Source organism: Durio zibethinus, chromosome 5, assembly GCF_047325235.1.
Source record: "Durio zibethinus cultivar Kanyao isolate XHJ-2024 chromosome 5, ASM4732523v1, whole genome shotgun sequence".
NCBI classification, from domain to species: domain Eukaryota; kingdom Viridiplantae; phylum Streptophyta; class Magnoliopsida; order Malvales; family Malvaceae; genus Durio; species Durio zibethinus.
The window spans coordinates 32,710,038-32,836,950 of NC_143166.1; the positions used below are offsets into that span (position 1 = coordinate 32,710,038).

General features: G+C 31.4%; 14 protein-coding genes, 1 long non-coding RNA gene and 5 pseudogenes across 26 annotated transcripts; 8 read left to right on the forward strand and 12 right to left on the reverse strand.

Moving 5' to 3' along the window:
• The first annotated feature begins 3,213 nt into the window (after window positions 1-3,213).
• LOC111282481 (3-ketoacyl-CoA synthase 4 pseudogene) lies at window positions 3,214-4,597 on the forward strand (annotated as a pseudogene).
• A 17,877-nt stretch (window positions 4,598-22,474) lies between these two features.
• Window positions 22,475-26,021, forward strand: LOC111281676 (uncharacterized; annotated as a pseudogene).
• Window positions 26,022-26,138: 117 nt separating this feature from the next.
• On the reverse strand, window positions 26,139-33,467 carry LOC111282176 (protein RADIALIS-like 3). Of its 2 annotated transcripts, XM_089761201.1 has the most exons (8): window positions 32,960-33,467; window positions 32,358-32,460; window positions 32,175-32,270; window positions 32,002-32,034; window positions 31,256-31,340; window positions 27,069-27,339; window positions 26,564-26,690; window positions 26,139-26,391 (listed from the first exon to the last, which is right to left on the reverse strand). In XM_089761201.1, the coding sequence occupies exons 6-8, from the start codon at window positions 27,335-27,337 to the stop codon at window positions 26,374-26,376; spliced, it is 414 nt and encodes a 137-aa protein (XP_089617327.1). In that variant the 5' UTR covers window positions 27,338-27,339; window positions 31,256-31,340; window positions 32,002-32,034; window positions 32,175-32,270; window positions 32,358-32,460; window positions 32,960-33,467; the 3' UTR covers window positions 26,139-26,373. The 2 variants fall into 2 exon arrangements, with proteins under 2 accessions (XP_089617327.1, XP_089617328.1); XM_089761202.1 differs by lacking the exon at window positions 32,175-32,270.
• A 4,756-nt stretch (window positions 33,468-38,223) lies between these two features.
• Window positions 38,224-41,295, forward strand: LOC111281857 (uncharacterized). Of its 5 annotated transcripts, XM_089761206.1 has the most exons (8): window positions 38,224-38,435; window positions 38,555-39,054; window positions 39,362-39,595; window positions 39,732-39,866; window positions 39,956-40,027; window positions 40,100-40,330; window positions 40,423-40,528; window positions 41,078-41,295. In XM_089761206.1, exons 2-8 carry the CDS (start codon window positions 38,575-38,577, stop codon window positions 41,086-41,088), a joined length of 1,269 nt encoding a protein of 422 aa, XP_089617332.1. In that variant the 5' UTR covers window positions 38,224-38,435; window positions 38,555-38,574; the 3' UTR covers window positions 41,089-41,295. The 5 variants fall into 5 exon arrangements, with proteins under 5 accessions (XP_089617332.1, XP_089617329.1, XP_089617330.1 ...); XM_089761203.1 differs by having other exon boundaries at window positions 39,956-40,330; XM_089761204.1 differs by having other exon boundaries at window positions 38,353-38,425; window positions 39,956-40,330.
• A 1,534-nt stretch (window positions 41,296-42,829) lies between these two features.
• Window positions 42,830-46,511, reverse strand: LOC111281858 (universal stress protein PHOS32-like). Of its 3 annotated transcripts, none has more exons than XR_002689167.2 (6): window positions 46,019-46,511; window positions 45,814-45,893; window positions 44,961-45,079; window positions 44,748-44,824; window positions 43,803-44,016; window positions 42,830-43,484 (listed from the first exon to the last, which is right to left on the reverse strand). XR_002689167.2 is itself a non-coding variant. In XM_022869600.2 (5 exons), the coding sequence occupies exons 1-5, from the start codon at window positions 46,248-46,250 to the stop codon at window positions 44,624-44,626; spliced, it is 534 nt and encodes a 177-aa protein (XP_022725335.2). In that variant the 5' UTR covers window positions 46,251-46,428; the 3' UTR covers window positions 44,442-44,623. The 3 variants fall into 3 exon arrangements, 1 of the variants encoding a protein (XP_022725335.2); XR_016342359.1 differs by having other exon boundaries at window positions 43,358-43,484; window positions 46,000-46,243; XM_022869600.2 differs by lacking the exons at window positions 42,830-43,484; window positions 43,803-44,016 and adding an exon at window positions 44,442-44,649 and having other exon boundaries at window positions 46,019-46,428.
• Window positions 46,512-47,586: 1,075 nt separating this feature from the next.
• On the forward strand, window positions 47,587-49,840 carry PE11 (pectinesterase 11). The gene is made up of 5 exons (XM_089761207.1): window positions 47,587-48,207; window positions 48,299-48,461; window positions 48,794-48,982; window positions 49,068-49,303; window positions 49,437-49,840. Exons 1-5 carry the CDS (start codon window positions 47,984-47,986, stop codon window positions 49,642-49,644), a joined length of 1,020 nt encoding a protein of 339 aa, XP_089617333.1. The 5' UTR covers window positions 47,587-47,983; the 3' UTR covers window positions 49,645-49,840.
• A 1,628-nt stretch (window positions 49,841-51,468) lies between these two features.
• Window positions 51,469-53,846, reverse strand: LOC111282397 (polyphenol oxidase I, chloroplastic-like). Its single transcript, XM_022870464.2, has 3 exons — window positions 53,751-53,846; window positions 53,332-53,536; window positions 51,469-53,167 (listed from the first exon to the last, which is right to left on the reverse strand). Exons 2-3 carry the CDS (start codon window positions 53,439-53,441, stop codon window positions 51,562-51,564), a joined length of 1,716 nt encoding a protein of 571 aa, XP_022726199.2. The 5' UTR covers window positions 53,442-53,536; window positions 53,751-53,846; the 3' UTR covers window positions 51,469-51,561.
• Window positions 53,847-58,781: 4,935 nt separating this feature from the next.
• On the reverse strand, window positions 58,782-59,899 carry LOC111281677 (syntaxin-112 pseudogene; annotated as a pseudogene).
• A 416-nt stretch (window positions 59,900-60,315) lies between these two features.
• On the forward strand, window positions 60,316-62,462 carry LOC111282203 (NmrA-like negative transcriptional regulator family protein). 4 transcript variants are annotated; one of them, XM_022870198.2, is made up of 5 exons: window positions 60,316-60,558; window positions 60,667-60,774; window positions 61,074-61,311; window positions 61,408-61,611; window positions 62,163-62,462. In XM_022870198.2, the coding sequence occupies exons 1-5, from the start codon at window positions 60,376-60,378 to the stop codon at window positions 62,339-62,341; spliced, it is 912 nt and encodes a 303-aa protein (XP_022725933.2). In that variant the 5' UTR covers window positions 60,316-60,375; the 3' UTR covers window positions 62,342-62,462. The 4 variants fall into 4 exon arrangements, with proteins under 4 accessions (XP_022725933.2, XP_022725934.2, XP_022725935.2 ...); XM_022870199.2 differs by having other exon boundaries at window positions 60,667-60,747; XM_022870200.2 differs by having other exon boundaries at window positions 60,317-60,558; window positions 60,667-60,801.
• A 762-nt stretch (window positions 62,463-63,224) lies between these two features.
• Window positions 63,225-64,900, forward strand: LOC111282890 (phenylcoumaran benzylic ether reductase POP1). Its single transcript, XM_022871173.2, has 5 exons — window positions 63,225-63,493; window positions 63,582-63,716; window positions 63,790-64,027; window positions 64,167-64,370; window positions 64,469-64,900. Exons 1-5 carry the CDS (start codon window positions 63,311-63,313, stop codon window positions 64,633-64,635), a joined length of 927 nt encoding a protein of 308 aa, XP_022726908.2. The 5' UTR covers window positions 63,225-63,310; the 3' UTR covers window positions 64,636-64,900.
• A 332-nt stretch (window positions 64,901-65,232) lies between these two features.
• On the reverse strand, window positions 65,233-70,791 carry LOC111282889 (adoMet-dependent rRNA methyltransferase spb1-like). The gene is made up of 11 exons (XM_022871172.2): window positions 70,660-70,791; window positions 69,701-70,253; window positions 69,448-69,606; window positions 69,300-69,346; window positions 68,892-69,048; window positions 68,747-68,808; window positions 68,304-68,496; window positions 67,869-67,958; window positions 67,166-67,308; window positions 66,947-67,064; window positions 65,233-66,511 (listed from the first exon to the last, which is right to left on the reverse strand). Exons 2-11 carry the CDS (start codon window positions 70,220-70,222, stop codon window positions 65,444-65,446), a joined length of 2,559 nt encoding a protein of 852 aa, XP_022726907.2. The 5' UTR covers window positions 70,223-70,253; window positions 70,660-70,791; the 3' UTR covers window positions 65,233-65,443.
• Window positions 70,792-70,795: 4 nt separating this feature from the next.
• Window positions 70,796-73,778, reverse strand: LOC111282891 (protein RER1A-like). Its single transcript, XM_022871174.2, has 4 exons — window positions 73,660-73,778; window positions 72,643-73,011; window positions 71,433-71,613; window positions 70,796-71,280 (listed from the first exon to the last, which is right to left on the reverse strand). The coding sequence occupies exons 2-4, from the start codon at window positions 72,990-72,992 to the stop codon at window positions 71,227-71,229; spliced, it is 585 nt and encodes a 194-aa protein (XP_022726909.1). The 5' UTR covers window positions 72,993-73,011; window positions 73,660-73,778; the 3' UTR covers window positions 70,796-71,226.
• Window positions 73,779-75,091: 1,313 nt separating this feature from the next.
• Window positions 75,092-84,498, reverse strand: LOC111281950 (glucose-1-phosphate adenylyltransferase large subunit 1-like). Its single transcript, XM_089761209.1, has 19 exons — window positions 82,620-84,498; window positions 82,348-82,470; window positions 82,020-82,190; window positions 81,623-81,715; window positions 81,408-81,491; window positions 81,258-81,313; window positions 80,932-81,025; window positions 80,310-80,495; window positions 79,948-80,028; window positions 79,729-79,815; window positions 79,547-79,651; window positions 78,571-78,677; window positions 78,424-78,484; window positions 77,031-78,326; window positions 76,807-76,914; window positions 76,494-76,652; window positions 76,241-76,323; window positions 75,941-76,132; window positions 75,092-75,855 (listed from the first exon to the last, which is right to left on the reverse strand). Exons 1-14 carry the CDS (start codon window positions 82,848-82,850, stop codon window positions 78,225-78,227), a joined length of 1,581 nt encoding a protein of 526 aa, XP_089617335.1. The 5' UTR covers window positions 82,851-84,498; the 3' UTR covers window positions 75,092-75,855; window positions 75,941-76,132; window positions 76,241-76,323; window positions 76,494-76,652; window positions 76,807-76,914; window positions 77,031-78,224.
• LOC111281949 (SNF1-related protein kinase regulatory subunit gamma-1-like) lies at window positions 75,469-77,518 on the reverse strand. Its single transcript, XM_089760414.1, has 8 exons — window positions 77,338-77,518; window positions 77,031-77,200; window positions 76,807-76,914; window positions 76,515-76,652; window positions 76,241-76,323; window positions 75,941-76,132; window positions 75,806-75,855; window positions 75,469-75,761 (listed from the first exon to the last, which is right to left on the reverse strand). The coding sequence occupies exons 1-8, from the start codon at window positions 77,516-77,518 to the stop codon at window positions 75,469-75,471; spliced, it is 1,215 nt and encodes a 404-aa protein (XP_089616540.1).
• Window positions 84,499-87,484: 2,986 nt separating the features above from the next.
• LOC111282997 (small ribosomal subunit protein eS25y) lies at window positions 87,485-89,038 on the reverse strand. The gene is made up of 4 exons (XM_022871337.2): window positions 88,889-89,038; window positions 88,718-88,792; window positions 88,462-88,596; window positions 87,485-87,765 (listed from the first exon to the last, which is right to left on the reverse strand). Exons 1-4 carry the CDS (start codon window positions 88,889-88,891, stop codon window positions 87,652-87,654), a joined length of 327 nt encoding a protein of 108 aa, XP_022727072.1. The 5' UTR covers window positions 88,892-89,038; the 3' UTR covers window positions 87,485-87,651.
• A 1,663-nt stretch (window positions 89,039-90,701) lies between these two features.
• LOC111281679 (heat shock protein 21, chloroplastic-like) lies at window positions 90,702-91,610 on the reverse strand. Its single transcript, XM_089760415.1, has 2 exons — window positions 91,552-91,610; window positions 90,702-91,101 (listed from the first exon to the last, which is right to left on the reverse strand). The coding sequence occupies exons 1-2, from the start codon at window positions 91,608-91,610 to the stop codon at window positions 90,702-90,704; spliced, it is 459 nt and encodes a 152-aa protein (XP_089616541.1).
• Window positions 91,611-105,860: 14,250 nt separating this feature from the next.
• On the forward strand, window positions 105,861-106,532 carry LOC149518927 (uncharacterized; annotated as a pseudogene).
• A 565-nt stretch (window positions 106,533-107,097) lies between these two features.
• LOC111281930 (uncharacterized) lies at window positions 107,098-111,585 on the reverse strand. Its single transcript, XR_016342360.1, has 4 exons — window positions 111,467-111,585; window positions 111,296-111,370; window positions 111,041-111,171; window positions 107,098-107,778 (listed from the first exon to the last, which is right to left on the reverse strand). It is a non-coding gene; the product is annotated as an uncharacterized LOC111281930 (long non-coding RNA).
• Window positions 111,586-114,212: 2,627 nt separating this feature from the next.
• Window positions 114,213-115,055, reverse strand: LOC149518928 (defensin-like protein 19; annotated as a pseudogene). Its single transcript, XR_016342494.1, has 2 exons — window positions 114,867-115,055; window positions 114,213-114,749 (listed from the first exon to the last, which is right to left on the reverse strand). The product of XR_016342494.1 is annotated as a defensin-like protein 19 (transcript).
• Window positions 115,056-119,409: 4,354 nt separating this feature from the next.
• On the forward strand, window positions 119,410-120,579 carry LOC111281680 (uncharacterized). Its single transcript, XM_022869344.2, has one exon. The coding sequence runs from the start codon at window positions 119,779-119,781 to the stop codon at window positions 120,448-120,450; it is 672 nt and encodes a 223-aa protein (XP_022725079.2). The 5' UTR covers window positions 119,410-119,778; the 3' UTR covers window positions 120,451-120,579.
• Window positions 120,580-126,913: the final 6,334 nt, after the last annotated feature.

A 126,913-nucleotide genomic window follows, 5' to 3' on the forward strand; every position in this document is an offset into this window, starting at 1 on the left:
TAGTTGTTTAAAAATAATTAAAATTTCAATTTAAAATTTAATTTAATTAATTTATATAATTATTTTTTTAAAAAATAGCATTTAATATATTTGAATATTAAAATTTAATACCTACAATCATTTTTTTTTATCTCAAATTATTATTTGTTTATAAAAAATTAAAATATCATCTAAAATATTTATAATGCAAAAATTAAATGTACTTTTTACTTATCAATGTACTTAACCTAATTAAGCAATGAATGGAGCTGAATCTAGGACTCGCTAGAACTAGAAGGGGTTATGGCCTCCCAAAATTTTGTAAGTACATAGATTTCATTAAAATTCTTTTAAATTGTTAGTTATGCTATACCAGACACAGTAGCCGGTATGCTGTACCCACCCTCCAAATTTGCTTTCATAGATTTCATAAAAAGGGGATTTCATTCAAAGTAATAAATTGGTATAAATCTTAATTATGAATACCAATAGAATATCATTTAAGATAAATGCCCAAATGGAACATAAAAAATATATGTACTTTTTTATGCTTAGCATAGGAATGATAGCTCAATTCGTCCTTCATATGTTCTGATCCGATTCGATTTTATGAGATCTATTTTTTTTAAATTAGATTTTGAATTGAGTAGAATTAGATAATAGCAAAAAAAATCAGAATTAAATTTTAAGTAAACTTACCCCACCCGATAGATATATTATTTTTAATTATTTATTTAATTATATATTTAAATATTTATTTAATTTTATATTAATATTAAAAAATATTTTATTAATTTCGGATAAGTTTAAATCAGGTACAGTTTTATATAATGTTAGATCGAATCGGATACAAAAATAAAAATATTTATGTATTATTAGTATAAAATCAAGTCAAGTTCAAAGAGAGCAAAAGTTGCCTCAACCCGTTGCCATTTCTAATTGTGTGCCATTGAAAATTTTCATATGCCTATAACCAAGAAAAAAAAAAAAAAGCTCATCAAAGTTAAAAAAGTTTATATTTGATGTATTAGTGAATTAGATGATAATACATCGTTAATAAGTAAATTTTTTAAAAAAATTTAAATTATATTCATTTATTTTAAGGATTGATATTTATTTATTAATTAAATATCATCATTTGATTCATTAATAATATTTAAAATTTATATACTAATAGTATATCAAATATAAATTTAAATTAAAAATATTAAAAAATTCTTTAATTATACCGTTGGAGAAGTCCAATATCCCATTAAATTTTTGCACACTGAGTAAATGAATTCAGCCAACAAAAAGGGACCCAAAATTTAATGTTCAACATGGCAAATAGTTAATGGCATATTCTATGGATGGTCATGTACACCGTATAAAATGGTACTTTGCACTGTTCTGTTTGATTAAGTAGAATTATGGTATTTTAACATCGTATTTATGTAATATAATTATTATTTGTCACAGGTTCGGATAACGTTTGAATAGTGATCTTAAGTACTAATTATCTAAACTTGATTATAAATAATAATTTTTAAATATTATATATTATATATTTTATTTATAAGTTATTTATTAGTAATATAATATTTAACTAAATTAATTCTTTAAATGTTTTAATTATAATTTTTTAAATATATATAATTTATTTTTATGAATTAACTTTAATTTTTTGAATTTCAACTTTCTTAATAATATATATTAAAATTGTTTTAAATTTAAATTTAAAATTCAAACTTTGATTTAATAAATGGGTATTTAACAGGTTCAGATAATTAATAAGTAATTCCTATATCATATGAGTAGGATTTGGATAATAAAAAAAAGTATTTGGATAGTTATAAAGTTTGGATATCATGAAATATAATTGGGTTTGAGTGTGGATATCCAAAAATTAAGGGTAACCTATCACGTTTGGAATGACGCAACTCAACAGAGTTGGTTGAGTTTATAAGGTTTTAATACTACATTTTAAAAACTTAGGCTCTTGTCTCGTTGCTAGCATATTTATTGCTAATAGTTTATTTGATGGGTGATCTGTAAATTCAATATAATTTTTTTTTAAAATTTATGATCTTTTCAGACTTTGGAGGAAGATTTTCATTGTATAAAATTGAAAATTTTCATTATATAAATTAAGGATGTAAAATTTAATAAATTTTTAATAAATTTTGACATATATTTAGATAGATATTTTTAATAAAAAAATTGATATAATTTTTACCGTTGAATAAATATCGATAAAATTTGAATTATAAAAAATATTTTAAATAATTTTTTACATTGATTTTCATATTAAACTTTATTAATCTATTAGTTTAAATTTTTTATTAAAATTTATTAAATTATTTTTTTTAAAATTTACGAACTTCATTTAAAAAATTTTATAGAAGTTTTCTCCAATGACTTAAAGCTAACGTCAGCAAATCAGATATAAGCAATACACGTAAATCGCCGTCCTTTAGAAAGACGCTAGCGATTCTCTTCCAGTGCTTTAATTAAGAGTTCAAATAGACTAAATAATGCTAAAAACTGATTAATCGCAGACACCAATTAGCTATTGCCATTAATCCATATCTGGAATTAGGTAGGACGAAGGGAGGAGTTCAAAAAGTAACCTATAAGAAGAAATGGTAGGCATACCCAAGGAGGGGTTGGCTGGCGTTAGCAGAAATAGAAAACAGACCAGGAAACTCCCTCCTTCCCACCTCGCCTTCCTCTCTTTGACATTCTATTCATTGTAATCTAACTATGTGTTCTTTAATGGCAACTGATGGCTGTTGTAGTTGCATCAACCCCCTCTAAACGCCAACCAACCTTCCCTAAAACCCTAAAATCCTATTCATTATTATAAGTATTATATATACCCCTTTTGAACACAAGGAAAACCATACCTTTTTTTTTTCTCTTTTGAAGGAAGAAAGAAAAAGTACAAACTTTTTTGAATTACCCATCATCATGAATAGTGGAGAGAAGAGTTCAAGTTCAAGTTCAAGCAATGGAGTTAAGATCCGAAAGAGTAGGAGATTGCCTGATTTCTTACATAGTGTCAACTTGAAGTATGTAAAACTTGGTTATCATTATTTAATAAGTCATCTTTTGACACTTTGTTTGGTCCGTCTAATGGCTGTTATTATTGTTGAAGCATCAAGGTTGAACCTTGATGACATCCACCAATTATGGCTTCAGCTTCAGTATAATCTTGTCATTGTCATTCTGTTCTCTGCTTTCCTTGTGTTTGGTTCAACCGTTTACATCATGAACCAACCAAGATCCGTTTACTTGGTGGATTACTCTTGTTATCTCCCTCCTTCAAATCTCAAAGCAAGCCACCAAAAGTTCATGGAACATTCCATGCTGACGGGTGATTTTGATGAGTCTTCTTTGGAGTTTCAACGCAAGATTTTGGAAAGATCAGGGCTTGGAGAAGAGACTTGTGTGCCCGAAGCAATGCATTATATTCCTCCAAGACCATCAATGGCTGCCGCAAGAGAAGAGGCAGAGCAGGTGATATTTGGTGTATTAGATAAACTTTTTGCTAATACTAATGTTAGGCCAAGAGATATTGGAATTCTTGTCGTTAATTCCGGGGTGTTTAATCCAACTCCTTCATTATCCGCCATGATTATTAATAAGTATAAGTTGAGGTGTAATATTAGGAGTTTTAACCTTGGGGGTATGGGATGTAGTGCTGGGGTTATAGCTGTTGATCTTGCTAACGATATGTTGCAAGTTCATAGAAATAGTTATGCTATTGTTGTTAGTACTGAGAACATTACACAGAGCTGGTATTTTGGGAACAAGAAATCAATGTTAATACCAAACTGTTTGTTTAGACTTGGGGGTACAGCAGTTTTGTTATCAAATAAATCTGCAGATCGAAGGAGAAGTAAGTATAAGCTTGTTCATGTGGTGAGGACACACTGTGGGTCCAATGATACGGCATATAAGTGTGTTTATCAGGAAGAGGATGATGCTGGAAAAACTGGGGTTTCTTTGTCTAAGGATTTGATGGCAATTGCTGGTGGTGCACTCAAGACTAACATCACTACACTGGGTCCCCTGGTTCTTCCTATAAGTGAGCAAATTTTGTTCTTTGTAACATTGGTTGCCAAGAAGTTGTTCAATGAACAAATCAAGCCTTATATCCCAGATTTCAAGCTTGCTTTTGATCATTTCTGCATTCACTCTGGGGGGAGGGCTGTGATTGATGAGCTTGAGAAGAATTTGCAGCTTCTACCAGTACATGCTGAGGCCTCTCGTATGACGCTCCACCGGTTTGGTAACACCTCATCGAGTTCAATTTGGTATGAGTTGGCCTATACAGAGGCAAAGGACAGGATGCGCAAGGGGAACCGTGTTTGGCAGATTGCTTTTGGAAGTGGTTTCAAATGTAACAGTGCAGTCTGGGTGGCCCTCCAGAATGTGAAGCCCTCTCCTAATAATCCTTGGGAAGATTGCATTCACAGATATCCAGTGCAGCTTAATCTGTAGCTCGAGTATAAGTTGGTTGTTGAATTTTAATTAGAGAAAGACAACCTGATGAATTAATAAGGTTGTATCCCGTCTTGAGTTCGAGATGCAATTCGATAATGTTATTTTGAAGTAAAGCTCTTAAAATAATAGGAAGTTTATTTTTTTTATAATTTTAAATTTTTTTAATAAATTGATGGTAAATCTTTATATATTTAAATGTAAACTAATAAAAATATAAAATTGTTTAATAAAATCTTATTGGCTAATAATATCTTCAATGACTATGTAGTTTTTCTTATTTAATCTTATAACTTTTCACAAGACTAAATAAACTTATCAGGTTTTCATTTGCAAAAAAAAAAAAAAAAAAAGTAAAAGGGAATAAGTAAACTAAAGCTCAATAAATATAACCCCACATATCTTATTGAATAAAGCATTGTTTTTATGCATACATATAGTTTATTCAAAAATATCATTCACATTATGCTTCCAAAACATTTAAGTAAATGTTCAAAAAATTGATATTATATCAAAACATTTCATCAATTATAAATCATAATCATAGTCAAATACATTCTTCATACAAATCATGGATCAATTTTCAAAATTATAAATTGATCATCATAAATCATTTTTATTTTTAGTTCATTAGTAGCTATGGTCACTTTTATAACCCGTGATAATGATCGTATTAATAATTTCATCCTTATGATCATTGCTAATCATTATAACTCGTTAGTTAGAGCTTTATGTTAATTATTATAACCTGTTAGTCAAGGTCGTATAACTAATTTTGGTATTAATGATCCCACCTTCCAAGGATTCACCCATAGTTATCATAAAATTGTTTTTTGAATATTAATTAATTTTTCATTTAATTTATAAACATGATCCATCATTTGTATAGTAAAACGCAAAATAATCATATGTTTAATCTTATTTTCATATATTGAAAATAAAAAAAAAAATCTTCACCCATTTAAAAACATACATACATATATATATATATATATATGTAGGTTTGAAAATACGTAAAGTGTATGAAATTCTACTTATCTCCTTTCAATATCACCATTTAATTTTTCTCCAAAAATAATTAATAGCCTATTTAAGGATATTTCAATATATCAAAAATTAATTAACCTTTTGAGGCTATTTCTATTAAAATAACTAAATTACGCAAGAGTTAACTAAATTAACTAAAGCTAGCAGCCTAAGCTCCTTTCACTAAAATGATCACATCTCAAGATATACAACTCGTAATTAAGATTTTTTTAGTGCATTAGAAACTAAACTTGAGAAGCCTTCTAATCATATATAAGTCATCTAGTAATTCCATGTAGATTAATTGTCAAAATTTTTGCAATACATGTTATATAATATTGACAGACAACACATATATCTTTTAGTATAAATTAAATATTTAATTCATAGGAGACTTGAAATTCAGTTCTGTTTATTTTGTTGGAAAATATACTTAATAACCTTTTCAAACATGTATGGTTTAATTTGTAATTCAATGTATAAAAATTAAGAGAATTTTCGTAATTCCTTCTTACTGCTGTTGTCATAACGTATAAATCTATAAATTTATATCTAGACTTAACAAAAGGAGTCACCACCAGGTGTGATTGGCCACCTAATGAATCTATCCTTTTAAAGAGTTCTTATGCTTGACTAAGAGTCTCAGAATAATAAGTTCTGACCTTCTGAACAGAATTAAGTTTAGGAGTTCGGTTACATGTAGAGAAGGTTATAGCACCCTTACAATGCTCATTCTAAAAGATGATACCATTTAATTTTAAATTATCCTAAAGGTTTATGGTTTTAATGGTCTTAAATTTAATATTGAAAATAACTTTTAAAACTCTCCATCAATCTAACAGAATTCTTAAAAATACTTTCTAAAGTATTCAAGAATCCCATTTATTTTTTTGAAGAGACTTCGTCATCGTAAAAACTTAATCATTTATTTTCTTGTTAAATTTTTGTCTTATTGAAAATATATCTAATCCCTCCATTATTTTGGTCAAAATTAGAAATATTTTCTTACTTAGAAATATATTAGATAATCATCCATTTGCAATTACTGAGAATTTCATTCCCATAATTTATTTTTTTATTTTACAAGTTTTATTTCTAAATTTTTTACCATTTAGGCTTATTTTAGAAAAAAAAACCTTTACTTGAAAATCTCATAAAAATTCAATCATTTGTGATATTTCTTAAGATTTCATCCTAGGATAATTATTATATATTTTCAAATAAAATTTTATGATTTTTATTTTTTTATTTGAAAAAGAATACAATTACTTTTATTGAAATTTCGTCTAAATTGTTTTACCATTTAGGTTAAATTTAGAGAAATTTCTCACATAAAGATTTTTAATAAAATTTATCGTTTCAAATTTTTAAGAATCTCATCATTAGAATAATTGTTAACTCATCCCAAAATTTTATAAAGTGTATTTATATTTTTTTATAATTTAAAAATAAATATTAATTATTGTTACTAAATCTTTACTTTTTGTCAATTAAATAATCAAAACATGATTTAACAAAAAAATGAATAAAATAAATAAATAAATAAAATAAAAAAACAAAGAATTAAATAAATGAATACACATAAATAAGTAAAAGTACCTTTCAATATTATAAATAAAGCATTGCTACTTTAGTAATGTAAGCAAGTGTCCCATCCATCGTAAATGCAAATGGCTTTGTGTAGGCCTCCCAAGCAAAGCCAATAGTACCTCATTGCAAGAAGCTTTCACGACTTTAGTCCAAATTGGATATTTTTTCCACGTGCTTCTCTTTTGAAATTATTATTTTTTAAAGAATAGACAAGTTTTTGTTGAGGAATACTCATAAATTTTGAGAGAGTTTTCTTCAAGCCTAACTTATGCTATGTTACTAGAGCTTGGAGCTGTGTTGATAGGTGACAACATTTCCCAACTAATGATGCTGGTAATGGTAGAGTGCTTATGCTGATTGCTTCTCCTTTTTTATATCAATGGCTATCTTTTGGTGTTCTGTTTTTTGTTTTAAAAAAAGTTGGTGTTTGGTATTATGGAGGCTTGAAGGATGGATTGTTTGGTGGTGCTATGGAAGCTTAGAGACTTATGGGGTATTGATGATAATGGTGGTAGTAGATCTGTGTTGATGGTGATCATTCTTATGTAGCAGTGGAGGTTGCAGTAATGAAAATGATGTTCAGGCAAAAATGGCAATGGGATGAAGGTGTTATCTAGTGATTTTTTTCTATTCTGTTTATGATCATTTTATGGAAAAGAATCCAAATCCAAGTAGTGTTCCATTAGGATTGGATTCTTAAAACAAAAAATTTAATTTATAATCGGATTAAAACTTTGATTATTATCCTAAAAAAATTAATAGTTTAAGTTCAATCCAACCTCAATTGGCCAACCAAATCACTGCCCTTTGATTTTATCCTTTTTTTCTCTTTTTTTTTTGAATTATTTAGCATAAATATGTCATAACATATAGATTCGAAAATTTATAGCTAGACTTAACAAATGGAGTCGATATCAATATTTTTTAACTAAGTGTGATTGGTAACCTAATGAATTTATTTTTTTTTATAGAGCTCTTAAGCTTAACTAAGGGTCCCTAAAAGAATATGTTTGGGTCTACTAATCAGAACATGGTTCAAGGGTTCGGTTATATATGGAGAAAGTTATAGCACCCCCACATGCTTATCTAAAGGATAATACCATTTTATTTTAAATTTATCATAGGGTCTTGATTATAATGGTTTTAAGTTTTAATGTTTAAATATTGGAAATAATTCTTAAGATTCTCCATCAATTTGGTAAAACTCTTAAAAATAGTTTTTCACCTCAAGAGTATTCAAGAATCCCATTTGTTTTCTTGAAGAGGTTTCGTCATTGGAAAAAAAGTTTAGTTATTTTTTATTTTGGTTTTTATTATTGAAAATATATTTAATTATTTCACTATTTGGACCAAATTAGAAATATTTTTTTTTAATTTTTTTGGAAAGAAAATAATATGAAAATTATTTTTCTTGAAATTTCATTTAAATTTTTCACCATTTGGAACAAATTTAAAGAAATTCCTCACTTAAAGATTTTTTAGGAATTTATCATTTGAAATTTTTTAAAATCTCATCTTTGGATAATTATCAAATATTTTTAATCAAAATTTTTTATTTGGAAAAGAATATAATTACTTTTATTAAAATTTCATCTAAACTATTCTACCATTTGGGACAAATTTAAAGAAATTTCTCACCTAGAGATTTCTTAGGAATTTACCATTTGAAATTTTTAAGTATCTCATCTTTGGGTAATTAATATTTTTTCAAAAATTTTTGTATTTTTATTTTTTTTGGTTTTCTCTTTCTCTTTTTTTTTGTTTGAAAATAAATATTAATTATTGTTATTGAAACTTTATCTAAATTATTTCACCATTTAGGATAAATTTAGACAAAATTTCTCACATAAGAATTTTATAAAAATTTACCATTTGAAATTTTTATAAATTCTATTATTGGATAATTAATACTTATTCTTAAAAAGAATTTTATTTTTTTCTATTTTTTTATTTTTTCTAAACTATTTTTTATTTTTTCTAAATTTAATCAAGCAAAAATACTAAAAAAAATAAACACATAAATAAAAAAAACCAAAATATACAAAAAATACAAAAAAAATAAAACTGCTCAGTTAGAGGGTTTGACGCGGTTAAGCTCTAGGCACAGAAAATGGCTTAGCAACTCAACCTAGAAGCTCGACTTGGCTGAAGGGGTTTGGTTGGGGCATGTAAACACCATTTTGTATTTATTATTATTATTATTATTATTATTATTATTATTATTATAATATTTTTTTCTTGTTTTTCCTCTTATTCTTCTTTTCCTATCCAATTCAGTTTGACAAAAGTATGAGTGCATCAAATGCACCATCATTGAAAGTCTAAAATCTCAGCCATCGTCACCACCGGTAGTCGCCTGACATCTTGCCTAACTTGACAGAGTGGATTTCAGCTTGAAAATTTGATATTCGAATCTCAGAAACCTCTATAAATAGAGCTTGATGCTGGCACCAAAATGGGGGGATAAAAAAAAAAGCTTTGCTAAAAAAAAAACTTGAAACCCTGCAAGAAAAAAAGGTTTGCCAGATTCAAAAAAAAAATTCTATCAAACAAAAAAATTCCAAAGCAAACCAAACACATACAAATGTAGAAACAACAACATTTGGAAACGAGGACCACAGCGCCTAAAAAAAAACACACAAACATAAAAAAATTTTGGTCGAAACTTTTAAGTCAAATCTAAGTCGTTTGAAGCTTTTTTTTCAAAAAATCAGGCTCAGATTTGGACTTAAGAGGTTGTAAGAAATTTTTTAAAAGATTTTTAAATTTTTCGACACTGGTGACAGCAACTGAAGCTTGCCAGCGGTGAGGAACGCGATGGCCGTCAAGGCGAAAGATCACTGGCTCTAGATTGATTTGAAAAAAAAAAAGAAAAAAAAAAAGGAGAGAGTGTTTTTTTTTTTTTAAGAAGGGGAGAAATGAAATTTTTTTTTTTTTTTTTACTTTTATATAGAAGGCTAAACCCAAAACAACATCGTTTCATTTAAATGCCCAAAACGACGTTGTTTTAGCCCTTGAGGATCCTTGTGTCAACCCATGACCCGACCCGATGACCCATCCATCCCTTAGCCTCTGATCGGTCTAGCTGAACCAACCAAGACCGAACTGAATTGTCTCCGAACCATTGACATCGAACTGCCTTAACCAAACCTAACTGTCGGACCAAACCGCGCGTTGACTGGTCCGATTCAGGTAAAAAAAATTTTTTTGAATTTTTTTTAAATATTATTATTTATTTTAAATTTTATTATTAATATTTATACATGTAAAAATATTTAAATTTATCAAAATAAATTTTTATTGTTTTATAATAATAATTAATAAAATAAAATATATAATAAATATTTTTGATAATTTTGAATAAACTTTATAAAATAATTGGTAAAAAATGTTATAATTAAATAAAAATAATACAAAATTAATGAAAATGTAAGAAAAGAAAATTTTTATCCGACAATGAGATTCAAAGGTACTCCGAGTAGTGATGCTACGAAATCTCTAAGTGAAAAGATTTTTTTAAATACTACCAATATATTGGAGTATTTATAAAAAAATTTTTAATACAATAATTTTTTTTTGTTAATAAAAAATAAAATTTATTAATTTATTAAAAAATAAGTAATATAAATAAAAAAAAATTTATCTAATGATGGGATTATAAAAGTATTTTGTGTAGTGATGCTTTACGAAATCCCTAGGTGAAAAGATTTTTTTAAAATATTACCAGTGTATTGGAATATTTATAGAAAAACTTCAATATAATAAAAATTTTTTTCTTTTTCAAAATTTTAAATTAAAAATAAAAAATCAAATAAAACAATTAATCAAATTTCTAAAAAAGAGAATAAAATGTGTGCATCAACATGGTAACATTCTGCATTGCATGTACGACATAATTTTTTACGAAAAGTAAATTTAAGCCTCCGATGATGGAATTTTAAGGAATTTCGAGAAACAATGCCTAAGAAATCTCTAGGTGAGAAAATGTTTTTCTAATGTTACCAACGTATTAAAATATTTTAAGAATTATATTGATAAAAAGGGTTGTAATTTATTTTTCTCAAATAAAATTTGAGCATTAAAACATAAATAAATATAATAAAATTAAAAAAAATCAATTTCTAATAAATAAAAAATCAAGGAAATTATTTTTAAACACCGAAAATAAGATTATTTTTATTAAAATCAATGGATAACAGATAGTTAATTGGTACCATTTTAAACAGACATTATGTAATCGACTCTTAAACCTAGATTGTTTCGTAGACCATAAAATTATTTTTTAATAAATGTTAATTAATTTTAAAATCTTATTAAAAAGATAAATTTTAATAGGTGACTAATCGCACCTAGCCAAAAAGATTGGTGGCAACTCCATATTTTTTTATTTATTTTCAAATTCGTCAAGCGGACACAAAGCCATTATTACAACTTGGCGACTCCACTGGGAAATGCTATTTGTTTTCGAGAGTCAGGTCAAAATTAACTACGTGTTATCCTTAAATTTTGATTTAAATAATCCTAATCGATTTTTTATATTTTTATTTTTCACTTTCAATAAAAAAAAAAGGTCAAAAATAACAAATCGAAAACAATGAAAAAATTCACACATGTTTTTTTTACTATGCTTCTTATGCTTTATTTTTTTGTATATATTACTCTTGATAAATTAGGAAACATATACACACACGATGACACGATGCATCTCATGTATGAGCTCTATACCTAGGCTCCATCTTTTATAGGAGAAAGTAAAGTACTTATGCCATCGTGAGGTGATAACCTCCATAATGGCAAGTTAAATACTTTCACTCAAATTGAACCATTTTTGTTTGTAACCTGTAATGGGTGAGAATTGGGGTGTCTTACTAGTCCAGCATGGACAACAGCAAAAAACAATTTGGGAACCTTTAGATGCATGTCAACCCAAACCAAGCATGCAATAAACCTAAGAAGCTAACATTAGGTAGAACCTTGCCCACCCTCTTGTAAAAAATACCGAAGTTCAAAACGCATAAAAATAAAAGTTGTGTGTAATACAAAACAAAACTCAAAAATCTTAAAACTAAAAAAAAAAGTTTTTTTTTCCAAACCACATCCTTACACTAACTCAATTTTGTTTTCTTTTTCTTGTTTACATTAAACATATCATACAGTTCTGCATTGAGATATTTGCTCTAAGATATATTTCTCCTAAAAAGTTTTCATGGATCCTATAGAACTACAGATTTGCTTATCCTCAGTCAGTGTCCTATGTAAGTCGTATAATGAAGTACATATTTGGCCAAAAGAAGCTCAACAAAAGAATGGAGATTGCTTGCTTATTGGCTATGTGTCTGAGTTACCTAAGAAGATGCATTTAGATCTCACAAAAAATGATTTAGAAGACTTAGCCACTATCTAAGGTCAGTTAAATAAAAAAAGAAAAGAAAGCTTTTGCAAGAAATATGGATAAATTGCATCTTAATTTCAGTAATGATTGATGAATAGTTGGTCAAGGTAGCTATACAGTTTTTGGATCCATCCTAGAGATGCTTCACTTTTAATCAAGAGGATTTGGTGTCAACTATTGAGAAGTATTCAGTTTTGCTTGAGATAGAACTATAGTGTCCAGATAAAGTGTTTACCTAAAAACCGAAATCAGGTTATCATAAAAAGTACCAAGCTTATGGGGATAAAAGTAAAAACCATAGATTCTTTTTCAAAGTCTAAAGGTGAACACCTTAGTATCTGTTAGAACTTTCTTCAAAATTTTATTCAAGGGCATCTTAATGATGATCAAGGCATGGTTACATTTGCTTTAGCATTGTATAACATGATAATCTTCCTGAAGATTTTGGGTTACATTGAGATAACTGTGGTAGATTTTTTTGAGCAAATTAAAACCCAAGCAATTAATCTCACATCAGCAGTCCTAGTTGAAAACCATCAGGTCATTGAATTTTTGTTGATGGAATGAAAAAAAATGATTCATAGGATGTGCATTGCTATTATATGCATGGGTCAAAAGTCATTTCAAGTGCGAGAAGAGTGCATTTTCAAAGTCGTATCTATGAAACTAAGCACAAATTGAAAAGTTTTACAAAAATCGATAGCCAACATTGAAGACTAAAGAAGAATGGGTTATTTTCTTGCGAATGCTTATCGGGGATGAAATTGAATAGATAGCGCCTTGGATGCCTTGTGTGCCTTTGTTGTATCACAGAGGAAACGAGTATTAGATACCGCTGTTAGGGTTATGAGGTATTTTAAGTTACGCTCCGTTAATGGTACTTAGGCAATTTGATGCAAAACAGTTTGTTCTTGTCACTCATGGTTTGGTTCAGGTAGAATTCATTTACAAGGAATTAAATTCACCAAGAACCTCAGAGCAGTTAATCCAAGCATGAAAGAAAATATGAAAAATAAGATTAGGGTTTCTCATTGATAAAATCACTATTGATTACCAGATTTGAAAAGCAAAGTGGTCTAGAGACATAGTACTCTCTCATGATGATAGCTCATACCAATCGACTAATCTTTTGATAGAAGTGTAATTATCAGAAGTCAAACCTATCAAGAAAGAATTAAAAGCTGAAAAAAATAAAAAGAGAAAATTTAAGACTTTATGAAAATGTGAGACAGTTAAAATATGAAACAAAAATATAAGAGAGTAGATTGACAAAAATCAGAAAAGAATGAGATGTGACCAATAATGATTTGAAAGATCTGTATCAAGAAAATTAAAGGGTGCGAGTTTAATTCAAAACTGAAAAGGTTACCAAGTCTTACCTTAGTCGAGAATGTGAAATGGATGAGCTCCGAGAAGAAATGAACCAATGGAAAGGCAAAGCTGAAGAAAAATAAGAGGAGACTACCCGAATTTCTCAAAAATATCAGATTTAAAGGGGGTTATACTCTACAACCTCAGCAAGATTGATGGAATGCCAAAAAAAAAAAGAAAAAGTTAAAACTTATGCTCACAAAAGAGAGAAGAAAGCACTTTGAAGTACTAAATGAAAAAGAATCACTTTATCAGGTGATCCAAGGTTTAAAGATGCAGTTGTAAAATCACAAGAGCCATATTTCAGCAATAATAGATGAGTGACATAGAAAGAAAAAAGATTGTATCTTCACATGTGATTCAAAAAGGGATGCTCGCATGAGATGAAAAGTAAAAAACTTAGGGAGGCAACAGTACATAGAGCACCTGATTAATCAAGTTTGCAAGGTAGTGAAGAAAGCATGAAAAATGGTTGAAAAGGTAGAAGTATTAAAAAGAGAAGTCAATCCCATAAGAGAATATGGACAATGCCTAATGAACTTTCTAGATGAGGCGAATGACCATTATGAATAAGTTAAATGCTTCTATGAATATAATTATAAGATGGTAAATCTTATGTAATAAAAATTGTATGGAATTAATAAAAATTTTTAATATTGAAATTCATCTAAGAGTAAATATCTCTCACTTGTATTCATGTATCATATACATTATTTTCATAAAATAAGTAAAAAATAAAATTTTTAACACATGGCATTTTGATTTTTTTTTTCAAAAAAAACTTTATGGTAATAAAGGTTTAAGAATAGCTCATCCACCAAAAATTTTAATCCAACTTACTCGTTATTCATACAATACTATGACTCAAACAAGAATTATAGAGAAAGAATAGGCCTGTCGATTTGAGAGAATCGAGAAAGCTAAAGAAAAACTAAAAGAGGATCTCAGTACAATAATGGATATGCTCAAGAAACTTAACAAGGAAAAAGCAGTGGAAAGAAATCTCAGCTTTCAAGAGCAATCATTAGATATGGTAGATCCTGTTTATCCTCTAGGGTTTGAGCCACGATTGACCCAACTTTCTCAAAGAACTAGAGTATAAATTCCCTACTCTCGGTGGATATCTCAATCTTTATCCAGGAATGACATCCACACCTACTCTATGACAATTTCAAAATTTTGTTAATTTTGTTATGATGGAAAAATCATCCGAACCAATCTTGATCCCTAACTTAAATGATCCCAACGAGAGAGAAAAGCTAGGGATGAAAACACTGGAGAAAATAGAAGATACCAGTGCCCAATAGAAGATGAAAATATTAGAAGAAAGACTTAGGGTCATAAAGAGAATGAATTTTATGGCTCTACGAATGTAATCGACTTTTGTTTGGTCTCATACATGGTCATTCCACCTAATTCAAGGTCTCTGAATTTGAAAAATATGATGACATAAAATATCTGATGACCTATATCACCATGTATTATCATAAGATGACAGTACATACTCATGATAAGAAATTATAAATGTACATATTTCAAGATAGTCTCACGAGATCTACAGTCAGATGGTATGTTCAACTAGATAAGACTCGTATTTATTCATGGTAATAACTCATAAGGGCATTTCTTACACAATATTAACATGCCATGGATCTGGTTTCAGATAGTTTATCTCTATAAAGTATGAAAAAAAAGGTAACAGAAAGTTTTAAAAAGTATGCACAGAGATGGATAGATATAGTTGTACAAGTTTAACCTTCATTTACCAAAAAAGAGACAACTGTCTTATTTGTGAACACTCTGAAAGTATCGTACAATGAGAGATTGATAGGCAATGCAACTAAAAACTTTACAAATATAGTGATATCGGGTGATATTATTAAAAATGCTATAAAAATGACAAGCTCAATGTAGGAGAGTGGAGTAAAAAAAAATGGAGTTCCCAAAAAGAAAGAGAATGAAGCTTAAGTGATGAACTACGTAGGGTAATAGTTTAGAGGTTTCATGCCCTATTCTGCACTAGTCTACCAAACCCATTACCCTCTCATAAATAGTATTACGTCCACTTTTCATCCATATCAGTCATACCAGCCATCACCATAAAATTCAAGGACCTTGAACTTAGGTGAAATAACCACGTCTGAGACCAAACAAAGGTCGACTGTATTTGTGAAGCCATAAAAATTTATTCTCTCTACGGTCTTAAGTCTTTATTCTAATACTTTTATCTTCTGTTGGGCACTGGTATCTTTTACTTTTTTGAGTGTCTTCATCTTTAGCTTTTCTCTCTTATTGGAATCATCCAAGTTAGGGATCAAGATTGGCTTAGGTGATTTTTCCATTATAACGAGATTAACAAAATTTTAAAATTATCTTGGAGTAGGTGTAGATGTCATTCTTGGATAAGAATTGAGATATCCACTGAGAGTAAGAATTTGTACCCTAGTTTCTTAAAAAGGTTGGGTCGATCGTAGCTCAAACTCTAGAGGGTAAACAGAATCTGTCATATTTGGCAATTGCTTTTTAAAGTTAGGATTTTTTTCACTGCTTTTTTCTTGTCAAGTTTCTTGAGCATATCCATTATTGTATTGAGATCCCCTTTTAGTTCTTCTTAAACTTTTTTAATTCTCTCAAATATACTGACCTATTCTTGCTCCATGATTCTTGTTTGAGTCCTAGTATTATATGAATGAAGAGTAGATTAAGTCAAAATTTTTGATGGACTAGCTATTCTTGAACCTTTATTACCATTAATTTTTTTTTTTAAAAAAGAAAAAGAAAAAAAAATCATAATGCTATGTGTTGAAAATTTTATTTTTTTCACTTATTTTATGAAAATGATGTACATGATGTATGAATACAAGTGTGAGATATTTACTCTTGGATGAATTTCAACACTAGAAATTTTTATTTATTCTATACAACTTTTATTACATGAGATTTACCATCATAGAATTATATCTATCTAAGCATTTGACTTGTTCATAATGGTCTTTCGCCTCATCTAAAAAGTTCACTAGATGCTGTCCACATTCTCCTATGGGATTGACTTCTTTTCTTAACACTTCTACTTTTTCAACCATCTCTCATGCTTTTTTTATTACCTTGAAAACTTGATTAGTCATGTGCTCTATGTACTATTGCTTTTCTAAGTTTTTTATTTTTCATCTCATACGAGCATCCCTTTCTGAATCACATGTGAAAATCTAATCTTTTTTCTTCTATGCCACTTATCTATTATTGCTGAAATATGACTCTTGTGGTCTTACAGTTGCATCTCTAACCCTTGGATCACCTAGTGAAGTGATTTTTTTTCATTCAGTATTTTAAAGTGCTTTTTTCTCTATTTTACGAGCATGACTTTTAACATTTTCTTTGCTTTTTGGCATTCCACCAATCTTGCTGAGGTTGTAGAGTATAACCCCTTCCAATTTTGATATTTTTTAAGAAATTCTGGTGGTTTCCTCTTACTTTTTTTAAGCTTTGCCCTTCCATTGGTTCATTTCCTCTAGGAGCTCATCCATTTCACGTTATTGACTAAGGTAAGACTTGTTGAATTTTTTAATTTTGAATCAAACTCGTAACCTCTTATTTTTTTTATTTAAATCTTTCAAATCAATATTGGCCATATCTCATTCTTTTTATGACTTTTTCTAATCTGCTTCTTTGTATCTCTACTTCATTTTTCAATTGTCCCATCTTTTCACGAAGTCTTAAATTTTCTTTTCTTATTTTTTTTAGCTTCTAATTCTTTTTGGATAAGCTCGACTTCTAATAATTGTACTTTTATTAAAAAATTGTCGATTGATGTGAGCTATTATTAGGAGAGAGTATTATATCTCTATGCTAATTTATTTTCTAAATCTGATAATCATGAGTGGCTTTGTCGATTAGAGATCCTAATCTTATTTTTTGTATTTTCTTTAATACTTGGATCAATTACTCCGAGGTTCTTGGTGGATTTGGTTCCTCGTAAATGAATTCTACTTGGACTAGGCCATGAGTAGCAGGAACAAACTTTTTGCACTAATTACCTAAGTACCATCAATGGAGCGTAACTCACAACACCTCATAGCCCTAACAACAGTATCCACGACTCGTTTCCTCCACGATACAACAAAGGCACATGAGGCATCCAAGGCGCCATCCATTCAATTTCATCCCTGATAAGCTTTCATAAGAAAAAGACCCACTTTTCCTTAGTCTTTAATGTTGGTCATCGATTTTTATAGAACTCTTCAATTGGTGTCTTATTTCGAAGATACGACTTTGAGAAAGTACTTTTCTCGCACTTGAAATAACTTCTAATCCACACATATAATAGCAATGCACATCTTATAAATTATCCTTTTTCATTTTGTCGACAGAAATTCAATGACCTGATGATTTCAGCTAGGACTGTTGGTGCGGGATTAATTACTTGAATTTTAATTTGCTCAAAAAGGTCTACCACAGTTATCTCAATGTAACTCAAAGTCTTTGAAAAGATTACCATACCATATAATGCTAGAGCAAACACAGTCATACCTTAATCATCATTTAAATGCCCCTGAATGAAGTTTCAAAGAAAGTCCTAACGGATGTCAAGATGTTCACCTTTAAGCTTCGTAAAGGAATCGATGGTTTCTACTTTAACCCTCATAAGCTTGGCTAACTTTTTGTGATAACCTGATTTTGGCTTTCGGGTAAATACTTTATATGGACACTATAGTTTTATTCCAAGCAAAATCGAATAATCTTCAATAGTTGGCATCAAATCTTCCTAATTAAAAGTGAAGCATCTATAGGATGGATCTCAAAACTGTATAGCCACCTTGATCAGCTGTTCATTGATCATTACTGAAATGAGGGATGCAATCTGTCTGTATTTTTTATAAAAACTTTCTTTTTTTTCTTTAGTTATTTGACCTCAGATAGCAACTAAATCTTTTAAATCATTCTATGTGAAATCCAAATGCATATTCTCAGGTAACTCAGACACATAATCGATAGGTAAGCAATCTTCATTCTTTTGTTAGGCTTCTTTCGACTAAACATATACTTCATTATACGGCTCATATAGGACACTGATTGAAGATGAGCAAATCTAAAGTTCTACGGGATCCATGAAAACTTCTTAAGAGAAATATGCCTTAAAGTAAATATCTCGATGCAGAATTGTATGATATGATTAATATAGAAAAGAAAAAGAAAACAAAACAAAATAGAGTTAGTGTGAGGATGCAGTTTGAAAATAACATTTTTTTTTAGTTTTGAGATTTTTTTTAGTTTTTTTTTTTATTACGCATAACTTTTATTCTTAGGTATTTCCTACAAGAAGGTGGATAAGGTATTTTCTACAAGAAGGTATTACCTAAGGTTGGTTTTTTAGGCTTATTACATGTTGAGTTTGGATTGACATGTGTCTAAAGGTTCTCAAATTGTTCCTCATTGTCGTCCACGTTGGACTAGTGAAGGACCTCAATCTTTACCCATTACAGGCTACGAACGAAAATGATTTAATTTGAGTGAAAGTATTTCGCTTGTCATTACGAAAGCTATCACCTCATGAGAATATAGGTACTCTATTTCTTCCTATAAGACATGGAGCCCAAGTATAGAACTCATGCATGAGATGCACCGTGTCATTGTATGTGCAAATATATCCTAATTTATTGAGAGTAATATATACAAACAAAAAAAAAAAACATAAGAGGCATAGTAAAAGAAACGTGTGTGAATTTTTCTTTTTGATTTGATTTTTTTTAAAAACTTTTTTATTGAAAGTGAAAAATAAAAAATTAAGAGACCGATTAGGACTGTTTAAATCAAAATTTAAGGATAACACGTAGTTAATTTTAGCCTGACTCGTGAAAATAAATAGCATCCCCAGCGGAGTCGCAAAGCTATTGTAATGATTTTGGAGCCGCTAAATGAATTTGGAAAAGAAAATAAAAGAACAAAAAATAGAGTCGCCACCAATCTTTTTTGGCTAGGTGCGATTGGCCACGTATGAAAATTTATCCTTTTAATAAGATTAATTAAAATTTATTAAAAAGATAATTTTATGGTCTACAAAACAGTCTAAGTTCGGGAGTCAGTTACGTGTAAGGAAAGATTAGCACCCCCACAATGCTCATTTAAAAATGGTACCAATTAACTATGTTTTATCCATTGATTTTGATAAAAACAGTCTTATTTTCGGTGTTTGAAAAAAAAATTTCTAATTTTTTTTATTTATTGGAAATTAGTTTTTTTTATTTATTAATGCTCTAATTTTATTCAAGGATAATAAATTAAGACCTATTTATTGAAATAATTCTTAAAATATTTCATTACATTGGTAACATTAGAAGAACTTTTTCTCACCTAGAGATTTCTTAGGCATCGTTTCTTAGAATACCTTAGAATCTCATTCTTGGAGGTCCGAATTTACTTTTCGTAAAAATCATGTCATGCATGCAATGCAAATAATAACATGTTGTGCACACATTTTATTTTTTTATTAAAAAATTTTACTAATTTTCATTAATATTTTCATTTTAAAAAAATGAAGAAAAGAGAAATTTTTATTATATTGAAGATTTTCTTTAAATATTCCAATACACTAGTAATATTTAAAAAATATCTTCTCACTTAGAAATTTCTTAAAGTATCTCTACTCGGAATATTTTTAGAATCCCATCATTGGATAAATTTTCCTTTTTTTCTTATTTTTTATTACTTATTCTTAATTTATTAGTTAATTTTTTTATTATTTTATTAAAAAAAATTTATTGTATTAAAATTTTTTTAATAAATACTCTAATATACTGGTAGTATTTAAAAAAAATCTTCTCACCTAGAGATTTCGTGGGTATCACTACTCGGAGTACCTTTGAATCTTATCGTTCGATAAAAATTTCTTTTTCTTACACTTTTTATTAATTTATATTACTAGAAAGTTCACTTTTAATTTTTATTTTATTATTTTTATCATTTTTATTTATTATTATTAAAGTTTATCTTAAAATTAACATAATTATAAAAATTTTATCTACATAAAAATTTATTTTAATAAATTTAAATATTTTAATATGCATAAATATTATAAAAATAATATATAAAAAATATAAGAAAAAATACAAAAAAATATTTTTTACTTGAATTAGATTGGTCAACGGTCCAGTCAACGTCGGTCTAGCGGTCTAGTCACGTTTAACAGTTCAGGATCGATCCGGATCGGGTTCAGCTATTCGATGCCGATTCAGTTGGATCGGTCAAAAGCTAAAGGTGAAGCAGGTCGTCGAGTCGAGTGAAACCCCGAGTCGGGTCAAGGGTTAACGCATAGATCGTTCGGCTCAAAACAATGTTGTTTTGACCCTTTAATGAAACGACATCATTTTGGCATTCAACTTTCTATAAAAGTAAAAAAAAAAATTCTCATTTTCTCTTCTCCCTCTCTCTTTCTACACTCTCAGACCCTTTCTCTCTAGAATAGTTGATTGGTCATCGTTCGTCGCTTTAACCATCGTCGATGATCGTTGATCACCGGTCGTTGGTACTGTCGCCGACTGTTGAAAAATTTAAAAAACTTTTAAAAAATTTCCTTATACCCCATGAGCGCAGATCTGAACTTGGTTTCACCTGAAAGTGCCCTAAATGACCTAAATCGATTTTTAAAATTTCGACCAAACCCTTTCTTTTTTTTTTATTTCGACTTTTTTTTACTAACTTTTCTTTTCTTTTTGTTCGTAGGGAGCTCTCGGCACTAGGTTTCTCCCTTTTGGGGAGGAGTGTATTTTTTTTTTTTAAATTTTTAATAGGCTTTTTGGTTCTGTTTTGGGTTTTGTTTGTGTAAAAAAAAAAAATGTATGGAGGCTATGACTGGGAAGGGCATAGATGATAGAGTTTCTGAACATGAATGGGATGTTGTGGGGGGCTTTTTGAGTGTAGGTCGAATGTAGGGACTAAGACTGAGAATCGGGTCTTGGGCACAGATCTAGGGGTTTTTCTTAGTCTAAGTTTTTGGGTTTTCTAGATATCCAAAGCTTTGGGGGTTTCGGGTGTGTTCGAAGGCAGGGCATAGAAGATGGAGTGCTTGGGGTCTTCTCCCTTCCTTTTATTGGGAGTTCAAACTGGTTTATGTAGAGATCTAGGATTGACAGGGCATGGGGCTACGGCATGGCGGTTCAAGAGTGCCGATGAGGTGGATAAGGTTTACATGGTTCAAGAGTGTCCATGGATAAAGTTTGCATGGTTCAAGAGTGTTGATGGGGTGAATAAGGTTTACAGGGTATAGGTGATCAGAGGGGTGAGTGGCCAGTGGTACCGTGCAAGATACCACTGGATCAACCCTTTTTTTTGTTTTTTTGTATTTTGTATTTTTTTAAATGAATAAATTAATAAAATAAAAGATAAATAGACTTTGGGCTTAAAAATGAAATTGGACTTTGGACCCAATCAAAATCGAGCCTAAAGTCCAGTCGAATTGAAATTGGGTTTCGGTTCGATTGAATTGTAATCAAAACTTAGTTCGAGAATCCGATATCCGATAAATATTCAATCGAGACAAGATTAACATCCAAACAAATTTGGTGTCTACAAGTATTATATATTGTGAGACATTCCCTCCCAATTTGAGGCAGAAAGTAGAGATAAGAGGGAAAGAATATGAGCTTCTTGAAGATATACCGGTTCTTTTTGCATAGGCTGATGAAGCGAGCTGGGTTGAGCCCCCAAACTGTAGAAATCGAGCCAGGGACGGTTATAAACATTTGGGTTCCAACTGAGACCACTAAAAACACCAGCAAACAAAGCTTGAAAAAGCCTTCCGTGGTGTTCATCCATGGCTTTGCCTTTGATGGTATTCTAACGTGGCAATTTCAGGTGTTAGCTTTAGCCAAATATTACTCTGTTTACGTGCCGGATTTGGTCTTCTTCGGTGGTTCCATCACCGACAAGACAGAGAGGTCGGTGGGGTTTCAAGCTGAGTGCATGGCCAAGGGTTTGAGAAAGCTGGGTGTGGAAAAGTGTACCCTGGTGGGTTTGAGTTATGGAGGAATGGTTAGTTTCAAGATGGCTGAGATGTATCCTGACTTGGTTGAGTCCATGGTCGTGAGCTGCTTGGTTATGGCTCTGACTGAGTCGATCAGCAATGCTGGACATCAGCGACTTGGGTTCTCCAACTGGCCTGATAATTTGCTTCCTGTCTTAGTTAAGGGCGTTAAAACCTTCTTTCAAATCTCTTCTCACAGTTCTCCAAAGTTCCCTAAATGCATTTACAAGGATATTTTGAAACAGGTAATTACATATAATATAATTAGTTTTGATTTAGTAAAATTCAAAGAAAACTTTAAAATCCTGAATGCCTCAGGTTGATCATAGGGGTCAGTGCACTATTAAGATCATCATTTAAACTTAAATTTTTTAAATTTGGATTACAAGTTTTATACATATTAATACTCTTTCTATTTCATAAATATTGTATTGTTTATATACTTTTAATTATCTCAAAATAATGTTTTGTTTTATTTACAAACTTTTTTTTTTCAGAGTAAGGTTAATTTAAGAAAAAATTTATTTATAATCAATAAAAATTAAAATTCAACCTAAAATTTTTTAAATTCTGTGTAAAATAAAAATTAGACACTATATTTATTAGATGAAATGAGTAATTGATAGGGACAAATATCAGTTATTTTGTTGGATTATATATATGAAATATAAGTACTAATTTAATATATTTGTATATTTAAGTAAATTATTGGAAATATGCATTTATTTTGGGGAGAGACCTATTATTTTAATGAAATTTTATGTTTTTTATTTGAAAATTATTTTAGGGGATGTTTAATAACAACAGAAAGGAGAAAGTGGAACTCCTAAAGGCTTTGGTCATCAGTGACAATGAATTTACCATCCCTTGTTTCCAACAGGTATGTAACTAAGCAGGTTCTTATTTATTTGTCTTTTTTTATTTTTTTGGCAAAACTTGGATGAAATAATTTTTTATAAATTTGATGAAATTATGAATTGAATATAAGTCAAATTCATAGTTATAAAAGTCAGCTCTTATAAATCAAGAACATGTAAAATATGTACAGTGGTCAACCTTTATAATTATATGCAACTGTATTGAAATTGAAAAGCAATTATATATATTAAATTTGAAAACTCATTAACATGAACTTTCAATTATTTAAGGAAAAAAATGATAATTAGTAGACAAAAACATGTTAAAATTACTTGATATATATATATATATATATATATCAATACAGATGATTAGGGATGATAGTTTAATCAATGTCTGACGGATTTCAAATTTCAATCCAACCCGATATTTTAAAGTCAATTTTTTTTTTTTAAAAACCAAATTTCAGTTGGGCAAGGTAATTGTAAAATGAAGTCGGGTTGAGTTTTAGAAAAACCCACATTGATCCGTTATATATAATTATTTTTAATTTTTAAATTTATTTTTATATTAAAAATTAAAAATTTATATTTTAAAAATAATATTTTATTAATTTTGGATTAGGTTAGATCGTGTACGATTTTATATAATATTAGATTGAGTTTAGGTATAAAAATAAAAAAATTGTGTCGAATCAAGTTCAAAACGAACAAAAATTCATTCCGACCTGATCCGTTACCATTTCTACGGATGACATATATGTTGAATAAAACTCATTTCATATTTTTTTTTCATTTTTTTTTATTTTATACTTTCAAATGTTGTTTAGTTGAAAATTTTACAATCTATGTGAAAGTAATTTTTTAACACTTTAAAAGTAATTTTTTTATGAAGTGCAATTTTATAATTCACTGATGATAGTATGTCAATACATCAAATTATAAAAATTTTATATATTGTTTCAAATATATATATAATATATTAATTAAACTCGATTAAATTTATTGTTTTTAAGATCAAAAGAAATCTTGGGATTTTTTTGCAATAAAAAAGATTGTAACATGAGAATAAAAATGGATTGCATTGTGATATTTGAATCTTAAATCTATTAAATATAATTTTTTTAAAGTAATTATATAATCAATTGAATTAAAATTTAGAGTCAAAAATTTTTAATTATTTATAATAAGTTTTAGGCTAGATTTTTTTAAAATTAAAAAATAAAATAAAATAGAGTATATTTTACTTAAGCATGTTGACTGAGATGATCTTGTTATCTCTAATATACAAGTAACTATCAGTGCAAGATAAGTTTTTATATATAACATATATCCTACACTTGAAGAGCTTCATTAAATTAATAATTATAAAAATAAATCACAAATCAATTATAGACTTTACATACAGGTTGTCAGAAAGGAGGCTTGTCACTTCTGTTATGTCAGCAAAGCATTGTTTTTTAATTAAATAATAAACTAATTCCAAAGACAAATAAACCTACTCCATTTTTTATCAAATTGTTTAATTTTTCTTGAAGGGGCAAACCTTTAAGATTTGTTAAACCAAACAAATCTTATAAACTACAATTGGAGCAGATGTTGATTATGCAAAAGGGCTCTCAACATCTTGCTATAATTAAGATTAAAAGAGGCCAAAAAGTAATTAAGTAATTAAAATTTTCAACAAGTTTAATTAAGTATTTGATGTAATTAAATTGTGTAAATTGTTGCAGAGGATACATCTTTTGTGGGGAGAGAATGACATGATTTTTTACTTGGACACTGCCCCGCAACATCAAACTGTAATTTTTCAACTACGACCATTTTTTTATTTTGTTTCGTAGATAAATTACTGATGAAAAAAATTTTATCAGTAAAAATCTGTTGATATTGAATAAATTTTTGATTCTGTGTCGTCTCTTCAAAAATCTATTGTATCTTAGAAATCTTAGTCTAATTATTAGATGTTTAAAAAGGTATGTTTTTAAATGATTGTGACAGGCAAATTGGAGAGAAAGCAACTCTTGAATACATGAAGAAAGCAGGTCATGGCGTTCAAATGGAGCGACCATTGCTTCTTTTTCGTCAAAAGAGAATCATCAGAAACTATAATCATGCCATCGATCGGCATTCATCTCCTTCACATATAGCAAAAATCACCCACAATGATATTATCTGTAAGGAACCTTTGGTTTTTGGGTTTGTATGCTTTATATTATTAATCTATATCAAATTACCTATCACTGCTTTCAACAAGTTAAGATCGAATAAAGAACAGAATCAAAAAGGGATTCCTATTGGCTGATGTTTCCCATGTTATGTTTTATATATATATATATATATATATATATATGTACAACATTTTTCTGTAGCTATTAGTTGATGGATTCATTTTTTGTGATATGCATTTAGAAATGATGGAGAAAGAGGAAGAAACAATGCTATTGAAAATAGATAGTTTTCATTACAATTCATGAAGATGGTAGAAGAAGAATTAGCTGAGAACTGCAAAAGAAAAGGGAAAGGAGGCTAGGGGGGAGTGTTTGAGGGAGGGACAGCTTTTCATCCAATGTTCATTCGCACATCCTCTTTTCATAGTAATCTGGCGTTCAGATATGATGTAAACGTAGGCTGCTGGTTTTGGACTTCACTGCAGCTTAAGATAACTTATAAGCCTGCAAAGCAAGCAAGAAAGTTAAATAGCAATCTCAGCTTAAGAAATTACTAATAATAATAACACAGAGATGTAAATTGTTCAAATTGATGATACATATGCTAGAAACCTGGTTGCACATATTCAGCAAATGGCATTAGTTGCTCGATAAAGAAAGATTTGTTACAACTCACTTTATCCATTTTATGGTTCCAAATCGGCAGAGGATCTTTATCTCTCTTTAGTGACTGCTTTTTTCTGTCTTTAACTTCAACAAAGGAAGTTTTGTGGAGTATGGTAGGGAGGTAGCTTTTGGACAGACTGAAACATCAGATGGACCACATAAAGATTGAAACTTCTACTGACTAATCATAACAATCTTTTAACTTTTCTGAGACCTTAATTATTGCGCAATGCGGTGTGTTTTCGTTGAATTCAAACATTAGTTTAGAGACAGAGAATTGTACATCAGATTTATTGCTGCCAACAAAAGCAGGAAATAGAGTGAACAGTCTGCAGGCTTCAAACTTACATTCTTGGCTCCGGTGACTTTTGCAATTTGCAATCACAGGGTGGTACCACTTTCCAAGTGATTGAACAAGTACCAAACACAGTTCAAAGTCATGCAAATTTTACCTAAATTAACAGTACATGCAAGATAAAAACAAGATGGAAGGCCAAATTTTCATTTAGCATTACCTTTCATCTTCATCAGCATTGCTGGTGCCGCCAATTGACCTATAGTTTGGAATAGGAATGCGACCGGACTCGATATGCTTAAGATCTTCGATAAGGATTTCGTAGTGTCTCTTCACTTCTTCAGCAGTTTTTCCACCTACAGCCTTTGCAACATCGTGCCAACGGTCTGGGGTGTCTTTATCGTACTGTGCCAATGCCTTTTCGAACAGCTTGTTTTGCTTTGGGGTCCATGAACCTGAATCTCTGGAGCGTAGAGAGCTTGAAGCCATAACTACTCACACCAAAATTATCAAAATTTGATACAAAGTTTAAAGTTCAATTAAAATAGATTCTAGATTGGTTTTAAAAAGACTACTACAGACTAGGAAAAGAGTAAGAAGAGAAGACAAGATCAAAGATATGCTTTTAGTTGAACAGTGGCTTGTGCTGGAGATTTCCATGAGTGCTCTACTTATAAGGAGTGGAAAACTGGTGGGGTGGAGCCAGTTGGCGAATCTATATCGCCAAAAGGTAGCATAAATATGAGCCGTCTCCTTTGGAACCACTAGATTAGGCAGGACGAGGTACAGAAAGATAAGGAATGGAATATCAGTTTCAAAGGGTTTAGAATTTTTTGTATCTTTCTAGTATAATTATGACTAAAAGCATTCTATATCATGTTGAAGCTTTTTTTATTAGCAGCTAGTATCTATAAATAATTATACTCCTATTTACTATCTATAGGAACAGAAGCCGTGACCCTCTCTTTCAACCAATTGTCATTTAGCTGAAATGGTTGACATGTTCCAAGACAGGTCTGGAGCTGGTGTTTTTGAGCCAAGCAAATTTTGTTATCAACTCAAAAAACATTCAAATTTTGTTTTTTAACTGAATTCAGAACTGGGTTTTTAGCTGTTTTAATCTTAATCCTATGATAAGTTGGGACTTGGTATGCAGAAGTTGAAGTAGTGTTACTTTTACCAGAAAACAACAAAACCTGATAAATGGGTTCCTTTTGGAAGATTTTCACCCAATGGACCGGCATGCAAGTTTAACCTGTCTGTCAGACACCCAGATCTCGCTTTTGCTACTGAAAATTCAAGCTACTTTTACCATTGATGTGGTCATTTTAACAGGTTACAATTCGTTGTTCATTGGGTGTTGTCCTGTTCTTAAAATTTATTCATTATTCGCAACAGGAGTAAAAGCATCCTTCTTCTTTTGAACTTATCTCTATGCCATTTCCTACCTTGTCATCCTCACATCAATGCACTAAGGCTGCACTTTGAATTACTCTATATGATAAAATTCTAGTTCTATGTAACAGCAATAATATATAGCAATAAGGAAAAGTCTTAATTGTTGAAGCCATTCGAGAAAAATGGATAACTCATTTACATATCAGACTCAAACCCTTGGCCTCAGATGGCAGTGAACTGATATAAAAACTATTGGACTCTGAACATACTGCCAAGAAAGGTAACAGAGCAGAGAGCAGTATGGTTGATGCAATTTTGATCCGTTTCAGATCATTGGTATTGGGGCTTTGGAAGCTTCTGGCTGGCTACCTGAAAGCCTACTCTAGAGATGTCTCTGATCACATTATGGATTGGTTCTTTTTTTCTTTTTTTTTTTTTTGTCAGTTGCTACTGGTTTTGTAATTGGATAACAGGATGGATTCTGTGTCACTAGATTGGTTAGTGGGGTAGGCAAATTTCTTCTTTTCACCATTGCTCTGTGTCTGTTGTCCTATGCTTTGTCCATTTTCTCTTTTCTATTAAAAGCTGGTTATTTGAGATCAACCAAAGGCTTCTTTTCACCGTCTATTATCTGTGAATCAAGGCATGGTGAAACGAGGTGCTTTGATAGGAAAACCCGGTGCCAGTTTTCTAGTAATTAAACAAAATCCATGTCGGATCTGTGTTAAAAGCTGAATCAACGACTTTGATATTAAATACTATTTGAAAGTGATTCGATTAAGCTTAAAAACGAATTTAATGCTGAAAAAAATTGAAAAATTCTCAAATATCACTAGTACCAATAATCCAAGAAAACACTCAAAAAGAAGATCAAAGAGAAGAAATGGACAATGTATATAGATCATTTTGAGAGCTATGAAAAGGAAAATTTACTCAATCAGAAAACTAGCGAATAAAGGGATAGAATCATCGTTGATCTTTTTCTTTTATGGAGTCAATTGACTACTGATGTGGATATTATGCACAAATAGATGCATATTATGATTGCTGGGTCATCGTCTTAAGGACCATAGCACAAAGATGCACTGGTCCAGACCAGTAAACGCTCGTGATATGAAAGTGATTTTTCAGAGGCATCCAGTAATTCATTTTGGTTCTTTTGTGCAACTATCTCCTCCAATTTCCAAGGCAATCTCTCCTCTTGTTTCTATTATTTTGACTTTTGAGTTTAAACTCTTTCCAACTACGGAAACTACATGTTAAAAATTTAAAAACCTGAAATGGTATGAAAATTTTAAACCAAGACCAGACTTTTGTCCGCTGTTTCATCTGTCATTCCTACTGAACAGAGATTAAACTACCCATTAAATTAGTCAGTTTCGTTAAATGGGCTGATTTATTGTCATCCAAAATGTTCACCCATGAAACAAGTTGCCTTCGGCTCACGAATTGTGCGAGTAAAGATAGGATGGATGGCCGGCAACTTGCTAATTTGATAATGGATCGACCCATTTGTTGTAGATAAGAGTAGTAAACGGTGGTCCTATGAATTTACATTGATATTTTGGGGGTTATTATTTATTAACATAAAACAATCAACGTTGGAAAGGGTACATTCAAGGGCTTATTCCCTTTACGAAGTGACTGATTTCTTGCCGTTTGTGGTCCTTTCCTAACAGGTTGGAACGAAGGCGGGAACCATGGTAAAGTTCTATGGTTTGTTTGTTGGGTCTTAATTCCACACAATTAGTTGTGAATAATAGTCGTCTACGTAGCCTGCCATCACTGTCGGGAATCCAGCCCCAGATTCCTGGTGGCTTCGGCTGCAACCAGCTCTTTTCAAGTCCTTGCTGGGCCATGAAAGTTAAGGAGATAGTGGGGGAACGGTGACTTTTCGAGAGCCCAAAAAGTCCTGGTCCATGCAATCAACTAGCAAAGCACAGGAATACATGGAGGATCAGCATAGACAAGGAATGTATGATTCAAAAAGGTTGGAAGGGAGATTTTGGAACGGAAGAAGAAAGACATCTTTCTGCTAAATTGTTTGGGTTTGAGGATAAGCAGATAAAAACGTACGAGACCTGTGCCAACCAAAGGGAATCATGAAAACTTGTTTTCTATTCCACAAGTGACAGATATTTGTTTGCCTATATGTTTTAATCATTTGGAAAAAGAAAAAGTCACTAGTGAACTATATGAAGGCAAGGAAAAAGACACGAAAGTGACTTCAATCTGATAATTGATTTGTGGGCATTACTAAACCTGACAAAAAAAAAAAAACATATTGAATAAAATAATATTACATTTTTAATGAATGAGGCTATTAATAAATAAAATTTTTAAAAGATACTACTTTTTCACTCTCATTTTATTTGTCCACATTTTCTTTTTAGATATCCCCAAATTATATTTTTTAACACTTAAATGTCATACTTTTTTATGTTTTAAATTTTTATAAAAAAAATTTTTTTACTTTTTATCATTAAAAATTATAAAATTTCAAATTTATGAATCAAATTTATGAAAAAAATTAAATTTAATCACTATAGGACAAAGGGAGTAATTTTTTTGTATATTTATTTCAAAGGTTGATACTTGCTTAATGAAATAACATTATCTAATTCACTGTATATAAAATTCATACATTAATAGTATATCAAATATAACTCTTCTAAATTTTTCCTTTTTTTTTTCCTGTGTTGGTAATTATACATCAGAATAAAACACATGCTATTGGGTTATTGGGTAATATTACAAAATTTCAAAGGTAAAAAATTCAGACTTCAGCAGTAGGTTATTGGGTTTTCAATCCAAATAAATTCTCAAACAATTTTGGAGCCGTGGCAGGAAGGTTCATGGGTTCAGGAGCCATGAAATTGACAATCTTCATATGAACATAGTACCAATAAGAATGTTATTAAACAGGAAATTTTGACATGAAGAAATGCACTAGATTAACGTGAACTCAAATATTACAAGGCGCTAATCTAAACACACTTGAGAACTTACCTTATCTTTTGTCTCTTTGAAGCATGCTGATCAACTATTTTTCTCTTCTTAGCTTGCAGTCTTTTCAAGGCATAGAAGGCTTTCTCTGTGGTCAAACAGTAATAAATGATTTTAAAAAAGAAAAATAATTCTCAACACAATCATGCAAGAAAATTTTACAAGATGTACTATATGATGTTGGGTCAACAGTCTCAAAAAAAAATTCCTTCAGCAATTGCTGGAAAAATTCGGAATCATCCAGAAGTTCAGGATCACCTGCAGGATGTGCCCCCTAAGCAAAGAAAGGATTCAATATAAAAATATTTGACAGGAGAAAAGCAGCATAACATGTATTAATAACAAAAGCAGCATTCTTATACCAAATATCCAAACCACCAGCTATTTTACTTTGGCTAGATACTGACTAGCACTCATCACAGCTTGACCATCAGCAACTTCTCTTACCTTCATGAATTTTTACCTGAACAAAGAAATTTCTATGCAAATGAAGGTTCCTCAAGGACAAGCATTTCTTGGTATTCTATAAGTATATCTATCCAACTACATTGCTATGTGGTATAGGCAAAAATTTCATCCTCCAAAACAGGCCCATTGCTTACACTAACCTCAGCTGTGCAAACATTATCAACCCCCACCCCCACCCCCCCAAAAAAAAAACCTTCCACACTTTTTATGTCAGGTGAGCTGGAACGTAGCAGTTGATACAAAAACCACAAGCCTAAAGTAAATGGAGAGAAAAACGATACCTCTCCATTAGCATTGTTAGTGGCCTCGGTAACCTGTCCAACAAAGGAAGTGTAATCAATAGAAGCAGAAAACAGAAAAAGTGAGATCATAGTACAGAGAGCGAACCAGAGCTATATCTAATATTTTAGGTAAATTCATCACCCTTAAACTAGTTAAGAATTTAGTAACTTACAGGCCCAAATATGCCAATAGTTCATATTCTTTGTTGCATTTGCTTTACCATTTTACTTGGATCCCTCATATTGGCAGCCACTTGTTCACTAATATTCTAGAATCGGAACAGAAGAGCCACGTGATTTCATTTTACATCCTATAGGGCATGGATTCAGTATCAGTGACAGCTAAAGGATCAAACCTGATTAAATGCTTGCAATTGGCTTTTGATTGCAGCAGAACCAGTTGTGACTTCTGTCTTTCTCTGCCATACGTCAACTGCTTTTTCTCTGAAAGCAGCTATTCTACAAGATTCAAGCATTAAAATTTCCAGTTAGCTATTCTACAAGATTCAAGCATTAAAAATTTCCAGTTAACTTAAAATGCTCATACCAAGAAATATTATTTGCAAAGGAGAATTGTACCAAGTGAGGATAAAATAAGACTTATAAAATTTAGAAGAAAAAAGGAAGCACAAAGCACAGGACCAAGCTTGTCAAAACCATAAAAGCAATTTGTAAATGTTCATTAAAGCACTGATGCCAGCCTCCAGGCCTCAACACACCATTCTCAAAGCAGCACTTTTTAACCTAGCAATTTTGAGAAGAGTCCAATACAACAATCTGTAACTGATGATGACTTGTACTCTTTTGAGAATAGGATCTTCACAATCAGTGCTTTAATGAACATTTAAATTTGTAAATGTACAAATTGCTTTAATAATATTTAAATAATATCAATAAAGTTTCTGTAAAGTAACAGAAAGCATAATGACAAATTTTGACAAAAGCATTAGTGTCATACTATCATCAATGTCTTCTTCATCGTCTTCTTCTTCTTCACCATTAACCATTAATTCCTCAATCTCATCTTCCGAATCGTCGAAGTCCTCCAAGTCCACATCTTTGCCTCTAGCTTTTCTTGAACGCTTCGATGATAACCCGATGTTTCCAATACCCCAAATTCTTAAAGGACAATAAAAATTCCAACCCATGTTAGGTAATAGGAAAGGAAAAACAAAAACCCTAAAATCAACATAAAAATTGAAAAGATGCGTCTTCGGATGTTGAATTTCTGGAAACGGCATCAGACGAGGGTTTAGGGTTTAATCAATGGTTTTTTTTTTTTTTCTTTGGAGGCTGAGCTGACAAACTCGGTATTGTCAATGGGCTTTTTCACTAAATGGATCAGAAAATGGGTTCTGATCTGAAAATCATTTGGACTTTGTTTTTACCAAACCAAGCACAATCATAAGCTTGCAGGACTCATTCAGCAGCAGCTTTAGAGCTGGAGTAATCCGCGTTAAATTATCTAGAGCTAGCAATTTAAAACGACATGCTGACACAATTCAAAAATAATATGAAAATAAGATTTAAAATTTTAATAATTATTATATTAAATTTAATAAAATTAAAAAATTTATTTTATATTTTTATATTGATATAAATGATAATATATAATTTTATATAAAATATAATAGAAATATATAAATTTTAATATTTTATTCACATAAATATACAAATCATCATCAGGTCTAAAATTACTTGCCCCCTGTGTTCTGTACCATCATTCCGTCCTTTTGCTGGGCCCACCACTGCCATAATTTTGTAATGACTAAAACAGGACTAAAAATGCACTCACAAACTAAATTAATGCTAATTGCTTCAGGTAATTAATGGCTTCATCAATAATTGGGAGGCTATTATGATTGACCAGATTTCAGGCAGTGAGTTTGCCAATTTGAGGTCAATCTTGGGAAAATGTGCAACAGGCCATAAATGTGAGGACCTGAAAGTCATGGGAGTGACCTGGGACAAGTTAAAATTAAATTTTCTTCTGCAAAGACACCTATAGTAGAAATCGTACAACAACTTTTCTTGAATTTTAATGCTCCAGGTTTCACTAGCCACCGACCTCATGATGATGATGATGATATGATCTATACAGTTTACAGGACACATCAATATTAATGTAGTCAAACAGAAGAATTTCAAAAGCATTAATGAAACTAGCCTGGAATTTTGAAGCCATTCAATTATATGAAGCATTACTTGGCATTTTAGTTACTTGTTGGATATTTAAAAAGTTTATGTCTAGGTATATTAGATGAAGGTAATAGGGAGGGTTTTGGACAGAAACACAAACAGAAAAAATATTTGTTTTCTGGTTTTATGGCTTGAAAGAAATGGGAACAGACAGATATGGCTAGCATTGAGAGAGTGGCAAAAAATTCATTAAGCACTCTCCTAGTCTTTCTGGTCTCCCACCCCACAATCACTGTTTCTCACCCTAAAATTTTACTGGGACTATATATAAATATTACTGAGACCCTGTCAGTCTTTATTCTTAAATGGTTATCCATAAAACTCTCATGTGATCGTGTCTCAGCTATTGCTTTACATTTTCAATACAACCCAACACTTTCTTTGCTGAAAATGGGTTTTGTTTTTGTTCTTTTCTGATCATGTCTTTAATTTTGGGAGCACTCATTAAATAAATTCAGTCGATGCATTTCAAAAGGTTTTATCTTTGATCAGCAACTTTTTTCTCTCCATCTACAAATTTGTGTCTACAGCTAGATGGTCACCAAGTCCCTATCACTATCTCACACTCTATTCTGTTCAAATGCATTGATCCTTCCATTAGTATTTGTACCTTCTCCTTTTCTGTGTCTTTGGAGGAGCAATATAACACAGTTTTTTTACCTTGCTTTTGAAGGTAAGTTTTGTCAGACAATTAGTAAGGGGTTTAGTACTCGAAGCAGACTAAATTCATTGAAATTACAAGGAGTCCAAGCTACACCTTGACCAAACAGCAAATTACAAAAAATTGTATGTAGTAGCACTGATTATGGGATGTTTGCTTTTGACATGATGGTGAAGCAGTTGTAGACATGAGAACTTGTCTTTACTGCTGTCGACTTTGATGCAGCAGCTGGCGTATTCTGCCTTTGACCGATCCCTTTGGGTCTTTGACTGATCAGCTCCTGTGCAAATGGTTATGCAACAATCAACATGCATGTTTTCGTTGCATGTGTGAGTTATGAGTTTATGACCCATGCCTGCCGACGCTTTGAACTCGTCTTTCTCAAAAGTCATGACTGATCTTTCTTATCATTATTACACTGCTACTGCTCTTCTGTTCATTTATTCATAATCTTTTCTTCAAAATCAATTTTGAGGTGGGTGTTCTCATCTGTTATACAATCAAAACCAATATCCCTTTAAATAAGAGTTTGATATTTCAAATTAAAGCTAAGCCAATGCATAAAGTCTTATCTTTATCTGCCGAAAGAAATAAATTTCAACATTAATTAATTGCCAGTGATTTCATTGCCCTCCTGTATATGTAACGTACAACAAGAGAGAAAACCTACGAAAAAGGAAAAGAAATAGTAGAAATCCTTACAGCTATAATTCTCCATAGCTGAAGCTTTTAAGGCAGTGAATTATGGTTTTCATTTTTCTTTTCAAATTCCCCCAGATCTACCGTTTTCCTAATTTCACAACGAACAGTGGTCTCTGACATTCTACATATACATAATGGCCAATAGGGCCAAAACATAGAAAATTTTCAACAAATTTAATGTCCAGATGTTGCTTTCGACATTAATGTCCAAGTTAAGAGGATATATGAATGATTTATTTAGATGAGAAGTACACCATGACAAATAACAAAAACATAATAATATCTGAACACAACAATAATTGAATATTAATGTCAATTTAATTTCCAACATCTAAGATTTTGCTATGGCTTCCACTCCGCCTTTTCTTAATCGTTCAATTAACTTTCTTAGCACCAAACAGAAATTAACAAGTCTTAATATTTTGTAGTAATATATTTCTTTTTTTTTTGGAATGTTTTAAAATTATATCATATTTTTTAAACATTTAAAATTTTTACTTGTTTATATTTTAAAATTATTTTTTTATGATTTTTTTTTACTTTTTTATGTTAAAAATTATAAAACTTTAATTTTATAAAAAAATTAAATTTTTTAAAATTTTGTAAAATTCAATATATGACAAATAATATTGGACAAAAAGAGTATAAGTTAACAACTAAGACTCTACTCCCTTTTATAGACAAAACTTGGTTTTATTATAATTCGATTTTTTATTATAATAAAAATAAATATAAATTTCAAATTTTAAAAATGAAAACAAAATTAAATATTCATTGAATATAAAAATTAAAACAGGTAATATAAGGCTCGTTTTATATCCGTAACTGATATGTCATTTTCTCTTTAAACATCTAAAACAGCCTGAAGTATAAGAACAGAACCCCGTTTGACCACGCAGCGGTCTGACTTGTCATATCAACACACACCTACCACGTGTAGAGCACATGTGGGTGGAGATGTAACGCAGAGCGAGCTTTCCGCCTACCTCTGGGGACCCAGAAACCTACAATAATAGACAACACAACACTTGATGAATCGTGATGATATGAGGACGACGACGATCGTTTTCTTTTGTGAGTTCCTATGCACTTAATGTTTATGTTTTTTTTTACATGTTTATGATATGATTTGAAAATATGAAATCATATAGTAAATGATAGTAGCATGGCATTCACCAAAATTATAATAAATAATAATAATAATTTTGATAAATAATAAATTTAAAATATTTAGAATATAATTAATATTTTTAATTTTAACAATTAAATTTATGATAATACAAATTTTCAAACTCATTTTTTAGATATAGTAGTGAGCAATGATGACTGTTTTTCTACAAGACTTAAACAATAAGCATTTTTCGTGATTTATAAATTTAAGTGAAGTTTCTTATTAATTTATCAATTAATAAGTTATATCAATAGTTGGACCAAATTTATTTTTATTGTACAATCACAATTAACTTATTGTTAATTGATAATGTTAACAAGGGCTTATTTTTTAAAATAATATTCATAATTTTTTTTAAAATCTATATATTACTTGTACATAATATCATTATTTTTATAATTTTTATTTTTTTATATTTAAAATTATAAATTTTTGAGTTCTATGCATACAAATCTGGGTTGTCTCTAATTGCACATTGGCTATCAGTGAGCATAGACAGATGGCGTTACTGGGTTGGCCGTGTATTGCTATAAGTTAGTTTAGAGAGACAGCAGTAGTGATAATTAATTCAACGCATCCAAACCTTTTTACAGTCATGATGAGGTGGCATGATGTGAGCCGATAATGAATTGGCATGATCTGGGTTGTCTCTAATTGCATATTGGCTATCAGTGAGCATAGACAGATGGCGTTACTGGGTTGGCCGTGTATTGCTATAAGTTAGTTTACAGAGACAGCCGTAGTGATAATTAATTCAATGCATCCAAACCTTTTTACAGTCATGATGAGGTGGCATTATGTGAGCCGTTAATAAATTGGCATGATCTGGGTTGTCTCTAATTGCATATTGGCTAACAGTGAGCATAGACAGATGGCGTTACTGGGTTGGCAGTGTATTGCTATAAGTTAGTTTAGAGAGACAGCAGTGGTGATAATTAATTCAATGCATCCAAACCTTTTTACAGTCATGATGAGGTAGCATGATGTGAACCGTTAATGACTGGCATGATATATCACCGTTGTTTGCTCTTCCCTGTTCAAAATCGAAACGGAGGGCAGCCGAATCCACTCGGTACAAAATGTATACCTTTTAATCATATAAATTAATACGATTGATAAGGAAATTTTTTTAATTAACCAAAATTCGGTACTTTTAAAATTACTTAAAAAGAAAATTTTTGAATGCATTAAATTGATTAAAAAAATACATTCTTAAAATAGAAAGAAGATTATAGTTCAACAAAATATAAAAATATTTTAAAATATTATAAAAAATTATATAAATTTACCATTTCATGCCAATATCTTTAAGATTTATGCTCTTAACTTTCACTTACTTTTACAAATTAGTAGTAAAATCTGTTATATGCAATGTTAGTGTTATTATAGCAGAAGAAAAAGAGGAAAAAAGAAAAGGAAAATCTCTCTCTTCCAAAAACGCCCTTTGTTGCCCTTTATAAATACCTCTCTCTCTCTCCCTCTATCCTCTGCCTCAAAACCTCTCATTTCTCTCTTTCTTTCTTCCCCAAAAGTACTCAAAGTACATATACATATATATATATGTATATAAGAGAACATCACCTAGTGATATGGTATCTGGTACTATACGGTTCACAATGAACTCGTGTGAGGCATGAACACATATAGCGAACCTGCCTAATCTTCTTCATCTTCAGCACTGTTGTCTTCCTGTTGGCTATTGTAGTCCTTATTACTACCAGCTTTTTTTTTTTTTTTTTACTTTTAACTTTTGTTGGCTGTTTTGGGGTCTTTTTGTAGTTTTTAATTTTGAGGGTTTGACATGAATAATGCATTTCCAGAGATCTTACAATGTTCGGACATGACAGTGCTCGAGAGACAAAAGGCTCCCTTGCAACGGCAACAGGAACAGCTTCAGCAGCAAGAAAAACAACAGCAAAGTTATTTCAGTGAGTTAAGAGGGGTCTTTTCAAACCAAACCAGCCATGTACAAGGCTTACAGGGTGGTTTGTTGAGCGGTGACTCGTTGTTATGTGACATGGTGATGACTCCGCAAGCGAAGCCTGACCCTGGTTTGGAGACTGCCCGGTCTGAGTTGGGGAACATTGACATAGCTGGCATGGGGTTTGGGCAATGTGGGTACGTTAATGGGCCAAGTTTTGATATGAATTACGCTATTTATAGGACTTCCAGCTGCCCGCCAGCTGTGGTGGCGGCTGCTGTAGCCACCGAGGGGGTGGAGGCCAAGGGCAAGGAGTCGGTTGAATCAGAGAAGTTGGGTTCAGCCATTGGAAGAGAAAGCTTCAAGAAAAGAAAAGCTGATAAGCTGCATTGCTCCAAGGTGTGTGTTGTGTCTTGCTTTATTCATACATTATCATTTTTAGTACTATTTCTTATCGTTTAACTGGAAACGTAAGCCTAGGTAGATTTGTTCTTTATTTTTGTTGGGGATTTCTTTCCTCAAATCTAGAGTTCTGTTTTTTGTACAAAAATCTAATTTGCGGTTCTTGTTGCTCTCCGTTTTGAGTTCGTGTCTCTTCTAAGAACCAAATTGCGGCAAAAAACAAAAGCACCATTTCAAAGGATGCAATGTCGGGTAGGTTTTGGTGAGATTATTAAATTGAAGTTTCTCTTTTGGTTATGTCTAGGTTGTTGCGGAAGATGACTCCAAGAGGATCAAAGCCTGTGCAGAAGAGAGAGAGTCAAAAATTACAGGGCCAAACACCAACAAAAGCAGCAGCAGCAACAATAACAATAAGAAGCAAACTTCTACTGAAACTTCCAAGGAGAATTCAAAGTTTTCTAAGGTTCAAAAGCCTGATTATATTCACGTCCGGGCACGTCGTGGCCAAGCCACCGATAGGCACAGCTTAGCTGAGAGAGTGAGTAGGAATTTGTGTGTTTTTCATTCTTTTGGTATTTTTTGAGGTTATGATCGAAGTGTCTTCTGATTTATCAGGTCTCTTTCGTTAGAGAATAATGTTTTTAATTTGTTTGATTTCTGTTTTCATTATATAGGTTAGAAGGGAAAAAATCAGTGAAAGAATGAAGTATCTGCAAGATTTAGTTCCGGGATGTAACAAAATCACAGGCAAAGCAGGAATGCTTGATGAAATAACCAGTTATGTTCAATCTCTTCAACAGCAAGTTGAGGTAAAAAAAACCTATGGAATCTTCATTTTTTTTTACCATATTATGTTCACCCACTATCTTAATTGTGCCCCCATGCTCATAATCTGCAGCTCCTATCTATGAAACTAGCTGCTGTAAATCCAAAGCTTGACTTCAACATTGATAATCTTTTTGCCAAACAGGTAAGGCAAAATCCAGCTGCTGTATTACATTTTTCTGTTACTAATTATGCTGGAATTGTTTGTTCTCGACAGCTGTTTGCATCTTGTACCACTACTTTTCCAACAGTTGGGATGTTATCAGAAATGGCAAACCCTCCTTATCTTCAGTTCAATCCGGTTCAACAAGTGGTTTCTTGTCGTGAAGTGGAAATGGGAATGGGAATGGGAATGGAAATAAACTCTCCTGATATGGCACTTCAAAGAACCATTAATGCCCCTCTATCAATCCCCGATGCATCCTTTCTCGACTCATCCTGCTTGGCCGTAATTTTCCCTTCTCCTTTTTATTCCTGTGCTTTACTCTCTTCTACAGTATTCACCATTTTTCTCACTATAGATCAACACTCGTAATGCAGCAATTTCAATCCTCTGCAGCATGGGATGTTGAATTGCAAAATCTTTACAATGTGGGATTTGACCAGGAAGGATCAACAACACCCTTTCCATCTCAACCATTTACAGGTACAAAAAGCTAACACGTCATTGTTAATGTTGTCTTTCTTGTTTTGATTATTTTTCAAGGCAGAAAATGAAGCAAACTGGGTTTAGCTACTGCTGATAGAGACATCACATTTGTTAAATGATTTTGCCGAGGAAGAAAAGTGTCCCATATATGATTGAAATGAAGAAAGTTACTTTAAAGGAAGCTTTCTATCATTTTCACTCCATAATTATCTGAACCATAGATTTTATTCAATGATCACTATATTCCTTTGATTATTCATTTAGATAGAGTAAACAATATTTTGACCTACTAATGTGCACCTACGGTACCACAATGACCTGAAAAAGCAAAACTCGGGAAGTCATCACACTGTTAATTTCTATTTGCTGTTGAATTCCATAGGAAGATCGAACCGGCGACAGCATGAAAAGTTGGACCGGACCTCTTGTTATATCCGTCCTTTAAAAATTTCAGGGCAACTACTGATGTTTTTCTATCACCGAAAACTTAATACTTTTTCTGATATTAAATATTGATATCTGATCTACCTAATTTGATTTATGCAGGGTTCCATTGAAGCTAGGCATCTAAAGATGGAGATGTGAATCACGATATCAGTCAACGGTTTATTGACGATTGAGTTAATTCCAGTTGCCTTTGATCCAGATTCTTTTTTGCTTCTTTAAATACATAAGGTTATATAAATATTTGCGTGTATGCTTGAAAATAGTATGAATAAGATCAAGATTCTTTTTTGCTTCTTTAAATACGTAAGGTTATATAATTATTTGCGTGTATGCTTGAAAATAGTATGAATAAGATCATTACTAATTAACTTCAAACTCTCTATTGTTCATATTGTATGTTCATAATCACAGCACAATGGATTCCAATTACATTTAAGGTAAAAATAAAGGTCATGGGATGGAGGCGGAGAACAAAAATTTGGGGGTCAAGAACAGGTGGGTTAAAGGTGGTTGATATGGATAAATGCAAGGAAAGATCAGTCTAGTTCAATTGACCTGCTTTAACAATGACATAGTTATTTGCACTACTGTTTCATTTCTACGATAGAAAGTGAATCTAGTTCTGCATTAAACTAGACTAGAGAATGCAAGAAGCACCACAACATTTTGTAATGGTGAGGGAATGCATAGACTATAATTCAGTGGCACAAGTTGTTCCTCTATTTGATAAACCTAAGTGACAACTTGGAGCAGTCCAGCAAGGACAGAGGACAGGAATCCTATTAGTGGACCATCTTGGCTCCCTTTTAGTTAGAATAATATATGTTGATCGAGACATTGATAATTAGTGCATAACTGCATATAATGAAGAATAAGGAGCGAAAATTGTATGCGCACAGGCACAGGGATGTCACAGAAAGGGAACCATCCCTTTGTTATTCATCTCCCTTGACTGGTTTCTATGACTCCCAAGTCATATCCAATATTACTTTTTTTTCTAGGGAAATTGAATCAGACTTGAATCATTTCCATATAGATTATTCTTTTATGATTCATCCTAAGAGGAGTTACCCAATTTGTCAACTTCAAAACTGTATATAAAGCTTGGACGCAGGCACTTTGCTTATTTAATGGTAATCCAGGGAGAGAATAATCCAAATGTTCCCAGATTTCACAAGATTTTTACTTCAACACATTAAGATTCACCAGGAAAATACGAACTGGAGAAGAAAACAGGGGCTTCTGTAGTCAGTCTACCTGTTGTTTTAGCTCATTGGTGGAGAAAACTCAGAACTCATGTTAGTCACACAAACATTACTTTGTCAGATCAGTAAGAATCCAGTAAAAGGACGATATATGATTTGGCATTTATGAATATTGATGATGTATCTCATTAACAAAGCCACAACGGCTTTACTAAAACCATACATAACTACAAAATAGATAATAACTGAAGGTTGATGCACCTGATATCAACATGGATAAATCTGGAGAAGAATGTGGTACAAATGTAGAGGTACATTAACTGCTTGTGTGGGTGATCAATGGAAGATGGAACTTGTCAACTTGGAGACAAATCTAAACCCTTGGGCGCTGCTTGGTTTTAGGTTCTCTAGCACTAGCAGGCAAGGGAATCAGGACACTCTTATGGTCACCCGGGGTTGAACCTCCTATCCATTTCTTTGTTCAGCAGAAGGCCAAAAAATAGTTTCAATTTTCCTTTTAGGATGTAACTTGATTGGATTTACGTTTATCCAGATTATCACAATTCTTTTTTTTTTTATTTAGCGGCAACAGCCTCTTGGATTTTGTCTATTACATTTACTTTTAAAATCAGATTAAACAAGTCTATTTACGTCAAACCAAATAAATTCACGAGAAATTATATTTACCGTCTCTTAACAGATATGAACCCAGATAATTAAAAAAATAAAAAAAAAACTCTCTACACCACTTGAGCAACCATCTTTATCATAATTGTCAATAATGGACCTGAATTCCTACAAGCAAAAGCTGAAGGACTGGGGGATGTTCTATCGAAGGATAGTTTTAAAAGACACTCGAAAAACTACTGGTGTTGTAATGAATAAGAAGGAAGCTTTTCAGTGTAGGTTGCGGCTCTGGCAAGGACCATTGAAGGATGCCTGCACCTTCATTGCATCTACTTATTCTTGGAGTCACAAGCCTCAGCTTACCTTCATTTTCAAGCCATAAGTAAAAGTGAAAGGGGTGGACCTGGCCTCATCCATAGGCAAGATCTCTTTGATTCTCTTTGTTTTGTGTTGATTGTGAAAGATGAGATTGCTTTTCCCTTTCTTGGGCCCATTTCTTTTGTGTGTATTTTTTCCCTCCTTTCTAACCTTTCTCATGCAGCAATTCCAAGGAATAAAAAGGGAAAAATCCCACAAAGATTCTGTTGGATTTGTTTGGAGCAAGTGAAAGTCCAGTGCTTGTCTTTACCTTGAACAAGAATCCTGAGAAACAGCCAGCACCATTCCACTGCTTCCTGCCAGAATTCCATAGACAGGATTACATACTTGCATATAATATCGTAATTGGTATAAACAAGAACTATCGAACTAGACTATTTCATGTTAAAATATTCATCTTTTATGCTGATATTTTAATGGCAGGACCAAGACACATTAAACCATAAATTTTGTTCACAATAAGTTGCTCGAAATCTGGGACCTATATGAAATAACCAAAGCTCCAGTCGAGACAAATTTCATGTATAATTGAAGCCTTTTTGAAAGTGATGTTTCTGTTATCAGACTGAAGCTGCCTAAAGCCGCTAAGAGGGCTGCTTTTTAAGACACATTACCTGAATTACCCAGGTAGTGGGCCGGTTTGCAGCTGGGAACAAATGGGTTGGCAGAGGCACAGGAAAGTCATTCGTTCAAGGGCATTTCACTTGTGGAGTGGATCTATTAGACCCATTAGACGGCCGAAGATTTCAGTACGATAATAATTACAAGCAACCATAATTAAGATTTCCATTGCAGAAATGAATTTGTTGTAAATGAAAAACAGGTAATCTGCCAGAAATAAGGAAAATTAGTTTGGTAAATCAGATCAATACCAACACAACATCAATGGAACTGCCACCCTAGATATGAATGAATGCTCAACACATCCATGGATGATGGAACTGACTTCTGGCTTCCAGAAAGCAGCTAGACTAATAACCTGGATGAATTTTAGATACGATATGTTGCAGCAAAGCAGCACTTGTAGCCATTGATTTGTTATGAATGCAACTCAGTTGCATTGAAAAATTGGCAACCCACGGAAAAAATATCATGTTTGTAATGTGGATTATGAAGTGATTTGCTGTTCGAAATTTCATCTTTGCTTGTACATTTCAGTTCTGCTAAACCTTTTTGCTGCTTTCATGTTGGATGACCAAAATCCACTAATCATAAAAAGAAAATATTGCCACAACATAAATTGGGATTTCGGCTAATCAAGCAAATCATAATCGAAACAATTAATTACACACAAAAAATTGTATGGTAAAACCAGATAAGACAATGTTCTAGGTTTCTCTGTAACACCGCCATACATACAAACAAACAACAAAGCTATCATTACAATCAAATAAACAATCTCCTGACTATTAGTTTCTCAGGTTAACTCATGCCTCTATATCAGTGATTCATCTCCTGCTTCTGCCAAGTTAAAAAAAATGAGTGAATCATTCCAAATTTCCAATGGATAAAGTAAAAGAAAAGAAAGGGAAGAATTCTGTAGATTAGAGAAATGATACCTTTCCCAGGTACAATTATGACAGGAGCAGATTTGCAGTTGTGGAAGCAATACTCGCTCACACTTCCTTGAAGAACACTACAAAAGTACAAAAATGATGAGAGAAGAGCAAGGAAACAAGGGGGTAATTTACTCACTTTGTAGAATGGCAAAGTAACACAAGCACAAGCATCCAAACAGAAAGATGTAGCATGTAGTTTAGGGGAAAGCAAACCTTTGTATTAAGCTTCTACCACGAGTTCCCATAACCACTGCTGCTGGCTTCAACCTTTCTGCTTCCTTGCAAATTACTTTACCTGCATCCCCCTCAATGATTCGAGCTGTAGTCCTCACCTAATTCCAGAACAACTATGATTTTGAAACCCAAAAACTGAATAATTGTAGACCCTCTACGCTACATTTGAGTTAAAGTGGACATGCAAAAAAAAGGGTTGATTGCAAAATGCTACCCTGAGGTTTGAATCAATCATCAATTTGCAGCATAAACTTGTAACTAAGTTAGAACGTATTGATGATAAAACTATTTGTTAAATTGCACTTTAAATAGCATGTTCCATTAAAAATTCAAAGTTTCTGTTAGATTTCTATCAACATATACACTTTTAGTAAAAAACTAAAACACTGGACTATATCATATATTTGACAGAATATTCGAAATAAAATTTGCATATTTACAATGGATCGACGTTGATTAAGAAAGAACAGAGAACAAGTTTAAGGTGCAAATAGAAAATCAATTCAAAGTTCAAGATTTCAGTAGGTGGTTTTTATTGATGCATATTTAAAGTGAACTTCCCTATAAATGCCATACTAAAGTTCCAGAATTGGAACTAACCAACCTATATTTTGCATCATACATAGGTAGAGATTACATTCGTCTTCATAAAAATTGTTACCCATTCTCTTTCTCAATAAAAGAAGTAATCTGCAGATCACAATCAATATACTCGTCTATGGAAATATTAGACACGGAGACGAATGCATCAGGGACAGCCTATGTTTAAATATTCATACGATAGGCACACACTTTCATTGATTTCACATCTTTAAGCAATTAGAAAACTAACCATGGCAACTTCAAAAGCCTCCACAGCTAACTTCTCCATAAGCCCTTGACTGATTTCATAAACAATCTCGTTTCTGACGCCTGTTTAAACAAAAAAAAAAAAAAAAAAAAAGGAACCCCAGAAAGGGATTTGAGAAATAATTAACAAAACAACCTAAGAGTAGTTGATAACTTTCAAAGAAATAACCATGTGGTATTTTGCGTACTGGAAACAGCATGGACAAGATGGATGGTATCAGCAAGCCTGACGAGGTGAATAACTGCCCAATCAAAGGCGTGTTTGCTGTTGGGACCATGATCAACGGCTATAACTATATCCCTGCCTCTCCTTCTCTCCCCTGTTTCCCTCTCTAATCCCGGCTCTGGAACTATTGGGATCAATTTAGGTAAACTTACTTCTCTGTAATTGTACTCTTCATCTTCCAATACCGTCTCCATTTAGTTGATTGATTCCAAAACGATTCCTTAAAGAAACAAAAAAAGTTGTTTTCGTTTCTGAATTCTGGTTTCCTTGGATATTTTTTTTCCTTCCTGTTTTGAAGTTTCGTTTTGGTTTTAATATTTGGAACGTGGGTTGAAATAGGAGACCAACTTTGATTAGTCTGCTTTCGGTGTCGCCGCCAGACACAAAGTTCGTCTTTGATTGAACTTTGAACATTGTGTCGTGTCCAAAGATCGCAGATTCGTAGAATTCAACTCACACGAGTCATTCCACATTGCCTCGCAATTATTTTAGAGCTGGAACCTTGAACACCGGACCAGGCTGGATTCAGATCATATTGTAGCCCACAATTAGCAAAATCAGGTAAGCCCAAAATCTACAAAAGTAGATTGGGTTCCATTAAATGGAACAATAACAAATTTTTTTTCAATAGTTAGTACCTCCTCTATTCATTTTTGTTTTGATATTTGTAATTGATTTATGTAAAAAAAACTCATTTCATGAATAAATAATTATTTCCTTCATCCCAAAAAATGATTTTTTTCAACACTATTGCTTTTATTATTTTTTAAGTTAATTTCATGAATAATCCCTAAACTATAATAAGATAGATAATGTGATATTTAAATTTTAAAAATTTTTAATGTAATATATGAATTATAAATTTGTTAATTAAAATAGTATTCACTTTTAACGTGATTAACTTTAAATGATAACACATGATAAATAAATAACTTTTCAAATATCATATTAGTTAATAGATATATAATTTAGATATCATATTATAGATTTTTAAAATTTAAATATCATATTAAATATTTTATTATAATTTACAAATTATTTATGATATTAACTTTTATTATTTTTTAATTAATAGAAAGGAGATTTGAATTTGATTTTTCGAACAAAAACACCTACACTTTGGGGTCTAAGTATTTGGTGTAACCATTGTTACTTGCGAGTTTAAGTACAAGATTTAAGGAACAAAGCCAGTATACCTACTTGTAAATTTGTTAATACCACCAATTAAGATATAATTGTCATATTAGACTTTTTTCAGAGTTTTAGGGCAAGAGGCTTTACCTAAATATTACTAGTACGTTACTTCTAGCTCGATCCTTCAGGTTCAAGAATACCAAACCTGTCAGGATTGAAGTAATCAACTAACATTCAAATTGCCAAATATGTCAAATTTCATCCAACATTTCAAATTTTCAGTTGAATGGTTATCTAATGAATGTTTAAGCTCCTACGTCATGGAATTTGCTATATTCTAATACATATTTTGAATTCTAAATCCAATAGTCATCATGAGTATAAGATACCTGCATATTGATTTTTTTTCATCAACTAAAATTCGGTCTACAATGGTGTGAATTATTGATAGACTGCTATAAATCTACATTTGTTTGACAGTCTATGTAATCGGCATGCAAAGGCTTGCTTGACTCAATATCACCATCTTTGAACTTCAACCATAAGAAAGCGATCCATACTGTTGATTACTTATATGTTTGACATTCACTTCCTTTGGGTTTTGGGAAGACCATATAATAAGGCCCCCTCTACCTTCCTGTTCTATGTACGTAATTAAGCTGTCAACATTGTGTAACTTTGCTTCATTGTTGCTTCACTAAAATCATAGTTTGATGAGTTTTAATCTAATTTTCCCGGCCAGCACACCCATCGAGACGAAGGAAGTCTCATCATATGCGCACATGGCGCAGAAATGAATATTTATAGCCATGCTATTAACATTGTTATCATTTCAGTAATTGGAATTCTTTTTCGTTCTCTTACTGTTAATGCAGCAGCCATAGATATGTCCACCGCCATTCTTTTAAGGGTCGATCAGGCTGGCAAAGGGGATTTTAGGAAGATACAAGATGCTGTTGACGCTGTTCCATCTAATAACTCTGCACTTTATTTCATTTGGGTTAAGCCAGGGACATAGAGGTAATATTTGGGCTTGGCCACGATTAAAGGCGAATATGTTTTTTTTTAAACATTTTTTTACTCCTGTTTCGTTTGAATTATCATTAAGCCGAGAAAAGATTGTTGTGCCTGTTGATAAGCCATTTATAACATTAAGTGGCACTCAGGCCTCTGATACCATAATAACATGGAGTGACAGCGGGGAGATATTTGATTCTGCAACGCTCACTGTATTGGCTTCTGACTTTGTTGGACGCAATCTCACAATTCAGGTACCTAATTTTGGCTGATATTATATGTATAATCGATTCCTAGAGCTGATGGTAGTGAAAGGATATTCTAAAACTTCACTCATCCATCTCTAAATTTCCTTTTCAACTACAGCATATAGTTGCCTCCAAACAATTATTAAATTTCCACTTTCTTCCCTTACAATCCACTGCTTGTGTATTTTGTTGGTTTTAAACTGAAACCATTTTGGCATAACCATTTTTATTGATACATGGATAAGTGCTATTTGGATATGAATAGAGTTTGAAAATGAGATTACCCTAAGTTCTTTGATTTATCTCCAAATTCTAATGAATTGAATTTGTGGCTTTAGAACACATATGGAACGTCTGGCAAGGCTGTTGCAATGAGGGTATCAGGAGACAGAGCTGCATTCTATGGATGCAGGATTCTCTCCTATCAAGATACTCTCCTAGATGATGCTGGAAAGCATTATTTCAGCAATTGCTACAATGAAGGAGCCACAGATTTTGTGTGTGGAAATGCTGCCTCCCTTTATGAAGTGAGTACAAATTTAAGGCAGGATTTCAGGAGTACAAATTTTCATAGTTGACTAGCAAACTGATTCAACTTTAATCTCCTTGTAGAGGTGCCATTTGCATTCCCTTTCAACAGGAAACGGGTCTATCACTGCTCAACGCAGGATTTCACCGTCAGAGAATACTGGCTTCACTTTCTTGTGTTGCAAGATCACTGGCATTGGCGCTGCTTTCCTTGGAAGGCCGTGGGGTGCTTATTCTCGTGTAGTCTTTGCCCTGACCTACATGTCCAGTGTGATAGTCCCACAAGGATGGGATGACTGGCAAGACCAAAGCAAGCATTGGTATATTATCTAATTTGAAAAACTAAAATCAGACTCAAACTTCATTCTATGAATTGAAAACCAATATGGCAATACCTCGTAATGTCACTACCATGTTTACTGGGAATTTTATGATTTCTAATTTACATGACAGTACTGTGTATTATGGGGAATACAAGTGCAATGGTCCCGGGGCTGATACATCGAAGAGGGTTCAGTGGTCGCACCGCCTATCACATGATGAAGCTGCACCATTTCTGACCAAGGACATAATTGGAGGGAGAGGGTGGCTTAGACCTGCACCAACCAATTTCAAAAGGCGCCCAAGTACCATTTCCACTGTGGTTGATGAAAATAATTAAATTCATTATTGTATTAAATTTTACCGAACGCATTGATTGATGTATAAGCAGTCTACAAAAGACAAGTCTTATATTCGATATGGCTGTTGTCATGCACTTAAAAAACATTTTGAACAAGCCACAGCAGCTGGAATTTCTTAACACTTTTTCTTAATGGTAAAGCTCACCAGCTCAGGGTGACCATGTTTGGTTTTAAGTAGCTGTCATGTTTATTCTCAAAACTATATTTTCATCAATAACATATGGTTTTACTGTTTTCCCTTCAAGCCCCTATATATCATATTTTGCTCGCAAGCGTTCATGTTCAACCTCTGCTCTCCCTTCCCCTTCAACAAGCCGATGGCGTTGCTTAACCTTTTAGGAGCTAGATAACACTGATGACATTTGTTGAGCAGTCATTGGATACTTCCCACCTTACCCTCAATCTTAGCCAAATTATGAGCTAGATATTGGGCTGCTCTGTTTATGTGTCTGACAATTCTCACAAGTAGAAGCTAACTCAACAAAGTAAACTGACTTCACGATGAATTGTCTCAGCATATAGAATCAATTCAAATGAATTTTTCATGTATGCACCTTCAACTTATAATAGTACTATTTTGCAATTTTTTGTGTTAAATAGTACTAATAAGAAAACAATTTTTTTGGTTTTGAAATCTTGAAAATTTTGGGCTTGATGTGCATGTAAATTTGTGTTTTGGATATTATTAAATTAATTTATCTCCAATAAAAGAAGTTACTATTGATTATTTTACTCAAAAATTTCAAGCTATCACTAGAAAAATTTGACACCAATAAAAAATGTCGGAAAAAGTACCTAAGAATATTTATTGATATCGACAAAAAAAATTGGCACACGGTCAGTGTCATAAGCCAATCTTATATAGGATTCTGATTGAAGTTTAAGTTGTTACGAGTCATTCACGTATAAAGTCATGATTGTATAGAGATGTCAAGAGGAGAGTAAATCTCGTGTTAAAAAAAATATTTTTATTTTTAATATTGTAATGATTAATGATAATATAGTTTTAAAATTTTTTATGATCTTTAAGAGAATAAGCAATCAACATATTATTAGATTGTCTCAGAATACGGACGTAGATCACTCATCAAAAGTTATCTTTTTGATCTCGATGATGGTGTAAAATTTTGATGTGTTATTTTTTATAATAATAAAATATATTTTTTATTCAAAAATCTTGAATGTTATCTCGATATATTTTTTATTTTTTTGATATAAATATATTTTTTTATATATACTTAAAATTAATTGTGACTTATAATTATTTATTTAGATATCGAATTATAATTAATTGATTTGAATGAAAATATTTATTTAAATACCACGTAATTTATCACTTGAAAGAAAGTTTAACTCGTGACAGTTGGCCTGTTTGCTGGAAAACAATCTTTGCCTACCTTGACTTAAAAAAAAAAATCAGATAAATCCAAACCTGATTACAAAAAATAAAGACAGCAATCATATCATTCGGTGGGAAGAAGTTATAAAGGTCATTTCACAGAAAAAGACAAGCCAAAGCAAGGGCTGCTGCTGGATAATGATCAAAAGAAAGGACCACAGCGATCAATTTTTGCCTTTCGGCCTCAAATTTGCAGATTCAACTATGGGTCTTTAGAGTTTAAGTATGATCAAATCAAATCGTAACCATTTGATTACAATAGTTACATTAACACAAGAAATCAATACACATATACTATTTGACGACGTTAAGGAATTTGCATAGACCAATGACTGATAGTTTCCATTATCATCACCGACGATTCATTTGAACTCCATAATAAAAAACAAAATAAAAAAAAAGAAGAAAAGAAAATATCTTGCATCATAACAATGAGATCTCCAAAATAAAGGAGACTTCAAAAAGTTTTCTTTTTATTTCCTAACCAAGAAATGATTTATTTGATGTACTCAATTTGTATGGCTTCAATTGTTACATTACCACATCTTACTGTCCTTGGTAACAATGTTATCCAGATGCTTTCATCTTGATCTGCTTCCAAATCTTCCAATAGTTCTGACACTCCCAGTTTCAGATTGATCTTTCTCTTCATCATCTCGCCACCCCCAGGGATGTGAGCAAAGGTCCCTGCAAATTCCCTGAACTTTGGACTGATTGTTGTCTGATCAATCAAATTTACATACACATCAAACTTAACATATGCGTCTCCTTTCACTTCAATTCCATGCACAACTATGGTCTCTTCCTCTTCTTTCTCCTTTTTGATCAAATGATCTTTAGATCTGTTAACCTTTACTGTCAAGCCAATGTCTAGAGCTCGACCATGGGGCCTGAAATCAGAGGACGAAACACGGTTGCTTGAAAATTGAAATTGGTTCTCATTCTCTTTGGATTTTAGTATCTGACGAGCTAGTTTTGGAGGAACTGAAGGCGAGGGACGTTTATTCAACCAAGGACGGTCGACCTCCTCGTAAGAATAACCAAGTTTGGTGATATCAAGAACATCGCGAACCTTAACCCTTATCAGCTTCAAGTTCTCATCATAGAAGAAAAAGAAAGAGTCAAGCCAGTCTGGATCTTTGATATCCAATTGATATTCCTGAATCTCCCTCCAAACGTCCCAAAGACGATCGATATTAGAATGATGTGCATAAAAAATGGGGTCTTTTGCTGCTGAGTAAAACTTACCCATATCTTCCCTTCCAGGATTTAAATTGCTGCCAATCCATGTGTGTAAAGTGTTGTGAGGAGCACGCTCTACAGTGCCAGGTGCATTACAATACCCCTCGTTGGCTTTATATGCGCATCCCATGAACAATTCTGTCTTCCTTGCACCAGATACCATTTGGGTATACATAAATGCCAGGTTTGTATCTATTTGCTGTTCGCGACTTATATGTCTTTCAGTGGCATAGTCTAAATCTGCCATCTGAGGTGGAAAATGTGAAAAGTCACGCTCTGGATGAAAGAAAGATAAATTCATGTTGACATAAAAATTCGGAATCATCATTCCTTCAGGGATGTCCCAAGTCCACACGGGCAAAGCAAAGGTGTCGTCTCCGATCAGACTACCAAGGATGCGTTCATGGAAGTAAATCATAATACGGTGCCAAGGAAAGAATAACCACGTCCGGTGAATACTGAGAGGAGTATCGGAGTTTTGTTGCTCGTAGGCTCCAGTGCAAAAGAGACAGTGCAAGTTGGCTTGACGTGCAAAACTTCGAGGGTCGTCGTATGGCAGGGACTTCATGATCGACAAGGCCTTATTATATTTGGAGATGTCGTTCTGGTCCAGAAGGTGGGCTGGCCTGCGCACGCGTACATGCGATTGAGGATTAGGAAACTGGAAATCGACAAAGGGCAATGGAGATTCAAATCCAGGAGGGCAACAGTAAACAAGAAGATCTGGACGACCATAAGATGGATGGCACGCTGTTAAGTTTGGCCCGATAGCTTTACTCTTTGCTGCCTTGTCTATGCTAAGGTCATGTCTACTGGAACCCCAGCCTCCCAGCTTGCCAAGTATCATGTTTGTTAGTTCCCTGGATAATGATAACAGGTCAACAGCATCTAAAAAGAAAAAGAGAAAATGAAAGATATATTGGATTCAAATGTCATAGTATGTTGATATAGCAACTGTAATATTGGCTTTCTATGTATTAAGCAACAAAGAAAAAAAAAAAAACAACTTGCATAAATTAAGTACCCCATATATAAAAGCTGAAGTTGATGCGATTCCAGGATTCGAAAAGTCAAAGGCAACATTGCCACGACGAAGGCTAACACAACTGTAAGGATCCATTTCTTTTGCTCCATGGCCGGAAATTCAGGACCCCTGCTAAAAGGCTTGGTTAATCGAAAGCCTCAAAATGATCCAAGATTCCGGCAGACTCTGCTCCCGACGCTTTCCCCTGAAAACAATGAAACTGATGACGAACTGATCCAAGAAGAGAACCGTCAACTGAATCAAGCATATGTAATATATACACCCAATCCCTTTTTTGCTTTATAACATAAACCTTCTCTGATTGATCAGTTGCACCATCAGAGTCCTTGCTTTTGAAAGGATGTAAACACAAGAAGCAAGATTGTAAGTAAATGAATGTGCAAATTAATGGCAACTACCTCGAATAAAAATCGAGCAACGATTGCTCGGAGTGGAATGATTGAGACAAGAAGTTTTGCCTTTTGATGCTCTTTCACTGTCCGTCCTCTTTATTCACAAGAATCAAGGAAAACTTCCCCTTAAATAATTAATAAATTACTTTCAAGTCTACGGACTTCTGATTCAGTTCAGATTTCACTTATCACATGTTGTTAAAAAAAAGAACTATTACTATATTCGCCATTTTCTTCTCCTTTTTCCTCCTCTTCTCCTGTCAGCAAAAATTAACCGTGCTTGTCCCGAGTGCATGTGCCCATGATAAAATTTGCAGTGAATATTGACAACGGAAACTGCACGGAGAAAGGAGATGAAAGCGAGCAGCTAGGAACACGTCTAACTTTAACGCAATTAAGATGTAAATTGGTAACGTACGATAAGGAAGAGTATTTTTTATTTCAGATTTTTGTATTATATTAATTTCATATTTATATTTAATGAATATTTTAAATTTAAATTTATTTTTATTTTTTCAAATATTTAATAGATAGATAATTTTTTTACTCATAATTTTTTAAAAAAATTCAAAATAAAAAATAGTTCTTTTAGGTTTTTTATTTTTATTTTATATATTTAAGTAATTTATATATATTAATTTATTTTTAATAAAAATATAATTTCTAATTAATTTAAAATAATAATTTATATTATTTAATAAAAAAATTATTTGTTAAATATATAAAAATACAAATACAAGATGAGCATTATATTACCATTTTTATTTTTATATCTAATAAAAATTTAAAACCATACTTTTTTTCATCTCTATATCTTCAATACAATGCTCATTTTTATTTTCATTCAAATGAAATTTTAAAATTTTCATTAAATATAAATAAAATTAACATCCTAAATATAATTATTGTTTCGTTACTCAACACACAAAACAAAAATTAAGATTTCTTTATTTAAAAAATAATTAATTAATTAATTAAAGATTCCTAGGTACTTGCTTCAACAACCACTTGCTTAGTGAATTCTTACTGATTATATTAGTAAAAGTTACAAAAAGTTTGACTACATTGTCATGAATGTGTGCTATTATAAGAGAAAGGACAAATGCAAATATTAATTAACCACTTTAATAAAAAAAAAATAAAAAATGTGCAAACCCAACATAAGTTTTGTCTTTTTTAAATTTATTAAAAGATACCATAAGATTCTTTTAGCATATTCTATCAAACTTTGACTACTCAAAAAAGAAAATAAATGCATCACGTCTAAGCACGAGTTAAGGGTCCTAGCATTAACTGCTGCTTCACTGGCGGCTAATGGTCAAGATACATTATTATTAGTAAATTATTCTAATTTATTTTAAATAAAATTTAAATTTAATTTAATTATTATTACATAAAATTTAAATTTTAATAATTTAATTTATTAATAAAATTAAATTTGAGTATTTTTATATCTAACTTAAATTATTCATAAATTTAATTTATTTTTTATATTTTAATTAATAAAATAATTTAAATTTAAATTTAAATTTAAACATAAATAATTGAGTTTTTATCAAATATAAAAATCAAATTTATTTTTATATGTTAATCAAATTTAATTAAAAAAATTTAAATAATTCAAATTTTATATTAAATTGAATTCAAATTAAAAAAATAAAATTTAATCAAATTTAAATCAAATTTAAATTTTAAATTTATAATAAAATTTAAATTTAAATTTAATATTATATTAATTTAAATTCGATCGATTATACTTTTAATTTCAAAAGCTAAACCAAATCAAAATTCAGCCTAAACTTTGATTCAATAAGTAAGAAACGAGCTCATTTTCTTTGAGAGTGAACGTGTTTTATTCATTTATTTTTTTATTATTATACCTTGATCGTTAAGTACTCAGTTAGAGTATAAAAATTAAGATTGAAGCACATATATATTGATTCTACGCCTTATGCATATATATTACTAAGGATGTAAATAATATATTAGTACTCACAAGTTATTCGGATTCGATTCGAAAAAAATTTAAATTCGATTCGATTATTATCGAGTTCGAGCTCGAGTAGCTTGACTTATTGATCGAACCGAATTCGAGTATTCTTATATCTGACTAAAATAACTCGCGAGCCTAATCGAGCTTTTATATTTAAATATATTTTTATTATTTTAATTAATAAAATATTTCGAGTCCGAGTTCGAGTTCGAGCATGAATAATTGAACTCTTGTCGAGTATACGAATCGAACTTATTGTTACATATTAATCGAGCGAGTTCAAGTAGCTCGAATTCGATCACGAATCGAACTCGAGTTAAAAAAATAAAACTCGATTGAGCTCGAGTCGAGTATCGAGCTCCGAGTTGTGAGTTGAACTCGAGCTCGAACTTTTTACTATTCGACTCAACTCGACTCGTTTATAGCTCTATATATTACTGGTCATGAATTCCTTTGAATATCTTCTTTTTTTTTAATTATTTTTTTAAAAAATTATAATAAATAAATTATTTAATTTTTATATTAAAATAAAATATATCATATCTAATAATTCAAAATAATTGATTAAAAATTATACATTTAATATAATTTTAATAAATAATTATTAATTAAATTGAAACCAAAATTTTTATATAAAAAAAATATTTTTTTATCAATTAAACCAATCAGTATTCATATCGTCTTTTTCTGCCTCGTATATACATTTCAGGACAACAAACTGGCCATTATGTGGAAGAGGACAAGCAACTCCAGCTGCAACAGGTGGGGCTTGAAACATTTTATATCATAAAGAAAAAAAAAAAAAAAAAAAAAACAGTACCGAGTGACTTTGCCTGCCGACCAACGCATTAAATTCAATTAAAAGTTGTTGAAAAGTATCACATTGATTTTCACCACAAAAAAAATGATATCTTCTGCCACGTACAGACACGTTTATTTCTCCCGCTTAATTTCTGTCCTTCAAGCTTCCGTCCAATAATGTCAGCTTTCTTATCGCTTGTGCTTTCTTATTATAAGGATGGCAAAACATATAATATATTTAATTAATTAAAATTCATCTTATTCGATAAAAAAATTTTAAATTTAAATTTTATGGATGATTTTTTATTAATCATCTCAAATATATAATTTATAATTATTTATTTTAAATTATCAAAATATGTTATATTTTATTTTGACTTTAAAGATTTAACAATTTATCTATTTTTAATTTTTTTTACAAAAAAAAAGTTATAAAAATAAAAATATATTAGATTTGAATAATAAAAAGTTTAAATTTTTTAAATAAAATTTTAATTTTAAATTTTATGTATGAAAAAAAATAAAAAAATTTATTTTTTATAAGGTTCGATTTAATTCGATTTTGAATTAATTAGAATCTAAGATAAATATCAAACACTAAAAAATTTCAAAAAAAATAATAATGTGATCTCAAATTATAATCATCTCTAATATATAATTTACAATTACTTATATTAAATTATCAAATATAATATATTTTATTTTAATTTAAGAGTTGAGCAGCCTATTTGTCTTTAAAAATTTTTTTGTCAAAAAAAAACTATAAAAATGAGAATATATTTGATCTAATGATAAGAAATTTGATTTTTTTAAATAAATTTTTAATTTCAAATTTTGTGCATAAAAAAAATTTTAAAAATATCTTTTTTTAGGATAGAATCAATTCAATTTTGAATTAATTAAAATTTAAAGTAAATATTAAACATCGAAAAGTTTCAAAAAAAAAAAAGTGATGATGTGATCTCAAATTATTATGTCTACCAGACACCAGACATAATAATTATTAAAGTGTCAAAAATAATAAAAGTTTATGATAATGTAAATGAAGGATTTTGTGATCCATGGAAGCTGAATAGGAAAATGTTTAAACTGTAAACTGTAAGTACTGTCACTTTGTATCAGTATTTTACTGTTTTTTGGTAATAATTATAATGTTAATGAGATTTTTCTTGCCGGTAAGCGAGAAATTTTAAAATTTTAAATTCAAGTTTTATTGCGTACAAATTTTATTTAATTTTATGTTAGATAAATTCTTAATTTTAATAATTTAATTCAAATTCTATAATTTTAATTATCCAAAAAATACTACTTATCCCAAAAAAATAATTGTTTTGCATGAAGAGATTAAGTATATCACAAAATATTTCAAATCTTGTTCGTACTTGAAATATAACAATAAACAGTAGAAAAAAGTTATTTCATAAATGTGCATTACATTCTTAAAAAAATATTATTTTATATTTTAATTATAAATTTATATTTGATATATTATAAATAATATAAATTATAAATAACATAATGATATCTCCTAATTTTTCACCTTTTGACTTAATGATTAAGAAGTTTAAAAAAAAGATATGTGAGGGTAAATTCTAACCTTATCATCCACATTTTTCTTTGTACAAGCGTTTACCTTCCTTTAAACAAATAAAAAATAATGATATCTTATACAAAAATTAAGTTTAAAATTTTAAAAAATAAAAAAAATTTAATCTTAAAATTTTTTTTAAATGGAACTTTTTTAAAAATGTAATTGCGTAATTCACTAATAATACATAATATTTATACATGATTTAAAATTACAAGTACAAAAAAAATTATAATTATAATCAACTATTACATTCATATATAATAAATTATTGAATAATTAATTAACAAACTAAAACATATTTAATATCTTAAGATTTTAAAAACCTCCTTTTTGCTATTAAATTAAAGTCTCATTAATAATTACATATTAAATATAAATATTTCATCTTCCAAAATAAAAAGATAAAAAAAATAAATTCTTAATATGCATATTTAGTTTATAGAATCAGATTATACTTGCTGACAATCAAATCTTTATATTCTAAAAATAAAAAATAATAAAAAAAAATAAAAAGATAAAAAAAAATTCTTAATATGCAAATTATTAATTATTTATAATATATTCTAAAAAATATATATCATTTTATTAACCCGTGAGATATTTTTTTATAAATTAACAAGTAATTTGATAAAATTTATGATGACATACAAATTTAAAACCAAAAAATAATTGCTAAATTACTAGAAAGAATGATCTCATTCATACAAATTTTCAAAGATTTTAACTGAAAAGAAAATTCTCATATTTTATTAAGAACCTCAATTTTTCAAAGGAAAGCATGAACTTTCAAACAGCTAAGCAGATGATCCATGCCAACAACAGAACCAACACTAAAGCCGCTATCCAACAAGCCCAAGTCCTTGTCTTGTTCATTTGCTTTGCATAAAACAACCCATTAGTTCCTCCATTAATCTGAATACCAGCTTGATCCACATTGTATTCAATATCGTTGATGTTATCCCCTTGTGTCTCCACCAGCACAGCCATGTCAAGGAAAAGATGGTGCAGCTCTGTCAAACTCCTCTGTATTTCCTTCAGTGCCTCTTGCCTTTCTGAATTCTCCAACACCATTTCTGATTTCCCTTCAAACACTTTCTCTATCATTTCTTCACTTGGTTCTTCTCCTGTCACATTGGAATAGCTCTTTTTTTGTCCTTCTTGTTTGTGTTCTTCCACAATGTGCTCCCTCAAAGACTGAAAATCAATCATCATTTCTCTCAATTTGACTCTCAAGCCATTGGTCACCGACACCCTTGTTCGATCAACATGACTCCCTTCTTTGAACTCCATTGAGACGTTACGATTTTCTATGTTGAAGTGATCAAGTGATTCCAATCTCGATTTGATGTTCCTTGCTTTTTGAAGAACAGTAACCATATCTGAGTTTATTCTGTCTCTAATTCCCCTGACAACTTTTGCACTATCAGTGGTCTTTGCCTCTTGTTTCAAGTCTTGAAGATCAAGTAGAAGATTGGTAATCTCTTCCATATCATTCTCGATCAATGTCACATCTTCAAAGAATTTGGAGAGGTTTTGCTCATATGTAGGATCAAATTGGCCCATTTCCAGGTCAGCCTCCTCTTCAATGTCTTTCAGGGCCTGTTTCTTTAGTTCTACATAACTAAGGAAAGACTTGGTCATGAGATCATTCATGGTTGAAAAATCCAATATATCCCACCACCTACAAAAACAAAAAGAATTATATTTTAAGCCATAGAACAGGTTTGATAAATTAAAAAGAACATATTCGAATAGGTTTATCAATGGTCACTGATATAATTATCTAACAAAGCAAAACATCACTACATATTCAACTGCAAACTGCAAAAAGTCTGAACAAAAATGAACCTAAATCTTTCTCCTTGAAATAGCAGCTTAAGGATTAAGAACCCAACGTCACAAAAACTTCAAAGTAGCAAATTATTAAGTGTTTGAATTGATTTATATAAAGAAGAAAGCCTCTGCAACCAATTATAAAGGTTGTCGTGTTTTAGTTTAAAAGCAAAGATTTTCAGTTTTGAAGCGTCATGAATATTGGGATTTTTTTTTATTTTCCGTTACTGTTCTATCCTGTTTCAAAATTTAAATTTAAAAGATTCTAATTTTAAAGCCCAATTGCCGCAAATTCTCCAAGGCAAAACGTTGTCGTTTGGTTCATTGTTCAATTTCAATTGCAAAAGCTGAAACGAAGGGTTCCCCGACTTTCCACACTGTCCAGGGAAGAGAGAGAACTAGAGGAAGGAAAGATGGAGGAGGAGAGCAGAGTCCTGATAATAGGAGCAATGGGGAGATTAGGTTACCATTTAGCCAAATTCAGCCTTGAATATTGTCACCCCACTTTTATTCTCGTCAGAGACTCCTCTCCTACTGACCCCGAAAGAGCTCAAAAACTTCACTTTCTCTCCACTGTTGGTGCCATTCCCCTCAAGGTCACTCCTTAGCAGTTTATATATATATATACACACACACTTCTCTATGATTTATTGACACCCAAAGGATTATTTTTTTTAAAAAAAAAAAATTGGATTGGATTATAGGGTTCACTTGAAGATGAGAAGAGTCTGGTGGAAGCAGTGAAGCAAGTGGATGTTGTCATCTGTTCAATCCCTTCAAAACAGGTTCTTGATCAGAAACTACTCATCAAGGTTATTAAAGAATCTGGGTGCATTAAGGTCTAGTAACCCTTTATTCATCTTGGCTTTAACTTTGAGGGTTTTTTTTTTTTTTCCTTTTCCTGTTGAAAATGAATCTACATTTGCTGTTAAGAGATGTTAGTTAAAGATAGACAAAATTGAACCAAGCAAGGGATTTTTATTTCTTTACTACCCAGTTTTTTATTATTTTGGAGAGGTTTTATAATGCCAAAATACCAATCCTTTAGTTAATCTTTTTGGATAACAGACTCATTGCTCTTATTTGAACTCAATAATTGCAATGGTAACAGAAGTTCATTCCATCCGAATTCGGTGTAGATCCTGACAAAGTTCAGATATCTGTCCTGGATCATCAATTCTACTCTCGAAAAGCTGAGATTAGGCGTCTTATAGAAGCTGCAGGCATTCCTTATACTTACATTTGCTGCAACTTCTTTATGAGTTATTTACTTCCATGGCTAGCTCAACCTGGCCTAAAGACTCCCCCCAGGGACAAGGTCACTATTTTTGGAGATGGAAATACTAAAGGTTTGCTGATGGCCTGCTAGGGTTAATAAGTTTATATTTCCTACGGAGATTAGGAGATCTATAAAGCAATTTGCTTTTACTCTTGTTTTCTTGCAGCTGTCTTCATGAAGGATGTTGATGTTGCTGCTTGCACCATCAGTGCCATAGACGATCCTCGAACACTTAATAAGACTTTGTATCTGAGACCCCCAGGAAATGTGTACTCCATGAATGAGCTGGTAGCAATTTGGGAGAATAAAATTGATAAGAAACTTGAGAAGATTTATGTACCAGAAGAGGAGCTTCTTAAGAAAATCAAAGGTATGTATAATGTATCATATTGTAGCAAGTTTATAATAAATATACTTATTAGCGAGTTGAAAAAAGTGAGGCATTTAAAAAAGTATTGAAAATATTTAGCATCTGTTGCTTGTTATAGCAAAGCAAGAGAATTACATGATTAAATTGATTAGGAACGTAGCTCTGAATAATATGTATCACTAATGGGAAGTTGGAGAAATCACCTTATATTGAATATCTTTGGTGTATCACTAGCCAATCTCTGAGAGCCTCACAAAAGAATGGTGCGTACCATTGCTGTTGACTTGCACACAATTATGCTCTATTTCACATTTGGTCAGATTATGATTCTAGATTAGAGGTTGAAGAAAGACTACCAATGGTGGGATTCTTGGATGGTAATGCACGTTATGCATTCACTTGCTCGTATGTTATATTTTTACTTGTTTTTTCCTAGATTATTTCAGATCAAGAGGCATGGGATTCGGTGCTTTTTCAAGCCATTTTCTCAGTTGTTGGTAGTTTTATTCTTGTTTCTTTTTTCTGTTTGTTTGTTTTAAAATTTACTGTAGCTTGTGAAATTGCAGAGACTCCATATCCAGACAACATGGAGATGATTTTCATATATTCTGCCTTCGTAAAGGGGGATCATACATACTTTGATATCAAGTCTTCTGGAGTTGATGGGACACAACTCTATCCACACTTCAAATTCACTACAGTCAGTGATTATTTAGACACCTTACTATGAGAATTATTACTTACAAACCAACTTCTTTTTTTTTTTTTTTATGGTGAAAGGACTTTAAAAAGAGTTGTAGCTTTTGATTTCTGGAAAAGAATAAAGGCAATGTCAAGGAAATTTCTTGCAATTTTTTTTAGGTTTAAATTGTGCAATTCATCTCTATACTTATTTCAAATGATAGATTTAATCCTTACACAATAACCTGTAAAAAACAAGTCCCTACTCTCTAATGAATGGTTGAATCACATTCAATCCTTAAAGGGATCAAATTTTTGCCGTTAACTCAGATGATGTATCCATTAATCACTCTTTCGCTTTCTTGAAAAACTGGTTTTGTTTTTATCTTAATTCCTTGAACCATCGTCACTGTCCTTAGTCATTTATACAATCAGTATTACCTAACAATCCAATTTCAAGTTATAGGTAGCCAACAAACACATGCAAACCTAACCCAACCGTGAGAAAATCCTGACTTTGTTCAAACTTTGGATGAATAAAAATAAATTAAAATTAAAAAATAAAATACATATAAGATTAAACCTTTATTGATCCAAATCTCTTAGTTTCTTCTACACAAATGCAAATGCAAATTTAAGGCTCATCAGATCTAAATCATGATGAATCTATAAGCATTTGGGGACTAAATCAATAAGGAGCAAAATATTAAAGCAATTGAATGATTGCGCATTTGTTTGACGATTAAGGCCCATCAAACCTAAAGCAAGATGAATCTAGACGCAAAAAGGAGTAAAATCATTAAGACGCATTTGGGGACCAAATCAAAAACGCAGAAAAATCATTAAGGCATTTTAGTAATTGCGCACTTATAATGCATCCAGCCTTATCAACCCATCTCTTCTATAAGTACACACACGTCATTCATGCTGATAAGCTTACACTGTACCGTCTTTTCCCCATTTCTCTGTTTCTCCCTTGGTGATCGGAGATTCGTATTCGCCGGTATATACCTTTCCGATGTCGGAGAAAAGCAAGATTCTGGTGATCGGTGGCACGGGGTACATTGGTAAGTTTGTAGTGGAAGCGAGTGCAAAAGCCGGTCACTCAACGTTTGTTCTGGTTAGAGAATCCACTCTCTCGAACCCTGCGAAATCCAACACCATCGACAAATTCAAAACTTTGGGAGTCAATTTTCTTCACGTATGTAACTGTTCGTTTCTTTTTTTCTCGCAAATCATTCATGTCATTTCGTTAAGATGAAATGGTTTTTTTTTTTTTAAACATGTAGGGAGATTTGTACGATCATGAAAGCTTGGTAAAGGCGATAAAGCAAGTGGACGTGGTGATATCAACCGTTGGACACGGCCAGATAGTTGATCAAGACAAGATCATCGCTGCCATTAAAGAAGCTGGCAATGTTAAGGTAAAAGTTCTCTACTTCATTAACCCTATCTATTATAAAATATAAATGTTTCTTTGGTTTTCCTTTTTTGAAGAGATTTTTGCCTTCGGAATTTGGGAATGACGTGGATCGCGTGCATGCGGTGGAACCGGCAAAGACAGCCTTTGCCACGAAGGCTAAAATCCGACGAGCTGTTGAAGCTGAAGGAATACCCTACAACTATGTGTCTTCGAATTTTTTCGCTGGATATTTCCTTCCCACTTTGGCACAACCTGCAGCCACCGCACCCCCAAGAGATAAAATCGTCATTTTAGGGGATGGAAATCCCAAAGGTGAAATTTTTTTCTTTAATTTTAATTTTATTGGAGATTAGAACTTAGCTGAGAGATCAGGCTAACAAATCAGGGAAATATTATGGCAAAAAATTGTGATTAAAGCCCATACTTCACGACCTCATGTTTTGATTTGCAGCTGTTTTCAACAAGGAAGATGATATAGGCACATATACCATCAAAGCAGTGGATGATCCCAGAACCCTGAACAAAATCCTCTACATTAGACCCCCTCTCAACACGTATTCATTTAATGATCTTGTGACTTTGTGGGAAAACAAGATTGGCAAAACCCTTGAGAGGAGCTATGTTCCAGAAGAACAACTGCTGAAGAACATTCAAGGTCAGTGAGAAATCTGTTTTGTGCAATTTGCTAGAATGGGTTTTGATGAGATTTCAGAAATGGCTGATTAAACATTGGATAATTTCACTCTCTTGCAGAAGCTGCCATTCCACTGAATGTTGTATTGGCAATTGCACACTCTGTTTTCGTCAAAGGAGATCACACCAACTTTGAAATTGAATCATCATTTGGAGTTGAGGCTTCAGAGCTGTACCCGGATGTCAAGTATACTACTGTTGAAGAGTATCTTGATCAATTTGTCTGATCCTCCTGCATAAACGTGCTGGCAGCCCGAGTAAGTATATGCTGGCAGTATAGAATCCGTCAGGGATTCACTAGGTCGTTTTTTCTTCCTTGTGGGCAGCCTTTGTAAGTTGGTAGCCAAGATCAAGATATGCCTGTTAGGGATAGATGGACTTGCAGTTTGCTATGAATATAACGTAGGTAAATAAATGTCTACCTGTGAATGAACCATCAACTGCCTTTGTTTTTTCCTTTCCTCGTTCTATCGAATTGCGTTTGTTTTGCAACTGTTTTTTTTCCCCTATTGAGACGCAAAACTTAAGCAACAGTACAAGAAAGAACGTTTAAGCTTGACGAACAAGCAAGCAGAAGAAGAGGCACAGTATGCGGGCATAGACGAGGAAAAATGGTTTATTAAATTATAGAGAAATTTAACTGGAAATGCGAAAATAAAAAAATGAAACCTAAGAGCGGAAATGGCAATAAGACGAACAGAGTGCATAAAAATAGATTGCCAATAGATTCCAGCAATCTGAATTTTTAAGCCAGATATTGAACAGGCCAGGAGGTACTTCCCGTTGTTGATAAAATTGTATATAAAAGATTATTCAGAGACAGCAATCAAATGATGGAAGGAAAATTTTAGGAGTGCAAAAACTCTACAGCTCATTCGTTACACCTTGAATCAATACTCAAAACATCATACTTGATTTTATCTATCAGCCGAACAACATGGATAAGAAAATTGAAACAATAACTGAAAAAATGTACTTATTGTTTAACTTCAATTTTAATCTAAAATTGTATCTTTCAAAACTTAACTTGTTCAGTCATGCACGCCCACTTTTTTTCCCTTTGTTTTCCTTCCTCCCTGAAGCCTTGACAGATCCTCTACCTTTCCTAACTTTTCCATTTTTTACCTTCTTTGAACCACCTTTCCCAGGTTTACCCATTCCTCGTGCCCTAGCATCCTTTTTCATCCGCCTGTCAACAAGGACTTTCCCCTTGCCAGGCTTGACTTGAACGCCCTTCTTCGCAACCACATATTCTTTTTGGGGCTTTTTGGGCATAGCCTTCTTGTATAGTTGCTCAATTTGCTTCCTCTTTGACCTATCGCAGATGTCAGTTTGGTCTGATATACTGTTTGCTTTCTGGCGCACCTTCTCAAGCTTTTTCATTGCTACCCGCTTCTTTCGAGCCTTTGCCTCTGCAACTTTCTTAGCAGGTCGAGCATTGATCTCTTTGAATTGTGCTCGCATTGCAGCAATTTCTTCTTTTGTAACAGGCTTAATCGGTTGGCAGTGTCTCCTCTCCTCCTCTAAGAACCACTTAGGTAAACCTTCATCATCAAACATATATTTATTATAGGCATCATCAAGAATTTGCTCCCTTTGCTTTTTCCTGAGCATCTTCTTCGCATAAGCTAATATCTCAGCTTTTGTATCAACATCTTCATCTTCTGAGTCATCTGAAGATGAGTCATCACTTGAATCTGTAGCTGGAGCAGGGACAATCTCAAAATCATCCTGTGTCTTAGAAGGTGGGAGTTGAGTGCGATTGGGGCTGGCAGCATTGTTTATTTTCTTTTCCTTGGCCTTGTCAGGGATAGAAGGTCTTTCATCCTGCCTTATATTTACTTTGGCCTTCTCACGAACAGCTGGCCTTTCCTCTTGGTTATCGACGTCCATTTCATCATTACTGTCATACTTATCTAAATCTCCCTGCTCTACAGCTTCAGCAAAAATATCCTGGCCAAACCACCTGTTTGTAATCTCCTCCTGAGTTGGTCCTTCCCCATCATCCAGTGGTACCATGAGAGGATTTGCTTCAGGATCAGCCTCATCCTTGTCTGAATCATGATCAGAAAGAATGACATCTTCATCTTCACCATCACCAACCTGCATAGCCAAGAAGGGAAATTCAATCTGGTAAGTGATAATTTTGCCAGTTTTTAATAATCAACCATTCAACATTCTGTATTAACAGCATAAATAAGAAGGAATGATAATAGCACTGGGAAAACAGAATTCCTATAAATAGAATATGAAGTGAGGAAGCATAGGGGAAGAAAAGATTGTACTTGATGGAGAAACCTAGGAATGCAGATTTGCAGAGAGGGAAGGGGGAAGGGGATTAAAAAATCAAAAGAGAAAAAGGCGAGGGTGTGAATTGCAAATCAGAAACTAAACAAAAATGGGGATATAAAATTATTTTAAAATGTGAAACACAACTTTCATTTTCAAGCAAATAAGGAAAAGATTGCACATTGTTAAAGTTGTGGGAAAGATCAACATGTTGAGTTCTCAATTACACACAATATCCGAGATTCATACCTCCAATTGGTCAGAATAGGCCTGTTTTGCACGCTTCCTCTGCTTTGTACTTCCATCCTTCTTGGCCACATACCGTTCATAAGCGTGATCAAGAATCTCTTCAATTTGTTCATCATATCTAGCATCAAAATTACAAGATTAATTTACATTCAGAGAATGTTAGAAATTATATATTGCTCAAATAAGTCCCAGTCATAACTAAGAAGCAGGGCAACCAACCTTCTGCGTTCTTTGTCAGAATCAATGTCACTGGATGATTCATCTTCAGTTTTCTCTTGGTTTTCTTCATCTTCGCTACCCCTTAAGTCACTATTCCCATCATCATACTCAGTTGAATCAACTGCCACAAGATCTTTCTTACCCTAAAGGCAGTAACAGACTAGCATCAATAGAACTTTAGCCAAAGGAAAAAGCTTAAAAGAAAATCTAAGTAGCTTTTCAGAAATACCAAAGAATGACAACTACAAGCAACAATTTAAGACGAAAATATGAAGGGTAGTGGTGGCTTCATTTAAAAAATCTACCGTCTTTCTGGACACTAGAAGAAAGGTTTTATTTTATCATGACAAATTGTCTTGTATAGTAAAGCATGACCAAGCACCATTTCAGTTAACAAACAGAAAGATGCCAACACATAACTGGAAAAGATTTTAAGATCAAAAGCTGCCTGCAATTCAGAAACAACATATTAATAGCCAATAAGGTTAAACATAAGATATGCCAAGCTTTAACCCATAATAAAGGGTCTTGGACAGTTTAAATGTCAAACTATGTCGCCGGTTCAAATGACATAACTGCAGTCTTAAGTCCGCATTTGTTTTAGTTGTCCTTTTAGACTTGCATAAATATATTGTTTATTTTACTAGTTATGGACTAAATATTGGAGTTATCCAATTTGAAGTCATTGTGATAAGAAACAAACCTTGATGGAAGAAAGAGAAAACAACTCATGATCAATATAACCATCTTCCAGGGCATCTATTTGCATTCCTGTTGCCTTCCGTGATCTGTCCTGCAAACCAGTGAGGCAAGAAATCAGCAACTAAATGAGTGTGCATTGCAACATCCTACAATTTACAAGTAAGAAAAGAAAACATGAAATTTCCAACAGAAAGGACTAACACAGAAAACCATAAGCATCTGAAACATCAATACCAAACCTAAAAGATGAAAGCTTAATTCTTCCAAAAAGAAAAGAAAGGGAAAAGAAAAGCAAGGATCATCTAATTACTATCATTTACATAGAAAAACATTGGAATAATCAGAAAATTTGTTCCATTTCGTGATTTCTGTTATGTGGTAATATGCACTAAGACACAAATATATGGCCCAGAGATTTTTTAACAAGGCAATAAACCTTTGCTCTTCTTTTTGCAAGTAGCTTCTTTGCTCTTTTCTTCTTACGTTCCATAGCATGTGTCAGCTCTTCCATTTCATTGAGTAATTTATCATCTTCGTTCTCCTCATCCCCCTTATCAACATCTGTGGTGGTGGTAGAAGAAGTAGCTTTTTCTGAAGGAGACAAAGCTTTTCTCAATTGCATCCGCCACCTATATGAGAAAGAAACATTAAAATACTAAATCAAAGGAATGGTGCCGTGTAATACATGTCATATCTATGCACACAAATCAACATTTTTCTTTTCACCTCATGAATGATTGTAATTCAAATCAAGCTTCCACTTAAAAGATTATGACCAAGTGCACTGATTAAAGTTTGACTTTCACAGATTTTCATATTATAAAAAACGATTTAGAATACATTTCAAAAGGAGAATTTGAAAGAAAATATGTTTCTTACTTCAAAAGGTACTTGAAATCTTGCTTTCCCAAAACACGCAAATCATCACAAAGAGCTTTGACCTGTCAAGACAGCACCTAAGTAGGTCATTAGATGAGAAGGATTGGAGGCACGGTAAACAATAGCAATTGTAAAACCTAATCACCTCTTCTGAGGTAGAACTGTGACACTTAATAGGCAATGAAGCTGGATCCTCAAAGGTTATGGAAGTAACAGAACCAAGGATTTCAAGAGGAGTGTCAGACCAAATGAAGTCAGCAGCTGTAGACACCTTCTTCGAGATTGTCTCCCCATCTTCGTAACTGTAATTGGACTGTTGTTAGCAACAAAGCACAACATAGATCCCCATAGAAATAATATCCACAGGCACCAATAACAATGTGAAATTTGTCTTGACACACTTAAAAATATTTATCAAAACATTTCTAATTTCCTTGTACATACTATTAACATGGTCAATCATTCTGAACAAGCAGTAAACTCGTCATCTGGCTTAGTACTGAAAATTCATTTTATTCAGTTCACATAACTGTGTGTTAAAGGGAAACCTTACCCATCACGGTGTCTCTTTTGTTTTGTTGCCCTAAGTACATCAATCACCTACATCAAGCATTTGGCAGAAAGAACATAATTAGCAGAGACACAATCAAAGGAAAACGTAGTCTTTTAAGAGATTTTGAAACTTAAAATAAAATAAAAACCTTCTTTTGAGGTTCGATTGATCCTTGAAACAGATGTTTGACATCAAGAAGACGTGGATCAATGTTTGCAGGGGCTTTATACCTCAGGCCTAAAACATAAATCTCAGCTGATGCTGAACGACTAGCCGCTGGTTTATCCACCTCAACCTTCTCAAATAACTGCAAACCAAACCAAATCCACATGTCAAACAAAAACAAAACTTTACACAGATATTATCACAAAATATTTTTAAAAAGTGAAGAAAAAAATCACCTGCTTGAGACAATAGAGAACAGAACTATAGTCTTGGGACCTAAAAACCTTGGTTACAAAAGTGCCTTTAGGAGCCAAGAACTGGGTAGCTAGCTTAACAGAATCAATAACCAAAGCATTTTGGGACATTGCCTCCTGAGCCCAGGCTCCACCAACGTTAGGGGACCCATCATGCAAAACCACATCAAAAGCCATAGCCCCATGCTCTTCCATGACCCGTTTAATTTTGGACTTACATTCGGATTTGGTTATGTCTTGTTGAAGAGCGATGGCACCTCGTATGGGAGCGATTGGAACAAGGTCGAGACCGAGTACGAGGCTGCCAACAGGAACACGCTGGACAGCAACTTGCATCCAACCGCCAGGGGCGGCGCAGAGATCAAGGACGGCGTGGGCAGAATTTAGGAAGGAGAATTTGAAATCGAGTTGGACTAGCTTCCATGATGCTCTGGAACGGTAGCCGTGTTCCTTGGCTAGTTGGTAGTACTTGTCTAACCTATGCTTGCCTTTCACTTTACCCATATCCCTTTCTTCAATCCAATCGAATGTCCAACTGCAGGAAGAAGCAGAAGATGACGAAGGAAATTGAGGGGATGTGGGTTTTCTTTTTTTTTCTTTTTTATATAATTGAAAAAATAAACTGGCTCTCTGGGTTTAGGGTTTTGCTTTTCGTCTTGGGTCTTTTTCCTTTGGGCCTGGGGACTCTTTTACCTTAGTTCATGGACATTCATGACCTGATTATTTATCCAAATATTTTTCTTTTGGAATTTGAATATACAAACAAAACATGGAGAATTCGTAAGATTCATTTTCCTTTTAACATGCTAATACTTGCAAAACCTTTTCTTGTCATCAGATTACGACCTTTTATATACCAAAAAAAAATGTTAGGTTCTTCCCCTCTAATTCTGATGAAAGTAAATTAATCATTTTAGCTATGGTGGTAAGGAGCTACGAACCACTCTCTTGGAAACACGAGTCCACGATCCAAGCCTGCAATTGACAAAACCTTGTCTCCCTTCAAATAGCATTTCTGAATTCGGAACACAATTGTGGAAAACAGGCCCCAAATTGTGAATAAACGTGCAATGCATAAGGAAGAACTGCTGTTTTGCACTTGAATCCATGGAATACAAAGAGAGAAAATAAACGCCTACAAGCAGTCAATGATGGTTCCTGATAAGAAATTCGGTCTTGTCACTAACAATTAGCTACTAGTAATATTGAAGAGCGCAGGAGTGAAACAATACTGTGTTGTACAAATTACTTGCAAGTAATCTCTAAAACTTTGATCAAATCTTCATCACCATGTGTATAAACAATAAAGTTTCAGTTCTGGGATGTCAGCACTTCTTCACTGGGGCAACATAACCTATGTTTGTAGTAACAGCATATTAAAAATCCATAACAACATAAATGCATCTCCTCCAAAGGTGAAAACCAATTATAATGAATCATCATCAGAATGCTAATTTTCCCTTTTTTCACCAGGTCCTTTACTGCTTCTCCAGTGAACCAGCCAAGCTTCAGTCCCCACGGGAGCCACTGCTACTTGCAGAAGCTTTCTTACCGGTGTACTTCTGTTGAAGAGAGAAGAATAAAATTGTTATCTTTCAAGCAGACAAATGTTGGAGACTTCCCTGTCCCCTAGTTATTAAAAGTACAACCTGAAGGCACTAGCCAATATAGTTGCAATTATAAAGTATAACTAATTTTTTCATCAGAAGCTGACCTGCTTTCCAATGTTGAAGGGGATATACTTGTATTTGATCATGTGTGCAATCTGACGCCTCATTGTAAGGACAAAAAGAACAATCCAATAACAAAGCAATATAGGCCAAAAGACAGGGACATCAAATACGGAAAAAAAAGTCATGAAAAATGCTATGCAGAAAGCCTTTGTCATGGAGTACCTGCAAAAATCATAACACAGAAGAAATATTATATCCATCTAAATACCCATTCATTAAGCACAAATTCATACAGATCTCAAGCAAGACAACAAGATTCCAAATGGATGAAGAAATATAATCGACTATGGCAAATAATGACATAGGTCCACTCACAACTAGTATCACATTTCCATGCTTTGAACAGAAATACTTTTCTAAGCTGTAATTCTTTGGGGGAAAAAAAAAAAGAAAAAGATTCTACATTCTAAAGAAGCAGTAAAATGCATGAGATTGAATACTTGACAATGGCAAGGTAATGGCTAATGCAATTGACAGATAAGAGCAAATGCTTTCTAGCATATTCTCCTACATTTCCAGAATCAGAAACTAGAAGTAGAACCCATTGCTGCTGGTTGTTGCTTGTACACATAATGCAAGATTGTTACAAATAGTCTTGCAAGAATTCTTGTGCCCCTGATTCAGCAAGCATGCTTAAAGAGATACAAGATAGAATGACAAAGGCCTGAATCTTACATTGCAACAAGTTAAGACAAGAAGGAAAGTCACATACCAAAGCTTTCTTTATAATCTTTTTCAACTCCATCAAGAGATTTAAAAAGACAAACAGCCAATAACAATAACTAACACCTTAATTTCAATCGAATATAAGCTACTAAAATCATACCCACAATAAAGTAAGCCATCTTAAGTTAAAATATTAAATCATGCAGACATGCACTGACATTACCCAAGTTTCATCAATGATGAAAAGGCATAAAAGATCACACCATGTAACTGCACATCACGTGTTTACACATATGTTTTCTTTTTTTGGTAAAGGATAAAGGGCATGTTTCCATCTATCTCAAAAATCAGAAAATGTTTTTGACTTGGCCTAAATACGTCAATAAACTTTGAGTAGATTGCTTCCCTTCATAAATCATATCACAAAAGATTTTGGCACAGAACACATAAAGGAACAAACATCATCAATAAATTATCTATAAAGCATCATTACAGAGAAGAAGCCAAAGATAAATTTTCAATTACCAGAACTTAAACTCAGGTAGCCTTCGAATAAATGGCTTGAATTCATCTGAACCTTTTGTTGGCAGTAGAGGCCCATCAGAAACTTCAAGCTCAGGATCAACCAGAGGAGACAGAAACCCAATAAGCAAATTCAGCAGGTAGATCCCAAGGCCATATGAAACTATGTAAAACCCTTGAACATAATAGACCCACAAACAGTATATAGCTGCTATAACAAGGGTTCCAATCCACCTATAAGCTGCATGAGGAGTAGTCTTATCCAGATAATACTGATATATCCTCCAAGCATCGTGCCCCCATCGAGGCAAAGGTGATGCCACTGATGCACCGTCACCTCCAATTCCCTCCATTCAATATTAGCTTCAAATCCTACATCATAAGAGAAAAATCCAATCAACTTAAGCACAAAGATTCATTAAGTTCCCAAAACCATCATCATTATAAGTAAACAATCGAACTCGATACTTGATCAAACACCCATCAATTTAAGCACTACTAGCAGTAAATCATCAAATATTACCACTATGACCATATGCAAAAAAAGACAAAGCAGAGTAGCTAGTCATTCTCAATCAATGAATCCAATGTAAAGAAAACCCTAATGCTATGTTTGTTTACCAAGAAAAATGCAAACAATTTTCATGCCCAGAATCTTTGAACAGGCATAAAAAGAAAATCCCATCAACCAAACGCGAAAACCAATCAATCACCCATCACCAAAACACCAAAGAAACCAAAAGAACATGAGATCCCAAAGTTTTCTCACCAACCAAACAAAAACCTAGTGCTTACAAAAATCAAAACAACTAAGCTTTGAAAACCCAGATCCAGAACAACCAAAATCCTAGATTTACAAAGCACAAACAGTTGATAAGAAAGAATCAACTATTAACAAGAAAAAAAAATGATTGAATGCTTAAAGAAAACGACTTGAGATCCTTGAAAAAAACAATCAATACAAAAATAAAAAGAAATGCTTTTAAAGATACAATTTTTGAAGAAGAAAAAAAGGCTGACCTCAAAGGACTTTCCTTTGTTAAGCTTTGGACTCTGAGAAATTGCTTTCTCTTTTGACAAGAGGAAGCGAGAAACAAGCAGATCTATTTGGAGATGGTTTTTCTTTTTTTTTTACTGTTGATTTTCTGTTGACAAGAATATGCTCTTTAAGCTTTTCCTATGCCCACGTTGTGTTAGTAATTTTGTCAATATCTGTTTACTTTCATTTTTTAATTATATTAATAATATTTAAAAAATTATCACATATTTTATTTTTTAATTAATTTTATTTTTAATATCTTTTAAATTGTCAAACCATTTAATAGCTGATAAATTCTTGAAAAAAATGATAAAATATTCATAAAATTAAATATGATTGCCTTTTCTTCTTTTTTGTTTATTCTAATAATGCCATTAGCTTTTATATATTTCACCAATTTAATGAAGATGAGATTATTTATTTACTTAAATTCAAGCTATAAAAAAATCTATTTTTAGGTAAAATTTCTTTTGTCTGTTCCACACATGTGAAAAAAAAATCAAAATGGACAGAGGATTTAAACATTAGAATTTATCTTCCAAATAATAAATAATAATAATAATTTATTAATTAAATTAAAATTTTTAATATAATAAATAAATTATAATTTTATTTATTAATGTAATATTTAAAAAAATATTTATCTTTAACTACTCATTATTTAAAATTAATTAATATTATGGGTGAAAACTATTTTGGTCAAAGAGCATAAACTTCGATCGTGATGTGATGGCAACTCATAACATCTGCTTTTGTTTTCGTCATTAGTCCTGAATGGAGGTTAGTCCAATTTGAGAGAGCTTTCGAATCGTGCAAGGGGCTTCCCAAAAAAACTTAAACGAAGTTTTATCTGATAGAATTTATCTAATTTTTTTATTAAAAATATTAAATTAAAATTAAAAATCAAAATCAAAATTAAAAAATTTTGTTACATAAATTAAACGTGTAAAATTTAATAAAATTTAAATATATTTTTATATATTTTTTAAATAAATATTTTTAATAAAAATATTAATAAAATTTTTATCGTTAAATAAATATAAATTAAATTTAAATTATAAATAATATTTTTAAATTTTTTACATATTATCTAATTTTACAATTTATTGATTTAAATTTTTTATTAAAATTTTTATTAAATCATTTAAAAAAATTTTACAAATTTTACTTAGAAAATTTCATGTAAAATTTATCTAAAAACCTCTTCCTTTGGATCATATTTTAAACGATGATGACATATTCCACCCAACATCTTGACAAGGACGCTCTAGAGTACTCCCAAAATCCTAAGATTTTTCTCTGTAGTGCTAAAACATATAAGCAAGATCTTCCTACAACAATTTGATTAAGCTGAGCGTTCTGAAAGCGGAAACTTGTGTTGGAAACCTATGTTATTACTGGCGAAGGGAATGTTGTACACTGCAATTGATTAGCATTTTATTTGCACGAGTGATTATTATTCCTTCTCCTCTATCCATAGTTCATTGCTTTCCTTGAAAAAAAATCAAGATTAAGTAGCAAAAGTTGTACACCTCTCTCATCAGCCAGTCTTGCCATTCAGAGCTCATTATTCTGATGCAGATCAGCACAGTTTTGAGGGCCAAATGAAGTTTCAGTCAGAAAATTTTGTTGATTTTCTTTTCATCAAGTAAGGGAAAGTGAAATATTTTCTTTTCTCTTCATGTAGTCGGAATAAAACATTTTATGTAGGTATAATTAATGATGCTTGGACTCAGAAGCTTGTATGAAACTAAAGTATAAATTCTGATCAATCAGGCAGAGTAAGTAAGTTAATGATCGGAAATTAGGGTTCCATCTTTGACCTGACAGCCAATCTGTTCAAGAGCAGATTCGAAGAAACCTCCTCCATCAATGTTGGAGTTCATAGAGGGCGAAGCAAACTGAAGGATTATGTCTCTCAATGTGAGGACACCTAGTGGACGCTGCAAGTCGTCAACCTGAAAACTGAAATTGCATTTGGTCTCTGCTACATTCTTCATGGCTTGCTTGAGAGTGTCAGTTTTCTTGTTGGTGACTAGTGAATCCATTCTTGGAAGGAACTTAATTTGTAGATGAAGAACCCCTGCTGATAAAAGAGCCCCATGTCTCGTTCAATGGTAGGATCACCGTCTGGATTGCTAGTCTCTATATGAATGAATTCCTCCATGGTTACTACCCTGTGATCAAATCAAACATGTACAGCTTGTGCATGTCAATCAGGCAAGAAAATGTAGTGTAGGATTGGAAGGAAACATTGCTCACTTTCTATTGTGGAATAGATTGTCATTCTCCACAAGAAGATAAACATTACTGCTCCTGACACTACCCATAGGCCTTTGAGTTTGTCTATCTATGGCAGCAATTGCACCTATTTGACTTTTGAACAAGATGTGAAGAGCGTTTGCTATGCTCTCATCACCATACACACAACTTACGTTCTCCTCATTTTCAAACCTGAATAGAAATGCAATAAACCATGAAGGTTGATAATTAATGCTACCAAGTCATGATTCCTTTAAAAATGAAAGATGTAGTCTGAAGTATCTTTCAGGTTTTGCCTACCGAAATTCTGATCGAGGCTTTTCTGCAATACTGTCAAACCACGCGAGTCCATCTGATTGAAGAAGCAATTGGATAACTGCAATCTACCATAAAGGCAACAAGTTATAAAATTCAAGCATGCATTGATTTAATCAGTTACATTTGCTATGCCTTACAGGTCCCTATTTTTCTGAAATAAGCAACCTGTTTCTCAGGCTTTTTCCTGTTACCCAATTATATATTTCAGTGAGCTAAGTTTGTGGCCTTAAAGTACCTATGTAACAAAACCTATGACCTGAAGATCCGATTGCTCGACGACTGGCACAACTTGCACTGGGTGCTTTGAAAGCAGCAGCAGAACATGAAAGAGAGTATCCTCTAAGCGTACAGGGAAAAACGGATTCCATAGGAAAGATTTTGCCAACTCCCCTACCTGTGTCTCACACAGAACAAAAAACACAGGTCCCGTTGGTAAAATACAACACGAACTAAAGGCAAGGGTGCTTTAGTTGGACAATATCGTTTTATCCATGAAAGCCATTCCGCAATTTCAAGATGAATTAATAACAAGAGAAAGGTAAAAAGACCTTTGTGTGGCCAATTTGAGGATTCTGTTCAAGCAAGGACAAGAGGCTGCTTATGCCGGTCTCCTCACTAGCATGGCTATCAGTTGGGACACAAGCTTTTTCACATTTCTGGGAAGGGCATAACACGAGAAATGCATTTGGATACATCGAGAGAGAGAGAGAGAGAGAAGATGCAAGTTGGTGACAATGTGACTCAAGAAATTAAATGTGTAAAATCAGATTACCTCAAGGGACCAGAGAACCATGGTAGCAAAATCAATAAAACCAATATATCGATCTGAAAACCTGCCTACTGTGATATCAGGGTCTAAAACATTTGCAATGGGAGCACCAGACACGTTCTTGGTATACAACTCAATTGCATCCTCCTCGTTATCCTCAGTTTTCAACTCCACTTGCAAATAGAAATGATAAAGAAAGACACAAATACCATACTTAACAATCGGATATCGAAAGAAACCAAGTTGGATTTTAACCTCCTGTGAGAATGGGCAATTATCTATAAATATCCATATGTCACAAAAGAATTACCAGGTGCGTTTTTTATGCCAGGGATTGAACTGTTGATGGGGATCCGATCAAGAAAAAGTTGAAGTGCACTAGCAGAATATTTTCCAAGGTTGTTTTCAACATGATCAGCCGTGGTGGTCTCTTTCGTCTCCCTCGTTATACCTTCCAGTTGTAGCAAATCTGCTCTCCTCGTTTCTTGCATCGTGATTGGCCCACTATGTCCTGTTCACCTTTGTTACTTGTTTCAGTTATGCCAAACTCTTTCTTTCTACTGCCTCCTGTTTCTCTCTCAGTTTCATGCATTTGGAGTCGTGTCAGTAAGTGAACCAGGCCACGTATGGAGATAAAACATGAGTGTGAACGGTGACCTACCGCGTGGAGCCTAACGCTTTCACTTTTGAGAGTCGCTGGTTGGAGGGTCAATTGTGCTTTTCTATTTTATGTCATTCTTTGATAGATGTTTTCAATTCACGAAGCCAAGGTTACTAGGTTAAGACCAAAGCTGAGAAACCGTGCCCTCAGTGTCAGAGAGAATGACATAACCTACTTATTGTAGCATGATGATATGGACATCAAATGGATAAATAAAAGCAACAGCCTTTCAGTCTCTCAAAAGATTTAATTCTACTAATTGTAAAAAGAAACAAGGGGCTACTAAGCCACCTGATTTATTTTGGGAACTTCCACGAGGTATTGAGATCTAATATCTATTTTACACTGCAGAAAGAACTTGTAATTACATCTATGAATGTAAATGAGAGAAAAGCAGCTTGGTTTTTTCTGCGGCAAAAAATGCTGCATATGCCACCTTCAGAACCTCTTCCAGTAGAGGGTCATGACCTGACTGTTTTCAATGGTGCACGTTCAATTCCAATCTCTGAGCTGTCCATGGAAGCATTAAGATTCATTTAAATAACTGTACCATCTTCTATTGTTGCCTTCTCTAGTATGATGGTGATTCCTGACCGGAGATAAAATCCTTCCTCTGGCCTATCCGCTTCTTGAACACCCTACAAAATAAACAACAGTTTGTTGATAGTTTAACAAATGCAGCAATATTTGAAGTGCAGGAAAAAAGGCAATAATGAGTAGGGATAGCATGCTTACATCTTTGTTCACAATGATCACATCTTTTCCTATCTTAGCATTCTTGTCAATTATGCAGTTCCTGCAAAGCAAATGCCATACATTTTCAGAATACGAGATTCTGATATTTTGTTTGACTCTCAGAATTTGTTATGCATGTTAATTTACCTGATTTTGGTATTGCGTCCAATTCCAATTGGGACCTTACCATCTGCTAGTAGTGATGCAATTTCAGATTCAGTTTGGTAACAGTCTGCCCCCAACATTACCGTGTCCTGTAGATATGGAGTGAACATGTGATCCAATCAAACTATCAAGTTTAACGGTGTGTTTGGATTGAGGGGAGAGGAAGGAAAGAAAAGTAAAGTAAAATAAAGGAAACAAAACTCCGTTATTTTGTTTGAATAAATATTTAATTTAAAGAAAGAGAAAGAGGTGTAAACCAAATAACTTTTGATTTCTCTTATAAATTCAATTTTTTTTAATACTTTAATTTGAACGAAAAGTTAAGAAAAAGAAAATTGAAAAAAAATTTTTTTATAAAAAATTATTATGTCTATCTTTTTATTAATACTAAAAACTTAATAAAAAAACTTAAGCAGACTACAATCATCTTATAATTTTTTCAAATCTATTTTTTTTTTCAAATAAGTTTCATATATATCTTTCAATATAAAAATTTTTTATTATTTTTTGGTGATTTGATTTTGATGAATAGTTAACTATAAATAGATATATTTTTTAGGTTTATAAGATGTTAGACTAATTCAAAATTCATTAATGTATATTTATAATACATTTTTCTGTTTCACTTTAATTAAAAATCATTTATATAACAATAATTGTGAGGTCAGACAAGATAGCAAATATATCATGATCCAAAAGTGCTCTAAAATCATAGGCAATAAAAACTTATAATTGAAAAAAATTATTATAATGAATCATTTCATCTCTTTTTTACTCTTTATTCAAACAATGGTCGTTAGAATTTTTTTTTTTATTAATTTTAATTATCCAAATAAAAGTTACATATATCCTTTTTAAAAAAAAAAAAACTTTTTTTTATTTTATTTTTTTTATTAATATTTATGCAAACATAACGTAAAGTAACCGTTGCTTAAACTTGGAAACCATGAAAATTCACCTGAAGCTCAACGCCATAGTCCAAACGTGAGCGTTCACCTACTATTGAGCATTGGACACTACATTCTCGCAAGAAGCATCCATGGGAGATTATTGCATCTTTAATCTGCATAAACAGACCGAAACATGAGTCGGAAGAAAAAAAAAAGTGCCACAACTTTAATCCAATGTAGACCATCATACTCTGCATTTATTAATTTTGGTTGGTGGCAAGTATCGAGGAGACGTATAGAAAGGTGTCTTTGGGTCATAAAACTCGAATTTGGGAAACTGCATAGAGGAGACAAGTAATACAGGTTAAATTTATTTCAAGGATGAGCAATAAATAGGACAAATCCAACAAACTCATGATTTAGACACCAAAGGATAGGAATTCAAAACATGACACTTCTAAAAACCAACCTCTTCAGTGAGGGCTAAATTGGCTTCATAAAATGACTTTATCGTTCCAATATCTTCCCAGTAGTCTCTGAAAATATACGCCTGTAGATATGAGAGACATTCAGAATTTAGTAACCTTTTAATCAATAGTATATTTAGTAATCAGATGCTTTAGACATATGGAAACTATGAAGAATAAATGGCATGATGGCTCAAATATATGATCTCAAAGATTCTACAATGCATTGAGGAAGGGCTTGCTTCTTTGCTGGTAGGAGTTTGTGCTGGGTTTGAAGCCTCATGATAATTGAAATCATCCCTTGTGCTAGAAAAGATGGAGAAACATCTTACATAAATGAAAATTGCATTTTTATGGCTCTTACCTGGACATCATGCTCCATCACTGCAGCAGGAATGATTTCAGAGCCGAAGTCGTTGGAGGTAGGAAATCTCCATCTCAGAAGCTTTAATAAAAGATCTGTCTTAAATACATAGACTCCCATTGATGCAATGTAAGGGGATCTCATAGCTTCTTGAGGAGACAACCCTAGAAGAGTGGTATCTGTTTGCTGCAGAGAATCATAAAAAGGAAGAGTGGTATCATTCAACATAATGTTAATTATTTATATGGTAGAAAGCAAGTAAATAAAAGTGTCTTACTGTAACAACCTGTTCTAACAAAATTTAAAAGTTAAATAGCTGAGAGTTGGAATAAACTTTTGAGTGCAGTTTAGATTATCAACAGAAAATAAATGTCAATACTTTCTTGCCTCATAAGATGTCAAATAGCCTTTCAGAAAGAGTTACACAAGTGAGAGTCAAATATTTAGCAAGATATATGCAGCTATGTAGAAACCTACAAAAACTTTCCTTTAAAGTCACAGCATACCATATATTTTACATAGGACTCTGTCGAATATTTTTGTTCACTTGGAATGTTTAGTTTCAGAAATAAATAGGAAAACAGGACGGTAGGACTAAGCATAACATCTTTTTACTGCTTACCATTGCTTTCAAATCAGCACCCTTTGGTTTTTCAGCAAACTGGACAATACGGCCCCTGCCATCTATCTTCACCAGTCCATAATCAGATGCACGGCTGGAAAGTAACCGATTATTAACGGTCAGCTTCTTTCATGAATTTTAAGATTTGTTGTTACAGAAAGGCAGACACCAAAATAAATCAAATTGTTTCAATTTAAAAAAAAAAAAATTATTACCACTCTTTTCGAAAGAAGATTGCTGGAAACCATGAAACTTGTACTAATAGGGAACAGTTAAAGAAAGTATATATACAACTACATTATTAAGATGAGAGAAGATCAAAAGACCTGTTGTCCACCGTCACACAAGAAATTGTAATATCAGCATTACTGTCAACATGACTCTGTTCAACATTGCAATAAGTTAGTTAAGCTTTAAGCAATGCCAGAAAAAAAAAAAAAAAACCATGAGTCCAATTGTGTAAAAGAAATCAATACCTGCAGAAATTCCATATAATCCATTCGATAGAGATGATCCCCACACAAGATCAGTATATTCTCAACGTTCCTATTCTTTGCATCCTACAAGAATAAATTTGACTTATCGCATTTTATTTCTTAACAGATTCTGAACTACATGAATTCCCAACCATTTTTATCAGTGCCTGTTCGAGATGACACGAGAAAAGGGAAATAAAGCTTTCTGTTCCTACCTCAAATACCCATATAAATTGCCTCACAGCATCTGCAGTTCCTTGGAACCACTTCTTCCCTGCCTCTCCCGATGTTTGAGTGGCTGCCAGAACCTATTGACCAAGTGAGTTTTGTTCAAATGATCTAATGATGAAGGAATCCTCAATAGATTTACTATAGATCATATATGATTGTATAGAAGAATTCCTTAAAAAAAAGGTTCAACTAGAGTTTTGTTCTAACTAAAACAATGGGTCTTTCTTTCTTGATTGATCATCAATATTCAACAAAAAATTTAATCAGGAAATTCTTTTTCTCTTCTCTTGATACAAAACCAGTCCGTAGGCCATCTTACTCTAGCTGTTAAATCAGTAGAAAGTTAGAAATTGATCTTTATTTTTATCAAGGTTTTCATACCTCCACAAACCCATCCCCAAAATTGATACCATTGCCATAATACGTGCGTGCAAGGTGCCGATTGAGGGAAGCTGAGTTGAACTGGGTCAAAACAAAAATCTTGTTTATCCCACTGTTGATACAGTTGCTCATTGGAATGTCTATCAGTTTATAGCATCCTCCAACTGGGACCTACAGATTCACATACAATCATCCACCACAGTCAAAACCAGTGCCAACATGGCCTAGATTCAATTTAACATCATGCATATACTCAAATATCATTAAAACAAAGGGGCAATTCTGTCATGAGACTGAGCATAGCATAAGAAAATTCATATGTCCTTACAGCAGGTGTAGCCGCCCTTCTGGTTAGTGGAAAGAGATGAGTCCCTGCTCCTCCTCCCAATATGATTGAAGCCACATTTTTGGGGTCAACTCTTCGCCTCTCAACTCGACGTGGTTGTAAGGTCTAAAACCAAAATCAAAGAAAAATAATTAAACTTTACCAGAGAACCACTACAAGTCCATGTTCATGATCAAACAAAAATAATAGATGTAAATAGAAAATCATCTAGGGACAAAAAAGAAAAATGAGATTATAGGAAAGAATTAACATACAATGGCTTCTCTGGGAGTATTTGATGTGAGAACAGCAAAAGCACCAGTTTTGATCTTGTTTTCTTTCTTATCTGTTTTCAAGCTGTTTGTCAGCTGATTGACCCAAACATTGTTATTAAGACTCCCTCTAATTCTCTCCCCCAGAAATGCATTATCTCCATTGCCAAAGCCATCTTTTCTTGCATTCACCAAATGAGAATTGATTTTCAAGGCCACACAGCAAGAATCCATTAAGCTTCCTGGCTGGTTGGAAGGAATGAACCCAGATGAAAAAGAGGATGATCAGATAATAAGAGACTCACAAACGTACTGAACCTCCGGGGGAAGGTCTTCCAATCTAAGTAACCAAGTTGAGTGTAGATCACATAAAGATAGGAGAAAAAAAAATGGAAGGACAGTTGTGTCAGATACACAAAGGTACAGTTCAGAATAGAATTCACATGACTAAAATCAAAGTAACCCAAAAGTAAGTTACTGAAAAGAGGCTAAATGACCGGATCAGATCAAAGTATTTAAGAGTACATAAAGAACCCAAATCACAAAACTCCCCAAGAAGCAAACTTCTTAAAGAACCAGAAGCCAAAGAAGCATTTTTTTTATAAAAAAAAAAAGTATATATAGAAAGATCTAAGGAGAAAAACAACACACCAAGGAAAAGTTGTAGAATTGGACTCACAGAAGTAATCAAATGAGCTTTTTAGTGGCTAAGGAAGGAAGTACAGGTCAAGATTCAGATGGAGAGTGAAATGTGAGATGAATGTTGAAGGCGCTGATTAACTGGTTATAGCTAGCTTTATTGGCATGTTAGCCTTCACGAGGTATTTATATTGTATAAAATACTACAAACAAATGTATCATAATTAAGTGTGATCTTGTTCCTCTTCAGAATGCCACTCAGTTCTCAATGCAAGTTTCTAGTCGCTGCTTACACCAAAGGGGAGCCATTATTAGCCAAACACTTGTCCATTTCAACTTAATAAAAATAAAATAAATTAAATAGATATGTCACAAGATCAAAATTTTAGATTTTTGTTTCTTCCCACCCTCTAGACTCCAGCTGTTGATCTTGATTGTTCGCTGGTCATGAAAAATGTTTTCACGGCTCTGCTTGCATCCTGAAGGGCTTATTTAACAGTTGACAGTAACATATTTCCTCTCCACTTGGACATATTGCTACTTAACTGATAATGAACCTAGTAACCTTCATAAGTGTGATTATGATCTTCCATATTCATCAGTAGACAAGTTGTATACCTCTTTATGTAGTAACAAATTTGTCTTCATTTGTAATCGGATTCTTTTCATTGATCGCATGATTACAATAGCCAGTTGGTGCTCTGAACAATCATTTCATTTATTTGAACCTACGCTCAGCTTATTGCTAGTTGAGAACCTAAGATATTTATTTGAAGAGAAATAACCTTGTTAGCCACATGCGATCACATTCACTCAAACTCCCTTTTTCCCGGCGAGACCTTCCACACCACTAGTCCACTTTGTTTCCTTCTTGTTAATGTACCAAGATAACATATATGGAGAAACATCCAACGCCAGAGAGGATAAGTTTATTTGTACACTTTGTTTCTCATTATAACCACGTACTATTCAGTTTTCTTTTTCAATGCTAGACATGCCATGTTTTTAACCAGAAAGACAGCCACTGAAATTTCTGGCTGTACTTGTGCGTAGTATTGTCGGAATTCACCTTCTGCTTCCAGGGTTTCGGAGGTTTTCAATAATTGATTGCACTTTGATCAATCTGAAAGGTCATGAACATTCTTGTTAATTTCTTGAGCACCATTTTAGGCTATAGATCACTGACTAAAACCATTTGCCTTTTTTGGTTCTCAGCTGATCTCGTTGAAATCACTCTTGGAACTTGAATATATAGCTAATTACAACAAAACAAAGATGCTTTCTATACTAACACAATAATGAAAAAGCCAAATCTAAAAAAAAAAATAAAACCAAGAAAATAAGAAATAAAAAAATTTTCCATTATTGCTGCAAAGAATATCTCGAAAGTAGGCATATATTCGATCTGCAGTTCATTATTTTTTTCCATACATTATGATCATAGGAAAAGAAAACATTGCAAGATTTGCAGAAGCTTTTTTCATTATAAACAGGACGATATCTGTGCTGGCAGTTGCCACTGAAATAGTGAAATCTGATGAGAGCATGCACATAAAAAAATACTGGTAATAAAATCAAAGGATTCAAAAAAACCATTTATAATTGCTAGCGTTAATATTATTGATATCTGATGAAATTGCGTGGGGCCTAGTAGGTCATGTCCAAACAAGGAGATTCCTCAATCATGAATTCTATATCAAGAACCAACCTATAGATTTTGGACCGATACATCACCAAACCGCATGTACGGTTCTTATTTCATGCAGCAGAAACACCCCCATGTCGTGCCTTAACTTGTCCCATGAGCTCCATCCATCCATATCTTCGTTTGCAGCTATGGGGGTGTCCTTACAAATCTTCTGTTTTGGTCTCCAACTGCAAAATTCATTCATCTTTGTTTCCTATCTCAGTTTTTCACAGTACCCTTTGGTTTCCTCCACTTCATTTCTCTAGCTTTCTATCTTCTATACGTACAGCAAATGCAGCTTTCATTTTTTCTTACTCTCTAAGCTGAAGATCTACAACTGTTTTGGTTAACAAAAAATGCATGGGATTCACTGTTTCAGTACTCTGATAAAACAGTTGGCGTATCAAGAGATAATATACTATATGCAATGCCACACCCCAAAAAAAGAAGATATAAATCGATTGCTAAATACAGATAATGAAAGGGACAGCTGGGCCATTTATGCTGTGATTTGATCAAATGCCACATCCCTTGATGTGGGACAGATTTCTCCATTTGATAAATGAAGTGGGGAATGTGTACCTTGACCGTACAAGTGGCTATTAATTAATGGGTGCTAGTTGTATATGAAGTGGGGATATTGGCAATTGAAAAACTAAAGCCCGTTGATTAAGTAATAAATAATCATAATAAGCATAAGCTCCAATTTGATTGTTTCTAATCTTCCAAGTGCAAGTGGAAGCGGGCGGTCCCCGCAGATGTGGAAAGATGATGGGAAATGGGCATTGGCCCATAAAAGATCAGGCAGGAACTAGCTGATAAGGAGAAGCGCCCGAGGCTATAATTATAGACGAACGAAAATTGAAAAAAAGAACAAAAAAATAAACAACAATGTATTATGTGACAAAATTTCATGTGGGATGCTGGTGAACCAAGGGTGAACCAAGGGTGCAAATTAAGTCTACTTTCTTGAGATATATGTGAATAAAACAGTATTACGTCTCAGTGGTCATGTCATCAATATCATGATTGCCAAATCATTAGTATTTACACATGATCTCAAAGTAAACAATTAAATATCTAATTAATCACATTATCATTAATTAAATATAAAAAAATTAAATCAAACATACAACTATTCTTTATATTCTCTCGTTAATTGCTTTTGCTATCTTCTCCTCTCTTGTTACTAGCTTTTTTTCTCTCTTAAATATCTATTTTCTCTCTTTATAAATCTAACACACTCGCCAACTCAACTTAAAACTAGCACTGTCCACACTGAACCATAACTGCGTCAACAAAGAGCTTGTCTCTCTTTATATGAACCACAAAAGCCAATGGCAAGTGACTAAAGCCAACTGGGGAGAAATTTGCGTTGGATTCTTGACTCTTTGGGTTGAGGATGATCCCATTCGATCTTGCACTCGTCTTCACAAGCTTAGTTTGAAAGGCCTCGAACGAGCAAACTAGCATTGTTACAAGGCAGGAACAGAACAAGAAAGAATTTGAAGATTTTGAAAACATAGTTAGGCTCTACTTAGTCATTATTTCCTAAAGACCTCTGCTTTTTAGTTGTGCCTTTGCAGTCAGCAGCCATTGGCTTGAGAAGATTTGTATATGAACAGCTTCCCCGTCAAATATGGTAATAATTGGTCCGAAGTTGTAGTGTGCACTTTGAACTGGATTCTTGAGGCTACAGATGCGCCACCAGCCAGCCAAGATACTAGTGTTAGATGTAGATCCAGAAAATTTACCGAAAAAGGAAGCCCATTTTCAACTGACAATATACAGGCTCATTTTCTGAAAAGTAGTCCTAAAATCAACAACCGAGGATTTGCCTGATCTTGTAGTTTTTCACTATTTCCCCTGATCTCTCTACACATCAAATCACGAGTATCGTTTGTGGAATAATCACAAATGTTGTGGAGGTTTGGGTTCTTTCACAAACCCACTTACAAGCTTTTCACCTTGTCAGTTATCCTTTACACCTAACTAAATGCATCTCTCTACATCCTGCCATCACATACATACACTACCTTCTGCAAGCAGAAAATGACTTTGATTTTGTAGTTCACGACTCCCCGAAGTCTTAAAACTAGCAGAAAGTGGCTCATTTTCCATTTCAGGTAAAACCACAGTTCGAACCAGACTATGCTCAAATGGATCCTAATCAAATTTGTCTTCTGAATATGAAAGATAGGAGACAAGATATTAGAACTAACAGGGAAGCCTTACAGGTTTTGAATCTTCTTAACAATCCAAAATCATTCAACCCATTTCCCCAAATAATGCTTCTCAGAGTTTTTACAGTTGCATTTCCACAAAATCCCTCAAGTTTTCACTACACAGAAAGAGGAATTGGCACTTTAAGCCAGAAAGTCAAAATTGCCACTCAGTTGGCCTCAATTTTCCTCCCCAAAAAACAATAAACAAAAATATAAAAATAAGCATGCAATATGGCATTTAAGATTAAAAAAACTAAACCACATATCAGTCAGGAACCAAATTTGGAAAAGGACTGAAAGGTGAGTACCCAAAAGTATACCAACAATGTCTGAAAAGTCTCCATTAAACCAGAAAAATAGCAGGAGACTGAAGCTCACACATTCTAGAAAAGTGGCTGGAGAAAAGTCTTAAATATAATAAATCATTTGTAGAAGCAAAGGCAATACTACATAGAACTAATTAAGCAAAAACATAACAAAAGATCTAGGTGTTTGTCGCCCTAGTGTAAATCTGCTGGCTCGAATGGGCAGACACCAACCTAATCAACCCTCTTGCCATCAATTCCCTTATAGCCTTCCTTGCAAGTGATCCATTGATCTGTGAAGTTCATGCAAAACCAAATTACACAAAAAGCAGAATGCAGTCTTCATATAGAGTTCACACATGCATCTAGATTCTAAGCAGACATATATAAAAGAACAGCAACCTGACTTAGGACTAACATCTAACTCTATCCCACAAGTGTAGGAAGAAAACTTCATAGAAACATACATTTTGCAAGAAGTATGTTTCACACAGCATCAACATACATTAATCAGAAAACAAATACTCATGCCAAAGGCATTTTAGATTGCAATTCAATGCTTTTAGCTGCCCTTATGATAGCATTCTATTTCTGTTAGCTTACGTTAAAACAAGCCATTCAAGTATTCACTAGAGAATAGCTAAGCAGCTGGACAAATCCATGAGAGATATCCCATTATCTATCCACGTGGCAATCAGTAAGTAAAGTCTAAATAGGAGGTAGTCAACACTAAAGGCCCTAGCAGATTTTTCAGTGATAATTTTATTTCACAAGAAAATGAGCAATGCACGGCAACAAGACATATAACCAAGTAAAAAACTTAGATCTCCGCCATCCAGACAGGGGACAACACACATCAAACTAGAATCTAATAGTATGACAAATGTAAGAGCAAGGCAAACATCATCCAGCAAAACAATCTATACAAAAAAGGGAAATAATAACCAAAACAAATGATATACATAAAAGGAGGTAAAAACAAAAAGTACCCTCAAACGATCAGAGAGAATAGAGGGAGTGATGAGCTTGTATTTAGGAGCTTCAGAAAGAAGCTTGTCATAGGTAGCCTGGTCAAACAGCACCATGTTGTTCACCTTCTCCTTTTGCTTTCCCTTGCTCCACTTCTGTTAACACAACAAAGGAAAAAAAAAAAAACAGAAACGCTCTTCTTATCTAACTCTAAAAAGCAGAAAATCAACCCCATTAAAAACATAATAAAGGAAACATATAGTAACAAAAAATGACCTTCTTCTTTTGCTTGCCACCTCCAGACTTTGCTGGCTTGGAGGAAGGAGGAGGGGCTTTTTCTTTCTTTGGGGCCTGCAAAAGCAAACCAAAAATAAGTTAGTTACCAATCTAAACCAAAGAATAAAGAATCTGATGTATTCAGGAATAAAGAGAGGGAGATGAACCTACCATGGGATCAGCACGAAGTAAGGAAGAAAGGGACTGGGAGGATCTGTGTGCGACGAGACAGAAGGAATGCGAGCTGAAAGAGAGCTTTTCAGTTTTTCTAACCCTAGGGTTTTTGGTTGCTGCTATTCATGACATGCAAACGCCGTCGTTTAATTCTCAAAGCGTAACCTGAGTACCTAACCTACCTCGGCCCAATGTTTTGCTAAACGGGCTCACCTGTGACAAACAGAAGATAACAGGCCTAAAGCCCATTCTCAAATTTTAAAGCATATTTACCATCCTATTTTTTTATGAGATAAAGTTTAAATTTATCATTAATATTTTAATTGGTGAAATTTTAGCATCCTGCTTCTAATTTTATAACATATTTACGGACATACTTTTCATTTTAGAATATTTAAAAAATATTTAGTAAAATTTTATGTTAGAAGCTATTTTACAATTTAAAAAATACTTTTAAAAATGACATGATAGGAAAAAAAAATAGTGCTAAAATATTTTTTATTTTGTCAGGACATTTTTTACTAAATATAATATCCTATGTCTTGAAATTTTCTTTTCATTTTATTGATATTTTTTACTAAACATAATTTCACATCTTACTGTTTTAGTTAACTTTGATTTTTTTTTTCCCTTGTCATTTTCAATTTTTTTTAATTATAAAATAATTTTTAACTCAATATTCTACGGAATATTTCTTAACTATTGCATTTGGATCAAATTCATTTCGAAATTAAAAGTATGGTAATAAAATTGTACCAGTTAAAATATTAGAAAAATAATTTTTATTTTTATCATCTATGAAAAGGTTGAAATATTATCTTATTTGGAGAAGAAAAGAATTTAAAATACCCTTATGTGGGAATAATACTAATTTTAATTTATTCATCATTTGTATATCCTGTCCTCCTTTTCCAGCTAGTCTAAGCTAAAGCTCCGTCATTGAAATTTATTAATGTTGCCGACGACTAGGAATTCCTTGAAAGGAACAGCCTTTGGTTTTTAAAGTATAGTAATGGAATTTATTTTTGAAATTTCTAAAAAAACTAGAAAAATCATGAAAAAGTATAAAAATATATAACCATAAAACAAATAAAAAACATACTTAAAAGACAAATTAAACATAATATTTTGAATGATTTATTTTGATTTTTATTTTACCGAAAAAATTTTATTTAACGGTTCTCATTATTTTCAAATTTTAAAGGTTTTATTTTGGTTCAAATTTCATCTAATTTATATATATTTCAAAATTAAATTATCTTTCAATTCTTGATTTAATCGATTCAATCGATCCATCCGATTTTAAGATAAAATGAATACCTTGTCCTGTTATTTTAGTATTATATTATTAATTAGGTGAAGGTTGGTAACTTGATAGTCAAAATTATGATTGGTTCCAGTCAAGAATTGGTATTGGTAGTAGCAAATAATTGGTGAAATAAGTTAAACAAATGGTGTATTAATGATTTACGTAGATGAATGGTTAGTCAATGAAATTAAAAATAATAATAATATTTATTATAATTTTGATTAAAAAAAATTATTTTAATTACAATTAAAAAAATTCATAAAAAAATATATGTCAAATGAATTTCATCGAAATGAAATTTAGATTCATTTGATGATATAATGAGCTCAATTATATTAAATTAAAAATATAATAGAATCCAAACCCCTACTAAAATGCTCTTGGGTTTATTGCCATTGGGTTTCATGTATTATTATGTTTTCTGATACATGGAAATATGTTACTGTAATTTCCTTACTCGACACCATAAATTTCTTGTCAAATAATTGGTTTTGTTTTTCATTATAACCGCCACATTAACCAATGAAAGCGGGGGATTGAGATGAACAGAACTCCATTCTTGAACTCTGCCTTGATGTTATATCCGTTACAGCTCTCGGGGAGCTGGAAACAAGTACAACAGGAACCACAGCCCCTGATCGACCAACAATCATCTTCATCTTGCTTTCTGCACTGTCCCTTGATTACCGGTGTATCGACCTTCAAGGAGTCCTTAATATCCCCCATGGAGGCTCCATCGAACTGTATTTTGATTTCATTTTCACCATATTTGATGTCCCTATGCATACGCCCCTCTCCTCCTGAACAGCTCTTATCGGTCAATGTCATGCCATGCTTGAATAGCATGGGCATTTTCTCTATGATGTGATTAATTTTCCACATTGAGGAGCAGTCTTCCAGCCTATGACCAACGGTTAATGTTAATTGTGGAAAAGAAAAAAAGATACATAGAAGATTGAATGAAAAAAAAAAATGTACAGATAGATAAAGTTAATATATAGAACCCTTTATCGCAACTCGCAAGAGAAAGCACTAAGATTTATATAAAACAATAATAAATTAAACATCATATTTCATAATTTTGAGGTTGATTGTATGAAAGAATAAAGAAGAATCATGTTAAGTGTTGATTTCGAATTTTCTTACGCCATTCATTTATATTCACCATAATATTTTTATCTATTTTTGTGATCTTCGTATCAAAACACTCAAATTTACGTATGAAATGATATATATATATATATAATTAATAACAGGAATATTTTGGTTTTTTTTTTTTTTCAGCAAAAGAAGCAAAAGCAAGTCCATCCCCACCCTTTAGAGTAACAACCCCCATTGATGGGTTTCTCACATTTCTGGCATTGTCTGTGGCTGGAGGCCAGAGATGTGCACCGGCAAAACCTTGACCATGTCCCTTTTGCATTTGACTTCCTTATTTCTGCAAATGATCAAATGATTAAGTATGCAACTTTGCTTGGTGAACATGTAAAAGAATGCCAATTGGGCTTTTGGGGTTGATCAATTCCCTTTGTCTAAAACTTGTATGCGCCAAAAGATTGTATCATTCCCCAATACCCATAAAAAATAAAGAAGTTGGCAAGGAGTAAAGTGCATTGACATTGAAAAGGTGCATGCTTATTGTCGTAACGATTTTTCGTCTGAGAGAACTCAATTGTTAGACTTAATAAAAATTTTTGGAGTCGTCATCAATAATTTTATAAGGTGTGATTGGCCACCTAAAATATCATCTTTTAGTAAAAAAAATTTTAAAATTAATTAAAACTTACTAAAAAAAGTTTAGATCTGTGAAATCAGGATTAGGTCTGAGAGTACGGTTACAAGTGAAAAAAGTATTAACATTTTCACGTCGCCCATTCGAAGAACGGTACCATTTAAACATATGTAATCCTATAATTTTGATAATCGAGTTTTTTTTTATTTAAGTTTAATTTTTTTTATAATGTCTCTTGCTTTGAAGCTGACTTCTCTTATCTGTTCTACTATATGAATGGCTTGAAATTCTTTCAATTGATATTTTTCCTTCAATACTGTGCTCTATGTTCAAATTGATCTCGTTCGTCTCTCAAAACTTGAATGGCTTCACGTCGATAATGCATTTGCTGTTTCAAGCCATCTACCAGACCTTGTAGTACTTTCTTTTCTTCCACTGATTGACTAAGCTATTCTTCCTTAGATAATAAATTGGACTGAAGCTGTTCTATATTTTTTTTGGATTTTTCAAACTTTGTAGTCATTATGGCTATGGATTTATGCCAACTTTTAGAGATATTTTCTTGTTCTCTTTCAAGCTTTTGAGATTTTGCTTCACTCTTATCAGTCTTATCTTTTCACTCATTAATCTCACGCTGAAGCCTCTTCTTTTCAAGCTCTCATATTTCTTTTTCTTCTTGAAATTTGCACTTCATAATCTTCATATCCTCAGGAATCTTTTCACAATGGGTGTCTTTTTGGTGGCATGGTTTGTTTTCTTTATGACCAACTTTGCTTATGACCTGTTGACTTCTCCATATAAGATATTCAAGTGTGGTTTTGTCTGTATATCCCCCACAATTTACTCTCCGAGTCTGCTTCCACTCTTTGATAATCTCTTTTATCTTTCTCAAAAATCTTGATTCCTCAAAAGAGAATTCCAATTCTTGAAGCCCATAAGTCATTGAAACAAATTGCTCTGACCTTAATTATCGACGAACCAGTGTCAGAGCACAGCTTATACCTCTCCACAGTCTTAAGAATGGAACCTATGGCTTGTCACCACACCTGTATAACATGGCTTCTCATGGTATCCATGGAGCTCTCCATATAACTTGAGCACTAGTGAGATCTTGCAAAATCAATACCCACTCTTCCTTGGTCTTTGATTTTGGCCACTCAACATTGCAGCATTCTTCAATTGGCTTACTTTTATTACTATAAATAGGATAAAACTTACCCATAAGATGTTGAAGATGACTTTTTACCCAAATGTAGAGTAACTATACACACCCTATGAAATGTTATTCTCTTCTTTTGTAATGATTCAATGATCTAAAGGTCTTTGTTAGTATAGAAGAAACATGATTAATTTTATTATCCACCTGTTCGAGAAAGTCAATCATTGATACTTCAATGTGCCCTAGGACCTTTGAAAAGATGATCAAGCCATAAATTACCAAAGCTATCATTTTCATGCCTCGTTCATCCTCTAAGTGTTTGATGATGTAATCACGTAAGATTTTTCACGGGATGCAATCACTTTTGCCTTTTGTTTGGATATACGAGTTCACATTCTAAGTGGGGACCTCCATTATACAAGCGAGTTTCTTTAGAGATCCAAGTTTTTAACCTTGCCAATAGATTTTGTCTAGATTGGAAAGATGCAACCATAACAATGTTGTATACTTTTCGATCGTCGGGGTCATATATATTTTGTTAAAAATGAAACATCTGCATGCAGGATCCCAAAACTAAACTAATATCAACTAATTTTTCGTAGGCACCTCAAGCAGTGAAGCAATATGACCGTATTTTTTCTCGAAAGCCATTTTTTTAAAAGTTGTTACATAGTGCCAGATCTCGACCAACTCAAAGATGTCATTTTGCTGAAGTCCCAACTTGATTTCTTTAGGCAAAATTTCTTGTTCAGATTCTTTCAAATAATTTCCCAATCTATTTTGGGCTTCTAATGATAAAGTTATCACCACATTGGTCTCTTCACACACGGTGAGCTTTAAAGCTGAGAACATCATGATAGTATTTTCGAAACAAAACTAAAAATCTTTCTACTGATATTGGCATATTGATAAGCACATCTCATATGTAAGTGTTTACGATGATGCATGATCATGAAACAAAAGAGAGTAAAATAAAATAGGGTTAGTAATCACATTAAAATAAATATTCCCTCATGTGTCTTAATTTACGGTATAATAAAAAATGGTATGGCCCTATCTAAAGTTGATTTCTTAAGATTCTCTATATGCATGATTTGGTAATTAACATTGGCTAAAAAGGTTCTCAAATTGATCCTCACTGTCATCCACTCTGGACTAGTAAGGCCCCCAAACCTCACCCATAACGGGCTACCGAAGGAAAGGGTTCAACTTGAATGAAAGTATTTCGTTAACCTATACGGAGGCATTATAACCTCACAAAAGTGTAGGTACTCTACTCTCTCCTAAAAAGGGATAGATTTGAGAGCTTGGGTATAAAGCTCATGCATGAATGTAAATGTGCACGTGTGTGAGGGAATGTAACAAATAAAATTAACAATATAATTAGCAATAATATAAAATAATAACATATTAAAACCAAATGAAACAAAAAAAAATAATTTTAATATTTGGAGATAAGAAATTAAAATTAAATATCGAAAAGACCATAAAATCAAAATTTGGATGACGTATGTTTAATTTTTTGCATGACTTTCACATCTCCCCAGTGGAGTCGCCAAACTGTCATAACGATTTTTTGTTCGAAGAGATTCGATCGCTAGACTTGATGAAAATTTTCGGAGTCACCACCAATCTTTTTATAGAGTGTGATTGGTCACTCAAAATATCATCTTTTAGTAAAAAAATTTTAAAATTAATTAAAACTTACTAAAAGAAGTTTAGGTTTGTGAAATCAGGACTAGGTCCGAGAGTACGATTATGAGTGAGGAATTTATTAACACCCTCACGTCGTCCATTCGAAGAACGGTACCATTTAAACATGCGTAATCCTATAATTTTGATAATAGGGTCATTTTTTATTTAAGTTTAATTTTCTAAAATTTATTTTAAAACATTTTTCTCTGTTTTGAAATTAACATTATTATTATTATTTTGTATTCTATAAATTTTTTAATGCTTTGGTGGAATTTATAGAAAATCACTATTTAAAAAATATTTCAAGAAAATTGATCATTCACAAAATTCTTGAAACTTCATCATAAGATATTTTAATTATTTATTTTATAAAAAGATTTTAGGAACATCTCGACTCTTTGGCGAGTTCTCAAAATTTATAACAAATTTTAAGATTATCTCAACTTTTTAGTGGAATCTAAATATTACGGTTATTTTAAAATTTTGTATTACTTATTCTTTGATTATTATTTTTTTTATAAAAAAAAATTTAGATTATCCTGACTCACCAGTGAAATCTAAATATTAATCTTTTGTTTTAAAAAAATCAAACTCTTTCAATTTTCTATATATATATATATATATATATTTAAAAAATTCAAGATATCAATTATTATTAATTTCATTCTTTATTATTTTTTATTATTATTTTACATTGTTTAAATCAATCTTTGTTTTAGTAAAAATAATTTTCGATATCCCAACTCTATGGTGAAATTAAAAAAAATTATTTTTACTTGCAATAATTAAAGAAAATTAAACTTTTTAGCTTTCTCTAAAAATTACATTTAAAAGATTCATTTAAACAATTTATTTTTTATTTTTATTATTTAGCAAAAATTATTTTTTTAAAAAATCCCAACGCTTTGGTGAAATTTAAATAATATTTTTGCTTGTAATAGAATTTATTTCCTTTAAATAATTATTATTATTAAATTTTTTATTTATATATTATATTTTTTAGATCTTTATTTTATTTTGTTTCAGTTTCATTTTTATTCTATTTATTTATTTGTTTCTAAAGAAATAAAAATTATTACTAGTAATAATATAAAATAATAATAATAACAATAACAATAATATTATATAAAAAATAGCATAAAAAATAACATAAAATAAATTAAAATCAAAATTAAAACAAAAAAAAAGAAAAACCTATGAAATGGATCGAGTCAACGCGCAGGTCCTGCACGGGTCGGGTTCGATCCAGACGCCCAAAACGACGTCGTTTTGGAGGGCCTATAAAAGGCCTGTTTTAGTTTTTTTTTTCTTTCCCTTCTTTCTCTACCACAGAGCCCCTATCTCTAAAATCCCAACACCCTTGGCCGACCGTCTTGATAATCCAGTTTTCAGTTGGTTGTCGTCGTGCACCGGTGGTCAAAAACTTCAACGGTGCCAAAAAATTCAAAAATTTTCAAATTTCGGTGGTTAGAAAATTCAATGGTTGCCAAAAAATTTAAAAATTTTCAATTCTGATGACCCAAAAATTTTTTTAAAAATTTTAAAAAATTTTTTCAATAATCATTTTTGCTTTCTAAACACTTTTTCAAGCCCAAATATTTTTTTAAATCGAAAATTTCATTCTCAAAAAATTTTTTTTTTTTATATTTGCTATTTTTTTTATTATGTGTTCCCCCTTTTTTGTTCTCTCTCTGTCTTCTTGTTTTTGCAAAACTTAGCTTTATTTATAGAGCTTTTGGCATTCAAGATCTCAAATCTTCTTGAATCTTTTTTTGTGAAAAATTTATATCTATCCAATGACTTTTGATCACCAAATTTCATGCTATCAAATTAAGCAGTGTCAGAAAAAAAAATATCACTCTACCAAAGTTAAAACCAAAAGATTTATTTTTTGAACTTTTTTTTTATTAATTATTTAATAATAATAATATTAATATCAATAAAAAAATACAATAATCAAAATTGGTGTTACACTTACTAAGAAATAGAGTGTAAGGCTGCGCTCACCCGTATTTGCAACGAGGATGATGAGGATGGGCAATATTGCACGGTAATAGACAGGCGTACGGCAGTATGATTTCTTGTGCTTTTCCTCCAATGGGTGTTTGGAGTTTTGACTAGCTTGGAAAATGTGATGATTTTGGGGGTATTTGTAACCAAAGCTTGCTTCATCTCTGGAGTAGTCAAATCCTGGAAGTAATTAATAAGGTTAGTTGCTCAATAAATTAAATTTAATCTTCAATTGAATAATGAAGATCATGACAAAGGTTGAAGCACCATAATTTTGTTTTATTTGAGTATCATCTTCATTTAAATCTCTACATGATTTTAAATTTATAGCAAAATTCATGTAAAAGCCTTTTCTTACCTTTAAGCTGTAACGTGCTTTATTAAAAAATTTTTAATTCAGTAATTTTAAGTCCTAGTGCAAATTTAAATTCCTTTTGACTTATCCTTAAACCATTTAAACTACAACTTTGATTGACATTTATTCGTCTGCCACAAATCCTCATGTTGCATGGTGATTGAAACATTATAGTTCAATCAAAATGGCAAAGTTTAGTGTATATATTCGTTTGCAGCTTGTAATTCAGTGTTGCTGTCAAGCCAATGCTAAAGATTTAACATAATAATTCATACAACAGGAACTTCCTGGGATTAGCTCTAGCCTATTAGGTGAAGTTCCAGAGATAGTCAACTTCTTGGCCATCACTATTGTGAAATTTTAGTTGTGGTTGCAATAATAATTTGAGTGTATATACCAAATTAAACAACCAATGGTCATTTTTAGGGATGGCAATTAGTTGAGTTAGAGTAGATTTTTACTTGCTTGAATTAGATTCGACTTTATACTTATAATATATAAATCTAATTCAATTGATTTTTTTTTTAATATCTGAACCTGATTTAATTCAATATTATATAAAATCGTATCTTATTTTACTTAAAATTAATAAAATATTATTCTTTAATATAAAAATAAAATATATAAATATAAAATAAAATAATTAAAAATAATTATATATATCTTTGATCTATTATTCGACCCGATTCAATTCAAAATTCAATTTTCAAAAAAAAAAAATTGACTTAAAAAAATCAGATCATATTTGAAATCGAATCAAAATCCATCATATACGGACGAGGCTACCATCCCTAATTATTTCATATACATAAAAGAGAAAGAGAATTTTTAATTTTGAAGACAGCTTCTTATTTCAAAGGTATACATATATATATATATATGTATATATATATATATATAATATAATATAATATAACATAAGATAGTCGATACTGTTGATTGAAAAAGGAAGGGAAACTATGCTTATTTCATATGGTTTAATAAATTTTAATTTAAATATTTTTTATTATTAAATCTTTTTGTTGTTATTATTATTATTTTTATAAAATAATTTAATTTTATTTGATATTTTTAAAATATTAAAAATTTTAATCGTACTTCGAAAAATGTGAAATCATTAAAATGAAATCACCAAAATACCTTTTAAGAATATTTTTGTAATTTGATTTTTTCGAAATCGATTTTTCGTGAAATTTTTCACATCATATTTTTAAAATATCTGATAATTTTTTATGCATTCAAAATTACTGTAATATCTTGAGATGTGTGAAATTATCAAAATACTTTTTTGAGGTAATTTTATTTGCAATTGATATTTGTTAGAAAAATAATATGAAAGATTAGATTTTGTTTTTGCCAACGAGAAATTAGACTAAAATTACTTTTTTTATATAGTATATAAATTAATTAAATAAATCACATGAAAGGAAAGAATTTATAAAAACTAAAATTACTTATTAAAACCTTTTTTATATCAAGAATATTCAAACTAAAATTAGAAAAGAACATTAAATAAACTCATAAGCTTCTGGCAATTAAGGAAGTCAATCTAACCTGAAACTGGTAGGTTTTAACCCGGCCTTACATTTTAAGGTTGGTCTTTTTTTATTTGAAAATCGAATATCTGATCGGATTGAATCGAGTAATATAAAAAAAAAATTCGAGGTCAGGTCAAGATCGGGTTTTAGGCAAACCTGACCCTCTCAACCCAATATATATAAAAATTATTTTTTAATTATTTATTTAAATTTAAATTTATTTATATATATAATTTTATATTTATATTAAAAATAATATTTTATTAATTTCGGATCGAATCAAATATAATATAATTTTATATAATGTCAGATCGAATTGAATTTCGATATAAAAAAATAAAAAAAAATTATCGAATCAAGTGAAATTCAAATTTTGTATATAATAAATCACGTTGGGTTCGAAGTGAGCAAAAATCCGTTCCGACGTATCCCCTTGTCATCCCTGCTGGCAATGGGGCCTAGAGGCTGGAAAGGTAATATTTCTGCTCCTTTTCAATGGAAATTTCATCAACCGAAGCACAGACGAACTACTATTTCCCTATAGATTCATCCAACAACATTAACATCAAGCATCATTAATTATATCAATTTCAAACAGCTTTGGTTGCTTTATAAGCCTGAATTACCACTGGCCAGAAGTGTGATAACAGCATTATTTTGGCATGATACTAATAGTTTTACAGTACAAAATTAATAACGATCATCAATTAGAGATTTTGATTTTTGATGATTTAACCAGCAGAATTTGCAGAAACAAGCCCGTCCCCGACCATCCCAGCGACAGTATCCACCAAGCTTGGCACTCTTCTATTTCCTGCACTGATCGGCACAGTGGCTAGAATATACACACAACCTGAACCATGTTTTGCTCCGCCTTACACATGTTGCTTCCGCCACCCTCACCTCTGCAAACTGTCCAATCAGCATCAAACAAATTAAGATGATCAGCTATAAAACACCTAAACAATTTACACGACTTATGGCAAAATTTCTGGTCTAAGATATACACTAATTTTCACTGACATTTCCTACAGACAATTGCTAAGTAATTCTAGAAATGGGCAAAAGCAAAAGTACTTGTACTACTACTAATCTGTGTTAGCAAGAAAGATGAGGATCAAGAAGATTGCAGCTGAGTAAACAGGCTTCAGAGTACTGATCTTAGCCATGTTTTGTTTCAGCTTTAGGGTACTAATGATGTTTTCAATGGGACAAGATTAGATGCAAACATTATGGGTTATTTATAGCCAATCTAGGTTCAGTTCATCTATATCTGATTTGGTCCAAATCTTGCTTTGGAACAAGATTAGATGAACAAGAAAAGAAAAAAAAAAATCAGTAGGTAGTTACCTTTCAGAACATGCAAAGAAGGAAGCAACAAATTCAAAGTACTTCATTTAAGTTTTAGTTATTCTAATTCTTATGATTTTTGGGAATTGTCATTAGGAGAAAAAAGGTCAGATTTTGCAGATTAATATAGAATCCTGTTTATTTAATAGATATCCAACCATCAGGGTCTTTACTAATCAGAAGGATATGTATATATCTTTACCCTACTTAATTTTCTAAGTTAATCAAATTCTAGAGATGATGCTGAATCAAATTCTTCACAATTTAAATAGCACCGATCCATTGTAATGCTTGTATAAATTAAGATCGCAACAAAAGATAGCCAGCGGATTACGTGATATTGCATGCGTTTCTTTGAATTTTGCTTCCCACATAAGTGATAAGTAATGCAAAGTTTTCCGGTTAAACTGTCTCCAAGTAATGTGCCCGGCTATAACTGATAAAAAAATTTAAAGGTTGAAGATTTAGCACCGGTGACAGACAAATGAGGCTTTAATTTAATGATAAGAAAGGGTTTTAAAATTTCATGTTCAAATATCATGACATGAGGATTGACTTGTGACATAACTTAATATGATTTATGAGAAGACGACAGAAAAATATCTTTTACTTCATTAATTGAATATAATTTACAGTAATATTAGTTAAATTAACCAATAGAACGAGAAAAATGGTTTTGGCAGTTTAACATTCTAATTTAGAGATTCAGGGTTCTAAGGAACTCAGATGCTATGGTTGGAATTAATCCAGTTTCAGTTTCTTGTGGAAATTCAGTTCCTGACGAAGGTTGCTGGAGTTACCATAGGGAAGCTTAATGGGGCTTAAAGAGTAAAGACACTGCTAGAGATCCTTTTAGTACTGCTTTTTGTCAGAACTGGGTGCGGTTAAGTTCTGCAATTTTTGTTTTTCCTTTGGTGACTGCTACTTTTTCTGCATAATATATATGCAGGTTTGTTCTTCGTAGCAGGGAACTTCCTACTTCTTTTGGATATCGTTGATGCAAGAATTATTGAACTGACGTGGCTTGATGCATAATATATTATTTGCTACGAGGGATTGACATGGTTTTATCTTTTGATAAAAAACGCCTCAATAACTTATTGTGAGATATAAAATTTTAGCTTACACACGAAAAACAAAACAATCTTGGTTGGAAAATTAAAGAAAATGGAGAAATTAAGCCTGCAAATATCCATCAAAAGCCACTTGGTGGCCACCTTTGCATTAATTGAAGTACAACTATTATTTATTACAAAACACTGATGACCCGAAGTACAAGGAGCAATCAGGACAACAATATAACTAGGACTATTGATTGGTTTCGACAGAAACGATTTCTTATTTATTTAGTAAAGCTAGATTTGACTGAATGCTGACTTAATCCACAAAGGGTAATATAATGTCGGTAATGGCTTTTATCTCAATGACAATTGAAGCAGCAGAAACATGCAAATCCAGGCCACTGCCAGTGGCAAGCACCATGCACTGCTTTCTCCTGTTTCCTGCACTGGTAGTCACAGTTGTTTGAGCTGAGACACACGCCTTTCCATGTCCTGCTACGCTTTGAGCATAGTTTTGCTTCTACAGCTGGTATATATATAGCCTGGGATCCAAATTAATAAATGTGAAAATATCCACGTACTGAAGAAGAGAGTAAATAAGTGGACAGATTTAAGAGTCTTAGCCATGTTTTCTTGCTTTTGCCAATGAGCCAGGATGTTAGGCTATTTATAGGAGACATTACTTGATGGATAATAAAACAAATGAAGGATACAAACAAAGATGATATATCAATCATCATATCATTCAATTCCCAGTTTAGTATTCCGAAATCCATGCTCTTATTGTTTCTGAAGTCAAAAATATTACTGGTACTATATTTGAGTAAGGTTCTGGTTGACTTCAAATTTCAGTGCTGCTTGATTCTTGCCGGTTGCTGGGTGATATGCTACGAATTCAAGAAAAAAGCATACATAAATTATGATTGCTCGAAGTTGAAGCCACTAATCTGCCACAATATATTTGTATCTTTTGTTTCAAAGAGAAGGGTGAAAGATAGAACATATGCATGAAGGAAAACTCAATGATAATAATATATAATTGTATTGATAAATGATCAAGTTAATTATCGTTATTAAGATAATAAGATCTAATTAATCAACAAAATTAAAGGAGATAATTAACATCTAATCAACAAGTATTTTCTTTTTTTTTTTTTCCTGTTTATATAGAAAGGAAATAGGAAAATGAAGGATTTATTTTATTTGTTTTAGGTTTAGGATGTTCATAAAAAAAGAATCAAAATAAAGGGAGCAAAGAAAAAAGGTTAGTGGGATCCAACTCAATAATCTAGGAAACCAACGTGTGTTGATATACGAGGGTGTGGGCGGGCAGGCAAGCAAACCAAAGGCATAATTCTGAAATCAGATAATCAGAAATTAAGAATTATATGTGATTCCTTGCTCTCGTGTTATTGAATCAGCTCCCACTCCTAGCGGAGAGGAAAGAGTTTGATGTTCCATCAACTCAAAAAAGATCGTCAAACATTAAACTTTATTATTATTATTTTATTAATCAAATCAATCAAATGGTTCTGGATTTTTTTTTTTTAAGCTTTTACAAGTGAGGAAATTCATATTAGTTTCTTAAAAGACAGGTTTACATTTTAATTAAGACTCTATTTGATTGAATGGCAAAATTAATTTTGGTGAGTTTGAAAATAATAATAAAAATTATTGTAATTACAATTAAAAAAAATTATTATAACTGCAATTGAAAATAAAAATTTCAATTAAAAATTTATATTAAATAGATTTCATTGAAAATAACATTGAATTTAACTAATGCCAAAATGAATTTAATTATATCACACCCAAAATGAAATATAATCCAAACGGAGACTAAATCCTTACGAACAAAAGGATCCGATTTTTTCAGGAACTAAATTTATTTAATTCGTTTTTTAAGTTTAAAGTGAGGTTAAAAGGGTGAGATGTGTTAGAATTTATTTAATATATTTGACTAAAAAAATAAGGTGACATATCATAGGACGTATTAAAAAAGTAAGATATGTTAGTTTCTTAATTTGATTTATAGAGTTAAAAAAAAAACTCTACTTACATTATATAAGAAAATGAAATCTTATATATTATTTTTTTTAGTTCGTTTTTAATGCACCAATAATAAAATTTTTTAATTCTTAAAATAAAATTAAAAGATTGTCACATTTTTAATTATTTTTTAGTTTTTATTATACTCTAAAAAATATATATTATCTTACTAATATTGTTTATCAAAACAAAAATTTTCACTATTATTAAATGTGATTTTTTCTTTATAATAGTGTGAACCACTAGTTTTTATTGTTCACCGGCTTTATTTTGAAAAAGGAATTTCCTTAATTGGGCATTCTCAACTCAATCAGGAAAACAAAAATAGAGGTGTCAAATTAATCTGAAAGAATATGCAAAGAAATATATATATATATATAAATATAAAATCTCAGTACATAATTGAGATAACTGAAAGATCGTTATAAAAGTTTTTTCATTAGAATTTTTTCGTTATGCTTTTGAATGTCCTTGTAATGGTTCCCATTTGTAACCTCCTCCATTTACTTAGTTCCTTCTAAAGTATGGTTGCTTTTTTTTTTTTCCTAAAAAAAAACAATTCGTGTCACATGCACAATGGATGAGATTAGCAATCTTTAGTTCTTTAGTTACTTTTTTTTTTTAAGAAAAAAAAGTATCTTTTAATGTCTACATCAATCATTTTTTAAAACAAAAATTTTTACTGTAATATTGTTATTATAGTTAAAAATTTTAATTTAAAAAAGTACATATAAAAGTGTTATAAAAATTATTTTAAAAAATTATAATTTAAGATTTTTAAGTATTTGGTATTATTGTAAAAAAATTAAAATATCTAAAAAGTATATGATGTTTGAAAAAAATAAATTATTTTTATCAAAAAAATAATTAAATGAATATTTAATTATTTTATTTTCAAATCATAAATTTTAAAGTATAACCACACCTTTTAATTAATTTTAACCATTGATTCATTTTTTATGGACAAAAAATAATTTTAACACAAAATATTTTTACGTTCAAAAATTATATTTTAAAATTCAAACGCATTACTAAATGAAGCCGGTAACTAAGTTCTGCTAAAACTAAAACATTCAATTACCACGTGGCATCAATACAAAATAAAAAGCGATAAAAGACAAGAGAGTTCTCACTCTATCTTTAGTGGGTCTGAGGCAAGCTGAGATCGGACTCCGAGAAGTCTGAGGTCACGTGGCAATGGCTTAGTGAGTAAGGAAAGGGTTACTGGAAACTTATTGGTGAATCTATCTGTGATGCCACGTGGCTGATTTCCAACTTAACAATCGGCTGGACAAGTCAAGGTCAGCATTAGATGAATTCAAAAAAAATATTGATAATTTAAAATACGGAAAATAATATAAATAAAAATAATATAATTTAAAATTTTTAAAAATATATAAATAAATTTAATAAAATAAAAATTATATATTATATTTTTATATCAACATAAATTATAAAATATTATTTTTATATAAAATATAATATAAATATAATATTTTATACTATATAATAATATAAATTATCAAATCTACATTTGGATATGAGATTTTTTTTAATGATATATTACCTAAATTTAAGATCATTTTAATGTACGATAAAATTAATTTGAATAAAATTAAAAATAAAAAAATTATTGTAATTATGATTAAAAAAATTTAATAAAAAATTTATAATAAATGAATCTTATTGAATTGGTATTTAAATTTAACTGATGATCATAATTAGAGCTTAATTGCTACTCTTCGAAAGTGTAATTACATCTAAACATAGCCTTCGTGAGCATATTAGCAAACCACCCCCCACCCCCCAATAAAAAAAAAAAAACAATAAATTAGTAGACAAACAATTGTAGTATATCCCCATAGATTGCAGCGTTCTATTCTTTCATGAAAGGCAAGTTAACGGCACATTCATGGATTTTGCTGTTTCTTGTAAAAGCTTGTTGCCTGACAGGCTGATTGTAGCATGAAAAACATGAAATTCAATAAAGGTAGCAAAGGGGTAGTGCAAATTAAAGCAGTTTGCACTTTGATGAGATAAAATAGCAATAATGCTGTGGAAAAACAAACCAATAACACTATAACAGCATATTTTTCAAAATTTATGTTAGTGAATGAAATAAATATGAATCTGAGATTAAGTTAGTGATTTATAAAAAATATCACTCACAATATATTCTTCTTTTATTTTCATATGGTATCCTCTTTTGTAAAAAAGGAAAGAATATAATGTGTTTTTCTTTTGAAAAATTCAAATAAAAAAGAAAGAGAAAAAAAAAATTGAAATATAAAAAGTTTATATTCCTCTGCTCTATAAATAGCATCCACGTACAAATTTGAAGTACTCAAGAACATAAATATTCCCAAACCAAAGAACAAAGAGGAGAATAGAATTTAATCCGTACAGAGCAAACAGAGTAGATAATAGCTCTCTCTGTTTCCTCTGTTTTTTCCATCCCCACCTGGCCACCTTCCCTTTCAATCTGTTTTTTCCATGAACTTAATCACCAAATCCTACTCAGCACCTACTATGATTTTAGTAGCCTGCTTGAACTGCTTCTCTTCTCTTCTTAGAGAGACGGTTGATGCTCAAGCTTCCATGCTAATCCAATTCTCTTTCGAGTGATCATACATTAGAATTTGTCATCCCAAAAGAGAAAAAAAATCAAAACCAATTGTTGCCTTGGGCTTTCATTTGAATTCCTTTTGTAAATGTATACATTTGACATGGAACTTGAGAAGAGAAACGCTATCTTGAAACATCGTCAGTTGTGTAAGATAGCAAACTTGCTCAGGTTTGTTGAGGTTTGTGTTGTTCTGGTATTAATCTCCGGGTTCACTACTCATCTCCCAGTAGCTGTTAAAAATTCTGGTGAGTATTTTCGGGGCTTCTCAGTTGTTCTTGTGAGCCCTTGCTTTGTGTTCATCCTTGGGAATGCTATAATCATCACTCTCTTTGCAAAGGCTGGGCAGTTTTCAGCTCAAGATTCCACTTCAGGAACTGATCTTTACTAAGAATTTGTTGAGAAGAGTGAGAAAAGTCAGGCAATTCGTCGATATGAAATCGAAAAACAAAGTAAGAAGAGTGTAAGTGAAGAGAAAATAATTGTGCATACTTCAAATGGAACAAACAATTATAAAAGAACTCAATCAGAGAATCTTAAGCGGGTGAACTGCAATAAAGCTTGCCAGCAACTCAGGAGATTGCAGTCAGAGAAGTACAGAAAACCCAATAAGTCTGATAAGAAAATGGTGAAGAATTCATATCCTGAAGATGGAATGAGCAGTGAGCAGTTTCGCAACACGGTTGAGGCTTTCATTGCCAGGCAAAAAAAGCTTCTAAGGGAAGAAGAGTACTCGGTGATTTGGAAAGATTTAGAGTGACAAAGCAAACAAATCCTGGTGCTCCCTTGTCCTACTTTTATGATTGTTTTTATGCTTTTGACTTTGCCTTTCCTCTCGTTTGCCTATACTGCTATGTACATGGTTAATCAATCATGATTTTCAATGAGTTATCCCCATTAAATCGTTTGGCTTTGGAGTTACTAGTAGTAGCTTATTCTCCTAGACATGATGCTTGAAACTGTGATGCTTGCCTATGCAACAAAACCAGTCTAGATGTCAGAAAACAACGAATCTGAACCTTCTCTGAGTGATGTGAAAAACAAAAGAGTATTCTGTTTTAGATTGCAGATATTGTCCTGATGAAAATTGGATTTATGCAGATAAGAAGAGTTTCCAACTGTGTTGCCACTCACCCTATAATATATGCCCCTATGTCATCATGCTTTCGGAATGTATTCCAAATTTTGTTCTATAAAAATCATATCATTTAGATGCCTAAGGCCATCCTGGAATTCGAATGTCAAGTCGCAGGGCAAAGCGTAAAGCTGAACTAGCAAAGCAATCCACCTTTCAACGGGACTATAATCCACCCTGAAAAAAGCAACTTTAGCTAGCTTTACTTAAATCTTCAAATCACAAGCCAAAACAAGACTGATATATATATTTTTTTGGCTTAAATCTTGGAGAGATAAGAACATCAGTCGGTAAAGCCAGTTGGTTTAACTGACTAAGGAGTTGGGTTTAGGCATAAATTCTAAGTTCAAAAAATCCATAATCGTCTGTTCGTTTTCCTTGTTTTATTTTGGATAATTATCATATTCTTGTCTCGCCTATTGGACTAGATTTGTGCTCGTCAGAACTTATCAGAATTTGAATCAAATATTAAACAATTGGCAGACATGTCTAGTTCAGCTTTCTGTTGGCTTCATCCGTGGGGTACTTAAAAGAAAGTTCTTGTTATAAATTCCAATAATTTGGCAGTTGGACTTGGTTGATTAGTTGAGAGTGTACCACTTGGAAGGAAAGCTGTAGTATATTGCAGTCAATAACAGACTGTTTTTTAGGCCGTCAAGATTTGATTTTTATCCTTAAAATTAAGAGTTCGATACTCTAATAATAGAACATATGATTATTGTTCTTACAGTGTCGTAAAAGGAAAAGAAAAAGTTGGTCTCTTTATGACATAGAAAGAGCAAGAAAACAAGCTTCCATTGACCCCCTTCCCTCCTCTTTTCATTTCGTCCTTTCAGAATGAACAAAGACTTTGAGATTCTAACAGCCTGAACTGTAAAAAACCACAAATTTGGCGCAGACAACAAGTGGATTGATTTGGACAAGTAAAAAGGTGCCAGTATAAACTTTGAAAATTTCTATAAAGCTTATTCTGTTTCACATATTTTCAAATCAAACCCACAAATTCATATACCTCAGGGCTTTTACAGGCCATATTCCACCAAATATTCAGACTCGAAGAATCTTATTGCGATGTTTAATATCCTTTTTGCTGGGCCTGGAAATTAAATGGTGCCTCTAAACAAAAGGCATATTGGCATGATATATCTTACCATTAAAATTAAGAATCTAACCGAACAGATATTCAATGTCTTTTAGGTATTTGTATTTAAATTCAGAATTCATTTAATTATCTATTTAAATTTAATATTATTATCCAAATCCGTATTTAAATTAATAAATGTTATCTATTAAAATATTTATTTATTTATTTAATTTTTTAACAAAAAATAAATAAAATTTAAATTCACTCTTAATTAATAACAAATAAAAGTTACATGCTTAGATTCGAATCAATGCACAAATATAAAATTTTACTTATTTTACATATATAAACAAATAATAGATTAGATATCCAATATTATCTAATGATGTTATATTTGATGTACAAGATTATGATAAGATAAAATAATATAAGATTATAAATTAAATTAGATTAAATTATATTATCTTTATACAAACAATATTTGATGTATGTTTATAATTCTTTACAATTAATGAATATTTTGTTATCCATGAATAAAGATTAATTGGACCAAATCATATTAAATTATTATTTTTGTGTGATTAATTTATTATTTGTTTATATTTTTACTGATGTGATTGGACTGAGACTATTTGACCTAACAGTATACAAGTACAATTCATTTAAAAAAAAGCAGTCTCTATAATTTAAATAAAACTAATCCAAGGAAAAAACAATGAAAGAAAGAAAGAAGAAAAATATATATATATCTGGAAGAGCGTTTAAGGCCTAGAGGGTTGGGAACTGCAAGAAGTTTTTCTTTTTTTTTCGTCAATTATATATTAATTAGCAATCTCTCTCTCTCTCTATATATATATTTTCTCTATGGACAAGCTTGCCTAAATAGTGAAAAATTGTCATCTTTCAGCAAAAGAAGAAAGAAAAACTAACAATCGATTCAAACACGAAGAAAACGACAAACAAAATGCCTGCTCTAAGCCAAAAAAAAGAAAAAGTTGTATCGTGTGAATAACTTTGTTACCTCTCCCTATATAACAAGACTAACTTCCTCCTTGCCATAACCCCTTATTTCTTTTTCTCTTTTCCCACCATCGATCTAAGAAAGAATTGAAGGAAAAACTGTCCAGGTTTTTGATGTTGAGAAAGCAGGGTATCTGTAGTTTACAAAACATCCCTTGTCTAGTTCTACTATAAAAGCTTTTTGCAGATAAAGCTTTGGCTAGTTTTCTTTGCAGAGGTCTTGACACTTGAGTTGAACCTTGGGAGTTCAATCACCGGCTTATTGCTGTAAAAGCTAGCCCGCCAGAAAGTTGATAATATTTCTCTATCCCAATTGAGAGCCCCATCATTTTAGTATTATTGATTGTTTCTTACAAAGTGATTTATTGAGCCTTACCTCACATAATAAATTAAAAATTTTAAATCTTTTAAATCATAATTTATCAGTTCAAAATTGAAATTTTTAAATGAATATTAAAAGCTTTTCTTTTTAGGCCCAACCATAAATATGCTTTTGATTAATTTTAAGTCCAACCAAATTAACTTGCTAATCAAATTATCAAACAATTTTGTTAAATAATTACAAATTGTTAGCATTATTAAAACAACAAAACAATGACCCACAATATTACAAGTGATGGTCCATATGCTACATTAGTCAAGACTAGCTAGCGGATTCTTGAAGTCGTTATAATCACCTATATATCTTCATGCAAATCACTTGATTTCAGCACATTTGTGCAAGCATTGATTTATTTATGCTCGATTAATAATAGGTAAAACAATTATTTCATTCTATTGATTTTTTTATTTTTTTTAATTTAAACATAAAAAAGTCAAAATAATTGCTTGATTTTTGTGAAGTAGTGCCAGTGTTTCAAGGACATTATTTCTTTCCTCTCACTCTTTTTCTTTGTATTTGACTTTATTCACTCTTTTTCTCTATATTTGACTTTATTTAAATTTTCTTTTGAAAGGTTCTCTTCAATACAATTATAAATGTTGATCTTAATCGACAATTAATGGAGCTCAAGTATTCACACAATAGCTTAATGGTATTTCCTTTTTTTTTTTTTACCTAGTATTCTTCTTTCATTTTATTTAATGTAATGCATTTTTCCTTTTACTCAAGAAAAAATCCTCAAAAATTAAAAAAAATTAAAATAAAACCAAAGATTTAAAGATAAGTTGTTTCTATTTGTAATAATTTTTTTTGTTTATTTAGAGAGAAGAAATATAAATTTGATTTTTTTAAATAAAAAATAAATTTATTTATCATTAAATCAAATATTCAAGTGCATAATTGAATAAGATACTAACATGTTTAATTATTCCAAATTATTCATTTCATATTTTATGTCTAATTTGGATCACTTTTATTTATTATTAATTTTTTAAAATTTTTTGACATAAAAAATTGATAATTATAGTTAATGATATTAGGACAATATTAATTGGGTTTACACTTTATATGTTGCTTGATTGGTTTCTTAATATTTTTGAGATACCTTTTTTCACAAGAATATTTTATCTAAGGACTAATCTCTACAATCCATATGGCTACAGATGAAGCGTGGAGGATTAGGAAATTAAGAGGACCAATCAATGTTCTCCATTTCTGTTAGCTTATGTTAAAACAAGCCATTCAAGTATTCACTAGAGAATAACTAAGCAGCAAGATAAATCCAAGAGAGAAATCCCAACATCCGGTTTCAAACTAGGGTGTAGCCAAATTTATCTATCCACGTAGCAATCAGTAAGTAAAGTCTAAATAGCACATATTCAGCATTAAAAAGCCCTAGCAGATTTTTCAGTAATAATTTTATTTCACAAGAAAATGAGCAATGCACGGCAACAAGACATGTAACCAAGTAAAAAACTTAGATCTCCGCCATCCAGAGAAGGGACAACATACATCAAACTAAAATCTAATAGTATAGCAAATGTAAGAGCAAGGCAAACATTATCCAGCAAAACAGTCTATACAAAAAAAGGGAAATAATAACCAAAACAAATTATCAAAATAAAAAGAGGTAAAATCGAAACGTACCCTCAAACGATCGGAGAGAATAGAGTGATAAGCTTGTATTTAGGAGCTTCAGAGAGAAGCTTGCCATAGGTAGCCTGGTCAAACAGCACCATGTTGTTCACCTTCTCCTTTTGCTTTCCCTTGCTCCACTTCTGTTAATACAACAAAGGAAAAAAAAAGAAAAAACAGAAACCCACTTCTTATCTAACTCTAAAAAGCAGATAATCAACCCCATTCAAAGCATAGTAAAGGAAACATATAGTAACAAAAAATGACCTTCTTCTTTTGCTTGCCACCTTCAGACTTTGCTGGCTTGGAGGAAAGAGGAGGAGCTTTTTCTTTCTTTGGGGCCTGCAAAGGCAAACCAAAAATAAGATAGTTATCAATCTAAAACAAAGACTGAAGAATCTGATGCATTCAAGTATAAAGAGAGGGAGATGAACATACCTTGGGATCAGCACGAAGTGAGGAAGAAAGGGACCGAGAGGATCTGTGTGCGACGAGACAGAAGGAAGGGGAGGTGAAAGAGAGACTTTTTCCAACCCCTGGGTTTTTTATTACTGCTATTCATGACCTACAAACGCCGTCGTTTAGTTCTCAAAGTATAAACCTAAGTACCTAACCCATCTCGGCCCAATGTTTTGCAAAACGGGCCCATCAGTGACAAGCAGAAGACAACAGGCCTAAAGCCCATACTCTAATTTTAAAGCATATTTACAATCCTATTTTTTTATGAGATAAAGTTTAAATTTATCATTAATATTTTAATTGGTGAAATTTTAGCATCCTACTTCTAATTTTATAACATATTTACGGTCATACTTTTCATTTTAGAATATTTAAAAAATATTTAGTAAAATATTATGTTAGAAGCTATTTTACAATTTAAAAATACTTTTAAAAAGGAAAAAAAATAGTGCTAAAATATTTTTTATTTTATCAGGACATTTTTTACTAAATATAATATCCTATATCTTGAAATTTTCTTTTTATTTTATTGAAATTTTTTACTAAAATAATTTCACATCTTACTTTTTTAATTGATTTTGATTTTTTTTTCTCTTGTCCTCATTTTCAATTTTATTTTGAATTATAAAATAACTTATAACTAAATATTCTACAGAATATTGCTTTAACCATTACATTTTAATCAAATTTATTTCGAAATTAAAAGTACGATGATAAATTTGTTTAAAATTAAAAGTATGATGATCAAATTTGCTTTACTTCTGGTAGTGGGAGCCAAAAGGCTCGAAAGGTAATATTTCTGCTCCTTTTCAATGGAAATTTCATCAAACACAGAAGAACTACTATTTCCCCAATAGATTCATCGAAGAACAATAACATCAAGCATCATTAATTATTTCAATTTCAAACAGCTTTGGTTGCTTTATAAGCATGAATTACCACTGGCTAGCAGCAGTGATAACAACATTATTTTGGCATGATACTAATAGTTTTACAGTACATAATTAACAAAGATCATCAATTAGAGATTTTGATTTTTGATGATTTTATCAGTAGAATTTGCAGAAACAAGCCCGTCCCCAACCATCCCAGCGACAGCATCCACCAAGCTTGGAACTCTCCCATTTCCTGCACTGATCGGCACAGTGGCTAGAGTATACACACAACCCGAACCATGTTTTGCTCCGCCTTACACATGTTGCTTCCGCCACCCTCACCTCTGCAAAATGTCCAATCAGTATCAAACAAATTAAGATGATCAGCTATAAAACACCAGAATAATTTACACGACTTATGGCAAAATTTCTGGTCTAAGATACACACTAACTTTTACTGTCATTTCATACAGACAATTGCAAAGTAATTCTAGAAATGGGCAAAAGCAAAAGTACTTGTACTACTGCTAACCTGTGTTAGCAAGAAAGATGAGGATCAAGAAGATTGCTGCTAAGTAAACAGGTTTCAGAGTACTGATCTTAGCCAAGTTTTGTTTCAGCTTTAGGGTACTAATGATGTTTTCAATGGGACAAGATTAGATGCAAACATTATGGGTTATTTATATATAGCCAATCTAGGTTCAGTTCATCTATATCTAATTTGGTCCAAATCTTGCTTTGGAACAAGATTAGAGGAACAAGAAAACAAAAAAAATCAGAAGGTAATAACCTTTCAGAACATGCAAAGAAGGAAGTAACAAATTCAAGGTACTTCATTTAAGTTTCAGTTATTCTAATTCTCATGATTTTATCGTTTCCATGATTTTCGGGATTTGTCATTAGGAGAAAAAAGGTCAGATTTTGCAGATTAATATAGAATCCTGTTTAATTAATAGATATCCAGCCATCGGGGTCTTTGCTAATCAGAAGGATGTGTATATATCTTTACCCTACTTAATTTTCTAACTTAATCAAATTCTAGAGATGAGTGCTGAATCAAATTCTTCACAATTTAAAGAGCACCGATCCATTGTAATGCTTGTACAAATTAAGATCGCAACAAAAGATAGCCATTGGACTACGTGATATTGCATGCGTTTCTTTGAATTTTTGCTTCTCAAATAAGTGATAAGTGATGCAAAGTTTTCCAGTCAAACTGTCTCCAAGTAATGTGCCCGGCTATAACTGATAAAAAATTTAAAGGTCGAAGATTTAGAGGTGGTAACAGACAAATGAGGCTTTAATTTAGTGATAAGAAAGAGGTTTTAAAATTTCATGTTCAAATATAATGATATGAGGATTGACTTATGACATAACTTAATATGATTTATTAGAAGAAGATAGAAAAATATCTTTTACTTCATTAATTGAATATAACTTACGGTAATATTAGTTAAATTAACCAATAGAACGAGAAAATATGGTTTTGCAGTTTAAAATTCTAATTTAGAGATTCAGGGTTCTAAGGAACTCAGAACTATGGTTGGAATTAATCCAGTTTAAGCTTCTTGTGGAAATTCAGTTCCTGACAAAGGTTGCTGGAGTTACCATAGGGAAGCTTAATGGGGTTTAAAGAGTAAAGACACTGCTAGAGATCCTTTTAGTACTGCTTTTTGTCAGAACTGGGCGCGGTTCAGCTCTGCAATTTTTGTTTTTCCTTTGGTGACTGCTACTTTTCCTTCATAATATATATGCAGGTTTGTTCTTCGTAGCAGGGAACTTCCTACTGCTTTTGGATATTGTTGATGCAAGAATTGTTGGACTGACGTGACTTAATGTATGATATATTGTTTGCTACGAAGGATTGACATGGTTTTACCTTTTGATAAAAAACGCCTCAATAACTTATTGTGAGATTTAAAATTTTAGCTTACACGCGAAAAACAAAACAATCTTGGATGGAAAATTAAGGAAAATGGAGAAATTAAGCCTGCAAATATCCATCAAAAGCTACTTGGTGGCCACCTTTGCATTAATTGAAGTACAACTATTATTTATTACAAAACACTGATGACCCGGAGTACAAGGAGCAATCATGACAACAATATTACTATTTGTTGGTTTCGATAGAAACCATTTCTTATTTAGTTAGAAAAGCTAGATTTGACTGAATGCTAACTTAATCTACAAGGGGTAGTATAACATCGGCAATGGCTTTTATCTCAATGACAATTTAAGTAACAGAAACATGCAAATCCAGGCTACTGCCAGTGGCAAGCACCATGCACTGCTTTCTCCTGTTTACTGCACTGGTAGTCACAGTTGTTTGAGCTGAGACACGCCTTTCCATGTCTTGCTACGCTTTGAGCATATTTTTGCTTCTACAGCTGGTATTTTTGTAAGACACAAAAAATATATAATCTCCTGTTAGCGAAGCCAAGTAAGACTATATATATATATGTAGCCTGGGATCCAAATTAATACATGTGAAAATATCCACGTACCCTGATTTGCAAGAAGGATGATGATGAAGAAGAGAGCAAAGAAGTGGACAGATTTAAGAGTCTTAGCCATGTTTTCTTGCTTTTGCCAAAGAGCCAGGATGTTAGGCTATTTATAGGAGACATTGCTTGATGGATAACAAAACAAATGGAGGATATAAACAAAAATGATATATCAATCATCACATCATTCAATTCCCAGTTTAGTACTCCGAAATCCATGCTCTTATTGTTTCTGAAGTCAAAATATTACTGGTACTGTATTTGAGTAAGGTTCTGGTTGACTTCAAATTTCAGTACTGCTTGATTCTTGCCGGTTGCTGGGTGATATGCTCGAATTCAAGAAAAATGCATACATAAATTATAATTGCTCGAAGTTGAAGCCACTAATCTGCCACAAATATTTTTGTATCTTTTGTTTCAAAGAGAAGGGTGAAAGATAGAACATATGCATGAATGAAAATTCAATGACAATAATATATAATTGTATTGATCAATGATCAACTTAATTATCGTTATTAAGATAATAAGATCTAATCAACAAAATTAAAGGAGATAATTAACATCTAATCAACAAGTGTTTTCTTTTTTTTTTTCCTGTTTATATAGAAAGGAAATAGGAAAATGAAGGATTTATTTTATTTGTTTTAGCTTTAGGATGTTCATAAAAAAAGAATCAAAACAAAGGGAGCAAAGAAAAAAATTAGTGGGATCCAACTCAATAGCCTAGGAATCCAACGTGTGTTGATATGAGGGTGTGGGGAGGCAGGCAAGCAAACCAAAGGCATAATTCTGAAATCATATCATCAGAAATTAAGAATTATATGTGATTCTTTGCTCTCGTGTTATTGAATCAGCTCCCACTCCTAGCGGAGAGGGAAGAGTCTGATGTTCCATCAACTCGAAAAAGATCATCAAACATTAAAATTTATTATTATTATTATATTAATCAAATCAATCTAGTGGATTTGGAATTTTTTTTTTTTTTTATAAAACCTTTACAAGTGAGAAAATTCATATTAGTTTCTTAAAAGAAACGTTTACATTTAATTAAGACTTTATTTGAATGAATAGTAAAATTGATTTTGATGAATTTGAAAAAAATAATAAAAATTATCATAGTTGTAATTGAAAAAATATTGTTATTATAATTATAATTAAAAAAATTTCAATAAAAAATTTATGTTAAAAAAATTTTTACTGAAATTAATATTTGAATTTAATTAATAATACTTATATCACACCAAAAATACGATGAAATCTAAACGGGACTAAATTCTTATCAACAGATGACTAGAAAGATCAGTCTTCACAAGAATTTCGTAGTATGAATTTATTTAATTTGTTTTTCCAATTTGAAGTTATGAGATTTAAAAAGTAATATATTTTACTTAAAAAATAAGGTGACATGTAATTCATAAGATATATTAAAAGAATGAGATATGTTAGTTTTATAATTCGATTTATAGAGTTAAAAAAATTCTACTTACATTATATAAAAAATAAAATCTTATATATTATTTATTTTAGTACATTTTTTATACATTGATAATAAAATTTTTTAATTCTTAAAACAAAATTAAAATATTGTCACATATTTTTTTTAATTATTTGTTACTTTTTATTATACTCTAAAAGATATATATTATCTTACTAACTTTGTTTATGAAATCTAAAGTTTTCACTATTATTAAAGATTTTGAAAAAGGAATTTCCTTAATTGGGCATTCTCAACTCAATCAAGAAAAAAAAATAGAGGTGTCAAATTAATTTGGAATAATTAATTCGCTTAATATTACTTGAAGAAATTAAAAAAAAAAAGATCTTACATAATTCAGATAACTGAAAGATCGTTATAAAAGTTTTTTCATTAGATATTTTAAAATGAAAAGCTAAATGAGATTATTATGCTTTTGAATGTCCTTGTAATGGTTCCCATTTGTAACCTCCTCCATTTATTTTGTTCCTTCTAAAGTATGGTTGCTTTTTTTTTTTTCCTAATAAAAAAAAATTCGTGTCACATGCACAATGGATGAGATTAGCAATCTTTAGTTCTTTAGTTACTTTTTTTTTTTAAGAAAAAAAAGTATCTTTTAATGTCTACATCAATCATTTTTAAAACAAAAATTTCTACTGTAATATTGTTATTATAGTTAAAAAAATTTAATTTAAAAAAGTACATATAAAAGTGTTATAAAAATTATTATTAAAAATTATAATTTAAGATTTTTAAATATTTAATATTACTGTAAAAAATTAAAATGTCTAAAAAGGATATGATTTTGAAATAAATAAATTATTTTTATAAAAAATAAATAATTAAATGAATATTTAATCATTTTATTTTAAAATCATAAATTTTAAACTATAACTACACCTTTTAATTAATTTTTACCATTGATTCATTTTTAATGGACAAAAAACAATTTTAATACAAAATATTGTTACATTCAAAAATTATATTTTAAAATTCAAACGCATGACTGAGGGGTCATTTGTTTTTATTTTCATTTTTTGTTTTTTGGTTTTATTTTTAGTTTTTTTGAAAATTGAAAATAAAAACATGTTTGGTAGGTTTTTTTATTTTCTTATTTTGAAAACTGAAAACAAAATTTTTTAAAACTTTTGAAAATTGTTGAAAATAGAAAAATGATGTTTTTAGTTTTTTGTAAATAATTTGATATTTTTATCACATAGGCATTGTTTACGAAAATTACAATTAAATTACTACAGTAACATTACAATTATTATATTAATAAAATAATACTTTTATTATATAAATAATATATTAATAAATATTGATATATTTATTATATAACTATTATTATATTAATAAATAAATGATATTATATTACTAAAATATTATTAATATAATATAATATATCAATAGATATTATTTATTAAATATTATTATATTTAAATATAAATAATATTGTATTAATAAATAAGTAATATATTATTTACTAATATAATATAATATATTAATAATATATTACTAAATAATATATTATTTATTAATATAATAATATTATTAATAAATAATATTATAATATATTAAAAATAATATGTTAATAAATAACATTATAATATATTAATAATATTATAATATTTATTATAATATTATTATAATATATTATATTATTAATATATTATTAAATAATGTATTATTTATTAATATAATAATATTTATTAATATAATTTAATCAATAACATTATAATACATTAAAAATAATATATTAATAAATATTATTATATTAATATTATTATATTATTAATAATAAATAATGTTTAAAAACTTTAACCATTAATAAATAACATTATAATTCATTAAAAATAATATATCAATAAATATTATTATATTAATATTATTATATTATTAATAATAAATGATGTTTAAAAACTTTAACCATTTTTTCTTACATAGTTTATTTTCCCATTTGTAATAAAAAATATTATATCTAAATATATTTTAAAATTTAATAAATTAAAAATAAAATAAAACAAAAATTTTAAAAATATAAAATATAAGTATACCAAACCACCCCTTTTATCCAGCGGGCAATTAAGTTCTATTAAAACGAAAACATCCAAATACCACGTGGCATCGATTAAAAAAAAAAAAAGAGAGGTCTCACTCTATAATTAGTGGGTCTGAGCTGAGGCAAGCTGAGGTCTGACTCTGAGAAGTCTGAGGTTACGTGGCAACGACTTAGTGAGTAAGGAAAGGGTTATGGAAACTTATAGATGGGCCGATCTGTGGTGCCACGTGGCTGACTTTCAACTTAATAATCAACTGGACAAGTCAATGTCATATGGATTGAAACTTTTTTTATCGTTATTCTTTATTACCTAAACTTAACGTCCATATCAATGGATGATGAAGTTGATTTTAATAATATTAAAAAAAATTATTATTATTATTATAATTATGATTAAAAAAGATTTTAAATAAAAAATTTATTAAAATTGATATTTAAATTTAATTACATTAGAGGTGTAGTTACATCCAAATATAGATTTAATGAGTGTGTTAGCAAAACCCCCATAAAAAGAACAATAAATTAGTTGACAAACAATTGTTCTGTTCTTTCATGAAAGGCAAGTTAACAGCACATTCATGGGTTTTGGTGTTTCTTTTAAAAGCTTGTTGCCTGACAGGCTAATTGTAGCATGGAAAACATGAAATTCAATAAAGATAGCAAAGGGGTAGTACAAATTAAAGCACTTTGCTCTTTGTGAGTGGTGAGATAAAAAGAGCAATAATGCTGTGGAAAAACAAAACCAATAACACAATAACAGCATATATTTTCAAAATGTATATTAGTAAATGAAAGAAATATGAATCTGGGATTAAGTTATTGATTTATAAAAAATATCACTCACAATATATTCTTCTTTTATTTTCAAATGGTATCCTCTTTTGTAAAAAAGGAAAGAATATAATGTATTTTTCTTTTGAAAAGAATTCGAATAAAAAAGAAAGAGAAAAAAAAATTGAAATATAAAAAGTTTATATTCTTCGGCTCTATAAATAGCATCCATGTACAGATTTGGAGTACTCAAGAACATAAATATTCCCAAACCAAAGAACAAAGAGGAGATTAGAATTTAATCCATACAGAGCAAACAGAGTAGATAATAGCTCACTCTGTTTCCTCTGTTTTTTCCATCCCCACCTTCCCTTTCAGTCTGTTTTTTCCATGGACTTAATCACTAAATCCTCCTCAGCACCTACGATGATTTTAGTAGCCTGCTTGAACTGCTTCTCTTCTCTACTTAGAGAGACGGCTGATGCTCAAGCTTCCATGCTAATCCAATTCTCTTTCGAGTGATCATAAATAGAATTTGTCATCCCAAAAGAAAAGAAATCAAAACCAATTGTTGCCTTGGGCTTTCCTTTGAATTCCTTTTGTAAATGGATACATTTGACATAAAACTTGAGAAGAGAAACGCAATCTTGAAGCATCGTCAGTTGTACAAGATAGCAAACTTGCTCAGGTTTGTTGAGGTTTGTGTTGTTCTGGTATTAATCTCCAGGTTCACAACTCATCTCCCAGTAGCTGTTAAAAATTCTGGTGAGTATTTTCGGGGCTTCTCAGTTGTTCTTGTGAGCCCTCACTTTGTGTTCATCCTTGGGAATGCTATAATCATCACTCTCTTTGCAAAGGCTGGGCAGTTTTCAGCTCAAGATTCCACTTCAGGAACTGATCTTTACGAAGAATTTGTTGAGAAGAGTGAGAAAAGTCAGGCAATTCATCGATATGAAATCGAAAAACAAAATAAGAAGAGTGTAACTGAAGAGAAAATAATTGTGCATACTTACAATGGAACAAAAAATTATAAAAAAACTCAATCAGAGAACCTTAAGCGAGTGAACTGCAATAAAGCTTGCCAGCAACTCAGGACATTGGAATCAGAGAAGTACAGAAAACCCAATGAGTCTGATAAGAAAATGGTGAAAAATTCAAATCCTGAAGATGGAATGAGCAGTGAGCAGTTTCGCAACACCGTTGAGGCTTTCATTGCCAGGCAAAAAAAGCTTCTAGGGGAAGAAGAGTACTCGGTGATATGGAAAGGTTCAGAGTGACAAAGCAAGCAAACCCTGGTGCTCCCTTGTCCTATTTTTGTGATAGTTTTTATGCTTTTGATTTTGCCTTTCCTCTCGTTTGCCTATACTGCTATGTACATGGTTAATCAATCATGGTCTTCTATTAAATCGTTTTACTTCGGAGTCTCTAGTAGTAGCTTATTCTCCTAGTTTCAAGGTTGGATTTAAAACTTTTGTACCTTTTTTCTGGAAATGCTTGAAACTGTGATGCTTGCCTATGCAAGAAAACCAGTCTAGATGTCGGAAAATAACGAATCTGAACCTTATCTGAGTGATGTGAAAAGCAAAATTCTGTTTTAGATTGCAGATATTGTCCTGATGAAAATTGGATTTAAGCAGATAAGAAGAATTTCCAACTGTGTTACCACTCACCCTATATTATATGCCCCTACGTCATCATGCTTTCGGAATGTATTCCAAATTTTGTTCTATAAAAATCATATCATTTAGATGCCGAAGGCCGATCCTGGAATTCGAATGTCAATCGGAGGGCAAAGCGTAAAGCTGAACTAGCAAAGCAATCCACCTTTCAAAAGGACTATAATCCACCTTGAAAAAAGCAACTTTAGCTAGCTTTACTTAAATCTTCAAATCACAAGCTAAAGCAAGACTGATATTTTTTTTGGCTTAAATCTTAATGGTACAAGAACAGCAGTCGGTAAAGCCAGTTGGTTTGACTCACACAGGAGTTGGGTTTAAGCATAAATGCTAAGTTCAAAAATCTATAATCGTCTGTTCCTTTTTCTTGTTTTGTTTTGGGTAATTATCGTATTCTTGTCTCGCCGCTTGGATTAGATTTGTGCCCGTCAGCACCTATCAGAATTGACTCAATTATAAACAAATTTCAGACATGTCTAGTTCAGTTGTCTGTTGGCTACATCCGTGGGGTACTTAAAAGAAAGTTCTTGTTCTAAATTCTAATAATTTGCCAGTTGGACTCGGTTGTTGAGAATAAAATAAAATGCGCTTGGTTGATTAGTTGAGAGTATATCACTTGGAAGGAAAGATGTAGATGACAGACCTTTTTTTAGGCTGTCGAGATTTGATTTTTATCGCTAAGATACTCTAATAATAGAACATATGATTGTTGTTCTTACAACGTCGGAAAAGGAAAAGAAAAAGGTGGTCTCTTTATGACATAGAAAGAGCAAGAAAACAAGCTTCCATTGACCCCCTTCCCTCCTCTCTTCTTTTCTTCCTTTCAGGATGAACAAAGACTTTGAGATTCTAACAGCCTGAACTGTTTAAAAACTACAAGTTTGGCGCAGACAACAAGTGGATTGATATGGACAAGTGAAAAGGTGCCATTATAAACTTTGAAAAGTTCTATAAAGCTTATTCTGTTTCAGATATTTTCCAATCAAACCCACAAATTCATAAACCTCCAGGGCTTTTACAGACCATATTCCACCAAATATTCAGACTCGAAGAATCTTATTGCGATGTTAATTTCCTTTTGGGCTGGGCCTGGAAATTAAATGGTCGCTCTAAACAAAAGGCATATTGGCATGATATATCTTATCATTAAAATTAAGAATTTAATTGAACGGATATCTAGGTATTGGTATTTAAATTCATTTAATTTTTATTATATCTGAATTCATTTAATTATCTATTTAAATTTTATTACTGTCTGAATCCATATCTAAATTAATAATATTATCTATTAAAATATTTGTTTATTTAATTTTTTTACCAAAAAAATAAAATAAAATTTAAATTTACCCTTAATTAATAACAAATAAAAGTTGCATGTTAAGATTTGAATCAATGCACAAGAATAAAATTTTACATATTTTACATATATAAACAAATAATATATTAGGTATCCAATATTATCTATTAAGATTATGTTTGGTGTATAAGATTATAATAAGATAAAATAATATAAAATTATAGATAAGATCGATTAAATTATATTATCTTATATTATGTTTGGTGTATGCAAATATTAAGAATAAGATAAAATATTATTTTATCATTTATCATATTTGTTATATACAAGATTAATATTAGGATAGGATGATATTTTTTATTAGTCAAAATTACCCTTTATATACTCATTTCATTTTTATGTAGTCATAAGTGATATAATTTCTCAATTATTTTTTTAGAGATCATCTATCAATTAATTAAAGTTGCCCAAATACCTTTTTAATTGATAAATTCTTTCAATAATTTTGATTAAAAAAATATTCATAATAAATAAATAGATACATCAAATAAATTATAAATAAATATAAATTCAAAATAAAATTATATATTATTTTATATTAGAAAGCTTATAGCTTATAGTTTAAAAAATATCAAAGTTTGAATTACAAATTACTTAGATAGTTTAAAAACTATCAAAGTTTAATTTTTATGTATTCACTCTCCATCGATAGAGAGTGAAGAATATTTGGATAGTAGAGAAAATTTCAAATACTTGATAATTTAAATTTAAGGATAAAATAAGAAATTCATTATTTAAAAATTATGATAAATTATTTAATCCTATGAATTAAAAATAATTCTTTACTTTTTCAAATAATAGAGTTATCTTATTGGAATAGAATATTTAATCCTTTCAATAATCTAATCTTTTTATTTAAATACATAACAAACATATGATAAGATAATTAATATCCTATTATTAAACTAATCTTATATGCCAAACATAGTCTAAAAAACTTAAATAGATTGGATAATTCAATAATTAATAAATACTATTTGAAACATACGAATAATGAATTTATTATTTGAATTCATGAATTATTCGATATAATTCATAAATTAGATAATTTTTTATATCAATTTATTTGCTTTCCATCACCATCCCTATTTTCATTTAATAAACTCTTTTGCTTTTTGCTTTTTATTTTTGTAAAATAAAAAACTAAAAACGAAAGTATTTATCAAGCAAAGCCAAAGTTGCTTTGCCTGACCAACCAACAGACTGGTCGAAATGTTTTGACTTTAAGGAAGAAAACCAATATTAAATAGAATAAATTATTAGCCCTATGGGCATCTCCTATCTCAAATCATACGAGTACGAAAAAATGAAAAACAAAGACTAATTAAGGCCAGTTGTAGACAAAATGAAGGTTGGTAAAACCATATAACAAATTAAATACATCATTAAGGTTAGATTTAAATTTCACTATATTTTTTGTTCAGTGTGATTGAATTTATCGCACTATTAATTAAATTTAAATATCAATTTTAATGAGATTTATTCAGTATAAATTTTTTATTAAAATTTTTTATTTAATTATAAATATAATAATTTTTTTCAGTTACAGTTATAATAATTTTTATTATTATTTTCAATTTTATCGAAATTAATCTTATAAATGAAGTCAAATCAACATTATGCAGTCACAATTTTTACAAACTAAAGTCATAATCTGAACCAATTAAAAACATTTTTATTTTTCGATCACTGCAAAGGTCGGTTGGCGTATTTGATTGGTTCTTCAAATAATCTACTCCATTTAAATAAAGATTTTATTGCCTTCTTGATTCCATTGACAATTGATGTCCTCTTAATCTCCATAATCCTTAATCTAAAGTTTCACTCGCAAAATGACAATTTCAGTGTAGTGAGAATCTTTCCTATCGTTCATCCAAATGATGCATTTAGATTATGAGAGACTTTATATGACGTAAAGGGGAGTGATGAAAGCAATATTCCAAAATCAAAAGTAGCCCAACGAAAACAATAAAAAATATAAAATTGGAAGCACCCTTGAAACATGTAGAAACCATTTTAATTTTTAAGGATCTCATCAAGGAGACGACAACGGGATTAGTTAGTATGATTTTTTGCTTTTTTAAAATTCGGTTTGATTTTATAAGTTTAATATCTAAAGTCGACCCAATTTTAAATTAAAATAATATTTTTATATTTGAATCTAACTCAATTCACATATGTTTAAATTTATAATTAATTTGATTTGATTTAAAATTAATAAATTATTATTTTTAATATAAAATATTATTTAATATTATTTTTAAATATAAGTATAAAATTAAATAAAAAATTAAAAAATAATATACCGGACAGGATGGGATGGATTTGCATAAAATTCGATCCAACTTTTTTTCGAGAATACCCAACTCAAAACCTGAAAAAAAAAAATGATCCTATAAAGTTAAGTCAGGTCACAACCCAACGAGTACTGTTTCGATTGGTAACCCTAATCCCATGGATCCATCTACATAGATGCAATATTGAAATACCATTTTAATTTTTGCCATCTGGGAATGAAACCAATATATATGTTAATGAAATTAATTATTAATAAGGTTTAACAGGGCTGATTGAAGGGAAAAAAAGTGGAGTCTTTCCAATAATTGCCATATTATTGGAGAAAGAAGTTCAGAAAGTGATAAGAGGCAGAGGGATAATATGATCAATCTGCAAAGACTTGGGACGACGCTTACATAAAGAAAGTTGACAGCAGCGTGGATATATTTAAGACAGTGAGAGAAGAAACAATTGGTAAACATTTATGTAACAGTTAAAAAAATGAAAATCCGATGCGTAAAGCTCCGTTATGTGCAAATCCCAAAAAAACACATATCAACTTAGCCACTTTGGGAAAGCCACCATGGACGATCTTGTATCATCATCGATAGTGTTTTAAAGCAGTAGAAAAATTGGGTTTTCCTTTTTCCTTAAAGCCAGGCCAAGACATGTGACGTCCTACTTATCGATTATGTTATGCTCTTGTCTGAGTTCTGATCTATTGGTTCCATCTCATGAAAATTATTAAATTTTTTTTATAAAACTGATGGAATCCATGAAATCAAAATTAATTTAAAAAACAACGTGCTACTTACATCAATAGCCGGCCATTGGAAAAATAAAGGCACTATATGTTATTTTATGTGATTAAAATATATTTGGTTTTAAATAATTAATATTATAATAATCAATATTGGCTCTTATATATTAAAAAAAGGGTTTGAATCACTTTCTCTAAAATAAAAAAAAGAAATCCTTATTTTACTCAAAGAATAATTATGAACAACTACTTACTATCTAATAACGTCAATAATGCATAGCAATATTTAAATCTTTTAACACTGAATAAACTTTACATCTAGTGTCTTAATTAATTATGTAAAAGATTCTTCATATTCTGTGATATTTTAGCTTGTACTTTTGCTTCTTCAATCGAAATATAGTTTTTAATGCTAATGCAATTAATCTTGTACTATAATAAGATAATTTTCGAACTACCGAAGTCATGGATTTCTTTGATTCACATGCACGTTTTTCAAAATTTTTTGCTATATATTTTTTTCGTTATCATGCAAGTGATTATGTCGACCCCCAAATAACTTTTTTTCTTTTTTGGTATAAAGAGAGATCAAAGCTTAAAAGTTATGTCGAAAATTGATATTTGAGATGTAAAAATTAACTGCAAATAAAAAAACTTATAAAGAAGATAATTAACAAAAATTTAAATAATAACAGAATAAGATTATTGAATTAAAAGAGATAAAAATTCACTACTAAAACTAGAAACTAAGGAATATAGAAACACCACCCTAAGAATTCTAATCGAGAATATAAAACAATAGAACTTCAACACTCTAAGAAATTCACCTAAGAGATATAAAACTTGAAGAAAAATCTAAAATATTGTTTAAGGATAAAGAAAATTCTATTATGCCTTCTATCGAAGAATAATAAAAAATAAAAAGGCTAAAAACATATCTCCAAATATGAAAACTTTTAGATTGCATTGCTAGAATTGTCTCTAAAATCAAGAGATTCGTATAAAAACTCATTTACTTATGCAAATTACATAATAATGAATATGACCATAATCTCATACATATTCATGCTCTTTTTTTCTAACTAGTGTGAACACAATCTCCCTATTCTAACTCACCTTATTTTTGTATTTACTTAGTGGATTTGGACCAAGAATAGGCTCATCTTATTTTTGGATAAATTTGCCTTAGTCTTAGCATAAGTTGTATGATGTGCAGACACTCCGGTGTTAATTTTCTCTGCTTAGAAAAGACTTGTCTTCAAGTTTGAACTAATATTCTCACTATGATAGGGTAACAAATCAGCAATATTTAAGGTGAAAAATATTTCATAAGCGTCAGAAAGCTCTATCTTGTAAACATTCTCCCCAATACGTTGAAAAACTCGAAATGGATCATCTGTCTTAGATTGTAATTTATCAAACTTCCCTTGTGAAAACTTTTCTTTGTGCAAGTAATCTCACACCAAATCATGCTTTTTGAACTTCACATGTCTTTGATGCATGATTATTGTATTTTTATATTTTTCATTTATTTGTAAAATGCTATTCTGAACTTGTTCATGAAATATTTTGATATTCTTGGCTCCTTCTATATCTCCATCAAAATGCTGGTTAGTATAAAGTTGAATTAAATCCAAAGGATAGATTGCATTCTTACAAAGAACAATTTC

Coding starts and splice junctions, on each gene's coding strand:
- LOC111282176 (XM_089761202.1), bottom strand. CDS start 27,337: ATGGCTTCAAGCTCTCTACGCTCCAGAGATTCAGGTTCATGGACCCCA. Junction 26,691..27,068: donor AATGCTGATGAAGATGAAAG/GTAATGCTAAAT, acceptor CTGATGTTTCAG/TCTGTCCAAAAGCTACCTCC.
- LOC111281857 (XM_022869597.2), top strand. CDS start 38,536: ATGAATAATGCATTTCCAGAGATCTTACAATGTTCGGACATGACAGTG. Junction 39,055..39,361: donor ATAAGCTGCATTGCTCCAAG/GTGTGTGTTGTG, acceptor GGTTATGTCTAG/GTTGTTGCGGAAGATGACTC. Junction 39,596..39,731: donor GGCACAGCTTAGCTGAGAGA/GTGAGTAGGAAT, acceptor TTCATTATATAG/GTTAGAAGGGAAAAAATCAG.
- LOC111281858 (XM_022869600.2), bottom strand. CDS start 46,250: ATGGAGACGGTATTGGAAGATGAAGAGTACAATTACAGAGAAGTAAGT. Junction 44,825..44,960: donor GGTAGAAGCTTAATACAAAG/GTTTGCTTTCCC, acceptor GTACTTTTGTAG/TGTTCTTCAAGGAAGTGTGA. Junction 44,650..44,747: donor CATAATTGTACCTGGGAAAG/GTATCATTTCTC, acceptor TTAACTTGGCAG/AAGCAGGAGATGAATCACTG.
- PE11 (XM_089761207.1), top strand. CDS start 47,984: ATGAATATTTATAGCCATGCTATTAACATTGTTATCATTTCAGTAATT. Junction 48,208..48,298: donor TGGGTTAAGCCAGGGACATA/GAGGTAATATTT, acceptor ATTATCATTAAG/CCGAGAAAAGATTGTTGTGC. Junction 48,462..48,793: donor GACGCAATCTCACAATTCAG/GTACCTAATTTT, acceptor TTGTGGCTTTAG/AACACATATGGAACGTCTGG.
- LOC111282397 (XM_022870464.2), bottom strand. CDS start 53,441: ATGGAGCAAAAGAAATGGATCCTTACAGTTGTGTTAGCCTTCGTCGTG. Junction 53,168..53,331: donor CTTCAGCTTTTATATATGGG/GTACTTAATTTA, acceptor ATCATTATCCAG/GGAACTAACAAACATGATAC.
- LOC111282203 (XM_022870200.2), top strand. CDS start 60,376: ATGGAGGAGGAGAGCAGAGTCCTGATAATAGGAGCAATGGGGAGATTA. Junction 61,312..61,407: donor TGGAGATGGAAATACTAAAG/GTTTGCTGATGG, acceptor GTTTTCTTGCAG/CTGTCTTCATGAAGGATGTT. Junction 61,612..62,162: donor GCTTCTTAAGAAAATCAAAG/GTATGTATAATG, acceptor AATTTACTGTAG/CTTGTGAAATTGCAGAGACT.
- LOC111282890 (XM_022871173.2), top strand. CDS start 63,311: ATGTCGGAGAAAAGCAAGATTCTGGTGATCGGTGGCACGGGGTACATT. Junction 63,717..63,789: donor AAGAAGCTGGCAATGTTAAG/GTAAAAGTTCTC, acceptor CCTTTTTTGAAG/AGATTTTTGCCTTCGGAATT. Junction 64,371..64,468: donor ACTGCTGAAGAACATTCAAG/GTCAGTGAGAAA, acceptor ACTCTCTTGCAG/AAGCTGCCATTCCACTGAAT.
- LOC111282889 (XM_022871172.2), bottom strand. CDS start 70,222: ATGGGTAAAGTGAAAGGCAAGCATAGGTTAGACAAGTACTACCAACTA. Junction 69,347..69,447: donor CAATCGAACCTCAAAAGAAG/GTTTTTATTTTA, acceptor TGCTTGATGTAG/GTGATTGATGTACTTAGGGC. Junction 67,065..67,165: donor TCTGACAAAGAACGCAGAAG/GTTGGTTGCCCT, acceptor TTTTGATGCTAG/ATATGATGAACAAATTGAAG.
- LOC111282891 (XM_022871174.2), bottom strand. CDS start 72,992: ATGGAGGGAATTGGAGGTGACGGTGCATCAGTGGCATCACCTTTGCCT. Junction 71,614..72,642: donor CTACCTGAGTTTAAGTTCTG/GTAATTGAAAAT, acceptor TGATTTTTGCAG/GTACTCCATGACAAAGGCTT. Junction 71,281..71,432: donor CCTTCAACATTGGAAAGCAG/GTCAGCTTCTGA, acceptor TCTCTTCAACAG/AAGTACACCGGTAAGAAAGC.
- LOC111281949 (XM_089760414.1), bottom strand. CDS start 77,518: ATGCAAGAAACGAGGAGAGCAGATTTGCTACAACTGGAAGGTATAACG. Junction 76,324..76,514: donor TCGAGCAATCGGATCTTCAG/GTCATAGGTTTT, acceptor CCTTTATGGTAG/ATTGCAGTTATCCAATTGCT. Junction 76,133..76,240: donor AAGCCTCGATCAGAATTTCG/GTAGGCAAAACC, acceptor ATTTCTATTCAG/GTTTGAAAATGAGGAGAACG.
- LOC111281950 (XM_089761209.1), bottom strand. CDS start 82,850: ATGGATTCTTGCTGTGTGGCCTTGAAAATCAATTCTCATTTGGTGAAT. Junction 78,678..79,546: donor ACTATGGCGTTGAGCTTCAG/GTGAATTTTCAT, acceptor CCATATCTACAG/GACACGGTAATGTTGGGGGC. Junction 78,485..78,570: donor GGACGCAATACCAAAATCAG/GTAAATTAACAT, acceptor TTTGCTTTGCAG/GAACTGCATAATTGACAAGA.
- LOC111282997 (XM_022871337.2), bottom strand. Junction 88,597..88,717: donor GTGGCAAGCAAAAGAAGAAG/GTCATTTTTTGT, acceptor TTGTGTTAACAG/AAGTGGAGCAAGGGAAAGCA. Junction 87,766..88,461: donor TTCTCTCTGATCGTTTGAGG/GTACTTTTTGTT, acceptor TGAACTTCACAG/ATCAATGGATCACTTGCAAG.
- LOC111281679 (XM_089760415.1), bottom strand. CDS start 91,610: ATGGTCAAGGTTTTGCCGGTGCACATCTCTGGCCTCCAGCCACAGACA. Junction 91,102..91,551: donor CCACAGACAATGCCAGAAAT/GTGAGAAACCCA, acceptor CGTTGGTCATAG/GCTGGAAGACTGCTCCTCAA.
- LOC111281680 (XM_022869344.2), top strand. CDS start 119,779: ATGGATACATTTGACATAAAACTTGAGAAGAGAAACGCAATCTTGAAG.